At 55.0% G+C, this 110,238-nt stretch overlaps 6 protein-coding genes and 1 long non-coding RNA gene across 10 annotated transcripts; 2 read left to right on the top strand and 5 right to left on the bottom strand.

Annotated features, from left to right (window-relative positions):
* Positions 1-3,249: 3,249 nt before the first annotated feature.
* Positions 3,250-40,428, top strand: UPF1 (UPF1 RNA helicase and ATPase). Of its 2 annotated transcripts, none has more exons than XM_027038434.2 (24): positions 3,250-3,745; positions 17,728-17,870; positions 19,492-19,581; positions 22,093-22,260; positions 22,613-22,793; positions 24,501-24,662; positions 25,313-25,397; positions 25,586-25,684; positions 26,157-26,265; positions 26,435-26,594; positions 26,711-26,829; positions 27,290-27,454; positions 27,556-27,670; positions 28,159-28,302; positions 28,972-29,185; positions 31,910-32,027; positions 32,690-32,846; positions 33,505-33,647; positions 34,772-34,946; positions 35,481-35,562; positions 36,969-37,130; positions 37,266-37,483; positions 37,856-37,978; positions 38,565-40,428. In XM_027038434.2, the coding sequence occupies exons 1-23, from the start codon at positions 3,515-3,517 to the stop codon at positions 37,973-37,975; spliced, it is 3,360 nt and encodes a 1,119-aa protein (XP_026894235.1). In that variant the 5' UTR covers positions 3,250-3,514; the 3' UTR covers positions 37,976-37,978; positions 38,565-40,428. The 2 variants fall into 2 exon arrangements, with proteins under 2 accessions (XP_026894235.1, XP_026894234.1); XM_027038433.2 differs by having other exon boundaries at positions 25,313-25,430.
* LOC128314913 (uncharacterized) lies at positions 35,301-36,762 on the bottom strand. The gene is made up of 2 exons (XR_008297193.1): positions 35,880-36,762; positions 35,301-35,717 (listed from the first exon to the last, which is right to left on the bottom strand). It is a non-coding gene; the product is annotated as an uncharacterized LOC128314913 (long non-coding RNA).
* On the bottom strand, positions 39,330-42,586 carry GDF1 (growth differentiation factor 1). The gene is made up of 2 exons (XM_027038435.2): positions 42,262-42,586; positions 39,330-41,597 (listed from the first exon to the last, which is right to left on the bottom strand). The coding sequence occupies exons 1-2, from the start codon at positions 42,584-42,586 to the stop codon at positions 40,813-40,815; spliced, it is 1,110 nt and encodes a 369-aa protein (XP_026894236.1). The 3' UTR covers positions 39,330-40,812.
* Positions 42,587-42,848: 262 nt separating this feature from the next.
* Positions 42,849-61,581, bottom strand: CERS1 (ceramide synthase 1). Of its 2 annotated transcripts, XM_027038436.2 has the most exons (7): positions 60,001-60,617; positions 57,505-57,664; positions 52,383-52,563; positions 50,589-50,750; positions 50,024-50,171; positions 49,669-49,778; positions 42,849-42,986 (listed from the first exon to the last, which is right to left on the bottom strand). In XM_027038436.2, exons 1-7 carry the CDS (start codon positions 60,565-60,567, stop codon positions 42,944-42,946), a joined length of 1,371 nt encoding a protein of 456 aa, XP_026894237.2. In that variant the 5' UTR covers positions 60,568-60,617; the 3' UTR covers positions 42,849-42,943. The 2 variants fall into 2 exon arrangements, 1 of the variants encoding a protein (XP_026894237.2); XR_008297192.1 differs by lacking the exon at positions 50,024-50,171 and having other exon boundaries at positions 60,001-61,581.
* A 1,721-nt stretch (positions 61,582-63,302) lies between these two features.
* On the bottom strand, positions 63,303-78,897 carry COPE (COPI coat complex subunit epsilon). Its single transcript, XM_015065575.3, has 10 exons — positions 78,725-78,897; positions 73,505-73,567; positions 72,274-72,374; positions 69,789-69,941; positions 68,433-68,486; positions 67,915-67,996; positions 66,864-67,019; positions 64,765-64,833; positions 63,639-63,713; positions 63,303-63,502 (listed from the first exon to the last, which is right to left on the bottom strand). The coding sequence occupies exons 1-10, from the start codon at positions 78,848-78,850 to the stop codon at positions 63,455-63,457; spliced, it is 927 nt and encodes a 308-aa protein (XP_014921061.2). The 5' UTR covers positions 78,851-78,897; the 3' UTR covers positions 63,303-63,454.
* A 281-nt stretch (positions 78,898-79,178) lies between these two features.
* Positions 79,179-86,085, top strand: DDX49 (DEAD-box helicase 49). Its single transcript, XM_015065574.3, has 13 exons — positions 79,179-79,355; positions 80,181-80,304; positions 81,276-81,361; positions 81,451-81,572; positions 81,902-82,089; positions 82,233-82,373; positions 83,114-83,189; positions 83,460-83,536; positions 83,697-83,794; positions 84,432-84,506; positions 85,237-85,325; positions 85,407-85,478; positions 85,566-86,085. The coding sequence occupies exons 1-13, from the start codon at positions 79,241-79,243 to the stop codon at positions 85,752-85,754; spliced, it is 1,452 nt and encodes a 483-aa protein (XP_014921060.2). The 5' UTR covers positions 79,179-79,240; the 3' UTR covers positions 85,755-86,085.
* A 657-nt stretch (positions 86,086-86,742) lies between these two features.
* On the bottom strand, positions 86,743-94,748 carry HOMER3 (homer scaffold protein 3). Of its 2 annotated transcripts, none has more exons than XM_027038437.2 (10): positions 94,555-94,748; positions 92,745-92,826; positions 92,497-92,653; positions 92,116-92,247; positions 90,833-90,940; positions 89,608-89,729; positions 88,927-89,083; positions 88,499-88,609; positions 88,317-88,403; positions 86,743-87,213 (listed from the first exon to the last, which is right to left on the bottom strand). In XM_027038437.2, exons 2-10 carry the CDS (start codon positions 92,756-92,758, stop codon positions 87,022-87,024), a joined length of 1,080 nt encoding a protein of 359 aa, XP_026894238.1. In that variant the 5' UTR covers positions 92,759-92,826; positions 94,555-94,748; the 3' UTR covers positions 86,743-87,021. The 2 variants fall into 2 exon arrangements, with proteins under 2 accessions (XP_026894238.1, XP_026894239.1); XM_027038438.2 differs by lacking the exon at positions 94,555-94,748 and adding an exon at positions 93,873-94,491.
* Positions 94,749-110,238: the final 15,490 nt, after the last annotated feature.

The following is a 110,238-nucleotide window of genomic DNA, read 5'->3' as shown; positions in this document are numbered from 1 at the left end:
GCTGAGAGAAAGATGAACAGTATAAATTTTCACTAGTGTGCTGGAGTCCTTCCTCAAGGTGATCCAGCCTCCCCTTCATTCAAAGGACTTGGGTTTGTGAACTGGCTCAAGTCTGGAAGTTGATTGAGGGGCTGCAACTCTGTTTTTTATGATTCAAGATGGACTTTTGTTCTCTTGATCTAGAACTCTTCTGCTTGTACAGAGCAAATAAGAATTGAGTAAGCTTCACATTTATTTCACTTCTGGGAGTAGAATGATCAACTAGCTAAAGCCACAGAATAGTCTGTGGGTCAGACTTTTCTCATGGCTGCTTCGACTCTGCTATCCATTATGGTAACCATACCTGCCTTGCCTTTGGTGGTTGAGTGCCACCACTTGGCCCCTACCACTAGAGTCCGGTTACTCTCATTTCGTTTAGGTTTCTCAATTCAGTGGCAGCAGTCACCACTGTTAAGTTCTGGTCTGCAGAAATGAGTGATCAGAGAGTTCAAGGACGCTGGGCCCCTCCCCCACCTCCCTGCAAATTCACTTCTCAAAGTCCCAGTGGAAGGTGTGTCCTCTGGACCCTCTGAGGATTGTCTTAAATTGCAATCCACTCTAACATTCTAACCTCTGGTAAGCCTTTGACTTCTTTTCTCTAAGCCATAGAGACTGTTACATTGTTTATTTCTCCTTTCAACTTTATCACATTTTGCTTATGCGTTTTGGGACTTTGTTGTTAGGTCCATATATGTTTATAGTTATTATATCTTCCTAATAGATGGAAACTTTTATCATTATATGGTGCTCTTTGTCTTGAGTAACAATTTTAATCTTAACATTTATTTTATCTGATATTAGTATAGCCAATCCAGTTCGATTTTGGTTGTTGTTTGCGTGGACTGTCTTTCTCCATCCCTCTACTTTCAACCTATTTGTGTCTTTGAATCTAAAGTGAGTTTCTCTTTTTTTTTTTTTAAATTTCTTTTAATGTTTATTTTTGAGAGAAAGAGAGAGCGTGAGCGGGGAAGGGGCAGAGAGAGAGACACACACACACATAGAATTCGAAGCAGGCTCCAGGCTCCAGGGCTGACAGCTGTCAGCACAGAGCCCAACACTGGGCTCGAACTCATGAACTGTGAGATCATGACCTGAGCCGATGTCAGAGGCTTAACCGACTGAACCACCCAGGTACCCCTAAAGTGAGTCTCTTGTAGACAGCATATAGTTGGATCATTTTTTTAATGTGTTTTTTTAGTGTTTATTTTTGAGAGAGAGAGAGAGAGCGCGCATGCGCACAAGCTTGCATGTGCAGTGAGGGATAGAGAGAAATGGAGACAGAGAATCTGAAGCAGGCCCTGTGCCAACAGCAGAGAACCTGATGTGGGGCTCGAACTCACGAACTGCGAGATCATGACCTGAGCCAAAGTCAGACGCTTAACCAATTGAGTCACCTAGGCACCCCTGGATCATTTTTAAAAAATCCATCTGATAATCTCTGCCCTTTTAGTGAAAAGTTTAATCCATTTACATTTAAATAATTACCGATAAGTACTTACTTCTGCCATGTGGCTATTGGCTCTTTATATGCCTGTGTCTCTCCCTCCACCAATTCCTCCATTACCAACTTCTTTTGTGTTAAATAATGTTTGAGTGTACCATCCAAATGTCATTTTGCAGATGTGACTGTATGTAGAAAATAAGAGGAAATCCTTAGAAGTGGAATTGCTAGGTCAAAGGACGAGGGGGAGGGGATGTGTTTAAAACTCTGATGGGTGTTACCAGATTGGTCTTAAATGCTTCTACCAATTCAATTGGATATTTTCCAAAGAGGGCTTTATGCTTTATTGAAACCATCCATTGGCTTGTTGGGATTTCCTCTTCAACGGTGTCTTCCTGGAGAGGGGACCTAATTATTCAATTTCTGTATTCCCACATTTTAGTGCATGGTAGGAGGCCAGAAAAGATGTAAAGAAAGAAAAAGGAACCTCTTATCATGTAGTGACAGGAGTATTGGAAAATGAAGAACCATTCAGGATCAGGAACTTTTAGTGTAGCTGTGCAAACCAGGAGCCCTATGAACCGACTTCAAGCATTTAGAGAGCCCCAGAATCTCGGGACAAATAGGGAATTGGAGGTGGGGAGGTTCTCTGAGATACTATATAGAAAAGGAAGCTGAAGCTTGGAGTTAAGTTCATAAACCAGTAGCTGAGCCCGGGACAAACTTTTACTTAGCACCCATGTGTGGGTTATTATTATCCCCTTGGGGAAGACTGTGTGATGTGAACAAAGCCAATCCCTGTCCATGTGGAATTTTCCTTAATGTGGTTTTCATCCCATCTGCTTTATTATATGTCTTAAAGTTTCTATTTTTAAGCAATCTCTACATCCAACGTGGGACTTAAACTTACAACCCAGAGATCAAGATTCGGAGGCTCCACCGACTGAGCCAGCCCCGGGCTCCTCTTCATCCTATCATAATGGATAGTATTTAACCTTTCCCCAGGGAGGAAACTCTAGGCTCAGAGAGTTGAAGTCACTTGTACAAAGTCACACAGCCAGAAGGTGTCTCGGTCTGGATTTCACCCCAGAGCAGAGTGTTCCCGATCAACTTTGCCATATACTACCCCTGAATAACGATTACAATTATGTAATTATAACTAATGTAATAATTGCAATATAGCATTATAACGTTAGTATAGCTAATGTATTAACATTATTGTTATGATGATTACTGTCCTAAAAAGCAGCAACCACCTTTGCCCTAGGCCAGCCTCCATGATAAGGGCTGTCTCTATTCTTTTATTCAACCAATGAATGCTGACCACCTGTTTTGTGCCAGGTACTGCCCGCCCCCCCCCCCCCCAATTTCACAAATGGGGAAACTGAGGCCCAGGAATCTTCTCCCAGAGTTTGAGGTATACCGCAACTGGGTGTTCCGAGACCACCTTTGGAAATCAACCGGATAGTGCTCAATTAACCCGAGGCAGTCTCGCCGCCCCTACAGACGGAACCACCGCGGTCACACCGCCCACCGCCCAGCGCTACCGAACAGCGGTTGGGGCGGGACCACGTCCTCGTGAGGCCGCCGCGACGGCGGTTAGAAGCCCTGCCCCCCCGCGCGTGCGCCCTGCTTGTTCCGCCGGCCCGCTCAGCTGCGGGTGTCCGGGCGCGGTTGGAGGCGTCCCCGAGGAGCGCGCGCGCTTGCGCCGGCGTCGGGCTCGCGCACGCGCACCTGCGCCGGCGTCGGGCTCGCGCACGCGCACGACGGCGGCGGCGACGGCGGTTCCTGCCGGGGGCTGCGAGTGGCGGGCGGCTCGGAGGGGAGCAGCGTCGCTGAGGGGCTCGGCGGCAGTGGCGGCGGCTCGGCACGCGTGGCTCTTGGCCCGGCTCGCGCAGCGGCGGGCGTTTCAGTCCGGTTCAGGGGCGTGGGCGCGGCGGCGGCGGCGGCCCGAGGCCTGCGGCCTAGGCCTCAGCGCGGCGGCGGGCTCGAGTGCGGCGCGGGGCCGGCCTGAGGGCCCTACTCGGCGGCACCATGAGTGTGGAGGCGTACGGGCCCAGTTCGCAGACGCTCACCTTCCTGGACACTGAGGAAGCCGAGCTGCTTGGCGCCGACACACAGGGCTCGGAGTTCGAGTTCACCGACTTCACCCTCCCCAGCCAGACGCAGACGCCCCCAGGTGGCCCCGGCGGCCCCGGAGGAGGTGGTGCGGGAGGCCCGGTCGGCGCTGGCGCGGGCGCTGCGGCCGGACAGCTGGACGCGCAGGTGAGCGGCACATGGCGGCGCCGGAAGCCCGGGCCGGGCCTCGGCGCCCGGGAACCTGCCCCGAGTCCCGCACTCCGGCGGCGTCCGAAGTAACCTGTTCCAGGTCCCTCACTCAGGCCCGGCCCAGGCTGACCTTCCCCGGGTTCCCCGATCCGGCCGGGTCCGGAGTAACCTGCCTCGGCTCCGGGTCTCTAGCCGGGCCGGGGCAGACCTGTTTCGAGTCCCGCTCTGGTGGGGTCCGGGTGATCTGGTCAGGATCTACTTCAGGCCGCGTCTTAGGTCACCTGCCCGAAGTCGCCTTCTGGGCGTGTCCGAGGTGACCTGCCGTCGGGGGTGACCTGTCCCCAAGTTTTCCTCCAGCTGAGTCCGTGCCCTGTTCAAGCCAGCTCCGTGGTGATCCGCCCGGGTTCCCCTCTGGCAGATCCGTCCTCCCTGCCCCACCCCCCACCTGTGGTCCCAGCCATCTGGGCATTCCCCCTCGCCCGCCCCCGGTCATGCCCACTAAACCGCGGGTTCAAATTTCCCCGGGCCCAGGGACGCTGGAGAGGGCAGGGTCGAAGCTCCCGGAGTAGAAACGGAATTTTAGCCTCTAGTTGAGAACCCCACACTCGCTGGTTATGAAGATTATTCAAGAGACAGGTTGCGTTTTGTTTTTCCTTCTTGCATTGCCTGTTGCTGAAACCGACTTGTTATGTAACTCCACAGCTCTGTCTTGGAAAAGTTAGGTTTGAGTTTGTTCCTCCAATGGGGGCAGTGATAGTGGGTTTTACATAAGTGGTACTGCCACGTTGGAAAATTTTGTTTTTAATGATGTGAATGTTTAGGGAAAGCTACTTAGGTATTTTAAGTTTGGGTTTGGGTTATGAGAAGTATTAGGGACGCACTTCCTGAACCTAGGTCCCAGCTCTGGAGTGGCAGAGGGGACTGGCTGGGGTTTTGGGGTGGGTTCCCTTGTCACAGGTGTTCCTTGGCATGAGGATCCACTGTCAGGGCTGGGGGAGCCACCCCATCCTCAGCCAGAGTGAGCTCAGACTCTGTCCTTGGGGGAGGAGGGCTAGCATTCTAGTTGATTGAGTCACTCTCGTGGGTAGACCACCCACTTGGATTTTCTTTTAGCCCCTAATAGAAGCAGAAAACATTTGACTCATTCTAACCCCAGATTTCCTTAAAAATAGATGCCTGATGGGTGGAGCATCAGGGAGAACAGGTGTGCAAGTATGTATTTTTTCAGCTTGGTTTACATATGGTGGAGGAAGATAGGAGAGAGTTTGCCTGGAGAAACGAATGAGCCGTTGGACACTCACGATGACACCTGTAGACCTCTCTGTTTTCACAGCTGTGAAATGGGGGTATCGGAGTTTTATTTTTGTTATACTTTTCAACATACCTGAAATCTGCACTTATGTTTGGATGGACCGGAAACATGCATGAAATCTGGACTCAAGTTTGGATGGACCAGATAACGCTGTTTGTAACTTGTGTCCAGTGCGTCCGGAGGCTGAGGATAAAGATCACTCAGTTGAGCGATGTGCCATGGTTAGTGGCAGCTCAGGGTTGGTAAAGGTAATCGTTTTACTGCAAATTCTTTTTAAGACTTTTATTGCATATTCTTTTCTTTATATTGGCCAGTGTTTTTCTGGCCAGTATAAAACAGCTCTGAGTTCTAGTTTTGTTCCTTGTATTCTGTTTGTGATCAGTGAGTTACAGGGCATGCCCTTCTCTTTCAGTTGAAATAATCTATTTTTCTGCACCTGAGCACTGAGTTGTATAAAATAAGAGCTTTAAAACTCTCCACCAGAGGTAAATGTTGCAGTTGAGCTCACCTGAGTTCTGATGACATCAAAAGGGTTTATCCTTCTTTACTTTTAATTAACTCAGATGACCCACTCACGTGTGGCCTGAGTGTGTGTTTGGGGAATGGGAGTTACATCCTTTGTGTTGTAAGAGAAGGCTCTGAATTTGGGGGCAGGAAAAGTCTGAATAGAATTGAAAAGTGGAAAAAAAGTTGATTCTTTCCTATGCCAGTTGGTGGCATTGGCTGCCTACAACATTTGGGATTTTCCTTATTTGTCCTGAAGAGTTGGCTGGGTAACTAGCTGTACAGTGGGGCTTCCAGAAAGACTCAAACCCATTCTGAATGCCTTTTGATTTTATCTTATTGAATGAGTAGCTGTAACTTATCAAGTGCTGTGCAGCTACTTCTCTTTCACAGCTTTCTTGAGATAGAATCCATGTAGCCTACAGTTTGCCCATTTAAAGTGTACAGTTCGGTAGCTTTTAGTACATTCAGAGTTGTGCAGCCCTCACCGTCATCAGTTTTGGCATATTTTCATCACCCTAAAAAGAAACCCCATACCTCTTAGCTTGTCAGTCCTCCTTTCTCCAACCCCGGGCAGCCACTGATCTTTCTGTCTCAGGTTCACCTACTGTGGACATTTGATATAAATGACAATATGTGGTCTTTTGTGTCTCGTTTCTTTCACCAAGTATGTTTTCAAGGTTCATCCATGCTGTAACATGTATCTACTACCATTTCTTTTTTGACTGAACAGTTTTCCACAGTACAGACAGACCACATTTTGTTTATCCGCTCATCTGTTGGTGGACATTTGGGTTGTTTATCCTTGTAGCTATTACAAATAATGCTGCTGTGAACATTCATGTGCAGGTTTCTGTGTGGCTGTAGGTGAAATTGCTGGGTTGTGTGGTAACTCTGTGCATAACCTTTGCAGGAGCTGCCAGACTCCTTCCCAGCGTGCAGCCACTTTTGATACCAGTTTTGTTTAGTTGGTTTTACCTGAAAGTTTGTTTAAATTTTTTTTTTAACGTTTATTTATTATTGAGAGACAGACACAGAGCATGAGCAGGGGAGGGACCGAGAGATGGAGAGACACAGAATCCGAAGCAGGCTGCAGGCTCCGAGCTGTCAGCACAGAGCCCGACGCGGGGCTCGAACCCACGAGCTGTGAGATCGTGACCTGAGCTGAAGTCGGACGCTCAACCGACTGAGCCACCCAGGTGCCCCTACCTGAAAGTTTGTTTAAAGGCAGAATGTGTGTCCCTGCCAGGGTAGGAGAATGGCACAGGGGTGACTCCTGCTGAGCTACAAGTTGGTTCAAATAACATTTGTTTTGTTTATGAAATAAAACTGATATTTATCAAAGCCTTCCAGACCATGGAATGAAAAGTGCTGACATAATCCTGCCAAGTGTCCTTAAGATACAAGGGACCATTTTCTTTTGCCGATCTGACTCTTCGTGGGCCCTTCCCCCGCCCATCAAAGGGCAGGGAAAGGTAATTTCAGAAGTGCTTTGCATGATAGTTGGTGTTATAAACCTTCTGCCCTGTCTAGTTGGAACATTTCCTTTTGATGGTTGCTACTGTCATGTTTTCTCCAAATATGGGAATTATGGTAAAGATGTAAGAGTTGGGAACACTACCCAGGCAGAAAAAGGAATTGACACACACAATGATATGGATGCATCTCAGAATAATTCTGGGTAAAAGAAGCACTCTGACCAAAAAAAAAAAAAAAAAGAATATATACCCTGTGATTCTGTTTGTATGAAGCCCTAGAAAGTGCTCATAGTAATAGAAAACAGATTAGTGGTTGGGAGAAGGAGGAAGGAAAAGAGAGGGTGACAAAGGGCATAAGGAGACTTGGTGATGGATGTATTGGTTATCTCGATTGGGTGTTTACATACACTGATGTATAACAACTTATAAAACTATACACTTTAAGCATGCACTGTTGATTGTATGTCAGTTACACCTCAGTGAAACTGAAAAGAAAGGCCACAGGGAGATACCACTACCTGCTCATAAGATTGGCTCAAATTTTTTAAAAGGCTGGAAAGCCACTTGTAACTTTCATACCTTGCTGATGGGATGGTTCACCCATTTCTCTGTGGTCCAGCAGAGAAGCAAAGGTGGTTGTCCACACATGGGGCTGCTCTGAGCATTTATAGCTGATTCGTTGAGCGCCCCAGACTGGAAAAAACTCCAGTGACCATCAACAGGTAAATGGATAAACAAAGGCTCTTCATCAGTTGTAGTCTTGAGTACATACACTTGAGCTTCTTTTCCTCTTCAAGTGGCAGATACTTGAGTAAAGAGTTGCTACCTAGTCTTCAGAATTGATCATGGAAAGCTGTCCTAACATATTCTTGACCATCCAGGTAAACAGATCATCTTCTGCTTATTGGCCTGTAGTTTATGAAGAGGAGGAATGAGTTCAGTACAGTCTAGGGGTTCCCAAAAGTGGTGAGTTTAAAATTTGAGTGGGACTTTTTCCATCTGGTTTTGTGAACACTCAGTTCAGCGGTGATATAAGCACACCTTGAGAAAATTGGACCTAAGACACTGGTAACCTTGCAGGAGCTCTGGCAAGTGTTCGTTCAGCACTTTCCCCTTATTGGATTTCCCAAGTTTGTTTCTAGATGGTTAGGATTCCATGGGCGATTAGGGGAGAGGAAGGGCTTACGTGTCATTGGTGAATAAGCAAAATGACTTCTTACTCTGTTCACCCTAATTTCTTAACCCAGATTGAATACGATTGGGGGCAAAGTTAACACTTGAACAATACCAGTGTTAACTGAAAAACAAAGTTCTTTCTCAATCCTGCTCCCACAACCAAAAAAAGGAGACGTTTTTCTAATAGCTTTATTAAGGTATGATCACATACCAGAGTCTTGTATGTAAATGTGCAATTCAGTGTTTTTCTAGTAAATTTGCAGAGTTGTTCGACCGTCACACAATTCATGGTCTTTGATTCTTCTTCATGCCTCTTTTTCTTCCCCTTCCTGCCCCTTCCCCTTCCTGCCCCTCCCCTTTTTGCTCCTGTTAATCTTTGTAGTTTCTCATCAGCATCTCTAATGTAGGGAAATGGAGTGACCCCGTGCTCAGCCACTCCCAGTCACATTTTGGGGGAGATTCACCACCCTGTATGCTGGGCCCTCCACGTGGGTGCAGAGTCAGGAACGGAGGCCTGGCTACGCTGCTTTCAGGGTGAGCCTGGGAGCCCTCATATATCTGTTCATGTTTACTTTTGTCCCCACTGTACATGCTGTCAGGCCAGTCTCTTCACCCTGGTCCTTGTCTCCTGCCCCTCTCTGTAGTCCTGCTTCCTTGCCTTGCTGTGCTCTCTGAGGATTGGGGGTCAAAGTGAATCCTTTGCCATCTGTAGCTGTTGTGTTAGAAATGACAGGTGCTGCTCAGACTGCGGTTGACCTTTGGGATCATGAGGGCCCAGAAGAGGGAGTGGTCTGCCCTGCAGAGGGAAAGCTTTTGTGAGCAGTGTTCCTTGAGTTCAGGAAGGCATGCTGCTGGGCAGAGAGGTGGGCATGGAGCGCTACACTTGGCTTGGTGTGGAGGAGAGTGGGTGCGGGCAAGGGTTGATATGCCATGCCAGGGGCTCGGGCTGGATCCTAGAGCCTCATGGAGCTGCTGAGGGGATACTGTGACCTCGCTTGAGAGGAAGGGCCCTTAGATGGCAGGTAGACCTGGCAGAGTGTGGACAAAGCCGGAAGGGGAGCTCCGGTAGAGTGCCTTGTGGTCAGATATGTGCCTGTGCACGCTGGCCCATGTGTATAAATGTGAGTGTGTGAACTACAGTACCAGGCAACCAGAGTGGCCACTCCTGCTGGGACATGTTGACTGCACTGGATACCCTGTTGCCCCTGAGTCCTCATAAGGAATTATGGCTAGAGCAGACACAAGTTCTGTCTGTGGTTTTTGTCAGGGCCCGTGATCCCCCAAGGCTGAGGCAGGGCTCCTCTCTGATAGGAGGTATGGGTGGAGTTGGTGCTGGTCAGCAGACCCTTTGGAGACACTGCCCTGAGAGGGAGGGTAAGAGGCTCTGCAGAAAGGGAGAGGCCCCACCAGAGCAGCATGCACAGAGGCTGGAGGGAGCAGATTCTGGGCAGTGGCTCTCAACTGAGGGGCATTTGTGGTTGTTGCCCTGGCAGGGTGGTCTTGCAGTGTTGCCGGGATAGTCCTGCCCGCAGAGAAGGGTCATGACTCCCAGTTCTGCTTGGTGGGACCCGGAACAGAGTGTGGCCTGGAAGGTGTGGAAGGGCAGCGAGTCTGGCTGAGTCTTCAGGGCTTCATTTTCCAGGTCTCGGGGCCCTGCTTTCAGGGGGTTTTTGAACTCTTCTTGGCAGAGGAGCTTTCCTTGAGAGCAGCATCCTGCTTCCTCTAGTAAACATGGGGATGCTGGGTCCTGGGATCCCATGGCTGGGAAAGGATCGTTGTGCCTGTTTGTATGTGTTAGTCTGGTAGCAGCTTGTGAGCTGGATTACTGAGCCAAGCCGGGCTTCTTTGGATCCCTGCAGATTGTTGCCTGGATGGCTTCTAGACCTAGGCTGCTTGCTGAGCTCTGCGGGTAGCCCTTTGTCACAACTGAGGATGGCACTTTCGTGTCTGCTTTGCTCCTTGCAGAGCTCAGCTGCCAGGGATGCCAGTGACTTTGGGGAGGTGGCTCTCCTCATCTTGGAGTAGAAGGCATTTGGTCAGAACTGTGCTTGCCTTCCGTCACTCTTTTTGAGTGTATGGCTCCTCGGACTCCATGGAGGCCACCTTGTCCATCTATATTGTGTAAAAACGTTGGTTATGGATTCTCTGCAAGTAAAGAAAACAAACCCTGCATATCCATCTCCTCAGTTCAGCAGTTTTGTCCTCTGGCCCTTTATTCTCATCGCAGAAGAGCTTTAAAACAAATCCAACATGTTATTTCATCCTTCCGTCTGAGGTTGAGCCATATGAGTTAGCAATACACAGTCATTTTGACCTATATTTCCTATGCGTTTCTGGAAACAAAAAAGCATCTTTCCATCATAGGCAATACTGCTGTTGTCAGATGAACAGCACTGACAGTCGTTTTTTGGGATCATCTAATCCACAGGGCTTCCCTTTCTCCACAGATTCTTCACTCATGAGAAAATGTCTTGACTTGGTCTGGCCCCCAGTGAGGTCCACCATTTATGTGATGGTTATGAATCTTGGCTTGCTCTCCAGGACAGCCTCTCCCTCTTCTTTTCATGCCACTGAGCTGGGGTCCAGTCTGTGTCATTGTCCTGTGAGGTGTCCTGGCTTCTGGACTGAACCCATCATCACACCCTGGCTTCTCCCTGCAGGCGTGGAGTGGGCTCCTTTGAGAGTAATGATCCCAGGGCTGGACCTGCAGAGGCAGCCCAGGTTGAGGTGGGGATGCCTCGGACACATCAAGGACACTCTGAGCATTGAAATGAACCATAGGCCTGGACTCAGCATGCTGACCAGAACAAGGGTTCACTGTAAAGAGGGAGGCCGGTGAGGATCCTTTTTATCCAGAATCTGGGGACCACTCTCTTGAGTGGGACCGTGTGAAGGCATTTTCGTAGGTCAGAAATGGTTGAATGTCAGCAGTTACATGTGGTTAAAACTAATGGATTAAAGAAGGCTAAAGAGACAGCATAAGTAACGAGTGTTAACTAGGTCTTGAATGTAGAAAACTAGAAAGGACGTTAGGGTGTTGGGGAATTGTGCTTGTGCTTATTAGATAGCAGTATTATATCAGTTTTATCAGCATAATTCCCGAGTGTGAGGCTTGTATAGTGATTACATGGAGAAGATGCTTGTCCTGGGGCTTGCGACTCTGAAATGGGTCAGGAAAGTAAAAGTGTGTGTGTGCAGAGGGAGAGAGCAAGCATGGTAAAAAGTGTGAGTGGCTGGTGGATCCAGGTGATGGTTATGTGAGTTGTTTATTCCCTGTAGTTTTGAAACTTTCTCAAGAGCTGGGGGGAGGCCAGAACTTCTGTTAGCTTTTTCCAGAGGTGAGGCTCAGCCTCTCCTTACCCTGAGGGAAAGGTGATTGCCCACTCTCTTTTTATTTAAACCTCAGGATAAAAAAATACCTTTATTGATGAGATGAATTATTTTACATTTCAGTGTTTATGCTTTTCAGTGTGAAGATGTATTCATTTAGCCTACACTATGAGGGCTTCCTGGGGTGTGGCTCATTTCTAGGTCCTGGGGTCATAGTAGGGACCCCTGCTTTGGGGCTCCACAGATGGAATGGGGGAGGCCTCCCTGGGAGGCGCCCTGTGGACTGAGACCCAAAGGACCAAGAGCCAGCTGTGCAGAAACCAAGGGACAGTGAGTGCAAAGGCCCCGGAGCACTGGCAGACTCAGAGACTGAGGGACTGAAAGGTCCATTTCATGCTGCGTGGTACAATGCTTATGAGGTTTGGAGTAAAAATCTGTGGTCTAAAAGTTCTTACCAGCACATTTGGGAGTGATTTTTGAATTTACATGCTTTTCCTCTGTGGGACTGAAGCAACGTTTCTTCCTGCTACTCTGATGTACACAGTGAATTCTGTAGTTGCTTGTATGAAACTGTCCCTGGGCAGAAAACATCTGCAGACCTTTACCCAGAGCAGAGGTGAAGAGGGAACTGTTTCCCCAGTGATGTGATGCCTGGGAGTGGGCTCAGGGTTCCTGCGGGTGCGGGGGGGTGCTGCCTCTCGGAGCCTTGCAGGCTGCAGGGGTCCTGACTGGAAGTGAGGGGTTGATAATCTCAGAGGACCTCAGTCCTGTTCTGGCCAAGGACCCTTCACTCCTTCCGTCTTGTCACCTGGCATGGATTGTGGACCTTCTCTGTGCTGGGCACTCTCTAGTTAGAGCTTTGTTTTAACTAATTTAATTATAGTTTCTAAGGTCAGATGTATTTTTGAACTTAATGTTTATCTTAAAACTTTCCAGAGAGTAGAGGGAGAAACTAACAACCCCGCTATAGAAGTCAGTTTGTGTTGTGGCCAGATCGTAGCTGGGCAGGAGTGGGGCTGAGTGGGAGCTGGGAGTGTGTGCGTGTGTGTGTGTGTGCGCCACGTATACATTATACGTTCCCTAACCAGGAGGCTAGAGGGCTACTGGGCCTTGGAGAATCTGGACTGTCTTCTCTGGCCCCCCAGCTCTAGTGGAGGGTGGAGAGTCTACCTGACCTTGTATCTGTATCATATTGTCTCCCAAGAGTTCTGAGAGTAGACCTACATTTCTTTCCCCATTATTAACCTGAAGGGGTAAGTGTGCAGGGTGGGTCCCCATGTGGCTGGTCAGGAGGTGTCCTCTGCTGGTTCAGGCCTTCCCCTGGTGAGGGCAGGTGAACTGTGGGATCTGAGGCCCAGATGAGGCAGGAGTGGGTAGGAAGATGGCACCCAGGTGGTATGCACTTTTCTGTATTACTCTGTGGACCAATTTTGATGTTTCAGGACAGTAAAGCTTCAGATATCACCAAGGGCATTTCTTGACACGTAAAAGCTTATGCAATCTAATAAGATATTTTAGGAGTTCTTCTAGATAAGGAATCTGTAAACATTTTCTTAAAAGGCTAGATAGTAAATGTCCTAAACATTGTGGGATAAGAAGTAAAATTGAGGATATTATTAGGTATTTAACCCAGCTGTTTATAAATACGGGGGAGCGCCTGGATGGCTCAGTTGGTTAAGCATCTGACTTCAACTCGGGTCATGATCTCATGGTTCCTGAGTTCAAGCCCTGCTTCGGCCTCTGTGCTGACAGCTAAGAGCCTGGAGCCTACTTCAGATTCTGTGTCTCCCTGTCTCTCTCTGCCCCATTCACACTTGGTCTCTGTCTCTCTTTTTCAAAAAATAAACATTAATTTTTTTTTTTTTTTTTTTTTTTTTTAAATATGAGTACCAGGGTGCCTGGGTGGCTCAGTCAGTTGAGTATCCAACTCTTGATTTCGACTCAGGTCATTGTCCCAGGGTCATGGGATCAGTCTCCAAACCTACTTAAGATTCTCTTCCCCACCCCCTGCTCATGCTCTCTCTTTAAAAAAAAAAAAAAAAAAAAAAAATGTAAATGCTATTCTGAGCTTGAGAGGGGGAGCTGCATGCTGATTCCTTCCTGGACCACCTTCTTAGCCTTCTGATGATCCTGGGTGGTGGTGGTTTGTTTGTTTGTTCGTTTGTTTTTAAGTTTATTTTGAGAGAGGCAGAGCATGAACAGGGGAGGGGCAAAGAAAGAGAGGGAGAATCCCAAGCAGGCTCCATGTGGTCAGTGTGCAGAACCCGACCCAGGGCTCAAACCCATGAAACCATGAGATCATGACCTGAGCTGAAATCAAGAGTCAGATGCTTAACCAACTGAGCCACCTAAGCTCCCTAATTCTGGGTTTTAAGGTGTTTTTCTGCTGAGATTGGATTGGAAAGATAGCACATTTCTCTTTGGAAAGATGAAAGCTGATCAGAGTGAAGTCATAAAAGGTGTCAATACGCATTTAAGCTCAGGATACCAGATCTATGGAAAGAATTGTTTTGTTTTTTAAAGTTCATTTATTTTGAGAGGGAGAGCATGAGCAGGGGAGGGGCAGAGAGAGAGGGAGAGAGAATTCCAAGCAGGCCCAGCATTGTCAGCACAGAGCCTGATACAGGGCTTGAACCCATGAACTGTGGGATCATGACCTGAGCCGAAATCAAGAGTTGGACGCCTTACTGACTAAGCCACCCAGGCAGCCCTGGAAAGAATAGTTTTAGATCAAGTAAAAAGTTTGCCTTCCATAATATTCTCAGAAATCTTGTTACCTTAAATACTTGAGGAACCTGTTTACTGACTTTAAGAGTTTAAATGGGATCATAGATGTCAATTTCTTCCTTCCTTCCTTCCTTCCTTCCTTCCTTCCTTCCTTCCTTCCTTCCTTCCTTTCTTTTTGAGAGAACATGAGCAGGGGAGGTGCACAGAGAGGGGGACAGAAGATCTGAAGAGGGCTCCATGCTTACAACAGAGAGTCCGATGTGGGGGCTCAAACTCAGGAACCTTGGGATCATAACCTGAACTGCTTTATCAGTCGAGCCACCCAGACACCCCTGCAGGTGTCAATTTCTAATTGCTGCCTTCTGCAGCATGAGATGCATACCTCCTTCTCTGCCATAAGATGAAATCCTGGTGCCGTAACCTGGCCACACACTTTCAGAAAACCAACACGTGTTGGGGCGCCTGGGTGGCTCAGTTGGTTAAGCGTCCCGACTTCGGCTCAGGTCATGATCTCGCGGTCCGTGAGTTCGAGCCCCGCGTCAGGCTCTGTGCTAACGCTCAGAGCCTGGAGCCTGTTTCAGATTCTGTGTCTCCCTCTCTCTGACCCTCCCCCGTTCATGCTCCCTCTCTCTCTCTCTCTGTCTCAAAAATAAATAAATGTTAAAAAAAAAATCTCTTAAAATGAAAACCAACACGTGTGTGCCTAACACAGTCATACTAGGAGACATTGCGAGCCAGCAGTGCTGGCTCTCACAGTAGCATTGCCACTGCATGTGTCAAGAGAAACATTGCCAAACAGGTGACTTTTTGAAGTGATAGCCAACGATCAGAATTTCAAAGCACCTCAACAAAGAATGTAACAATCTAATTAAAAATGGGCAAAGGACTTCAATAGACATTTCTCCGAAGAAGATATATAAATGACCAGCAAGCACAAGAAGAGATCCTCAGTTTCATTAGCTAGCATAGAAATGCAAATCAAAGCCACAATGAGATAACTATCTCAAATTCATTAAGTTGGTTGTTTAAAAAAACCCAGAAGAATGATAATGAGTATCATCGAGGCTGTGGAGAAATTGGAACCCTTGTGCACTGTTGGTGGGAATGTAAAATGGCATAGTCTCTGTGGAAAATACTATGCAGTTCCTCAGAAAAGTTAGATATAGAATTACCGTAAGATCCAGCAAGTCTACTTCTTTTGGGGTATATCCCCAAAAGAATTGAAAGCCGGAACTTGATGAGATCGTTGTATACCATGTTCATGGCAGCCAGAAGGTGGAAAAAACCGAAGTGCCCACTGAAGAGTAAATGGGTAAACAAAACGTCTGTCCATACAGTGGAATGTTATTCAGCCTTAAGAAGGGAAATTCTGACACATGCTACAACATGGATACATCTTGAGGACAGTATGCTATGTGAAATAAGCCGGTCACAAAAAGACAAACACTATGAGCCCATTTATATGAGATCTCTAGGGTAGTCAAGTTTTCAGAGAAAGTAGAAACGTGGGTGTCAGGGGCTCGGGGGAATGGAGGGTTGGTAATGGATACGGAGTTTCAGTTTCAGATGAAAAAGTTGTAGAGATGGGTGTTGGTGATGATTGTAGAATAATAGGAATGTATTTAATGCCACTGAGCTGTACACTTTAAAATGGTTACAAGGGGGAGGTGGGGTGTCTGGGTGGCTCAGTTGGTTAAGCAATCCAGTTCTTGATTTCGGCTCAGGTCATCATCTCACAGTTCATGAGTTCAAGCCCCGCGGCGGGCTCTTCGCTGACAGTATGGAGCCCTGGGCAGTGTGGAGTCTCTCTGCCCCTTGCTTGCTCGTGCTTGCTCTCTTTCCCTCCTCCTCCCCCTCCCCCTCCCTCTCCTTCTCTTCTCTTGCTCAAAAAGAAATATTTTTAAAATGGCTACAGTAGTACATTTTATATTACGTGTATTTTACTACAATAAAAAAAAAGAGATCAGGGGTTCACAAAGAAGTGCTTGTGATTGTTACAGTATTGTTTTTGCATTAAAATCCAAATGTTGATTTTTTCTTTGAAAAAAAAAATTTTTTTTCAAACAAAGCATAGTTTTCTTTCATTTAACTTGGTTGTTGCCTGCCTGGAAAAAGTGCATTAAAGTAGTGGCAGAAGGTGTGAAATGGGGTTCTAATGTGGGCTGAGACCATTACAGACACAGCTGTAGATACCCCCCTACTCACAACCCAAATGCGCCACTGCAGTTTCCAGAATGCCCCCTAGGGGGCAATGCACTTCCTGATTCCCCCGTGTAACCGGGTGTGTGCTGCCCTTCCCACCCCCACCCCCCCCCCCTCCAGCTCCACATCCCCAAGAGATCTGCTGTCTTTAGAATCTTACAGGTAACTTGGCTGGAGCAGTGGACACGAAAAGGCCCCGGGGGCACTCCTGACTTGAGCTGCACTGGCCTGAGCTGGCCCCACATGGTGTGGCTCTAAGTGGCAAGGGCTTTTTGAGGGAGGGGGGGCCAGTGTCTGATCCTGTCTCACTGCTCAGAGAAATCTGGTGCCTGCCCTGGGGCTTCTGTCATTCATTCCTCCCTGTCCTCATCACTGTTCCGACACTCCTGCTGCCTGACCCAACCTCATGTGGGAGATGTGTCATCTCCTCCTGTTGGGAGCATGGGGAGATGACAAGGACTGTTGACTGCTGTCTGAGGTTCCTGGCGGTGGCTTTAGGAATGAATGCCCGTTAATCTCTGGCGAGTTGAATCCATGTGCCTCTGAATGGAAATGTGAGCTCAGAAGTGCCTGTGAAATTCATGGGTTATTGTTAAAGTTGCCTTTTGGTATGTTTTTGCAGTTGTGGCTTATAAAAGGTAATATAAGTAGTAAGATTATAGCCTGAGTTTGGAAGGCCGTCCTAACATTGAACTACTAATTCATAAGGAAGAAGGGCTGCCCTCTGGAGAGGGAAACTGGCAGTGGAGGAAGTATGTTGACTAGTGAGAAAACCGCTCTCCCTCATCTCCAGTGGACACAGCCTTTACGTCTGGTGCTTAGGCTTTGGTGGGACCCATCACTCTGCTGGCATTCCAGGCCCTCTGTCCTGACACTGTGCAGCTGTCCCCAGAGGGGATTGCAACAACTTTGTAAAAAGTCATCCTGCTCCTTGTGACCCTCAGTCATGGGAACGAAGCGTTTTCCTCAGCATCCAGTTTGCTCATGGCTCCGTGACCAGATGGGATTGGACCTGGATATGCAGGAGGCAGGGTGGATGACCTAGGTCACCAACACCCTGTTTTTGTCCAGGTGGGTTTAATAGGGAGAGTGTAAAAAGTCGGTCAGAAGAAGCTGAACTGTCTTAGGTGGAGAGCAGGCCGGCACTTGTGGGAAGGTCACCATGGCTGCTCATTTGAGGAGAGGTCACGTGCCTGGGCTAAGGCCTGAAAGCTGCAGCCTTGCGTGGTGATGGCACTGTTCTGCTGTAGGTCGGTGGACCAGAGGGCATTCTGCAGAACGGGGCTGTGGATGACAATGTGGCCAAGACCAGCCAGCTGTTGGCCGAGTTGAACTTTGAAGAAGATGAAGAAGATACCTATTACACGAAGGATCTCCCTGTACATGCCTGCAGGTGAGTGCCGACGGCAGAGTCTCAGACTCCTCCCGCAGAGCTTTTTCATTCTGAGTGGGTTTGCTGGCTTTAGAAGCCCATCCAAGCCAATGGACTGTGACATTTGGTATTACGAAATAAGGAGATTCTTCAGATTTGTCTATACATAGTCAGGAGCAGGAGGGTGGGGTCAGCACACTCTGACACCCCTAATTCACCTAGAGGGTAGGGGAAAGACTCCCCTTCTCAGGCCTTGAGGTGGTTCCTGGTACCTGTTCCGCTCACTCATTCAAAAGAATTCCTCACATTTGGTGGGCATTTAGGTTTAGAGGGTAAACAAACAGCAGCTAAATTTCTCTTACAAAGAGATGATTGATTGTAGGATACTTTAAAATATCTGCCTCTCTGATGTGTTCAAAATTCCCCCAAAATTGGAGTTGAATAATCAGTGGGTAGACCTGTTTGTTGACCAAATTTGGAATTCTCATCTAGAGCAGGATCCATCTGTTACATTTTGACCCTTAAGCTTGGACTTACTCTTGCTTTGTTACACATACGCAAGAAAATTGAGACCAAAAGAGGTGAAATGATCTTGCTCAGGGCACCCGGCCAGTCAGGGCCACTTTAGACCTGGGCCACGGCTCAGTCTTGCCCACTTCTCGGGCACATTGCCCCCCCAGAGTCTGTGCCCACCACAGGATAGTGCTGCTCTTTTCCCTGCTCTGTGGACAGACTTTTTTTTTTTTTTTTTATAACTATTTTGGCTTTTTGTTTTTAACTTTATTTTGGCTCTTGTTTCCACTCTTGTTTACAAATGTTTTTATGTACGTGTTAGTGATGTGTCAGTGTTCCTGTTACCTACACATTTGACAGTGAAGTGGTTCCGGTAAAGCTGCAGGTGGTTAAAGTTTGCACACCCCCTCACCTTCCCAGCTGTCCCCAGGGTGTGGGGTGTTGCAGGGAAGGTTCTTGGCTGACCCACATTCAGTTCGAGACTGAGTCTTGGCTTCATACACACAGAGGACTCTGTGGTGAGCCAGTTTTTGTTTTTGATGTGTTGATTTTCAGAAGAATGAGGCTGGGGGCTCTCCTGAGGTGCTCCTTGCAAGCTTGAGCTCAGTCTGCCCCCTGAGACTCTCTGCTGCTGGGGCTGAGCTGAGCGTTCCCAGGAGCATGGCGCCCTCTGCTGGGATGTGGAGTGCCTTGTGAACGTGGTGTGGTTACAGCTTACTCTTCTGTGTGCCCGGAGCCAGGGATGCTGACTTCCGTTCTTTTAAGTCACAGTTCTGGAAACTTCAGGCCAAAGGGAGTGACAGGGGGTTGCTTTGGGGTGTCAGACCTCCATTGTTGGGCTCACCTGGCACTTTCCACAGTTCTCACCCCTCACCTGGAAGGGGCTTTGCTGTTGTCTAGGGCCTCTCTGAGGAAGCTCCCCAGCACCCTGAACCCTTTCCCTGCATTTGCAGGGTCAAGAAGCCTCTGCAGTTAACTGATTGGATTTTGCTAGTGGGATCGTTGGGTTTGAGTATGTGTTTAATGAAAAATTTAAAAATGTTGTAAGAGGAAAGAATTTTACATCCTGCCAAATTAAAACCAGAGAAAGACCTTCCAGCTTTAACTGTTGATGTTTTGACTTTTTTAGTTACTGCGGAATACACGATCCTGCTTGCGTGGTTTACTGTAATACCAGCAAGAAGTGGTTCTGTAATGGACGTGGAAATACTTCTGGCAGGTAGATAATCAAACCGCGCATGTGTCTTTAATCAGTGCTGTGCTCAGATTTGTGTGTAAATTATGGAAATGTTGAAGCAAAAGCACAATATAAAATCACGCTAACAAACCTGGTTTTTTCCCTCCTCTGTGACTGGTTTAACTTGAAACAGATGGTGGTGTGTGAATGCCTTAATGTATTTACCCTTGATTTATTCTCTGTGGTTCTTTTTATTATGCAAGTAGGGTTGGCTTAATTCTCGTTCCCAGTTTTTATTTATATTTTTCTGCAAGATGAGCTCCTGGCACGCCCGTTTGTCTTCATTACTGGGTGCCTGGGGAGGATGTTCCCAAGACAGTAATGGGCATCCATGGGAGCCGCTTCCTGAGAAGGCTCCCTCTGGCCTTAGCTCATCGGAGCAGTCCTGAGGCTAATACGGGCCAGATCCTGAATCATCGGATTAAATTAAGTTCACTTGACCGTCGTCTCTGGGCTTCCCTTCCTGCTGTTGATCAGCAGCAGCTGTGACTGGGTCTCTTGTTTTGTATTTGGGGTGAGACCAGTTTTGTGCTGGTGCTTGGATTCCAGGGAGAGTCCAGTCTGTTTGTCTAGTTCTAGTGATGGGACTCCTTGGTCCCTACCACCAGTGAGGGTCCAGTCCCTAGTGGCTTCTCCAGAGGCTGCCATCATGTGTGATAGCTCACTCCTCTGTCATAGAGAAACAGAGCAGAGTCTTGTGGGACATGGCGCCTGGTCTTCGGCAAGAAAGCAGCATTTTCTGGGATCCGTGTTTTAGAGACATAAAGTGGCGAAACCCCATAGGAAAGTTTATTTGCTCAGAGCCCCCACTCTTCCTGTGTCTTCAACAGCTGTAGGCCAGGCGTCACCATCTCGTACTGCCTGAGGACAGTGGACAGATCTCGTGTCATCTTAGAGTGAGCAGTGCGAACTGTGAGGTTCTGAGTGAGGCAAGAAAGGGGACTGATGCTTAATTTTTAAATGTTCCATTTATTTTGAGAGAGTGAGCACAAGAGGAGGGGAGGGAGGGAGGGAGAGGGAGAGAGAGAACGAGCGAGCGAGAGAGAGAGAGAGAGAGAGAGAGAGTCAAGCAGGCTCCATGCTGTCAACACAGAGCCCTTACTCAGCTCGATATCACAAACCGTGAGATCATAACCTGAGCTGAATCAAGAATCAGATGCTTAAGCACCTGAGCCCCCCAGGCGCCCCATGGTATTTAATTTTAAAGATTTGAAAGGAAAAGCATCTTCAGGGTAACCAGTATCATGTCCCATTTTCAGAATGTTCTGGGTAATTTCAGCATTACTGTGATTGCATTAGTTCCTCTCCTGCAGGAAAAGCAATTGAATAAAACTTAGCTGGCAACCCCAGCTTCCGGTCAGCAGAGCCAAGATCAGGGAAGTGAGTGAAAGGCCTCTAAGAGAAAACAGACTCTGTCAGCCAGCACTGCATGTTTGCATGAGGCCAGATGATAAAGATAATGGGGCAGCCCCTGCCTTCAGGGAGCTTCCAGTGTAGGTGGGATGAGGTGGGTGCAGAAAAGACGGAGGAAATCAGAGTCTGGTAAAATGCCCAGTTGTGTGTGACAGCTTCAGAAAAGTGGATGCTGAGAGCGGTGACAGTTGGTTGGATAATCTGACTAGCTTCATGGGTCCAGAGAGGGTTAGGATGTCAGCTGAAGCTTGCAACAGAAGGGGTTTCCCCGGAGGTGAAGGGAGGGCGGCAGCAGCAAGGCAGGCTGGAAGCCCAGCAGGCGTGCTCAGTGCTCAGTGTCTGACAGGCGTTCAGGTAGCTGGGAGAGCCCAAGGCAGAGCCAAGCACCACTTGTTGGACCCCAAGCAAGGCTGACTTGTCTTAGGGTGGAGTTTGCAAGCCCCGGGTGTAAGCGAGCTCTGTCCCGGAAATGGGAAGGCCACGCGGCAGTAAGGAAAGAGCGAGACAAGCCGCTTTCAGATAGTTCAGAGCCGGCCCTGTGCTTCCTGAGAGTAGCCCTGGGCCCTGCTGCTCCATGTTTTTTACTGTCCTCAGGTTTCTAATATGTTTGGTTACCGAGTTTCCTGGCCTGCAGCAAATTAGGAGGGGCTGTTGCTCCTGGAAGCAGGCACAGCGGCCAGAAGAGGCTACACCGAGAAGCCTCTACAAACAGAGAGGAGTGGTGGAAGGGGCAAAACCTCCTGCTTCTCCGGGACAGCAGTCTTGGCCTCAGTGATCTGTTCAGTCAGGCCCCATACATAGGAGTTCAGAAAGCAGGAACTAAAAAAAAGAAGCAGGAACTATGTGAAACGTGTTAGGAAAGTTTTCCTTAAAGGCTGTTCAAGTCGGATTGATTTTTACGCTCAGTGGGGAGCCAGTTCAGGGGCGGGCTGGTCCCCTGGGATGCCAGATGGATGAGGTGTGACCGCCCCTGCTAATGGACTGTGAACGGTACCGGAACTTTTAACGGGGGGCTTGAAAATTGGAAGTGGTGAAAAGCCAAACTTTGGGTGTTAACTATTTATCATTTCCTGGTTTCAGCCACATTGTAAATCACCTCGTGAGGGCAAAATGCAAAGAGGTGACTCTGCACAAGGATGGGCCCCTGGGGGAGACAGTTCTGGAGTGTTACAACTGTGGCTGCCGCAATGTCTTCCTCCTCGGCTTCATCCCTGCCAAAGCGGACTCCGTAGTGGTGCTCCTGTGCAGGTGAGGGCGGGGCCCTGATTTGGAGGGGGCGGGGCATTCGGCGCCAGCCGGCCCTATTCTGCCCAAGGGAGAGGTGTGAGCACATTTTGGGGGGAGGGGCTAGTCAGAACTGAGTACGTTGAGGAACTCTTCTGGGGCGGGTTCTGGTTAAGTCATGAAAACACTTGTGTAAAAGCGGTGTTCTAAGAGTTCAGAGCTCAAGTGCATGGGGAGAGGCAATGTATTACTAACAATTTAAAGGTAATGTGATCACATAATAAAATGTAGGGAACATCATTTTGGGGTGAAAAGTAAGCCTTGGGGGCAGAGGTCATCCTCACCTGGGCTCTCCCTGCCCACGGTGTTTCTGTAGGCAGCCCTGCGCCAGTCAGAGCAGCCTCAAGGACATCAACTGGGACAGCTCCCAGTGGCAGCCCCTGATCCAGGACCGCTGCTTCCTCTCTTGGCTGGTCAAGATCCCTTCTGAGCAGGAGCAGCTGCGGGCCCGGCAGATCACTGCTCAGCAGATCAACAAGCTGGAGGAGCTCTGGAAGGTAAGGGCCTGCTGAGAATGCAAATCTGCCTCAGCACATTTCTGGTCCGGGGGAGCTGCTGGGAGTGTGTTCAAAACAGGAGATTCTGGAAGGAGCTCAGGAGAGACTGCCCTGTGTACTTGAGTGGCCCCTTGGTAGAAGCCCATGGCCACCTCCTGCCAGGCCTGTGGGGAAGGACAGCTCCGGTTGTTGGAATTTCTCTCTTGTTGCAGAGGGAAAGAGGGTGGGAGAGGGTGAGGGTGGGTAGTGGGAGGGAGGAGGACCAGAACTGTCTGTGGATGGACCTGCTGGGAGGACCCTGGGCCTGGGGAAACAGGACTGTGAGGATGCTGTACAACCTCGTGGGGCCTGTGATGTGTCAGCCAGGGTGACACCAGGCCAGGGGTGAATGTTCAGGGGGAAAGGGTCCAGGTCACAAAGGTCAGAGAGGCAGGGCCTATGGCAGCTGGTGGAGTGAAGGGGAGGGGCTTCCATATTGCGTGGTGGGGTGCCTGCCCCGCCCAACAGATCTCCTTCCCAAGGGCAGCCCTTCTCTGCTTCTGGCATCTTTTATGATAAAATTTCAGTAACTGGGTTAGAAATTTTAATTAGGTACCTGTATAATCTGAAAATTTTTTTTAATGTTTATTTAGTTTTGAAGGAGAAAGAGAGAGCGTGAGTGGCAGAGGGGCAGAGAGAAAGGGAGACACAGAATCTGAAGCAGGCTCCAGGCTCTGAGCTGCCAGCACGGAGCCCGATGTGCGGCTCGAACTCACGAACTGGAAGATCATGACCTGAGGCGAAGTCGGACACGCCACTGACTGAGCCACCCAGGAGCCCATATATAATCCAAAATCTTTTTCTTTTTTTAATGTTTTTTTATTTATTTTTATGAGGGGAGGGAGGGGCAGAGAGAGAGGGAGACAGATGGTCCGAAGCAGGCTCTGCACTGACAGCACAGAGCCCGATGGCGGGGCTCAGACTCATGAACCATGAGATCATGACGTGAGCTGAAGTCGAACACTTAACTGACCGAGCCGCCCAGGTGCCCCTAATCCGAAATCTTAAATGTGAATTTATTTTTGAGTGCAAGTCAGAATATTTCTGCAGTGTCATCTAGCAGGGTACCTTTCTGCTTCGATTTTCAGATTGCCAGATTTATAAACGTTTCCTGTTTATATCCCCACAGCCCAGATACTGTCCTGTCCCGGCCAGGGAAGAGTGTGTCACCCCTGCCGGTGCAGCACAGGGTCAGAAAGAATGGGGGGGTGCTCCCCTTTTGTTTACACACCCAGGGAACTAGTGGTCTTTTTTGTACCACAAAAGAAGTATTCTCTCTCCTAGTTCAGGGGCTAGGCATTGGTTGGAGGATGCGGCCATTTGATGGTATAGGTGCGTCAGGCTGTGTACTTGGGGTATCATTGCCAATATTCGCCCTGCTGGTGTAGCCCTGGGCAGAGGAGGGTTAGGAGCAATGGCTGAAGTTTGAGCAAAGACCCGGGCCAGCGTCTGCCTCCCTGTGCCACATACACTTCCTCACACGAGGGCTCTCCTTGTGGGGTGGACACCACTGACTGCTGGTGCCCTTCTCTGCGTCAGGCCAGCGTTGACTCATTCTGAGAGGTGATGGATATGCTCTGTTCTTCTGGTGACTAGTGAGCTCGTGTGTAGTTCCTGTTGTATGTCGGTGAAAATGGGCAAGAACATGGTGTGGTGCTTGTGTTGTAGGAAAATCCTTCTGCCACCTTGGAGGATCTGGAGAAGCCCGGTGTGGATGAGGAGCCGCAGCACGTCCTCTTGCGGTATGAGGACGCCTACCAGTACCAGAACATATTCGGCCCTCTGGTCAAGCTGGAGGCCGACTACGATAAGAAACTGAAAGAGTCCCAGGTGATGTGTGTGCAGGAGGGTTTCGGTCGTTTTAACACAGCGTCTCTCCTAAGGTCTGGGGAGGGCAGTTTCCTCTGCAAACTGCGGACGCTGACACGGGCTGAGGCACAGTGCCCTGAGAGACAGAACGGTGGATTGAGGGCAGGCGAGGGCGTGACCCTCGGGCAGACGCCCGGTCACTCTGAGCTAAACACCGGCCTGAGTGTTTTCTGATTTAAAATCCAACAAAAATCCCTCACAGTTGGGTTCGCAGCCTTTGCCCACAGCTACAAGAGTCGGACCCGAGGAGCCATGGCACGCTGAGGGCGCTCCTTGTACCAGTTCCACGAAGAACACATAGGAAGTGGGAGCTCCGAGGATCAGCTGTCAGCCTCCTTCTCCCTCTGCAGTTCACAGAGAAGCCGCCTCCAAGAGCAGACATCGTGTGGGGGTCTCCTGGTCAACTTGAGTGGGTTCTGGGGGTCCTAATGGCTTCTCTTCTGGATATGCCCTTGTCGGTGTTTCAGGCTGTTGGGTGCTGCTCACTGTACCCCGACGTCATGGCTCGTAAGGTTGCCATAGGGCACACACCTGTGGAAACCCAGACACGAGGAGTCCAGGCCTGTGTCTGTGTCTCAGGCTAACAGGGGTCTTATCTTTCATGTGCTCAGACTCAAGATAACATCACGGTCAGGTGGGACCTGGGCCTTAACAAGAAGAGAATCGCCTACTTCACTTTGCCCAAGACTGACTCTGGTAATGAGGATTTAGTCATAATTTGGTTAAGAGGTGATTTTAAGTTTTAAAATATTTGTGACCATAAGTAGCATAAAATTCCTAGTTTCTCCCTTGTAAAGTGTCCCTTAATTTGTTTAAACTCTTCATGGTGGCAGCCTCGGCACATGTTGAAAACGCTAACTTTCTTGTTGTCTTTTTTCTGGAAGACATGCGGCTCATGCAGGGAGATGAGATATGCCTGAGATACAAAGGGGATCTGGCACCCCTGTGGAAAGGGATCGGCCACGTCATCAAGGTCCCTGATAGTATCCTTTGAGTAAAGAAAGGCGAGCTTGTCCTTAGCGCCGCAGATGGAAGAAAGGGCGTCTTGGGCGGCCATGGCTGGAGGTGCCCCTTTGAGGGGGAGTTTGCCGCTGAGCCCTTTCTGCAGTTGTGCTGCGGGCGTGCCGTCTGTTTCAGACCGGTCAAAGAGCGGCTTTGCCTGAGGCCAGGGTGCTCCCAGCTCTGCACCCCGGGGCTCTGTGGAAGTTCCTTCAGAAGCCCAGCCGGGGTGGGGCCGCTCCGCGCCTGCACTGCCCCAGTGCGCCCAGGGAGGGTGCGGGAGCTGGCTGTAGTGAGCCCAGACACGGCGGTGTCTGTCCGTGAGCGCCTGGGGCAGGCTGGCCTTCGCTGTTTGGCGCACAGGAGGGGGCTCTCTCCTCAGTAGCCTAATGAAAAGTCTCCTCGGAAAGGTAAACCCGGCTTTTGACAAAGATGAAACTTAACTCAGTGGCACAGATTATGGCGATGAGATCGCCATTGAGCTTCGGAGCAGTGTGGGCGCCCCTGTGGAGGTGACTCACAACTTCCAGGTGGATTTCGTGTGGAAGTCAACCTCATTTGATAGGTATGTCCACCTTGCCCCCTGCGGGCGCACCTGCCACCTGCTGTGCAGTCAGTCACTTGCTGTTGGCGCAGGCACTGCCCTCAGCACCTGGATGATTCTCTGCATCCCAGAGGGCAAGACTTCACCCGTCTGGGTCGTGCGTGTTGCTGACCCTGAGCTTTCCTTCCAGGATGCAGAGCGCTTTGAAAACGTTTGCTGTGGATGAGACCTCCGTGTCAGGCTACATCTACCACAAACTGCTCGGCCACGAGGTGGAGGATGTGATCATCAAGTGCCAGCTGCCGAAACGCTTCACGGCACAGGGGCTCCCAGACCTCAACCACTCTCAGGTTCTCACTTTTTCAGGGGGGTGGAAGGGGTCTGGCCTGGCCGGCAGAACCTGCTGGGTGGGTGGCCCTCCACTCGGCGGGGGCGGCTGCAGCCTAAAAACTGCTTGTATCTGAAGGTTTACGCTGTGAAGACTGTGCTGCAGAGACCACTGAGCCTGATTCAGGGGCCACCAGGCACGGGGAAGACCGTGACCTCTGCCACCATCGTCTACCACCTGGCTCGGCAGGGCAACGGGTAGGGCTCAGCACGGCCCGAGGTGGAAAGAGGGAGGCCTGTCTGCTAGGCTGCCTGGGGGCTATTTTTTATATTATTTGTATGAGGTCTGGCTTTTATGGTTGCTTTCAGTGAGAAAGCCTGCTGCTCTGGTAAAGGCGGTGGATGGGTTGACGTATCCTGAGTTTTGTGCCTGTGTGCTTCGAGGGGCTTTGAAAGTCTTTACGGTGTAGACGGGAGGGTGAGGATGCGGGACCCAGTAGCATTGCTGCGCGAGAGAAGTGTAGAAACCAGGTGGATACAGGAAGCTCCACAGACTAGTTGGGTTTTATAGCTCCTTCAGCTTTGTTCACTCCTGGCGTTAGTCTTAGATTGCGAGCGGGTTCCACTAGCTGTGGTTCAGAACACCAGTGCTGGCAGTTAGCGTTTCCTGAATTTCCTCTGGGCGAGTCCTGAGACGCCTGTTCACGTTGTGTTGAAGGCCTGTGCTCGTCTGTGCTCCAAGTAACATAGCTGTGGATCAGCTGACTGAGAAGATCCACCAGACTGGGCTGAAAGTCGTGCGGCTCTGCGCGAAGAGCCGTGAGGCCATTGATTCCCCGGTGTCATTCCTGGCCCTGCACAACCAGATCAGGAACATGGATAGGTGGGTGTTGAGCCGCCTGCCTGGAGCGTGGTGCTTCTCCTGCGTGCGGGCCCTGGCAGCGCCTGCCTCCTGTGCCCGCTCACGTGTTGCTGTGCCTCCAGCATGCCGGAGCTACAGAAGCTGCAGCAGCTGAAGGACGAGACTGGGGAGCTGTCCTCTGCCGATGAGAAGCGGTACCGGGCCCTGAAGCGCACCGCCGAGCGGGAGCTGCTCATGGTGAGCTCTTACCTTTGGGGTGGTGTCGTGTTCGGTTTGGCTGTGGGAACCGTTTGAGTTTGCCAAGCATAGGATGGCATCTCTAGGTCAGGTTTTTTGTTTTTGTTTTTTTTTGCTTTTGAGAAAGAACTTCCGTACCTCCCGTATTTATCTTCACTGTGGTTGTGCACCTTGGCCGGGAGGTGGGTCTGCAACACTCTCCTGCTCTTTTTTAACAAACTAAGGTTTCCCTGGCTCTGCATTGCCTCTCAGAGGCTGTCTTGAGGCACAGAACCATTTCTGTGCTGAGGGGTTATTCTGATGAAGTTCACCAACTTAGGATCTCAAAAGTTAGTGTCCCTGCAGCCTAGACCTAGAGATTGTTTGGGTGGGACAGCCTGTTGCCATAGGTGTCAGGGTTGGGGGGTGGTCTGTGTCCTGTCCCTTCTGCCCTGTGGGGCCTGGCAACATTTACCATGCCCTGAGGCCTCGCCTGCTCTCATTTCCAGAATGCAGATGTCATCTGCTGCACGTGTGTGGGTGCAGGGGACCCGAGGCTCGCCAAGATGCAGTTCCGCTCCATCTTAATTGACGAGAGCACCCAGGCCACCGAACCAGAGTGCATGGTCCCTGTGGTTCTTGGCGCCAAGCAGGTGAGCCATGTCACGTTCGCTGTAGTCCTGTTTGAAAACCAGTGGGTATTCTCTTGTTCGGTTTCATGTAAATTTCAGCGCTGGAGGTTTATTTTTGGTAATGTTCTGTAATGCCATGTGATATCCTGGCAGAGCAGAGGGACGCATGGAGGGTCCACTGTGGGGTTCTTGGAAAGATGGGTGACACAGAGAGCTCTTTGGGTCCAAGTGCATGTCTGTGTGTCTCATATACAGGTCTCCCCCACCGTCCAAGAGTAAAGAATTCCCTTGAAGCCTCTCATAAGCCAAAATGGGATAAAGTGAAGAACATCCCTGCTTTCCAAAAATTCGCATTACACCATTCTGCTTTTACAAAAGGCCTGTGTTAGTTCCTGTTTTTGACAACCAAAATAAATTGGCAGAGGATTTGTGCTTTTACGGAAAAAGCCATTACCATACTAATGTGGTCTTTTGTGAAAGAGAGGTGGCATAACACGAACCTTTTTGGGAAAGCCTGGATACCTGTATGTGGCGGCAGGTTTTCTGGCGCCTGGTCAGATGGTACTGCTTGAATTCGCGCGGCTGGGTGGTTGTGTCTCAGGGCCCCTCGGGGCCCCTTAGTACCCCGTGAGTGGGTGTCTAGGCGGTTTCGTACTTGAGCTCCTCACCTGTGTGGGCTTCTCGCCACAGCTCATCCTCGTGGGCGACCACTGCCAGCTGGGCCCTGTGGTGATGTGCAAGAAGGCCGCCAAGGCTGGACTGTCCCAGTCGCTCTTCGAGCGCCTGGTGGTGCTGGGCATCCGTCCCATCCGCCTCCAGGTCCAGTATCGGATGCACCCAGCGCTCAGTGCCTTCCCGTCCAACATCTTCTACGAGGGCTCTCTTCAGAACGGCGTCACCGCAGGTAGTGCTCAGCCCACAGTGGGGCCTGGGGTGACGAAACCTGTTGTCACTGCCTACCCGGCCTTATGTGCTGATCGCTTGTGGGTAGGGGGCACCTCAGAGAGGCACAGTGGTCAGAGGGACAGGATGTCGTCCACTCTGGAGTATGGGATGTCCTTGGGGTGTGGGCGAGGGGAGCTCACGTCCTTGCAGAATGCAGTCACTGTCTGAGAGTTCACACCCGGGGGCTTATCACACAGCAGGCAGAACAGGAGATGGCAGAGCTGACGGCCCCTCTAACTCCTTGCCCTGTTGAGGTTCTCAAAGCCCAGGCCCCGGGAGCTCACGGCACTGAAGTCCGAACTACTCTCATAGTAACACTGAGGCGTCACGTGCCCTTTTACCGTGCTGACTCTGGTGCTGAGGGTGCAGGAGCAACCCTGGAGGGCTGGCTGGTGCCTCAGCATGAGTGGGGACAGTGCTGCCAGCCAGCCTGTGGCTTCAAGGAAGACAGTTGACAGTATTTACCACCAGTGATAAAACCTGAGGGTTCAAATGAAAATCAGAGTTTTGGAAATCTCCTGTCCCTGTCCTGAGCTGACCAAGTCTTCTCAATGCTGAGAAGCTTTTCTGATGAGATCTGTGGTGGTGACAAATGTCTGTGAAGACTGTAAATCTTTAGGAGCTCTGCTCGACTTGGTGAGCAAGTACTTCCCATTTGACAGCCAGCAGGGGTGTTACAAAGTCAAAGGCCATCCTGAGGGCACGGCAGAGGAGAAAGGCTCTCTTGTCACCATTCTGCAGGGTAACCTCCTGTCCAGCTTTGGTGTGGAATCTTGCAGAACTCCACAGTTGTGGAGAAAGTTCTGAGACACTCTTCCCTTTCCCAGCTGCATGCATCTGTGAGGCCTGATCGCCCTACTGCAAGGGCTCACGGGAGACTGAGTACAGAAGCAGAGTCAGCTAAATTGTGAACTGAGTAGCAAAACCTCAGAGATAATATTAGCAGGACATACTGCTTTTCGTTAAAAATATTTTTGCTAATGTGTTTAAAGGAGTTTGTATTTTATATTTCTAGGTTTCAAAATACAGTAAATGTCAGTAGATACAACCCATGGAATTGGGAGCTGTTTGCATTCCTCACCTTTTCAGGATGTAAATGGGCCCTGAGACTGGCGTTCTTAATGTCTGGTTAATGCCGCAGCCTGCCATGTCGGCCTTGTCTGGCCTGCTGTGTGGGTGAGGTGGAAGCTGAAAGCGCACGCCTGACCAGGTCCGTGCAGCCACTGCACGGTACAGCCCTGGGAGTTGATGGTGCTGTTATTACTACCATCACCGTGAGACTTAGAACATCACTGGTCCATTGGGTGGTGGGGCTAGGAAAGGCCAGGCCAAATGGAGCTTGTTTGCAATTTGACAGTAGCTGGGAGAGCCATCACTTAGCTCTCATTCAGACCCTTGCCAGCCCTGCTCTGCCTCCTTCCGTGGCATTGGCTTTGTGGGGGAGTGGGAGTGGGAGTGGTGGTTCCCTGCTGTGTCCTCTGTGCCCAGCACGTAGTCAGCACCCAGTAAAGTTCATGTTTTTAACTTCTTCATTGAAGTGTAAAGAAGTGCCCAAATCCTAAGTGCCTAGCTTAGTGAGTTTCCACTGAGTGAACACTCTTGTGTGATTAGCTTCTGAACCCAAAACACAACCTGACCATCTTCCAGGAGCCCCGTTGGGCCCTGAGGTGATCCCTGTCCAGGGCAGTGCTGGCACCAGCCCAGACCCATTCTTGGAGTGGCCTGACATCAGCTGCGGCAGGAGCATTTGCACTAAGATTGGCAGGCGCTATGGAGCGGCCCCTGCCCCCACCACCCTCGGTGGTTAAATGTTTGCCAGCAGCCCCTGGGCTAATGAGCCACCAAGCTAGCCAATTGGCTCCTGCCCTTGCTGGAATGATAAAGATGGATGTGGTCTCTTTCTCAGCTTGACACAAAGGGGGTCATTGATCTTAGGCTGTTTGGATGCAAAAGTAACATTTTTCTCATGCTGATCTGTTGACTAGATGCAGCTCCAAAGTTCCCAAAGGGATGGGTGGGGTATATGAACGGACAAGCCAGTTTTTAAGATTAAAAGGAAATGTTTAGGACCCAGAATGGCCAAGGTGAACGTGAAGATCACAGTGAAGGCGCTGGCTTACACTATCAGATGTCACAAGTTACTACAAAACTGCAGTTGCCAGGATACTGTGGACATAGCGCCCAAGGCAGAGTCTGGAGGCAGACTCACCCATCATAGACCTTGGTCTGTGACGGGATGAGGTAGACTTGACCGTGTCATCCACAGAGGCCCATTGTAGGGGCTTATGAATCCTTTAAGGCACTGCAGTGAAGCTTCCAGATGAAAATAATATTTTTGTGGCCCTGAAGTAGGCAGAGGTTTCTTGAACAGGCCACAGAAAGCACCAACCAGTGAGATCTGTTCAGTGGGTAAGCTGGCATTGTGCATCAGGCAGCTGGGTGTTGGTATGCATGGCTTCACTGCATCCTGAGTGTTTGGGGGCAGTGGACCCGACCCACTCTGATGGCCTCCCCAGGGTCCCACGGACCAGGAGCTCCTGCCCGGGGCTGCTGCTTCCTGCTCCATCATGTACCTCTGACTGTGCTGTCACAGTCTCTGCGTTACTCCATATGTGCTCAGTCCAGATTGGCTGTGGCTTTTTTCTCTAATGTGAAGTGTTGCCTCTTCCCTCCCTGATGGCAGCGGATCGAGTGAAGAAGGGGTTTGACTTCCAGTGGCCCCAACCTGATAAGCCAATGTTCTTCTACGTGACCCAGGGCCAAGAGGAGATCGCCAGCTCAGGCACCTCCTACCTTAACAGGTAAGCAGACTCAGCTGTGGCGTTTACAAGCTTCGTTTGTAGCTTGGCATGTGGCCACTCACCACTTGCTAATGTGTTCATTTCTTAACGCGGTGCTGAAACTTGCCCTTGCCCTCCTTGTCCTCATTCTGTTTGGACACCTACACCAACATCTTATTTCCATCTTGCACTTTCAGTATGTATTTTTTCTATTGAGCAGATCTTCCTTTCTTTCTTTTAAAGAATTGTATAATTTATTTTTTATCATCTCTCGGCCTTTTGGCTAAGATCAAGTGTAATTTCGTTTTTTAACATCTGTTTATTTTGAAAGAGAGTGCACAAACAGGGGAGGGGCAGAGAGAGAGGAGAGAAAGAATCCCAAGCAGGCTCTGCACTTTTCACGCAGAGCCCTACAAGGGGCTCGATCCCACAAACTGAGATCATGACCTGGGCGGAAATCAAGAGTCGGGTGCTTGACCGAGCCACCCAGGCACCCCTGTTGAGCAAATATTTCTAAGCCCACGTGTGAGCCTTTTCTCTCCCCTTGTGACTCCCTTGGTAAATGATGTGCACCGGACAGGGCCTTCACAGGGCCACCCTGGAGGTGGGACTTGTCCCCATACCTCCCACAGCCTCAGGAGCCCACCGGTACAGCCCAGGAACTGAAAGGCTAATTTTCGTAGGACGGAAGCTGCAAATGTGGAGAAGATCACCACGAAGCTGCTAAAGGCGGGTGCCAAGCCTGACCAGATCGGCATCATCACACCCTATGAGGGCCAGCGCTCCTACCTGGTGCAGTACATGCAGTTCAGCGGCTCCTTGCACACCAAGCTCTACCAGGTGCACACCTGATCGGGTCTGTTGGGTCCCCACATAGGAGCTGACCTTGACCGGATCTCCTGGCCCGGGAGTGTGAACTGGTGTAGTTTTGTGAAGGCGCCAGGTTCCCTCAGGTTATTCTCAGGATAGTTTTCAGAGCAAAACTTAAAATAATCCCAGGTTGAACACTATAGTGTAGTTGTTAGCATTAGCCTTACAGTGGATATTACATAGTCGTGAAAATGCTGTTCACTGTTGTGTCAGCTCCTGGATAAAACCGCCAGAATACAGGACAAGATAATTATTTCTCTATGTGGAAGTGAACTACAATGCAAAGTAAGACCAGTGGTCTCTCTTCTGTTAACTTGGGTACAGTCTGACATTTTTTGTGATAGGCATGTATGCTTTTATTGTTGGGAAACAAATTGCCAAGGTTAAAAAGACAACCAAAGCACAGGAAGGCTAGGAGAGTGGGGCTGGGGACTGGGAAGGCCCAGTGGGAGCAGGCGTGGCCAAAGGGGCCCCCTCCTCGCTCCCCAGAGGTGCACTGAGCAGGGGGCTCTGCAGGCTTTGGGTCCCAGGCTTACTGGTGGGATGGGACGGTGCGTCTCAACACAGTTCACGCAGTCTGAGGGTCCTTGAAGGCAGCCAACTGACTATGACCATGTGTCCCTTGTAGGAGGTGGAGATTGCCAGTGTGGATGCGTTCCAGGGACGAGAGAAGGACTTCATCATTCTTTCCTGTGTGCGAGCCAATGAGCACCAAGGCATTGGGTTTTTAAACGACCCCAGGCGGCTTAATGTGGCTCTGACCAGAGCAAGGTATGGAGGACTAAGTCCCCTTGGACCTTGCCAGTGGTCGGGTGCCTCGTTCCTGCCATGGGAGTTCTTCAGAGGGACTTTTCCCTTGGAATCTGGAGCTGGGAGGGTCCACCCGAGAGCTGATCCTTGCCTGGTCGTCCTCTTCCTGTGATTAGTCCTCGCATCACACCCTTACAGGGCGGGGTGGGACTTCAGCAGCCCAAGGTCAGAGCACTCACAAGCAGCAATCTAGAAAGAATGCCTCCCTGCAAGACACTTTTGTTTATTGTCCTGTTGGGTTTCTGTGGCCTCAGTTTTGTGGGACGTGTCATCTCGCACCTTTTGACCTAAGATCAAAACGCAGTAGCACGGGTTGTGTCCTTGTAGAGACTTTTAATCCATGAAATCTAATCTTTGGTCCTGGGGTGTAACCTTTTTTGAAACGATGATAGCAGAGGGCACCCAGAGAATTAGGTGGCCTCCTGTGTCACCCTTGAGTAAAACCAGACCACAGCTGCCCTCATACGTTGGTTCCTTCCCCTGTCAGGGTATCTTGGTTTTTGTCTGTTAACCCCCCCCCCCCACCCCCTTCTAAGGTGCTCTCGTTTGGTGGCCAACAGTGGGGGTCCAAGTTCAACTTGGGGGTCTTGACACGGCTAGGTGAGGGTGAGCATCTGCCAGAATTGAGTTCCATGCCCCAGCTTGTCAGGGTTCCTGAGGCCACAGAGCCTGCTGAGACTGCCGATAACTTCCCAGGAGGCCGAATCATGGCTGCAGAGAGACTCGTCTGTGAGCTCATCTGCTCATTGTTGTGTTTTGACATCTGGATTCCTTAGAAACTGCCTGCAGATCTGTCCAGTGCACTCACTGTTGGCAGCTTGCAGGGTGGGCTCCATTGCCAGGTCACCATGACCAGCAACCTGCCTGTCCATCCCCAGGCCTCACGTTGGGCACTGTCACAGGCAGGCCAGGCGTCTGGGGAGGGATTTAGTGGGTGGGATGAGAGGAGAGCGGCCTGGGCTTGGCTCCTCTCACCTTGGATGTGGATTTTGAGTTTGTTCAGTCTCTCCTCATACTTTTCTTCGTGGTGTTCTGCTCACCGTGCAGAACCCTAAACACCGCGTTCTTGGGCCCACACCTTGCAGGTATGGGGTCATTATCGTGGGCAACCCAAAGGCCTTGTCCAAGCAGCCACTCTGGAACCACCTGCTGAACTACTACAAGGAGCAGAAGGTGCTGGTGGAGGGGCCCTTGAACAACCTTCGGGAGAGCCTCATGCAGTTCAGCAAGCCCAGGAAGCTGGTCAACACCATCAACCCGGTGAGCACTGGTTGTGGGTGGCCAGAAAGGTGTGGAGGAAGACTGTGCCAAGAACCCCCTTCTCCCCAGGCCGGTGTCCTGGCACATGGTAATGGGCAATGGCAGGTATGACCTGTAGTAGGTGTGAGCCGAGGGTGAACACACATGTGTGTGTGTACTGGAGTGATCACGCTGGCCTTTGCCCCAGAGCTCTCCCCGGCCCAGGTCTTACAAGCATTCTTAGGCCTTTTTGGACATGGCCTTTAGGGATGCAAAGTCATGGGTGGCGCCTAGGAGTTGAACACAGGCAGTTAGGAAACCTTGTGAAGCCGGGGTGCTCTGGGGGACTTAGAAGCGGGGATGCTGCTTGATGTGAAGCCTGGAGACAAACATTCAGCACCAAGGGCCAGGTCTGTGGAGGAGGGGTGGGCAAGGCCCAGCAAGCCTCAGCATTGGCCTAGTCATGGCCTGGAAGGTGGCCAAGCCATCACATCTTTAGAAAGTTCTTCCTTGTGTCAAGGTGATAAATTCCTCACCTATCTAAACCCTTTGCAGGGAGCCCGCTTCATGACAACAGCCATGTATGATGCTCGGGAGGCCATTATCCCAGGATCAGTCTATGATCGGAGCAGCCAGGGTGAGTCTGCTCTGTGGGGGGGACCACACTGCCCTGTGGATGTTGATCATTCCCACGCCTGCACCTTTTGGCTCGGTCACTCCTGGGGTGATCTCCCAAACCTCAGTCCACAGAAACCTGCCTGATGAAGAGAGTTCCTTCTTGCTTTCCTTTGCCTGAAATCAGAGAATTGGTCTTTGTCAGTTTCTAAGTACAAAGTGTTTTTTAAATACCATAGCTCTGCCTTGTCGAGGTCTCCAGGCAAATACTGTAGCGCTGCCCGTTGGCTCCCGTGCCGCGGGCCGCAGCGCTCCCCACCCACCCCGCCGTTTGCTCACCTTCTCAGCGGGAGGGGCACTCCTGCAGCGCCTCTAGGCCCCCCACGGTCTTGGTTCTGGTTTCACTGCCTTCCCCAAGTTTCTGCTTGTTTTCTCAGACTGCTCTCCTGTGTGGGGTCTCTGTGTCCTAAGGCTGAGCCTTAACTCTTGCTGCATGGAGTACCTCCTCTTGCTGGAGCCAGTGTCTAGATCGTTCCCATTCATTCCCCAGGTCCCTGCTTCCTGGGACGCTTCCCTGCACCAGTCTCTACAGAAGGTGACAGCTCGCCCAGGTGCTTGGGGCCACATGCCCGCATTTTACATTGAGCCTCGTTCCCTCATGTACTCACTGGCCATCCTGGGGCCAGGTATGCCCTAGTAGCTGGTCGTGTGTGAAGTGGGCGAGCCCCCTTTCCTCGCTTGCCTGTTACTCTGCTTGGTGGGTTCAGGTGACAAATCTCATTGGCACATCCAGTGAGTTGTGTAGTTGAGGGTACTCTGGGCCCATCCTTCGTCCTTGAGCGCACTGTGGGCCCAGCTGAGGCTCTCGACCCTTGGGGGCAGACCAGAAGGTCACACTCTCGTGCCTCAGCAGCTCACTTTGGCTCCCCAGCCCCTGGGGCAGCTCTGTGCAGATTGGGACATCCCTAGCCTTGGGGGTACCGGCGGGGGGGGGCGGGGCTTTGTCTTCGTAGGATCCACTAGTCTGTCAGCTCAGGTGTTTTCTTGTTTTCGGTGGAGTGGTGGAGACGGGGGTGCGTGTAATACGAATAAAAAGCTTGCCCTACAAAGGACTCTTTCTTTTTTTCCCCCCAGTTGGAAATGAAGTGTAGTTTGGATGCTTGTAGGCCATTGATTCTCCAAATCCCGTGAGAGAAAAGCTTGTTCCCAGGAGCCAGCCCCAGGGAGGCCATTGAGAGTGGGGGTTGAGTTGTGAGATTCTGTATCAGGTGGCCTCGTTACAGGACTGCACTAAGAAACGCTGTGGCAGTCAGGGCGGTGACAGGACAAGACGGACATTCCGACCATTCCGACTGCCATTTGGGGGCCAGGCAATAGGCTCGTTTGGATATGGCAGGTGACACCTGCTGTCTACCTTGTGTCTTGCAGGCCGGCCCTCAAACATGTACTTCCAGACCCACGACCAGATCGGCATGATCAGTGCGGGACCCAGCCACGTGGCTGCCATGAACATTCCCATCCCTTTCAACCTGGTCATGCCACCCATGCCACCACCAGGGTATTTTGGACAAGCCAACGGGCCAGCCGCAGGTGAGCGCGCCAGGCAGCAGCACCAAGGACAAAGCCCATTGGTGTCAGAGTTTGTTCACATCTGGGCTTTGAGCGGTTGGGCCGCTCTGTCAGGTGCAGACCTCCTTCAAGGAACCCTGGACTGCTGTCTTTCAGGCCGGGGTACCCCAAAAGGCAAGACTGGTCGTGGGGGGCGCCAGAAGAACCGCTTTGGGCTCCCTGGACCCAGCCAGACGAATCTCCCCAACAGCCAGGCCAGCCAGGATGTGGCATCACAGCCCTTCTCCCAGGGCGCCCTGACCCAGGGCTACATCTCCATGAGCCAGCCCTCCCAGATGAGCCAGCCCGGCCTCTCCCAGCCCGAGCTGTCCCAGGTGAGCCAGCAGCAGAGAAGTCAGGACAGTCGGAAGGAGCCCTCCCCATGTGCAGACCTCACACGCTCCCCCCTAGCGGCCTGAGCACGCCTCTCAGAAGGATGGCCTCCTATGTATCCTACCCTTGGCAGGGGGTACTGTGGGGTCTGGAACATTACCTCTCCGATCTTGTCTTAAGCGGTGGTCTGGGTTACCTGTGGTCTGTGAAAAGGTAACCAGTGTGGGTCCTGTGCCGCTTAGGCTTCAGAAGCGAGTTGCCCGGATCCTTCTGTGGGGCTGGTGAGGGGCTAGACATGGAGCAGGTTCTTGAGGCTGCCAGGATTTTAGCACATCCTCTGCTCGGGTGCTTATTTCCCCAACTTTGTTTTTCAGGACAGTTACCTTGGCGATGAGTTTAAGTCACAGATTGATGTGGCGCTGTCGCAAGACTCCACGTACCAAGGGGAGCGGGCGTACCAGCACGGCGGAGTGACAGGGCTGTCCCAGTACTAGAAGGCAAGCTGATCCCTGCAGGAGGTCGTCACCAGTAACTGGATTTGATGGGAGATATGGGAAATGTGTGGGAGGGCTCTCAAGACCCCCAGAGGCCAGCTTGTCCTTTGAACTGTCATTTTCACTCCCTGTACATCTGCTCATGGCAGTGGGAGGATGGGAGCTTCATACACACCTCTCTGCATCATAGTCCCTCCTGAGAGAGTCCTCGAACTCAGCGAGGAAGGGCTAGATGTGGGAGTCCTGGCGGAGGGGCACCTCTGCAGGAGGGCCTTCCAGGTTCCTTGAAAGCCCTGTCCTATGGTTCCCCTGACTGTGGCGTCACCAGAGCTGGGCGAGCATGGGCCTGGTCCCCTATCCGTGCGTGTGCTGGGGAGGTGGGGTGCTGGTGTCGCTGACAGAGGAGGCCCCTTAAACTCTCGGCTTCCTTCTCTCTGGGTGAGGAGTCACTAGCCTGGGCACCCAGCTTCTGAGGTTCCATTTCACGGGTGCAAAGGGAAGTGGGGGGAAGAGCCCGCACCTTCTAGCTGCCCAGCTGTGTGGGGCTCTGCCTTCTCTGATGGCCCCTTGCCTTCCTCCCTCCCCACAGGTGGCGGCGGAAGAGCTAAGCTATGTGGCTTAGTCCATCAGCATCTTATTCTGGGTAATAAAAAATAAAAATAAATGGATACCTGTTTTCCACTGCTAAAACTGAAGCACCACTGTGAGCAACAGGAGAGGGAGAGGAGCACCCGAGGGAGAGAGGAGCCCGAGACAGAGCGAGCGCCCACTGCTGGCCCGCGGCGGCGAGGAGAAGGAGAAGGGAGAGCGGGAGGCGGGCGGCCACGGAGGACCGCCCGCCAGCGAGCCCTGCCAGCCCCGCTCGCCAAGGAGGCCCAGCGCTCGCCGCGTCCACACCTGGGTCTGCGACCAGGGCGGAGGGAGGAAGACCCTCATCTCAGAGTAGCCCTTTCCTCTGTTCTTTTCTTTCTGTTTCTGTTTTATTGAAAGGGGACTACGTTTTAGCAGGAAAAACTTCGCATTTCTGTGCCGAGCAGGCTCCTTGCCGGGGCAGCCATGCCGGGAGAGCCCCGAGGAGGTGTGGGTTCTGTCCACACCAGCTCTGAAACTGCCCTGGTCACGCTGCCTGTGTTCTAAGAGGGTTTCATTTAAAGAAAACACGGTGTTTTGGGTTTTTCTGTTTGTTTTTTAAAGATTCTTTCAAAGGAGTACTGAAAAACATACTTTCCTGAGTTTGTCTCTCAAATCTTAGTGGTGGACCTGGAAGATGTGAGAAGCTTCCAGGAACGAAGTTTAAACAAGCCAACACATCTCAAGATTAGGATCAACACCTGTGACGGGATCGCGAGGAGGATTTTTGTTTTCAGTTTTAGCTTCCAGCGGCTTCTCCCTGCACGTCAGGGCGGTGAGAGAGCACCGTCTCGTCCCGGGCCAGGCAGCCCCAGTCTCCGCTGGACTCTGAGAAGCAAAGTGCTTCCTACACGCGGTGGACTCGCGCCCCAGCCACCCACCCTGGGAGGGGCCTTGGGCAGGACTGGCTGTGAGGCCAGAGGGTGGGGAGGTGGCTATTCTCTGGCCAGTGGCTTCTTCCCTAGGGTCCTTCCTGAGGATTTGATGGAAGACAGCAGCAGCCAAGAGGACCCATCCCCAGGGAGGCACCCACGGTCCCCGTGGCTGGTTAGACACGCTGAGTGCCCCACTCACCTTGTTTTCTACCCCACCCTCCGAGTTGGGAGCCCCTCTACCTGTGGGCACAGGTGTGATAGGGTGGAGTGATTTCTGCTTTTTGGGGGGGAAAGGAGCATGTATCAGAAATAGGTTGGTTCTGTGCCGAAGGGGCTTGGGCCACAACACAAGAAGTTACTGTAGCTGGGAGAGCCACCCCCAGCTCCTTGCGCACCACGGTGGGGTAGTACTGTCTCCCTGGCAACCACCTATTTGGGGACCATTCCCTGCCTATCCAGGCCCTGGTGACCCTGCCCCCCCCCCCCCCCCCCCCCAGCTTCCCCGTCCCTGTGAGGCGAACACTGGCCCTGATCTCAAAGCCTCCAGATTCCAGCTTGTACGTGGGAGACGGGGACACACAGGCCACCTTCCTTCTGGCAAGGCCTCTTATTTATTACCATTGCTGTAGGGCTTTCGGTTTCCCCCTTCTTTTGATAGGCCACATAGAGGCATAGAGTTTGGATAGGTTTCCGCTATGACCCCTTGTGCGACACACCCCGTGGGCAACACCTGTGCCCACCCACCCACCCACCCACCTGCCCTGTTCTGTTCCCTTGGAATGCCTTGCCTCTGCTTTGTGCTGTTTGCTTTGTTCTTCACCTTCATAGCAGCAGTTAATTCTGAGTTTTCCAAATCAAGGAGCATATGTACCAAGGCAATGTAACTTTTGATTTCTGGTCAATTTGTTTTAAGCTCTATTGTCACCAATAAAATCTTAATTAACAGCTCTTGTGTTCACACCGGGACAGATCAACTGCAGGGAGACGGCAGAGCACTTGGTCTGGGGACCTGGCTGGTTGGGAGCCTTGGGGTCACCTGGATGGCAAAGCTGAGAAAGGCCCGATGTGCATAGCAGGGACTAGGGGGTGACCTCGGTGCAGTGGGCAGTTCCCAGGCTCTTAGGCATGTTAGATGTCAGACCGCCTAGAGATGGGGTTCTAGGAACCCAGCTCTAGGAGGGCTGGGCAGGTAGCATCGCTGTGGGACACTCCCAAGCCCTGGCAGTGGGTGGTGATGGATGTGGCTGCTTCCTTTCCCGCCCTCAGGTGACCAGACCGGAGACAGGGAAGAGGACCACGCAGTGTTTATTGTTGGGCCCCTGCCTGGCTCCGTCAGCGACAGCCACACTCATCCACCACCATGTCCTCGTAGTGCCGCAGTACCACATTGTCGCTGTTGTCAAAGAAGAGCACAGAGATGGGCGACAGACGCGCAGGCACGCAGCAGGGCAGACCGGCGGCACCGGGGGCGGCCGCGTGCATGAGCGCGCGCAGCACGGCGTGGTTGAGCGGGGGCGTCCCCCCGGGTCCGGACAGCGCTGCGGGCAGCGAGCACTGGCCCTGGCAGTAGTTGGCCAGGAAGCCGCGCGGCGCAATGACCCATCGGTGCCAGCCCACCTCGCGGAAGCTCACGTAGAGCCGCCTCGTGCGACACGCGCCTCCAGGGCTGCCGCCCACTGAGGGCTCGGCTTCGCGCCGCGGCCGGGCCAGTGGGTGGCACAGGCGCGGGTCAAGCGTCACCAGCAGCAGCGAGGCCTCGGCCAGGTGCGCGCAGGCGGTGGGGGCCCGGGGGCGCAGCGCCAGCGCCAGGCGGAGGCTGCGAGGCGCCGAGGCATTGTGGGCCCAGGCGGCGCCCAGCAGCTCGGCGCGCACCGGGACCGTCAGGGTGGGCACCACCTGGCGGAGCAGCACGGGCCCAGCGACCGCGCCTTCGGCCGCCTGAGTCACGCTCAGCTCCCAGCCGGCCGGCTCCTCTGCGGCCGCCGCCGCAAAGCGCATCTCCAGGCGGGCCCTGCTCGGGCGCTCGGCAGGTTCCACGGCTGACAAATCGAAGACGACGTTCCACTCAGGGCACTGCCCCGAAGCCCAGGCGGGCTCCGGGGGCCGGGTGGGCGCACCTGGGATGGCAGGGAGAGAGCTCGGCTCGCGCTGCACCCCAGCGCCCTGCCCGGCCTGCCCTCAGGGGGTCTGGCGGGGGGGGGGGGGGGCGGTGTCTCTGCGGGTGGGGGAAAGGTGAGCGCCTGGGGAAAAGGGGCGCCAAACTGCCTTCTAAAGGCGGCGTCAAATGGTGTGAAGTGGCGCGGGGGGGGGGGGGGCGATGGAGTGGGGGCAGGGCATCGTTTGCAAGGAAGAAGTCCTGCCCAGCGCAGGGCAGCCTGCCCGCCAACCCCAGGCAGGGGAAGAGACGAACGGATGCCTGGGGGCTCGTGGGGAAGCGATGCTGGAGAGGTGGTATCTCCGGGAAAGGCATCAAATGGTGTGAAGCAGCGGGGGTGGGGGGTGGGGTGGGGGAGGTGGGGGCAGGGCTTCGGCTGCAAGCTGGGGGCCTTGCCGGGTGCAAGGGAGCCTGGCCTTGGGACAACTCCAACCGGTGCCCGCAGGTGTCCACGGGGGAAGAGCGGATGGAGTGAGGAGGCCCAGATTGCTCGTGGGCTGGACCGGACGAGTGGGGACACTCGGCGGTGCTCTGGCCTCCCCCACGCGGCGCTGGAGGCTCGTGGCAGGGCGCACAGAGGAGTCTCGGCCTCCCGGACACACGCCCCCAACGCACGCCCCACTTACCGCGGTCCGAGATGTGGCGCACGATGTTTCCGGCGACCCCCAGTTCCTCCATGTGGCACGGTCTCAGGGTGGTTCCCTGGGGCGTCCGCCGAGGGCCCACCCTGGCCTCCTGGGGGTCCCGGTGGCGGAAGAGGCGCCACATGACGGGGGGTACGGGCCGGGGCGTGGGTGCGCCCCGGTGCGCGTCAGGCAGCCCGAGAGCCTGGAGCAGGGTGGCGGCGGGGCCCGGCGGCGCTGGGGCGCGGGCTGGGGGCGGGGAGGGCAGCAGCAGGGCCAGGAGGAGGAAAAGGACGCGGTGGCCAGGACGGCGGCACGGCGATGGCATCTTCCTCGCTGGCGACGGCCGGACGAGTGCTCAGGGGCCTCCGGACTCCCCCGACCGGCAGGCTGGGGGGCGGGGCCGAGGTCCCTGGAGGGGCCAGGACAGAGGTCTGGGGCTGGGCGGGGTCAGGGTCCCGGGGGACGTGGCCGCGGTTCTGAAGCCCGACGAAGGTAGACCCCGGGGGCGGGGTCTCGGGGGTGCCGGGCAGGGGTCCAGGGGGAGGTGACGGGCAGTGGCCAGGGCCCAGGTGGGGCGGGGCTGGACGGAGCCAGAGTCCCGAGGGAGGGGCGTAGTCGGTCCCTGGAGGGGGGCGCGTGGTCGGGCGGGGCTGGGTCCTAAGGGATGCGAAGGCGGTCGAGTTCAGAAGCGCTGGTCTCTCACCAGGCCATTCCTCAGCGGCTTCCTAGAGGCCAGAACCGGGCCGCGGTTAGCCCCGGGCCCCATGCCCCACATACTGCCCTGTCCCGACTGCCTTGCCCTCCACTTCTCTTTTTCCTACCCGGCGGGGGCTCACCTGGGTCCTTCTTCCCTTCCCACAGGGCCAGAAGACCTTGCCTTCCGCCCACTGGGCGTGGCGTAAACCCTCCTCTCTCCTCCCTCCTGAGCCATCCACAGCCCGGCAGCTGGAAAGTAAAAGCCCTCCGCCTGACTTCCGTCTTCTGCACCTTAATTTTCCAAAAACGCAACGCCGAAATCGCTCCCGTGTGCCCCACTGCTCTCTGTAAATTCCATTTCCCCTGCCTGTATCGGTGGCAGGTCTCTGGGGTTCCGACTGGGAGGGGACCTGGGCACTGGGGGGTCTGCCCACGACCATCTTACCAGATTCAACAAGGGTCTCTGCCCCTGCTCCTTGGTGCCTTTGCCAGTGCCTGCTGGTGCGGAAACCGCATCTTACTGTGGCTTAATGGTCATGGTATTGCCTATTCCTTTTCCCACTTAGGCGAGCCCTTCCTGTCTTTGCACATGGTCTGTCTCCGCAGAAGTGGATTCCACCTTCTCGTTTACATACAAACGTATCAAGTTTCTTGAGCTGGTAATATAGTCTCACGGTCCAGACATCAGAAAGAATAGAAAACTCGCAGTGTGCCTGAGCCGCTCCTGCGGGGTCTTGCTTCTGTGTAGTGCTTTACACAAGTCTTGCTGGTGTCTCACAGATACTAGCCTACAGGGGTATCGCCATCCCCTCACTTTGCAGAGCAGTCTAGCTCACAGACCCTTTCATGTAAGGATCTACACTGGACATGAACTCAGTCACTTCGATCCATTCTTCCCTTGGGCTAGACCCACTGGATTCCCTTCCTGGGAGCACGCATCCCATCCCCCTGCCCCCTTTCCCGTGGTTGGCTCTCTCTCTTTCTCTCTCTGCAACCGGCAGGGGCCCTTGATCTGTGAGTTTATAGATGAGCCCTATGTGGGCCTCCCATCTGCCCTTGCTCTTCTGGCTTTGCCTGCTGGCTCCCTGAGCAGAGCAGAGGTGGGGTTCCCAGCTTCTGGACTGTTCTCGTAGTTCAGCTGCTAGACGACACAATCTCCCTTTCGGGCTCTGGTCTCACTTCACAGCCTCTGCTTGGCCACGGTATCTGATCCGTGGGGAGTTTGCCCTCGGGCTGATTCGAGATCCCACGAAGGTTTGCTCTTCTCCAGATGGTTACCAAGTATTCTGACAGCTCCTGCCTTCCAGTGATCTTTAGGACTAGAGTCTATTCTATTTACGGACTCAGCTCTGTTTCGGTTTCTATGTATTATGTTTAATACCTTCAAGGATGGGTGCCCTGACACGTGCCTTTTTATCAGAACTTTCCCAATGATGCTGGTCTATTTTTCTGTACAAGCTTCCAAGCACCCCTCCCCCTCAAAACTAGTGTCACTATTTTGGGGGGGGGGATGTGTGGCTTCTCTATGATGTCAGATTTATGCTTTTCAGGTTCATTGCACCACTATGGGGAAAAAAGAATCAGAACAAGGGCGGAAGCTGGAGGGTGATGAATGAGGGCAGGCAGCGTCTCGGGTGGATTCTGGATGTTTCCTCAGAGGTAAGGAAGAGAGGGAGGGAACTCCCTAGGGCTTGGCCAGGTCTTCACCCTGAGTTTCCTTCAACCGCAACGGAAAAACTATTCCGGAGAGGATGTTTGGGGTGGGAATGGGGGCTGGTTCTGGATGTTTTCAAAGATGCTAGGGATGTCAAGCAGACCTGGAGACGGAGATTGGTGCACAGAGGAGCACCGTGAGCTGGGAGAGAAACTTGGAAGTTGGGGTGAATGAAATGAAAGGGGCCTGGGAGGTGGGGGAAGGCCAGCAGGGAAATGGTGGTGGGTACCGTGGGGCAGGTCAGCAGAGCGAGTGTGGGGTGAGGAGGGCCCCCCGATGGCTGCTGATCTGGGCGGAGCCTGAGGCGATGATGGGGGCTTCAGACTGAGGGGCTGGGTGGGGGGCACTTGAGCTGTGTAAGTCCCCGATGGTGGTCTGCCAGATGACCAGGGGCTCTGGGAGGGGGAAGGGGTGAGAAGAGAGAGAGAATGAGGCCGAGCACAGTGAGAAAGGGGGTGGTGCTACCTCGCTGGCACGTTTTGTTTTTGCAGCTCCCGAATTAAAAGTGGTCCCCGTCGTCATTCCTTGCTGTTCTCAAACCTCACTGCATTTTTGTCTATGAAGCCTGCACGATCCTGGTTCTGAGTGCTTGAGATTTCCCCCGGGGACTGGGTTTGGTCAGTTGTGAGAAATGCCCTGTGCTTCAAAAGGACATCTGTTCACCCTGCTTCCGGGCGGCTTGTGAGCCCAGACCACTTCCCTCAGTCCCCTCAAGTGGAGATTCTGGGTTGTACACTGTGGAACGTTCCAGATCAAGAATGCCACCTGAATTTCTTGTCTCATCCTTTTGCTCGCAACTTTCACGTACTCTGGACTTGAAGTCTTTTAACCAGTATAGAGGTGGATATTGAAAGAAAAAAAAAAGTCTTGCAACCACTATGATTATTTCATGCGTATGCGTATTTGGATGTGTGATATTTGGGATTCTACCCTCTTCTTTTGCATTACTTATCCTGCTTTCACTAACCTTCTTTTTTGCATTTATTTTGTTGTACCTGTTTTTTGTTTTTTTTTTTTCCGGGCTGCCCTCTATGCCCCAATAGCATTAACAGAAGTATTTACTATCTGCTAACGGTAAACCCCACCCTCCTGCCAAGTGCAAAGGCCCCAACCCCATTTTGATATTTACTACATCAGGTCTCACTTTTTTTTTTTTAATTTTTTTTTTTTTTACATTTATTTATTTCTGATACAGACACACAGCATGAGTGGGGGAGGGGCAGAGAGCAAGGGAGACACAGAATGGGAAGCAGGCTCCAGGCTCTGAGCTGTCAGCACAGCCCGTGGGGCTCGAACTCACAAACCGTGAGATCATGACCTGAGCCGAAGTCGGTCGCTCAACCGACTGAGCCACCCAGGCGCCCCTCACTCTCTTTAAATATCAAATTAGGCATTTAAAATTTTTCACCCAGGTATGTATCATTTCATCTGCGGATCTGCCTCTTGGGATAGTGTTTCTGTTTTCTGAAATATACCCATCGAGGTCTATGGATGGTACATTTTCATAGGTTTCGTTCTTGTGGGTGTCCTGTCTCTGGAGTAATTGTTTTTATTTAAAGATTTTATCCATTTTTGAAAGTAAACTCTATATTCAACGAGGGGCTCAAACTCATGACCCTGAGGTCAAGAGTCTTGTGCTCCACTGGCTGAGCCAGCCAGGCGTCCTCGAGCAAATGCTGTCAAAATTGTGTATGAAGGGGGCACCTGGGTGGCTCAGTCAGTTAAGCGCCCGACTCTTGATGTCGGTCCAGGTTATCATCTCATGGTTCCTGGGATCGAGCCCCACGTTGGGCTCTGCGCTGACAGGGCGGAGCCTGCTTGAGATTCTCCCTGTCCTTCTGCCCCTCCCCCACTCATGAGCGTGCGCGTGCTCTCTCTCTCTCTCTCTCTCAAAAAAAAAAAAAAATTCGTGTGAAATTCCCAGTTGCTTCAGGACTTGACACGCTAGTTTTCTCCACAGTCGTCCAGCGTCCCTCGCTGCTGTTCGTGTTACGGTTCATTGGCCATCTTTTCTGGGGCTGTTTTGCATTTTTCACCGTGGTGTGTTTGGGGCCTGGATGTCTTTCTACTCGTCCTCTTTATGATTTACATCTTTACATCTGGAAAATGCTCCCCGTTACATCTTCTCACACGGTCTCTCTCTGTTCTCCTGTGAGAACTCAGCTAGCCCAGGCGATTCTTAGAATTCTAGCTGTCACATTTTCCAACTGTTTTCACTGTCTTCTGGGCCACTTGTTCACAGCTTTTCAGTTAGTGATTCTCTCTTCAGCTGTATCTAATTGTACGAGTCTTAACATGCACAGCAGGGCGAGGAGCGGTCCCCAAAAAGGTACGTCCACATCCTAATCTCTGGCACCTGTGAATGTGACTTTATTTGGAAAAGAAGGTCTCTGCAGATGTAAGTGAAGGGATCTGGGATGACCTCATCCTGGCTTTAGGGTGGGCCCTAAATCCAAGGACAAGTGTCCTTACAAGAGAGAAGAGCCAGAGAGGAGAAGGTCATGCGAAGACAGAAAATGGAGATTGGGGTGATGCGGAGAAACACCTGGAATCCCCAGAAGCTGGAAGAGACAAGGAAGGATCCTCTGCTAGAGACGTCAGAGGGAGCACGGCCCTGCTGGCAATTTTAGACTTCTGGTCTCCAGAACCGTGAGGGATAAATTTCTGTTGTTTTAAAGCTCCCCCAACGTGTGGTACTTTGTTACGAGGGCCCCGGCAACGTAAAATGACATCCAACGTCATTTGTGATGGTTTTTCACGCCTTTTGTTTTTCTTAGTAAGATTTTTATTTTCGGATAATTGTAGATTGGCAGAGATGTTGCAAAGACAGTACAGGGAGCTCGGGTGTAGCCCTCACCCAGCCTCCCTCAATGTTACCATCTTACACCTCCACAGCGTATTTGTCACACTAGGAAACCAAGGCTGGGACAGTGCTATGAACTAACTGTAGGCCTTATTTGGATTTTGCCAGTTTTTCCACAGATGTCCTTTTTCTGGTCCATGATCCCACACTGCATTCAGTCACCGTGTCTTCTTAGTCTCCTCTGATCTGGGACAGTTCCTCAGCCTCCTTGTTTTCCATGACCTGATGGTTTGGAGGCGTCCTGACCACTTTTCTGTAGCACGTTCCACATGCTCCTTGCTTTTTATCCCATTCCATTTTATACCCAACTGAGCTAACTCTAGCCAACCTTGGGGAACTTGGTTCTTCTGCTGGTGATGCCCATGGGGTCGATCGTGGCAGCGTGTTCCCTGGTATGCCCTGCCATTTGTGCACGGAGTTTGTACTTTGATCCTACTGGAAATGCTGGCCAGGTGCCAGCTCCTCAACGCACATTCTGGCTGGGCATTCTCAGGGCAGACAGAGGAGGGGGCAGCACTGAGCAGGGCTGGGTGGTCTGGCCTGCTCTTTGCCTTGGGCTCTGCATTGCAAGGACATCTCCACCAGGAGTTCACTAGTTTACAGCAGGAAGATCTTTTGGGTTTTTAGTTTTGGCCAAGCAGGTGCTCCCCTCTCCCACCCCTGGAGTTCTCTTTAGCCGTTGCTTTTTCTGGAAGCCTCTGAGGGTTGGTCAGACTCTTCGGCGAGACCTCACTGAAGTCTTTATGGAATGGCCAATTCATGTTCCCTGGACATCGGACGATCTAACATCCCCCAACTAGACTCTTAATCCCCCTCTGCCAGTGCACACAGCCCTGAAGTCTTGGATTGTCTTTGTTTCTTTTTATTTGTTTCGCCTAAAACAGCACAGTTGGGATCTGATCACTCTCCTCCTCCCACTATGGCCCCTGTGCCCACATGCCCCGATGACAGTGACGGCCTCGTGATGATCAGTCACCTTGGCCAACAGGCCCACACACAACCCAGCTGGGGAGACCACACCTGCTGCCCAGCCTCTCATGTCTGTGACCCCTGCTCACCTGTCTGGTCCCTCTCTGCCCTGGGTGCCAGCTTTTTGGCCTTAGCAGCCCCCACTTGTAGTCTCCTGCTTTGAGGGTGCAAAGTGCTTTTATTCATGTGAACCAGCCACAGAGCCCTCCTCTGATTCAGCTCTCCGCTCTGCTAATCCTCCAGTTCTCTGCTCCCCTGCCTCTGAACTCCAAGGAGATGTTTTAAATCTCTGCTTCTCTCACCCTCCTCACTGCCCGTTCTGACCTATCTCATCGAGCTCTGAGCCCACTGCTTCCCTGAAACCACCTTTCCCAGGTCGTTCACTGATGAGGCCTCCAGCAGCCAAGTCACAGGGGCCACTGGCTCAGTGCCTTGTGAGTCATCGGGAGCCTCTGACCTCGCTGCTGCTCAAACCCTCCTCGTGTTGTCTCCGGGGCGCCATGCACCCTAGACTCTGCTGGCCACCCAAACCTGCCTCCATTCACTCCTGGGGCCCCTCCAGGCTAGGGGCTTTGAACACCATCTGTCTTACAACCTGGGGCTGGTGAGTCCTGGGGGCCTACCTCCATGATGCTTGATGAGGACCCCCCCTTTTTCCTCCTTCCCTAGGACTCCTAGGGCCTGAGCCCCCAGCCTTACCTCCTGCTTGGCTGACCACTGGGCTGCCCTGCTGGACCTCAAGGCCGGGAAGAGTCAACATGGACAGAGTGGGGGCTCTCTGGGCCACCATGGCACCCCCGCATCCCCACCTCCACTGCCACCTGCTTAGAGGTCACTCTCTGGCCTGGCTAATGGTTGCTCACCCACTGGACCAGCTCCTCAGCTTGGCCTCACCGCTCCTACCCCGATTCTTGCCTTTCGCCAGTCTGCCCCCACCCCCACACCTGTCTACGCACTTCCTGTCTGTCCTTACAGCATCTAACTCTGTTGCTACATCATCCATGCCTTTATTACAGTCTCTTTTGGATGCAGGCTCTTTTGGATGCAGCGTCCGTGGCGTGGCGACATCATCCGCTGCCATGTCTCCGGGGCCGGCCCACAGAGCACGGGGCTGGACAGACGTGGCTAAAGGAATGAACTGGGGCGGCGGCCCCTCCACACTCACTCAGCTTTGCTGGCCTTGGGGCTCTGGGCCTCTGCCGCGTCGTATTCCCGGACGTCCTTCAGTTCACGTACCTGGCCCGTCAGCACCTTGGCAGCAAAGGCCACGATGTACTGTGGGAGGGGGAGGCACCGGTGAGAAAAAGCCACTTCTGCCCTGATCCTGCTGCCCTCCTAGAGGCCAAGCACTCCGGGGCCACCAGCCCAGCGCACGCGTGGTTCCTGCTGCCGAATATGCCCCACCCCAGGTGCGCCCGAGAACGGCCTGTGCCTGGACCACTGCTTGGGGCCTGGGGACCAGGACAGGACTACCAACTGAGGAGCAGCCGGTGGGCAAGGAGCTGGGGGCTCCGACTCACCAGGAACCAGTAGAGGTTCATGAGGGTGAGCAACAGAAGGAGCGCATTGAAGAAGAAGTAGAAGGGGATGTCAGGCACTGAGCGCAGGCTGCAGTGACACGTGGCGTACAGAACCTTGAGCGGGAACCAGTAGAGGCGGAACCAGAACCTGCAGCGGGGAGGGGTGGGTGGGGGAAGCTGTCTGGGAGAGGGGGAGGGTTGCCCCACTCGGCCCCTGTGCTGCCCCATCTGGACTCATCCACCTGTCCCTGCACATCCCTACCCACCCCTGTCTCCTCGCCCACCCCTGCCCTTCCGTCTCCATTCCCGCTCTGTCCTTTCCGGCCCAATCCTGATTCTGCCCTGCTTCCGTCCCCCCACCAGCACCCCCTCCGTGGCTCTCCCATCCGGGAGGCCCTGCCCACCTCACCAGCCCCACCTCCTTCCCCGCTTGGCCTCACCCCTTCCCACAAGCCCCACCTCCTCCCCTGAGTGCCCCGCCCCTCCTCGCCAGCCCCACCTCCTCCCCTGAGTGCCCCGCCCCTTCCACCAACTCCGCCTCCTTCCCTGCCCCCCCTCCGCTCACCAGCTGAGGCAGAAGCTGAGGCAGCCCAGGTCGGAGGCCAATGCGTGGAGCCTGTGGTGGGAGCCTCCGCGAGACTTGAAGTAGACATTGAGCTTGGTAAATTCCAGCTGCACGTCGCTAATGTCATGCAGGAAGAGCACGAGGATGCCCACATTGTGGTACCTGGGGGGGGGTGGGGAAGTGGGACAGGGGAGAGCGGGTTACACTGGGGACCCTTGCCCCGCAGCAAGGCTGCACCCCAAGCTTCCTGTAGGCCCCTTCGAAGCTGTCCTCCCTGGCCCACGTGACTTGCCCATTCCTGCCACTGGCCAGGTCAGTGGCAGCACCCAAGCTGTACCTGCCCCTCCGCAGCCCCATCTGCACCCTCCCTGTCTCACTGTCCCCAGGTGACCTAGGAGCCTCCCTGGAAGTTGTCTGTCCCTCCTCATCTCTGGGACCCCTGACCCTCAGTGGCCTGGGCCATTTTGTATCCAGATCCCCCACAAGTTTTTCCCTCACCTTAAACATCACTGCCATGCTAACACTCCTAGGTTTTTTGTTTGTTTAACCTGAACACTGCTGCAAGCTGTAGACCTGCCCAGGAAAGGCCGAGTCGGCACTAGGCTCTGAAGGAGCCTGAAGGCAGTCCCACTATCCCTCCCCAGCATTCCACCTTACAGCTGCTTGGGCCACTGGGCCTGAATTCAGCCTGGTGTGGCTTGGGCTCTTTCACTCTGCCCTCTTGACAGCTCATGTGCCGCAGGCCCTTTGCACATGCTGTCACCATCCCCTAACGAGTACCTCCCCAGTGTTCGTGGAACCTTCCTTCACCTCCCTTCAGTCTTGGCTCACCTGTCACCCAGCCACCCATCTGCACCTCACCACCCCTGCGGCCCTGATCTCCAGACTTGATTTTTCTTCACAGGTATCACTTTTTAACAAACTCTTGAGTTCTTTTCTCATTTGTTTGCTTGGGTTTTATCATCGGATTCTCCTCTACAGCAGTGCTGATAGAATTTTCTAAAATGATAGGCATGTTCTAAACCTGCCTTGTCTAATACGAGAGCCATCAGCCACATGTGACCACTGAGCAGCGGAAATGTGGCTGGTGTGGCTGAACGGAATATACGACTTTACTTCCGTGTAATTAAAGTTGAAATAGGCCCGAGTGGCCAGCAGCTGCCGTACTGGAGAGTGTAGCTAGATCAGCTAGTCCAATAGGAACAGGACATGAACCGTCTGTTATTTTAGATTCTCTAGCAGCCACATTAAAAAAAAAAAAAACAAACAAACCACACATACCAGTAAAGAAGAAGAGATAAAAATTAATTTTAATGCTATATGCTAATGAACTCAGTACATCCAAAATATTGTCATCTTAACATGCGGTTGGTACAGCAAAAGCATTGGCCACGCATATTCACTCTCCTTTGCCTTTGTAATTGCGTGGGATTTTACACCTATGCGTGTTGAAGTACGGATAGGCTACATCTGAAGCACTCAGGGGCCGGTCTCTCGTGTTCACAGCTGCACCACGCACACCCGTGCGTGGCAGGCGGCCAGGAAACACTTGCTACGTGACCCGGCCAAGGCTGCCGCGGGGTTGAGGGGGATGGATGGGGGGATGAGCAGAGCGGGGGGTTCTCTGCACTTGCTATACCCCATCCCTCTGGAATCTCTCTTCATAACCACCCCTCCCCCCGCGGATACTCACTGTGGCCCCCTTCCCCTACAGTCATTAGCCTGTGCCCCATGCCAGCCTCCTCTCTGTGCTCATGCTGTGCCCTGTGCCCTCCTGCCTGCTCCTGGACTCACCGGAAGGCATAGGAGGAGACGATGAGGACCAGGGTGACCACATGGTGGACGAGCATGACCACTGAGTCCTTGCGCCAGGCGTCCATGTACAGCGTGGCATAGATGGAATGGCCGTAAAAGCTTCCCTGCAGCAGGTAGGCGGCTGCGATGTCCCGTGGTACCGCCATGCCCGACGTCCAGTCTGGGGATAGCAGGACTGTGTTGGCAGGGACCTACAGGGCCTCCAGGACCCCTCAAGCTGGGGTGCGTCCTCCACAAGCCAGGGCATGCCACCCGTTTCTGCAGGTGTCCTGGTCGCCGGTTTTCTGTTCTCCTTCTCTACCCGTTATTTTTTACGAATAGCTGTTATTTTTCGGAACAGCTCTAGATTTATAGAAAAAGGTGCTCCTACCCCTGAAATCTGTCCCTTGCAGGATTTCCAACCCTGGCTTGGCCCCCCTTCCTGTCTTCTCTTACTCATCGGGCTCTCCTGAGCCAGCCCCGATGCCCCTGGCCTAGGCTCTCCAATCCCAGCTGGATGGAGGCTGCCCCCTGCCTCGCCATGCTGGGCGGGACGGCTGAGGCAGAAATCGGACCTGCCAACGCCATGAGTACGGACTGTCCCACCAGGTGGGTTGTGACTCCCCTTCACCGGCTCCTGCAGCCACTCCCATTCCTCCTGACACCTGTGCCCACCCATATGCAGGCTTCACACCCTCCCGGTGACACTGACCCCTCAGCTTTCCCCATCACCTCTGCTTCCTCCCCAAGAGGGCTCTGTCTGCGTTGAGCTGGACTTCTCTGGATTGTGTCTTGTTCTCTGGCCACTCCCTAAAACGGCCTCCTTGGGCTCCATCCGGGGCCTCCTGTCCCCCAGCCTCAGAGACCTGGAACCAGACCCTCATGTTCCCCTGAAGCCTGGCCGTCCCCTAAAAATACTCAGTGCCCTCGCCTCAGTGACAATTCTTCGTCTGTGCCTTGACCTCTTATGCACCCGGGATCCACTTGGAACCCCATCCAGGGCCCCCTTCCATCCATACCTCTGCTCACTTCCTCTGCCCTCGCCACCCTGACCCTGGGCCAGGCACCGCTGCCTCCCACCCGGCTCCGCCCCAGCTCCCCCTGACCTTCCAGAGCCTGTTCCCGACTGTCCACTCCCCATAGCAGCTTCAACAGCCGTGAACACACAAGCTCCGTCATCCAGCAAGTCCACTCCTGGTTTGTACTCAAGGGAACTAAAACCAGGGCTCCGTGTACACGCGCATCCACAGCAGCACTGTTCACAATCCCCCAAAGGTGGAAGCAACCCAGAGTGTCCGTCAACTAGTGAGGGGGTGAGCAAAACGTGGTCTGGCCACACAACGGAACATCACTCAGCCGTTTCTAGAAAGGAGCGATGTGCTGGCACACACGACCGTGTGGATGAACGTCAAAAACAAGAGGCGGAGTGAAAGAAGCCAGACACAAGAGGTCACGTGACGCACAATTCCATGTGTATGAAATGTCCAGAACAGGAGACTCCGTAGAGACAGAAAGCAGATTCGGGGGTGCCAGGGGCCGGGGAGGCAGTGCTGCTCATGGGGACAGGGTCTCCTTTTGGCGTGATGGAAATGTTCTGGAACTAGACAGAGGTGATGGTGGCACAAGATTGGGAATGCACTAAATGCCTCTGAACTGTTCACTTTAAAATGGTGAATTTTTGGGGGCGCCTGGGTGGCTCAGTCGGTTGAGCGGCCGACTTCGGCTCAGGTCACGATCTCGTGGTCCGTGAGTTCGAGCCCCGCGTCGGGCTCTGCCCCCGCGTCGGGCTCTGCACTGACGGCTCGGAGCCTGGAACCTGTTTCGGATTCTGTGTCTCCCTCTCTCTGACCCTCCCCCGTTCATGCTCTGTCTCTCTCTGTCTCAAAAATAAATAAACGTTAGGGGCGCCTGGGTGGCTCAGTCGGTTGAGCGTCCGACTTCAGCTCAGGTCACGATCTCGTGGTCCGCGAGCTCGAGCCCCGCGTCGGGCTCTGGGCTGATGGCTCAGAGCCTGGAGCCTGCTTCCGATTCTGTGTCTCCCTCTCTCTCTGCCCCTCCCCCATTCATGCTGTGTCTCTCTCTGTCTCAAAAATAAATAAACGTTAAAAAAAATTTAAAAAAATAAATAAGTAAATAAACGTTAAAAAAATTTGTTTTAAATGGTGAATTTTTAAATTGTATTTTTTTAAATGTTTATTTTTTGAGAGAGAGAGAGAGAGAGAGAGAGAGAGAACGCACACGCAAGCAGGGAAGGGGCAGAGAGAGGGGGACACAGGATCCGAAGCAGGCTCTGTGCTGACAGCAGAGGTCCCGATGTAGGGCTCAAACCCACAAACCAGCGAGATCATGACAGGAGCCAAAGTCGGAAGCTTAACCGACTGAGCGACCTGGGCGCCCCCAAATGGTGAATTTTTTTAAACTATGATAAAACATATGCAACATAAGCATCGCCATCTGAGACATTTTTAAGTTCAGTAGCATTCATTCATATGTTCACACTGTTATGTGTGAACTCCTTTCATGTTACAAAACTCCAGCCAATCCCCAGAACTCTTTTCATCTTGGAAAACTGAAACTGTCCCCACTGAACACCCGCTCCCCGTCCCCTCCCCCAGCCCTGGCACCCACCGGTCCACTTCCTGTCTTTGTGAATCTGGCGACTCCAGGACCCTATATGAGTGGACTCGTGCATTACTTGTGACGGGCGAATTTTAGCTAATTTTATGTCACGTGTATTTTACCTAATAACAAAAAATGCAGCCACCCCTCCCCCATCAATGGATTAGATCTCCTCCCACCACTTGGCCAGGTCTGGGGGCTCCCCAGAGCTTGACAGCAAAACCCACACTTGTGGCAGGGCCCTCCCTCCAAGTTCTGTCCTCGGCCATGTGGGAATGCTGCAGGCAGCGGAGGCCCCCCAACACACACAGCCGCCGGGTGCTTCTGTCCCTCTTGAGAAGGAAGGGATGTCGGGGCGTCTGGATGGCTCAGTCAGTTAAGCATCTGACTCTTGATTTCGGCTCAGGGTCATGATCTCAAGGTTCGTGAGATCGAGCCCCGTGCTGGGCTCTGTGCTCGACAGCGTGGAGCCTGCTTGGGATTCTCTCTCCGTCTCGCTTTCTGCCCCTCCCCCACTCATGCTCTCCCTCTCTGTCTCTCAAAATAAATAAATAAACATGAAAAAAAAAAAAAAAGAAGGAAGGAACGTGGAGGCGCCACAATGCACAGAGCTCACTGTGGAAACAGGACACCGAGTTTTCCACCTATCACGCTGGCGGGACTTTCACCATGGGTGAGCATCCCCCTCCAGCTTCAAGCTCCAGGTCTGAGGCAGGGTGGGGGGGTGGGGCACAAATACGATTCATCATCCAGACTCAGTCTGCACCTCCGCGCCCTCGGGGGCCGGGCTCCGTTCACGGACTGCCAGCCTGCTCTCCACGTTCACATCCACCTGCTGCTCTGGAGTCACCCCCCACCACATTCCCCCTCTCTGGCCTCTGGGAGCAGCTCCTGGGTGTCCCAAACCCAGCTCCTGCTCTCCCTGAAGCCCCCCCTGCCTCCCTCCCCCCCCCCCCCCGCCACCAACCTCCGCTCCAGAACCCAGCCCCTGGAGTCCTCCCCACTCTCCTCGCTCACCCCAGCCTCGGGCTTGGCAAAGAATCCTACCAGTTCCACCTTCAAACCATTTCTCAAACCAGCCACTTCTCTCTCATTCTGGGCAGAGCCCCTCTGTGCCCTGGCTCCTGCCCTCATTCCCCTGCTCATCTGGGCCTGTCAAAACCCCCCCTCTGCTCCCTCCGGGAAGTACCCCCTGTCTTGGGGGGCTCCTCGCTGCTCTGATCTGCCAGGAGCGTGCCCATCCCGCAGTGGCCAGTGCAGTTCTGATCTGCTCTAGGCACCTCCAGGTCCCCATTCAAAAGTCACTTTTGGTGAGGCCGTCCTCATCCCTGTAGAAAATTCTCCCTCCCCCCCCCCCCCTTTCCCCCAAGTTTTCTCATCAGGCTGTTCACAGATTTCGCATTTCACTGGCACCACAAGACATCAAGGCTGGGAGATTTTGTGCTCACAGCCGTGTCAGCACAGTGCCTGGTACACGGTAGGCGCCCACTAAACGCACATGCAAATAAGCAGCTAACCTGCAAGCATGTGATCACAGCATAATTTGTAAGAAAAAGCCAGGAAAAACTCCATGCCTGAAACCGAGACAGTTCCATTGTGGTTCATTCACATAGAGGAAAATTGAATGACGGCTAAAACCTGCCCTCTAGGGATTTATAAGAATGGCCACGTGGGTGACGTGGTCCCACCAAGACACGCTTGTCACCAGGACACCGAAACACAGCAGCTCTGTGCCCAGCCCTCTGAAGGGAGCGTGGGGCTTGGTGCCACCAGGAGCCTTCTGAAACTGTTTATGTCACACGGCCAGAAACATGTCCGTGTGTGTCCCTGGTACACAGCCTGGGTGGTCAGCACCGGAACAGAGAAATCCTGACAGCCCCGTCACAGGGTTTTCTGTAACAGGCTGCCTGTTGACAATGAAGGACACTGCCGTCACCTTCCTGCCTGTCCCACCAAGCTCAGGCCTTGACAACCCTTATATCTGACCCAATCAATGGATGCAGCCATTTCACACCATCGTTGTCTCTCTGCCAAGCTGGTCAAAGCCACATAAGCCACGTAAGGCCCACTGGGCCACTTTCTTCCTTATCCAAGACTCTCCTGCCTCCACATGGTAGCCAGAAGCTTTTTATGATTCACAAACCCATCTCATTTGGGAGAAAACTCAAACTCCTCCTATGTTCCTCTTGTCCTCGTGCACCAAGCCCACGCATGCCCCAGGGCCTTTGCACATGCTGTTCCAGGAATGCCCACCAGGGCCCACACAAGGGCTCACCTCATTCATTATGCCTCCCTGAGCCCTAATAGGACCAGTGTCCAAAGAGGGCATTTTCCTGTCTCCAAAGCCCTTTGATCACCCTTGTCTTGGGGCTACCTTGGGGCCTTGTCTTGGGGAAGCTATCCAGCATGAGACGTGTGATGAGTGTCTGGCTCCCCCACGTACCCCTCTCCATGTGCAGAGCAGAACCCTCCCCGACCCTGCTCCATTTGGCAAGGCCCCTACCGTAGAACACAGAGGGTGGGTCGTGAAAGAAGGGGTAGTCGGTGCCGAAGAGCAGGTAGGCGCTGTAGCTCCAGGCACCCAGGTAGAAGAGAAACTTCCAGGCGCTCTCAGGCATCTTGGCGGCATCTCTAGGCTGGAGGCGACACCGCTTGGCCAGGGGCTACGGGTGAGAAGGTGGGTGGCCATCAGCGTGAGGGGCCCAGGGCCAGGAAACCCAGGCTCAGGGGCCCTCCAGGCTGGGTGGTGTTGGGGAGGGCCGGGGCCAGTACCCACAGTCGCCTGGAGCGTAACCAGAGCCCACGTGTGCCAGCCAAGGGCTAAACTTAGTGCCCAGCTGTCCGGTGCAGGGTGGGGAGGGGGGTGAGGGAAGACCTGAGGGAAAGCCCTGATGGCAAGGAGGGGGACATGTGAGTGTAAGACAAGGGAGACCAATGAGGTCAGCCCAGGGGAGTTGGGGGTCACAGAGGGCGCTGGGGATATAACAGGGAGGGGGGGAGGGGGGTTAAAGAGAAGATATGAAGGGGACTGTGGAGATAAACCTGTGAAGAGAGCCTGGAGGTGAGTATGGGGGCATCTGGCAGAATGGAGGTGGGAGGCCCAAGTGATCCCTATGGGAGGTACCTCGGAGGCAGAATTTGGGGGTAGACTAGAGAGAAGTGGGGTGGGGAAGATGGGGTGGGTAGCTGGGGGAGAGCATGAAAATGTGGAGGGATGGAGGGGGGAACGGGGCAGAGAGAGAAAGGGGAGAGGGCAAGGAAAGAATGTTCAGTGAGATGGTAAGACACGAGCTGAGCCACAGGGACCTAGGGGGACACCAGGGAGGACTCGAAGGAAGAGGGGTCATGCAGTGGTGAGGCATGGAGAAATTGAGGAGGGGGGCACAGATCCCCTGGACTCCAGGAGCCTGGGCCTCAAGCTCCCTGGGGGTGGGGCTCCAGGGCTGCTGGGTCAAGCCCGCCCCCTTCCCTCCAGGAGAGGCTGGAGGGGGCCCAGAGCGCCAACAGTTGCCATGGAGACAGCTGGAGCCAGTTTCAGTAACCCCTGGCAACCAGGCGGCTGCCAAGAAGATGAGCTTTGGAGGAGAGGGCAGCCCCTCCACCCATTTCTTGGGAAGGGCGAGCCTGGAATTGCTCTCGTCCCACCTGGACTGACGGTAGCTCCAGGGGTTCCAAAAGGGAGGGTGTTTGTGATCTTGCCACCAGCCCCCCTCATTGCCAAGCCTGCTCCTCCGGGAGGGAGGTGGCTCCACTCTGGTTGTCCCAGACCAACCACATGCCCCGCCTGGGCTCTGACCCTCAGCTTCCTGGATCTCCCACTTCCCAGATGGAAATTGGGAAAGTATAGGGGGAGCAACAAAGCCAGATATGGACCAAGGCTGACCTGTGGAGGGGCACATGTGCCTGCTTTCCCCTCCCTGGAGCAGGGTGGTGGCTGGGGTCTCTTCACCATGTGGGTGATACGGGGACGGTGGTGGGGACAGGGGCGGCCAAACAACACCCTATCCTTGACTTAACAAGAGCCAGCCTCTTCCCAGCCAGTAGAGAAAGGCCCCTTTGTTGGCGCCGAGCACTCTGTCCCTGCACCCCCTGCCACCTCCAGCCAGATTGGGGCGGGGTGTCCCCAGTCGGTCCATGGGGGAGTCGCAGCCAAGCTAGGGGCCCAAATGCCTTCCCAGCAGCTCTTCTAGCAGCGACCCCTCCCTAAGGATGGGAGGGAGGCCAGGCGCCAATGTCACCCACAGGGTCACTCTCCAACTGGAGCGGTAGCCTCCTCAGACTCGCTAGAAACTGGGCAATTCGGACGCAGCCCCTCGGAGGCAGCCCGGTCCAGCCCTGGAGACCCAGGCCGTGCCACCTCCCAAGACTGCGACCACCGGCGTGGTCGGGGAGCCCAGGCCTTTGCCTCCCCACGTCGGAGGGTGGCGCTGACTCCAGACATGCGCGAGGCAGCGACCGGGTAGCTCCGGCCTCTTCCCGGTAGCAGCGGACAAGTCGGCTCCGCCGCCCCAAGGACCTCGGGCCCCGCTCCGGTTCCGAGCGCGCTCCGCATGGCCCCGAGGCGCAAGGCGCAGGCGGCTCCAGTGCACTTAGCCCACCTCGCCCGCGTCCTCCGCTCCTCCATCCCGGGTTCGGCCCTCCTCCTAAAAGGGCGCGCGGCGGCCCGGGCTCTCCCACCGCCCGGGGCCGCCTTGTCCGGCACTGACGGGTCTAAGTCTGCCCTGGTTCCCCTACATCCCGAACACCCCATCCGTGTGGGGGTCCCCACGGCCCGGCGTTCCTACAGCTCGGCCACACCCCCGCATCACCCCACCCCCACCCCTCTCAGCCCTAAAGGGACCAGCTCCTCCAGCCGCAGGCGCCCCACGTTCCAGTGACCCGGCCCGTAGAGGCAGAAAGGGGCACGCGAGGGCCCGGGGTCCGTGGCCCGGGCCCCCGATAACAGCCCGGCCCCCCCCCCAGCCCGCGGCCCCACGTCCCGGCCCTCGGTGGCACTGACCCGAAAGAGGCGCGCGGTGGCCGCCGAGCGCAGCGCCGTCCAGCCGAGCGCGCCGAGCGCCAGCAGCAGCAGCTCGGGCGGCGCCAGGTGCGCGTGCTCGGCCAGGCCGCGGCGCGCCAGCCCCCAGCCGCAGTCCGCGCAGCCCCGCGCCGCCGCCAGCGCGCTGCCCCAGCCGCGCTGCACCAGCTGCGCGTAGCTCGGCATGGGCTCGGGTCCCGCCGTCCCCGCCGCCGTCCCGGCTGCCGCCATGTCGCCCGCTCGTCGGCCGCCGCCGCCGCTTGCGCCCGCCCGCGGTGGCCGCCGGAGCCGCGCGCCTCGCGTCACGCGCCGCAGCTGGGCCGGGGGCGCGCCGGCCGGAGCGCTCGGGCTGGGGGGCGGGGCCGGCACAAGCTCCGCCCCGAAGGGGGCGCGGGCGGAGGGGACTTGGGGCTTGTCGCGGCGTCCGAGACCCTGAGGGCGCAAGGGTGCTCTGTCTCCCAGAGGCGGCGGCGGCGGCGGCGACCAAGGGCGTAGAAGACCCGGCGTTGACGCGATGCGTCCTGGAGACGGGCCCGCGCTCCTGCCCATTTTCCAGTGGAGGAAAGCGAGGCGCGGAGCAGCGGGGGACGGAGTCTGCCCGGCGCCCTCCGGTCCTGGACCCGGTACCCGCTCTGTAGTGCCCCGTGCCCACCCTGGGCCCCCCCACCCCACCATTCAGTGTCCGCGATGTGGGGCACGGTGAGCACCCGCCCTTCGCCGATAATTCTCCTTCCAGGGCCCCCCAGCATGCTTCTCCGGCCCTGTCCCGTCCCTCCCTCGGATTTCACCATTCCTGGCCTCAGAGCCACCTGCTGCTATCCACGACCCTGAGTACCTGGCAGGCCTCCCCTGCAGCAGGTTTAACACAGGCCTGCAGGGGAGGCAGAGGGAGTGGGCACTCATGTGCTGGGACTCAGAGGCTGGATCAAGACTACTGGTTCCATCGGGAACACCCCTGGTGATACTCTACTGTCCATTGATCAGGCCCTGTGCCTGAAGCCCCCAGTGGCCATGATCGAGGTCACCTGTTGGGGATATCACCTTCCCTGACACTGACAACCCTCCAGGGCTCCCACATTCTTGTGTTCTGCTTTCCCTCCCACGTTGGACCTCTTCCCAAAGCCTTTAAGACGTAGAGTGCAACAATCAGTGTGGGCCCTGTGGGAGGCCTGACCTGACCTTCAGGTGTATGGGTGAAAATAGGACTGAGGAGGCGCACGTCTCTCCTCTTCAACCTTCGTCCAGTTGAGCAACACATTCAGTTGGCCCTGAATGTTTACGAATTCAGTCACCTCTCTGTACATGCACAGCCTCCTGTGGCCCTGAACCCCCCTAGTGGCTCCTGCCTGGTATCCTGGCTTCCTGCTTATCCCACACAGATACCAGAAGGAGCCTGCTTGCTGTCCTCCCTCTGCTCACAGCCTTCCATGGCTTCCATCATGCAGAGTAAAAAGCCAGCTTCTCGCTGGGACTCAACCTACCCTCATGCTCTCCTTTCCATCTTGCTCCCATTTGCTACACTGGCCACCTCACTGTGCCTCTAGGACCCCTCCCCCCACCCTACAGTCCAGCCTGAGGGCCTTTGCAACTGGTTATTCCCGCTGCCTAGAATGTTATTCCCCCAGGCGCTAGCAGGGATCGTAACTTCCTTCAGACTTCACCTGCTCGGTGCACCCTTGACTTTCCCATCAATCTTTTGGTTAGTCTGCTCACTGTACCTCCTACTCATTATTCCTGACCATGCACTCTGTGTGGGCAGGGGTCCGTCCCGCCCATCAGACCAGGAAGAGACAGGCCCAGCATGTGGGAGGTATGAGGCCTGCCTGGTCTGGTCAAGTATTAAGGCCCAGCTGGAGGCCAGAGACATGATTAATGCTGCAGCTTGCCCAGCAGGCAGAGGAGGACTCAGGGATGCTCAGAAAACTATACGTGTCCCCAGGGCCCTGATGGGCCTGTGGTGCAGCCCTGGATGTTCCAAGTCCCCCACCCCCGCCCTCCCACCCAGCACTATTTGGTCACCATGGCAGCCATCAGTAATGGGAGAGGCGCCCCCGCCCACCAGCCCAGTCCCAGATGTGTAGAGTTTCATCTTGGCGGGCCCAGCTGGAAGGCCACCAACGGGTGGGGGCGGGGCAGAAATGAAAGGTGGCTCCTGGTGCTGGCAACTGAGGCCTGACAAGGGGCTGCTCAGGGTCCCCTTCCCTGTTCCACCTGACGGCAGGCCTCTTCTCGCCGGAGGAGCTCATCCCCAGGCCACCCCTCCCCACCCCTGACAGATGCCTCTGCCGGGGGATTCTTCTGTCACTTCCCTCCCCTGCTGAGCTCCTCACCAGGCAGGGATGGGACAAGGGTGGGCCCTGCTGCTGGGCATCCCGAGCTCTACGTCCCGTCCTGGCGACCAAGCACCACCTCTGAGGTAGATGAGGCCAGACTCTGGCAACCCAGTGTCTTATCTTCTTCCTGGAGAGGCCCAGACACTGACCTAGGGACAAAGAGCACAAAGCCCCGTCCAGCTCGCAGAGCCCAGCGCGGCCTCCGGGGACTCTGCATGGGCTGTTCAGGCGGCCTTGAATGAATGCTGGTCCCCCGGGAACCTGGCCTGGCAGCTCCTTCCAGCTGTTTGGGTGGATACAGCTCAATGGTGACGTCATCTAAGAGGCCCAGCCAACACCACTCCCCTGCTTGCCTACCTCCCTCTCTCTAGATAAGAGATTTCAGCTAATTCCCTGGCTTTCTCTTATGGAAGGGTGCTCACCATGGATTTCTCTCTCCAGGTAGAGAGCTCGGTGCCTCGGCCACTGTGCCCTCCCACACCCACAGCCCCAGCAGCGGGTCTCAGTCCCGGCTGAGGACTCCCCACAGGGCAGCAGATGGTTGGGTGGGGTTGTGGAGGGGGGGGAGGTATTTGCTCCCTGCACATACCCTCCCCATGTGGCTGAACTGAGGCCGGGGCACTTCCTACCTCCCTCACCACCTACAGACGACACCGGGATACTGGTTTTGAGCCCAGAATGCCCCTCGTAATGGCTGTGACCACCCTGTACCTCAGTTTCCCTGGATGCCAAGTGAGCTTGGGAGACACGGCTGTGCCACTTGTAGCTCAGCATCACAGGGTGGCTGTTCAAGGGGTATGCACCTGCTGCTCGCAGACCCTGGTCTCCAGGGCTCCCCTCCCGGGAAAAACCCTGGGTGACAGTGCCCAAGACCGTCCCTTTCGAGCCATGGTTCCCACATGTCCCTCCCAAAGCGGCCAGAGCAAACATGGATCGGGGGGGGGGGGGGTATACCTGTGGTGGAGACATTTATTGACAAAATGGGGCCAGGCTAAGCTTCTGGCCAGAAAACGTGAGAGAACACGAGGATGGGTGCCCAGCAGGGCGGGTGCAATGCCTGGCCTCGCTGTGCCATGGCCCGGGAACCGCGTCTGGGGCCAGCCTCAGGCGCTGGGAGCGTACTGCAGCACCAGCCGGTCAAAGTCATTCTCCTTCAACGCGGATTGCGAATGATGGGCGCAGAAAGAGAAACAGAGAGAACATGAGTTGGGACCCCAGTCACGGGCCTTCCCTGGCCCAGCCTGAGGGGGTCTGGGGATCTGGGACACACCGCCAGCTTGGGCTCACCTTGGCCTGGTACTCCTTGATGAAAGGGTGGGACCTGTGTGCATCCTTCAGCTGGGACAGGTAGCGGTTTGTCACCTGCAGGAGAGGTGAGGCGAGGTTAGGTGCTTAGGGGCCCCCCAAGTGGCTCTCACACACAGGGCAAGGGGAGGGGTGGGGTGGGGACCTCCCAGCTGACACCAAGCAAGAGCCGTGGTCTCCCATTACCTCTATCACCCCACCCTGAAATCAGGCTGACAGAGGACCATCAGGGGCGGGGGCGGGGGCGGGGGCAGGGGGACCACCTGGAACAGCGCCTGGCACAGAGCCCAGGCTTAGCACTGGAGGATGTGCCACAGAGTTCAGGGTGAGGAGACTGGAAGGGACCAGGGACCCAGGCCCCAGAAGAGGGCTGAGGGCCAGGAGGAGCACAGGGCAGGTCAGGCGGGACAGGGTTAGGAGGGGAGGTGGGTTTGTTCTGGGCACACCGTACAGAGAAACCCCAGAGATCTTGGTAATGGAACCTGGACCCTAGGCAGACCCCTTGCCCCCAGCCTCACCCCACCTCCCTGGGCCTAGCCCTGACTGCACAGGGCGGGGGCATCTGTCTTCCCGAGACCAGGGGTCCATGCTATTTCTGGGGTGAGTGAGAGTCGTCCTGTCTGTGCTGCATGCCCTAGCTCTGGGGGCCCTTCCACAAGGGATGGGTGACTGACAGGAAACCCTGGGAGGGCCCCTGGCCAACTGGGCCAGTCAGTCCTCCTACCCTCCCTGCCCTCCAACAAGGTGGGCTCACAGGGATTGTTCCCCTGGGCCCCTTTCCTCTGTTCTTTTGCCCACCCCCCACCCAGAGGTGGCACAGGTGGGGGTCCCAGCTCGGCTCACCCTCTGAGCCACAGCCCACTAGTTTGTAGGGCCCATGGGAGCAGCGGCCCTATGACCCTGGCCAAGGTACGACCCTAGGGGTGCACCACCAACACCAACTTCCCAGGGCCCCTCAGGCTGATGGCAAGTGACCCCCTCCAAAGGAATGGGTTTCTGCCCGAGATCCTGAGCTTCATCTGGAGCGGGGGCCACATCACAGAGCCCTGCTCACTTCAGGCTGTCACCGCGGGGGCCAGAAAACATCCCCTGCCCTGGAAGGTCCTACCTCAGGGGGCTTGCCCAGGTGCTGTGACAGGACGATGAGGTTGATCAGTGTCTCCGGGTGGCCACTGTCCTGCAAACATGGGGGACACCAGGCGAGCAGGGTCAGCTCCCCCAGGCCTCCAACTCAGCCGGCCTGGCCCCATAAGGATGCCTTCCACTGTCCCAGGGTGAAGACGCGACCCACACAAGGTCACACCCTCAGAGGCGGGGCAGGGGGTGCTGCAAGACCCAAAGTGCGCCCACTGGCCACCCTGCAAGGCAGTGACCTCGAGGCCCTCCTTTCTGCCTAGGAGGCAGCATGGTGGCGAGGGAGCCCCAGCCCCTCCCTACCTCCCTGAAACAGCGGCTTCCCCTCTGTGCCTGCTGTCTCATCTTGCAGACTAGGATGGGACAGAGCCCCGTGGCTTATTGCTTGTGGAACGGGTGTGTTTACCATACCAATCTCAAAGTAACAGAGCCCAGGCCAAGACAGTGTCCACACCCTCAGAGCCAAGCTGTCCCTCTTGCTGTAAAAATGAGGTCTAAGACCCGGGGCAGACCCCACCCGTGCCTCCTGCTCTCCGGGGGCCTCGGCAAGAAGCTGCCGGGAAAATTACCAGAACATCCAAGCGGCTGACCTCACCCCACCCGCCCATGCTGGGCTCCAAGGCAGAGGGAACCCTGGGAACTGGCCCAGGACCCCCTTGGCCAGGAACCCCAGACGGAGCCCCTGGTGGCTCTGAGGCAGGGACACCGCAGGGAGCCCTGAGGGGCACATGGAGCAGAGACACGGCAACTCGGACACACAGCGCTGTGGGCTCGAGGACCCCAGCCTCCCGCACAGACCGGGCTCCACTCCGTGGCTGCCCTTCTTTGGGGAAACTCCCCTTCTCTTGGCCTCAGTCGCCTCGCTGCTCTAATGGGGGACGACGACACGAGCTCACAGGAGCAACATTCCAAAAGGAATGGGGAGAACGGTCAGAAGCATGGGGTGGCCCACAGGCACAGGGATGAGCGATGCCATGGAAGACCTACGGCCATCAGGGGGTCAGGGCCATGGGGCAGCAAGCCAGCCCAGCTGGTGTCTCAGAGAACGAGGACAGATGGGTGTCATTTGACTGGGGACCCTACTGCCCTCTCCTTCTGGGGCAGAGACGCCCCACCAGGCCAGGCCTTCCTGACTAGCCCTAACTGCATACAGAAGTCCAGCTATAGTCAGACCCTGTCAAGGAGGCGTGGGGACCCACGCAGGCACAGGGCAGGGGGCGGGGCCAGGAGCTCCGCAAGTGCGGCCCGAGGAGCACCTGACGCCCGTCCCTGATCTGCACATAGCCTTCTGATGGTAACTCAGCTCCTCCCAGAGATAAAGGAGAGAAGGCCTCCTACCGGTGTCCATTTCTCGTTCTATCAAGAAATGTGTTCCAGGGGCGCCTGGGCGGCTCAGTCGGTTGAGCGGCCGACTTCAGCTCAGGTCATGATCTCACGGTTTGTGAGTTCGAGCCCCGTCTCGGGCTCTGTGCTGACAGCTCCTGTGTCTCCCTCTCTCTACTCATACTCTGTCTCCCTCTCAAAAATAAACATGAACAAAATTTTTAATTAAAAAGAAAATGTTTCCCAAAAGTGGGAAAAAAAATTGATGTTTCTACTGATTATAAAAATAACACACGACCTCCGATACTGGTTGGGAGAAGACAGCTGGGGCTACCCTGAGAGGACAGTGCCCTTGGTCCCTCTTCTAGATGAGGACAGGCCAGGCAACGTCTCCCAGTCTGCGGCCTGCTCTCCCCTTGGTGATAAACGGCAGGTGTCTCTTTCAAGTACAGGCTCAGGTGACAATCACATCGAGGCCCCCAGACCAGGTAGTCAAGGTGACAGAGAGAACATTTGCTCCGCTCAAGCCAGCGGAAGCCCAAGCTGATGGGATCCCTCGCATTTCCGAGAGAAAAGAGAATCAACGTTTTCAGTTGTGATCCCAATTTTTAGCTGACCTGGCATTAAAATACAATCCCACGTGAACACAGCACAGGCCCCCGGGGTCTCCCTCTGCCCAGTGTGCCTCCGAAAGCCTGAGCCCCGCGCCGCCTGCACCAGGAGCCGGGGTGTGGGCTGGGCCCGATGTACCTTGTCCAGTGCCTCCTGCAGCACGCCTTCGGCGGCCTCCCAGCGGCCCTGGGCCATGTGGCAGGCCGCCTGCCCGTTGAGCAGCAGCAGGGTGGATGAGCACTTGTCGGCCATCTCCTGGAAGATGTAGTAGGCATCCTGCAGCTTGTCACCACCCTGCAGGGACAGTTCCAACACCACTGGCTCGTCACCCTGCCTCCCGGCCCGACCGCTGCCCGCTCCCTCCTAGAGCAGGATGCCAGCACTTCGCCGAGGTGATCCCGGTACGGGCGGCCCCTCTCTGTCACCGGCAGTCCTAACCCCAACCACTCAGGTTCTGTCTGCCTGTGAAAGACGCAGCAGCACTTTCGTGGGGGAGCCTGAGACCAAGATGTGCTTGTGGAAACACCACCAAGCTGGCACAAAGAGTGGGCAGGGTTCACCCTACTGAACTGGACAGATGTTGGAAAGCGGCCTGGGTGAGGCCTCGGGCCCCCAAGGGCAGTGCAGGCGCACGAGGATGGGGAACACATTTTAAGAAACCCATACAAAAATGGCTCAGAGAAAGGAAGCCCAGCGCCAAAAGCCTGAAAAGAGGCCATTGCCAAGAGATGGGGGCAGACGTGCGGGAGGGAGGGAGGGGCTGGGTGGAGGGGAAGGTAGGAGGGGGGACACTGGCAACTGCCCAATGCCAAAAGCCCAGAGAGCAAGCTGAGCAGGAGCCAAGCCCCGGGTCAGCCCCATGAGGAGGCCACACTGCCAGGGTGGCCCAGTCAGTACACCAGGTCTGGTTCCAGAGCCTCCCAGCTCATCCGCTCTGGCTCTGGCTAAGCCACTCGGCTAGGAGGAGCCGGGAATGGGGTTGGGATGAACAAAGTGGGAAATGAAATGTGCAAGGGGTGGGGGGCTCTCCTGGGGGATGGGCCCTGGCTCCAAAGGAAGCAGAGATCCGATGTGTGTGCGGAACCCCCCACCGGCATTCTCCCCAAGGGAGGGGCCAGCACTGCAGGCAGGGGATCCTCCCAGCTCTCTGATGCTCCCCCCAATCCTCCAGCACGGCCCAGGGGCTCACCACAGCCAGATTGACCCATGCCGTAGCCAGCTGGGTGAGGGTAGCATCCTCGTCCTGGTCCTGCATTTTCTTCAGCTCCTTCCTGGGGACACAGGAAGGGTGGGAGGGAGCCCCCCGCGCCGCTTGCTCGCGAGGCACACACTGGTGCTGGCTCCCGGCTCTGGCCCGACAGCCCCCACCGCATACTTGTGAAGCCCAGCCCAACTCTGCAGATCCCACTTCCCACGTCACATAAGGAAACTGAGGCACGGACAGCTCCACCCCTCGTCCCAGGCAACATCCTGCAGGGGTGGGCAAGTAGATGACAGTGCATCACCACAATGGACTAGAATTAAGTACTAGGAGAAGCGATCACAGCACTAATACTCTGGGCCTCGGAAAGGGCGCAGGGAGGGTCCCCATGCTAAGCGTCCCAGCAGGCGGAGGCCTGGCTTCTTGAGAGCACGGGGTCCCGATGTGGCCTGGCCCGCTGCTCAGACAGCCCTAAGAGCCCCAGGTGGGGCCAAACAGAGGCTTACCGGGCGAGGTCCAGGCGGTCCAGCTTCAGCAGGATCTGCACGGTCATGGCCATGCTGCGGGACACAGCGGACAGTCAGGAGGCACCCTTGCCACGCTACTGCGGGGCTCACTCCGTGTGGGCGCCACCTCCGGGAACATTCCTAGGAGAGCTCAGGCCACCAGCCCTGCCTCGCAGAGGGCGACGCTGGGCAGAACCGGACTCAGACCCAGACACTGCACGCTGCGCCAAGCCTCTCACCGCTTCCTGGGGCCCTGGCTCCCACATTTCACCACTGAGTCCGCTCGGGGCTGGAGCTCTCGCCGGGTCCCAAGGTGTCCGGCTCTGACTATCCTGAGGCTAGACACCATGTCCGCACCCTACTCCTGGTGTAAAGGCGACACTGACAACTGCCAGATGCCAGGAGCCCAGAGAGCAAGCTGAGCAGCCAAGCGCAGGGTCGGCCCCCAGAGCAGGGCGTGAGTTCGGTCACAAAGGTGCTGTGGGGGGGGCGGCTCTTACCCCCTCCGTTACCGCACCCACGGCTTCCCTCTGCCTGACAGCTGTGCCCACTGATGACCTACGTAGACACTTGTTCCCACCTTTTCCCACCAGCTTGTGACCCAACAGCCAGCTCAGCCTCTGCAGGAGTCTGAGGAACAAGTGCAGAGTCTGCTGCCTTGTAGGCCGTGCGCCGGACCTACTTCTAAGCCACCGTGAATCCCTTTCTGGACTGACGGGGGGTGTAAACAGATACAAAATGAATGTGTGGGGACCAACCAACAGAGAGACAGCAGGCAGCAGAGTTTACAGAGGACGGTTGTTGCTCCCTCTGGGCCAGAGCCCTAGACACAGCAGCCTGGACGCGATGCTGGCCCAGAGTCACCCCCGGGGCGGGGGGGGGGGGGGGGGGGGGAAGGGGAAGGGGGGGCGGCTGCGCGCTCCAAGGGGCTTCAGCACCCCAGCCCTGGAGTGCCCCGAACGGTGGGCCAGCCTCAGGGGAGGGCCTGGGGGAACCTGGGGAGGGCAAGGAAAGGCCAGGGCCCAGGGCCCAAGAACACAAAGGCTTCATGTGGGGGTGGGGGTATAGAAACCACAGGCAGAAACAAAGGTGCTTTCTACTCTGCCATCGGGGACAGAGGGTTTCCAGTCCCAGGAGCCGTGTCCTTGGGAACAGCAGTCCAGTCGTGCAGAAAGGAGTGTCTCCTGGACCGAGAACGGGAGCTGCTGCCTGAATGGGAAGCCTGGGCCCCACCAGTCTCTCAGGGCAGCCCCCCACCGTTCCCATGACAACGCCAACAAGGCCTCGAGTCGCCTGGAGCCCGGAGGGGCCGCTCAGGCCTCCAGGCCTTCCCCCGGGGACAGGGTGGACACTCACCACTCGAGGCTGTCCCCCTGGTGCAGGGCACGCAGGGCTGCATCCGGGTTCTGGTCATGGAAGTAGATGGAGGCAGCCATCAGCAAGAAGGTGGTGTTGGTCACATCCACGCTCCTGCTCATCTCCCGGTCCAGCTCGGCAACAATCGAGTCCCTATAACACAAGGCTGTTTAGGGCCTGCAGGCAGGGGTGGGCAGCAGCCTCAGCCCCCGCAGGAGCAGACGGGTCCAGAGGGGCGGAGTCAGGCCCCCAGGGGAACACAAGAGCTGCAAGTGTCTCCGGCGAGCCCCACTGGGTGCCAGCTTCACCGCCTTCCCACAAGGCACTTCTCACCCTCACACAGAAACCGAGGCTGGGTGGTTTCAGGCCTGGTGAGGGGACGTGCTGCAGGACGGGCCATGTCCACAAAGCAGCACAAATGACCGCCAAAGCCTACGGCTCTCCTGGCCCTCAGAGTTGGGGGGCTGTAGTGTCCACACCACCCCTGGACGTGGAGGGACAGGCTGACTCGCCAGAGGTGGCTTCTTGGAGACTGGAAGTGACACAGACGAATCTCACACCAGTGCCGTCACTGCCTCTTCAGTGAGGCCGGCTGCACTTGGCAGGTGGGCAACGTGCCGGACTGGGGGCCGGGCTGGGGTCAAGGCTTAGCCGAGGATCAGCCAGTTCCCCCACAGGCCACAGGACACCCGAGCCATGATCTGCTTACAGAAAACAGTCAAGACCCCTCGTTTCAAAAGGACGCTGAGCAGTGGACAAGAGAAGGGAAGCAAGGGCCAGGACCCGAGTCGCTGTCGGACGAAAGCTGCTGTCCAGGGTCCACGGGATCTCCGCAAATGTGTGCGTGTCACGCGGGCTGTGGCGGGGGAGGGGGGGGCTACTGGTCAAGGATGTGTGTCTGAGGGCCCCTGGAGATGGGGACATGCCAGGTGCCCGACAGACACACGACTTCAAATCAGAGACTATGTCCCGCTCTGCACACCTGAACCGCATACAGGGTGCGACACAGAGTTGGTGTGGAGCCCTCAAGGCCACCGCGTGAAGTTTCCTGCCTGGTTTGTGGCACCCAGAGGAGACACGCTGCGTGCTGTTACCGCGACGTCAGTGTCATGACGCTGTTACCGTGACAAACCATTGCTAACCTTCTGGTTCTGGTGCTTTCTCCACAGCCTGCTTGCTGGGCTAAGGGGCAGCGGTTTGTGCTGCCAGGATGGACGCAGCCTGAACCACTGTCTTCCTGAGGCCCTGCTCCGACAGGGTCCCAGAGTCCCCTCCTCTTCTGAAAGGAGAATGGCGCCTGTCATCCCGGCTCATGAGGTGCGGAGGGGGACATGATAGCCTCAGGGAGCCGCCTGTCTTGCTGTCCTGGGGCTGCCGTCACAAAGCACCACAAGCCGGGGGGATGAAGAAAACAGAGACGGACTCTCACAGTTCTGGAAGGAAGAAGTCCAAAAGCCAAGTGTGGGCAGGGACGGTTCCCTCTGAGGCCTCTGAGGGCAAATCCATCCCGGGCCTCTCTCCTGGCTGCCCACCGTCCTTGGCATCCCTTGGCTTCTGTGTCACCCCGATTCTACCTCCCTCTTCACACGGCCTTCTCCTCTGTATCTTCTCCATCTTCTCTCCGGTCTCTTATGAGGACACCAGTCCCTGGATTCAGGGTCCACCCTATATCCAGGATGCTCTCAAGATCCTTGACTAGTTCTATTTGCAAAGAACTCATTTCCCATGATGCTCCATTCACGGGTTCTGGGGGTCAGAACCTGGGAGCCCCCATTCAGCGGTCACTGCCGACAAGTAAATCCCCCTGAGCCTCGCGCTTCAAGGGCGAAGGAGCCCAATCAGAACACGGGACACCGAACGCTGTCTTCTGTAAGAGCAGTGGTGGGGGTCACAGCAGATGGTCTCACCCATGCCTGGGACCCAAAGACTCGGGCCTATGACAGTAGCATGGTCATCAACAAGGTCATAATCAGGTCCTGGCTAAGAAGTTCCATCGGGCAGAGGTTGGGAAAGGCCCTTCTCTGAAGCTCCTTGCCGCTATGCGGGATGCTCCAGGGTGGTGGTGGTCTCGGGGCTGGGCAATGGGGCAGGGGAAGACCCACAGAGCAGAGAGCGTCTCCATGTCATGGGCTAGGCTGCTGCCCTATCTCAGGCACCCCCTGGGGAGCACTTTACCTTCCTGATCCGAGGGGGCCTCAAAACCAACCATTCCTGGGGGGGCGGGCAACGGAAGTGCAGAGGAGCCACGGAGCCTGCCGTGTCATGCTGGTGCTCCACGCAAGGGAGAGGCGGGGCCACATGGCTCCCCCCTGCAGAGCCGAGGCAGGGGCAGACCCAAGCACCTGGGCAAGCATGCTGCCAGCAACGGACGGAATGGCTCAGGCAAATGCCCAAGTGGGGTAGGAATGTGCTTTCACTGAGGTTCAGGGAGGTGAGGAGGTGGGGAGAGACGCCCCCCCAGCCCCCCCCGCCCCCCCGTCCTCACCTCTGGCTGTCGTTGGCCAGGTACTCAGCGAACATGCGCACGGCCTGGAGCTCGGGGGCTGAGGAGGGCTTGATCTCGTCTAGGACCACACCGTACTTCCTCTGCAGTGAAGACAAGCACACCATCAGCTTGGCCCGCTCTCCCTGCGGGGTCGACACCTCAGTCCCCAGGAACACATGAGAGCTTTTCAGGGCTCTAGCATCACCCTGGCAGAGCCCCAACACCTGGAACCAGCACCCACCACCCCCAGGGACCCCTTAGCCTACCAGGTGCTGGCCCTGCCACAGCACCTGCTTGGAGCCAATACAGTGTCCCTTGTCACCTGTCAGGCCACAATGCCCTCCACTCTAGCCGAAGACCCCGGCTGCTCACTGTCCAGCCCCCAGTGCTGAGGTGACAGGGTGAGGGCCCTGCCAGCTCTGGGCGGGGGGCGGGAAACACGTCGCCCAGGGGCAGGGGGTCTGGGCATGCACTTCTATAAACTGGGACATATACCTCTCCCTGCTGACACTCAGAACTGGTGGTGGTGGTCACTGCGGGGAGGGGAACTGGAGTCAGGGGTCCATTTTTCATCACACTCCTTTCCAGGTAGTTTTAATGTTTTTGCATCCACGTAGAGGTGTTTTGTTTTTTTTTTTTAAATGCAGGTATACATCCCAGGGAGATTCCAAGGTACACCGGGGCAGCCCCTCTGCTGGGGGCCACACACACTGTTCACCCTCAAGGTCAGGGGGTAGGGGGGGTCTTGGCCAACAGGAGGGCGGAGGTCCTATCAGGCCCCAGAACACTCCAGAGAGGGAAAGATATGAACAGAACCAGGAAACCACTGAAGGCCTGATGTGAGGTAGAGGCAGCTGTGAAGCCATGTGCCACAATCCAAGGCGGGGGGGGCAAGGGACAAGGGAGGCTGGCTGCCTGTGGGCCTTGGGGTGGGGGTGGGCATGTGGGATTCTCTTTACCATCTACTTGATTATTCTGCAAACCCGAAGCTGTACCGAACAAATGAAATCTGATTATGTAACAGAAAAAAAAAAAAAGAAAGAAAGAAAAGGGAGAAATCACTACCCTGGCCCCCCGGCCTGGTGAGCCTATAACCTTGGGAAATGGCCACCTACTTGTGGAGGCCACAGCAACTGCCCCTGCCATCCTCTGTCTGCCACACCCCCCCCTCCCCCCAGGACTCTGTTCCTCTCCTGTCCCAGGGACACCGGAGGTCACGGCCTGCGCTCACCTGTGCAAGGTGTGCTCTGTACAGAAAGACATCCCTTTCCACGTCTCTCCCTGGGCTTGATGGCTGAGGAAACAGAGGCCGGTCAGGACACTTGGGAGTTGGGTGCCAGACAGGTCTTCAGTAGAGGCCAAGAGCAGGCAGCGTCTCCAGTGGATTCCAGGCCTGAGTCCCAGCCCTGGTCTTCTCCCACACGACCACCACCCCAGGAAGGGGCTCAATCCTCACCCCTGTTCGTCCAGGTGAGGGAAAGTGGAGCACCCACTCCCGCTGCACAGCAAGGGGCCAGGGTGGAGCCCACACCTTTAACCGCGGGACACATGGCCACTCATACCGACAGGGGCCCCCAGGGTGCAGCAGATCGAGACAGAAGTTGCTCGATGGTACACGTGGTCCAAGATGTTGGGGGGAAAGGCCCTAGTGCCTGGGTTTGTAAAAGTAGAGAACACAGGCCCACGAGGGTTCCCATCCAGAGGTGGATGGGTGATTCTGCAGAACTGATGAGACCCAGGAGATGTGCAAAGGGGACTTTATTTTTTTGTAGCAAATATTTCTATGGGGCATGTTCCTGTCTTGTTTTTGTCCCCAAACCCTCTTTAAACACGCAAAAGAGAAGAAACAAAGGTTTGCTTCACTCAGAGGGCCTCTCTAGGAGAGCTCAGCTGGGCTGTCCTGGTGCAGTGACATCGGTGTCCAGCCTGGGCCATGCCCCCCAGCCCCGCTACCACAGAGCTGGGGAGGTGACATCACACAGTGGTCACTCTGGGACTGTGTCCCCAGCCAGGTGACGAAGTTATGGGGAGGCCGACCAGAGCCAGGAAAAGAAGAAGGCTCACAGGACTTGGGCAGAAGCCGTGTGCGGAGGGCTGGGCAGACCTCCAGGTCTAAAGAAACAAAAATGGCATCTTTCTGAACAAATGCTTCTCAGCCGTTTCCTGCTTGGGGATAGCTCGTCAGAATGACCTGAGAACAAAGCCAGGAGGCCCATACCCACCAGTGATGGCCAGCTCGAGTGGCCGCTCACCACTCCCAGACGGCTCAGAGGCGCAGCCAGGCCTGACGATGAGTGCCATCGGGGGGGCAGGGATGGGGTGGGGGCTACTGTCAGTATGGTCACACTGGACCTTCAGCTTCTTGAGGCTGTCTTCACTGCTCTGTCCCCAACACCTGGGCAGTACCTATTATCTTGCAGGCACTTAAGAAATGTCTGACAGAGGAGCACCTGGGTGGCTCAGCTGGTTAAGCATCAGACCTCGGTTCAGGTCATGATCTCACGGGTTCGTGGGTTCGAGCCCCGCATCGGGCTCTGTGCTGACGGCTCAGAGCCCGGAGCCTGCTTCGGACTCTGTGTCTCCCTCTCTCTCTGCCCCTCCCCCGCTCATGCTCTGTCTCTGTCTCTCAAAAATTAACATTAACAACAACAACAAAAAAAAATGTCTGATGGGGCACCTGGGTGGCTCAGCCGGTTAAGTGTCCAACTCTCAATTTCAGCTCAGGTCACGATCTCACACTTCGTGGGTCCGAGCCCTGCATTGGGCTCTGTGGTAATGGCACACAGCCTGCTTGGGATCTTTCTCTCCCTCTCTCTCTGTTCCTCCCCTGCTCTCTCTCTCTCTCTCGAACGCAAATAAGCTTTATTAAAACAAACGAACGAACAAACAAAAGGGATGTCTGACAGATAAGGGAAAGTCTTAATGGCGACACAGCACTACATCTAATCACTACATCTATAAGGGCAGTGACCCACCACGTGTTCTACCTGGGGCCACCTCAGAGCTGGCAGAGCTTGGGGTCACTGTAATGAACTGCCATAAACTGGGTGGCCTGAAATAGCACAATTATTCTCTCAAGGTCCTGGAGGCTAGAAGTTCAAAGTCAAGGTGTCAGCAGGAACATGCTCCCATCAAAGGCTTAGCCTAAATCCCAGATGATCTCATCTAGAGATCCTTTATGGAAGTATACCTGCCATGATCTTTTTCCCAAATGAGTCACATTCACAGGTTCTGGGTGAACATATCTTTTGGGGGATACCGTCCAACTCAGCATAGGCTGCCCAAGAGGGTTTAGGTGGCCCATGGACCACATCAAATGGCCCAGTGGGGACAGTATTCCCATTCTGGATGCATCAGGGAGAATGTCATAGTTTCGGGCCAGTGCGTGTTTCCCACGTCCCCAAAAAGGAAGCGGCTCCCTGGCTCAGAGGCTGGGCTGCGGCCTGCCTCCACCCGCAGTGACCGTCACCTCTTGTTTTCAGTCATTCCCTTAGTACAGGAGGTCACACTGGTCCTCCCTTTCAGCAGCGACGGAAAGTTTGCACGTTATGACAGGAGAAGACTCAAAAGAACGTATTGCTGTGATGTAAGCAGAACAGACGCACGAGAGGAGCCAGACAGCAGAGCATGAGTGTGACACTGAATTTCACAGTGACCCTAGTGAGACAGGTGTCATCGTTCCCATTGGACAGACAGGGAAACAGGCGCAGAGAGGTACAGTGACTCAGCCCTGGCTGCAGAGAGTCATAACAGGGCCAGAGGCTGAGCACGGGTCTGTCTCAGTCTTCTTACCGTCTATACTACCCAGCAAGGAGGCGGGCACACAACTGTGGTGGTGAGCCGAATAAGGGACACCCCCACCCCCCGGCCCCGGCCCAGCAAAGTCCGTACCAGGCCCTGGAATCTGTGAACAGCTTACATGTCACAAAAGGGACCTCACAAAGGTTATGGACCCTAAAATGGGAAGAGTATGCCGGGTTACGGGGGAGGGCCCAGCCTAATCACAGAATCTTAATGGCAAGAACTTTAATAGCAGAGAATAGACAGAAATAATGCAGCAGCAGGAGAAATCCAAGCGAGCCCAAGTGTGAGAAGGATTCTGTGGCTGGTTCTGACGTGGAGAGACCACATGCAAGGTTGAGGACTGGAGAGGAGCCTCTGTGAACTAAGGCTGACCCCGGGGCTCAGAGCTAGCAACCTGAATGAGTCTGAAAGCATATGCTCCCCTAGGACCTCCAGAAAAGACAGAGCCTGGCCAACACCTTGATTTTCGCCTGCTGCAAGCCATGGAGAACTTCCCACCTGCAGAAACCGACTGAGAGATAATGCATTTGTTTTGTTGCAAGCCTTTGTGGCCATTCATCATGGCAACATCAAAAAATGAATATAATCAAACAAGTGTTATTTCACATGTAACAGCTTCCTGAAGCCCATTTCAGGCGTTGTCCCCGTTATACAGATGAATGTCAAGGAAACCAGGTATACCGTCAGAGGTCAAAGGTCGGAAGCAGGAGAAAGGAAGCCTTCCCTCCTTCAAAGTCCAAATTCCTCCCAAGCCTCTGGCGGCCTCAGTGAAGAGCTCTGCCATTCCTTTGCTTGGTGTGCCAAAGGCCTCCCACACCTTCAGAATAAAATCCAAACCCCAACTGTGGCTCCCAAGGCCCTTCCTGTCCCCCTGCCCACTTCATTCTCCATCCTCCCCCTCGCTAACCCCACTTCTGCTACACCGGCCTTTTATGCTTTGACTACACGGCACTCATCTCTGCCTCGGCACCTTTGCCGCAATTTAGGGGGTTAGATGCTTCTCAAGGTTAAGTCTCAGGTTCAAATGACAGCCAGTGAGGCTGACAGGCCACCAGGGGCTTACCGGACCACTCCCACCTGGAGCAGCCTCCTCCCCACCATTTTCCAACTCAGCACTGTTTTTTTGTTTTTGTTTTTTTTTTTAAGAGAGGTGTGTGTAGGTTTTTTTTAAGTTTATGTATATATTTTAAAATCATCTCTACACCCAACGTGGGGCTTGAACTCAGAACCCTGAGATCAAGAGTTGCATGTTCTTCTGACTGAGTCAGCCAGGCGCCCTTCGCTCAGCACTCTACCTCACCTTGCCCCCTTAAGCGCTCAAGCTGTTATTACATATTCACTCACTTCTTTACTTGTTTAATCTCTTTGGAACACTAGGCCATGTACAAGTTTAAAAAAAAAAAAAAAAAAGACTCCGTTGAAAATAGAACCACGAGGCCAGAAGGGGGCGCTCTCGAGCCCTGACATTCCAAGTCAAAAGCAGACCCCAGCAAAAGAGAGGTACCATGATTCCCCCCAAGAAGACTACACTTTAGTACCCCCACAGGAGAACAAAAGATCTCCTCCCGGGGTAACTGCCTAGCCAAGAAGAGACTGTCACAACTCAGGCAATGGAAAGCCACTACACTTCAAGCTCCCAGTTTACTCCAAAGGATTTTCTGTTTACAACAGCCCCTCTCAACTCCCCCCTTTCCTCTGTGAAAAAGCAGTCCTCCCCTTTGATCTCTGGACATGCCTACGGTTTTGCCATAGGTTATGTGTCCCAAACTGTAATTCTCCCTTAATCCCCAATAAACTCATTTTGCTTGTAAAATAGGTGAGTTTTCTTTTTAAGGTTAACAACCATGAGGGCAGGCATGACCCTGTCAAGTTCACTGCTCTTAAAGATTCGCCAACGGTTCACTCTCAAAGTGTCTGTAACGTCCGTGTCCCTCCCTAAAAGTTCCTGCTAAAGGACCTGTCAGGCTGGGCCCTGCCTGACAAGGCTATTTTCTAGCTCTCAAAAGGCCAACCTCATTCCCATCACTATCCATCACACCACCCCCTGACTTCTTGTTTATTTGCTCAGTCACTGTCCCCCCTGGGAGCCTGAGCTTTCCAAGAGACCTCGGAGTTTTGTCACTGCTTTGAGCCCAGCACGAATACACCGCCTTGGCCCACTGGGAAGCTCAATGAGGAATGAAAGAATGAATGGGCAAGTACGGGGAGATATAACCAGGCTGGTGGGGCAGGCAACGTCGGGGAAAACATTTCTCTCTCGAGCGGCGGTGCTAGCCTTCCAAAATGACAACAAACAACAGTCCCTGCTTCACGAGTAACGAGGGTATGGTGGCACACGTGGGCCCTCCCCAAGTGAAAATTACTACTACTATTATTATTATTACAGTAGTACAAACGCCTCCCTTACTCAAATGCCTTCCATGGCGCAGAGCAAGCTCTCGGAGTGAGAAGTATCACAAACTGTCACGGCTTTGAGTTTTGTCATAAGAAAAGGGTAATTCCTCACAGCGCTCTGAAGAGATACGTGGCGTGGGGGGGGGGGGGGGATGCCGCGAGAAGAAAGAAGATTTTTAAAATCAGGGCGCGACCAGTGGCCCCCAGGAAGCGGCTTTCGCCGCCACCTTCCCTCGCCTCCAAGCTGCCGCACCTTCACCCGCTGAGCCTCGTTAATGCACTGCTGGTAGCTGCCAATGTAGAAGGCATTCTTCACGTCGAACAGCTCGTCCACTTCTCCGGAGCCGCCAGAGGCCGAGACCGGAGCCGGAGGCGCCATATCGCTGTGGTCCCAGTCGTTCCCCTTCCGGAGGGACACGTCGGACGGAAGCAGGGATTCGCTGCAAAGCGCTCTGGGAAATGGAGTTTACTCGTTCCGGCCTGGAAATGAGCCAATGGGAGACTTAAAGGGGGGGCGGTTAAAGGACGGGAGTCGCACGTGCGATCAGCAGGGCATCTCGGGAATTGTAGTTTGACTTGATCGCACGAGCCAGTGGGACGCGGGGAAATATAGTAAGCATGTGGTCGAGGCTGGGAATGGCAGAGTGAGCTAGAGGGGGTGGGACCACGCGGCAGACTACCCAATAAACTATAAGGTTTCCGTGACGTCATCGGTTCGCGCCGGAAAGCGCAGCTCAAGCGAGTGGTTCACCCGGAGCTGGCGGGGAGGATGGCCGGCTTCGCTTCGCTGGGGCTGTCATCGTGGCTCGTGGAACAATGTCGGCAGCTGGGTTTGAAGCAACCCACGCCTGTACAGCTCGGCTGCATCCCCGCCATCCTGGAGGGTAAGTGTGGCCCCGCCTCTTCCCCAGGAAACCTCCCCACTCCTATTGGCTCCCTTTCCTTCTCGCAGCCTTTGGTCGCGCCAGTTCCGCGAATGGAGGGATAAGCTTGGACGTAGTTACCGGCGAGCTTGGATCCCAAAGGTAGACTGGACGGTGTTGGCGTTCGGGCTGCACAGTTCACTCCCTGTGTGTCCATACACAAGTGATGTAATCTCAGAAACTTTCGTGACCTCAGAGCACAGGATGAATCGATACTGCTGGGAAAATTTGGTTGCGGTACCATCTTAATTTTACAAATGGACTCTGAGGTTGTCAAGATTGCTAGTAAATGCAGAACTCTGGTCCGGTGAATACTCTGCTCCCCACTCTAACGGCCCAACCCAGTTTGCCATTAAAGAGATGCCCTTAGGAAACCTTAGGAAGTGACGAGTGGAGGGATTAAGTAAAAATGAAGGAATAAGTAGGGGGCCTTAGGATGCAAATTGGATGAGGGCATTCAGGTTTTCCCAAACTCAGATGCTCTGTGAGGGGGTCAAAATGAGATCGTGGCATCTTAGGTCAGGTGGATGTAGATACCAGTCCAGCCTGCTACTCACTGGCTGTGTGTCCTGGGCGCATTTCTGAGACTCGTTTTCCCTTTCTATTCAATGGGAACAGTAATAGTCTCACCCTCCTAGGATTTGTCAGGATGCCTAGGATGTAAATGGCAGGGGCCAGTATGGGCACATGGTAACTGCTCATTAAACATTGACTGTTGCACACTCTGCCCGATGGAACATTTGTCTACACCTGGGGTGTGTTAATGCCAGTTCGCTCTCTACCCAGGTCGAGACTGCTTGGGCTGTGCCAAGACAGGCAGTGGCAAGACAGCAGCATTTGTCCTGCCCATCTTGCAGAAGCTGTCTGAGGATCCCTATGGCATCTTCTGCCTTGTCCTGACACCCACCAGGTGAGCACCCCACAGGCTTCCTGGGTGAGTTAACCGTCTGTGTCCTCTTGGACAAGCACCTTTACCTCTCTTAGCATGCTTTCCCTGTGTTTAAAATGGAGACAGAAATCGTGCCCTCCTCTCACGGGAGGTACAGAATTAACAAGGATGATGTGCGAAGACTGCTGAGTACAGGGCTTGTTTTACAGCAAGTGGCTAGACAGGAGCTATCAATAGTCTTATAGCCTAGGATATAGACACATCTCCTGTTCTTGGGCCAACAAATATGGAAGCTGACTTGGTAAGTCCTGTAACAGTCTGTAGGAGAGGTAGGCACTGCATGCTGTGAGGGTGTGGCCTGGAGAAGGACAGTGGAGGAAGACTTCATTCATGGGGTGCCTTAAAGGGACAAGTTTGGGGAACGATATTCTATAGGCAGAGGGAACTGCTATAGTGCATTTGTGCAGAGGTGTGAGAGAGGCAGGGAGCAAGTTGGCCTATGAGAGACAACTTGAGACAAGCCCAGAACGCCAGGAAGAGAGTTAGAATCAATTCTATGGGTATGTGAGCAGAACAGGGCAAGATGGAGGATAGGAAGTGGGCACGTGGGCCAGGGAGAGGCCCCGGCAGAGATGGGGTAGAGAGGAGGGGACTTGGACATTGACCAGTCCCAGGGAAGAGGGGACTGACGCTTAGGTTTCAGGCTTTGGTGATTGTGGTGTCGAGGCCACTGCTGAAGAGGAGAGGCCAGTTTGGGTGGCACTGGAGGGAGAAGGGCCGTGGGGTGTTGTGGGTCTCAGCTTGGTGAGAGGGCAGGGCCCACAACAGGGTTCCAGTGTACAGTTTCCGAGCCTTTATCCCAAGGGCACTGGGAGCTATGGTGGGTGTGTGAGCAGGGGAGGACCAGTTGGGAGGTCTGAGACATACACATGGGAATGGGAAGCAGGCACAGAACGCCCATCTAACCCAGCCTGGCCCCTTCACATCCACAGGGAGCTGGCCTACCAGATTGCAGAGCAGTTCCGGGTCCTGGGGAAGCCTTTGGGCCTGAAAGACTGCATCATTGTCGGCGGCATGGGTACAGGGGGCCCAGGGAGGCTCTGGGTAGGGGGCCCCTGCAGCCTCAGACCCCCCTGCCCAGACCCACCTCTCATATTCCACCTGCAGACATGGTGGCCCAGGCCCTAGAGCTGTCCCGGAAGCCACATGTGGTCATCGCCACACCAGGGCGCCTGGCTGACCACCTCCGTAGCTCCAACACTTTCAGCATAAAGAAGATCCGCTTCCTGGTGAGTCGGTCTGGGGCACTGATTCATCCATTTAGGACATGTGTCTCACAGGCCATCCAGTAGAGCATTAGGAAAGGGGTGATTAGGCCAGCTGAGGGATCAACAAGAAGGGGACTAGCCAGGGTGGTTGGGGACAGGGCCTCTCTGAGGAGCTGAGATGGTTGAGGGTGCAGATGTCTGAGAACCGGAGGGAGAATGTTTCAGGGCCCCCGTCCAAGGCTGGGCAGGAGGCGTGTGGGAGGCAGGCCAGGCTGGGCACGTGATCAGGCCCTGGCCGGTGCCCTCACCCCAGATCCACTACTCCCTGCCCCCCGCCGCCTGTGCTGCAGGTGATGGATGAGGCCGACCGGCTGTTGGAACAGGGCTGCACTGACTTCACTGCGGACCTGGAGACCATCCTGGCAGCCGTGCCCACTCGCAGACAGACGCTGCTCTTCAGCGCCACACTGACTGACACGCTCAGAGAGCTTCAGGGTCTGGCCACCAACCAGCCCTTCTTCTGGGAGGCTCAGGCCCCGTGAGTCCACAGCCAGGTTCCAGGGGGCAGGGCAGGCAAGGCATAGGGTTGGGGGTCACACTCAGCAGAGGTTATTGCCCACGGATGGTGTGGGGCATTGGCTCCGTTCGGCAGTAGGGGAAACTGAGTCCACCCATCCCCAGGGTGCGTACGGTGGAACAGCTGGACCAGCGCTACCTGTTGGTGCCTGAGAAGGTCAAGGATGCCTATCTGGTCCACCTGATTCAGAACTTCCAGGATGAGCACGAGGACTGGTCCATCATCATCTTCACCAACACGTGCAAGTGAGCATGGGCAGGTCTGCCCCTCTCCTCCCCCCAGATCTCCTCCCATAGCTCTTTCTGAAGGCCCGAGAGGTATGAGGCACACAGCCCGTCTTGGCACTCCAGGGCCTCTGCTCAGACCAGAGATTTCAGAGGATTTGCTCAAGGAGGCCCAGAGAGGTCAAGCAGTTTGCCGAGATCTCCCCTCGTGAAGGTGGAGCCAGGATTTAGGGCTTCTCAGACCTGCTCTTAACCAAAAGGTCTAGGGGCCTCTGGCCCTCCCCGGAAAACCCCTGCAGCGGCTGGGAAGGCCTTGGAGCAGCCTCTTCTCTGTGTCTAGGGGTGTCACTAAGGCCTGGCATATCAGCTCCAGTACCCAGGGCTGTCCTCTCTACAGTCGCAGAGGCCTTCAGAATCCTTTGAAGCTACTGGGGAGATTGTCAGGAGGCTGTAGGCTATTCAAGCATGAGCCAGAGTAGATAACGCAGTCTACATGACATCGAGGAGACCTCCTAATTGGCTGCTGCCCTCCAAGAATGTATTGGCTACCAGAAAAGTCTGGATGTAGGGCCGGCTCTCATTGGTTTAGGCCAGGGAAGGGGTCGGCAGAGAGGACGTCAGCAGGCAGGATACCCCTCACCCCTGCTTCTCTTTTACCAGCCGTGCAGGGTCACCCACTTGTGGTCTTGGGGGTGCTGGGGCAAGAGTGCCTTCCCGAGGCCCTGGCTCTGCAGGGGCTGACAGTGTGTCTTTCCCACCAGGACCTGCCAGATCCTGTGCATGATGCTGCGTAAATTCAACTTCCCCACCGTGGCTCTGCATTCCATGATGAAACAGGTGTGGGATCAGGCCGCCCCTGAGACCCCCACCCCACCCCCAGCCTTGCCCTGGAGACTCGTCCCAGCCTCAGGGCCTTTGCCCAGGCTCTTCCTTCTGCCTAGAATACTTCCTGCCACCCTTTTGCCTCGGTGTGGCCTTCTCATGGGTGAGCCCTGTGAGGGTGGGACTGTCCTAGACTCCACCCTGTCCCAGGCCTCACACAGTAAGTCCTCAAACGCTTGCTGAGATGCTGCCTGACCCCCAATTCTCTCCCCAACTTGGCACCAGAAAGAACGCTTTGCTGCCCTGGCCAAATTCAAGTCCAGCATCTATAGGATCCTGATTGCAACAGACGTGGCCTCCCGGTGAGTGGCCCCAGGGTCTTCCTTCCCATGTGCAGGCCCAGTGACACCCCCACAGAGGGACCAGAGAGAGGGCTGACCTTGGGCAAGAACTGGGGCAGCCCCAACTTCACAGCTGTGTGACCTTGGGTGAGTCCCCATCTTGGTTTCCACGTGTGGACAGGGGCCTGGACATTCCCACAGTGCAAGTGGTTATCAACCACAACACCCCCGGGCTCCCGAAGATCTATATACACCGCGTCGGGCGGACAGCCCGTGCAGGTAAGTGGACGGGGCGGGGTGGCCCTTGGACAACTGTCCTTCCAACCTGCCCACACCATAGGAAACCAAAGTCGCGGGCTGGTCGAGAAGATGTGGGGATATAGCCTGCAGGCAAGAGGCAGTGCTTAAAAGTTGGAGGAGTCATCCTTTCAAAAGCAAAGGCAGGGAGTGCTCTGGCTTACGAGATTCTCCCCTGTTCTGTGGTCCTGGGCAGGTCACATCAGCTCTCTGGGCCCACTTCCTCCTCAAACGACAGGTAACACGAATGCTGCTCCAAAGGTCACGGGCCTCATCAGCTGTCAGTGCTGCTCCAGCACCAGTCACCCTCACAGAAATGAGGAATAGAGAAACTAGCGTGCACAGATCTGGGCCAAGGCCCGTCGAGGCTTATTGCCGACATAACTCCCTGGTAGCCGCGCCCCAGAGGGAAGTCGGCCATATCACCGGCCCCCGTCTAAAGCCAGCCTGGCAGGAGAGCTGCCTCTCCTGCTGTCTCCCCTGGGATGGACTTGCCCTCACCAGCTCACCAAGCTCTTAACTCTGTTCCCATCAAGAGGAGCCCTGAGCTGCCCAGTGGTCCGAACTTGTCTTTCTTGGCCCCTAGCATGCAGCAGGTAACTATGGCACGTCCTTGCAGGGCGGCAAGGACAGGCCATCACACTGGTGACGCAGTATGACATCCACCTGGTACACGCCATCGAGGAGCAGATCAGTGAGTAGAGGGATGGGAGTGGGGGAGGCGGGTGCCTCTGGGCAAGATGCCCACTCACCCCCTCAGACACCTGCTAAGCTGCTCACGTGAGCAGGCTTAAACGGCACTTTCCTTCCTACGCAATCCCAAATGAAGGCTTTTAGCCCAGTTATCAAAACAGAAGCTTCGCACAGTGGTCCTCAGCAGCTGAAAGCCACATCCGGTGGGAAGGGACTTAGGTTTCTCAGACTGGGGTGCATGGACGGTCCCTGTGGATGAGTCGGAGGCCCCAGGCACAGGGTCTGGATGTGTTTAACACCACCTCTCTTCCCCCACCGGGACGATTTAATTTGTAGCCCAGACCAAGAAATCTATAATCACTGCACAGACTGTCCTAAAACTCAGAAATCTCTGCCCTTTAGAGGACAGTGTTTAAGTCACATCTACACCCAACATGAGGCTCAAACTCAGGACCCCCAAGATCAGGAGTCACACACTCTTCCGACCGAGCCAGCCAGGCAGGCACTTCTAAAGGACAGTGTTTTTAAAGAAAATACTTCCAGTCAAATTCCTAGTGCCGCTGACAACAAAAAAGAACAGTCTGTCTATCTTCCTTTGGTCTACAATCCCCGTTCCTGCTCGCCTGACCCTTACCTGACATGACCTAGTCTTGCATGCCCCACTGCATGAGGAGCTCACTCCAAAGCCAGAATCCCTCCCCCTGTCATGTCTGCCCTCTCCGCCCCTACAGAGAAGAAGCTGGAGGAGTTCTCGGTGGAGGAGGCCAAGGTGCTGCAGATCCTTACGCAGGTCAATGTGGTGCGGAGGGAGTGTGAGATTGTGAGTATCGGAGGCCTTGGGGCCCAGGGGCGCCCTTCGAGACAAGGGCCCCCGTGACGGCCTCCCCTTCCCACCCGCCAGAAACTGGAGGCGGCCAACTTTGATGAAAAGAAGGAGATCAACAAGCGGAAGCAGCTGATCCTGGAGGGGAAGGTGAGGGCTGAGCTGGCAGGGGGAGGGGAAGGGTTTCCAGGAGGCCGATTGCCCAGCTCAGCCACCTCCCGTTGTTCCCCCTGCCAGGACCCCGACCTGGAGGCCAAACGGAAGGCTGAGCTGGCCAAGATCAAGCAGAAGAACCGGCGCTTCAAAGAGAAGGTGGAGCGGGTGCTGCAGCGGCAGAAGGGTGGCGGGGCGGGCCGCAGGGGGCGTCCAGCCAGGGCCCCCCCTGAAGGTCACTCGGCCCCAGCACCCGCCCAGGACCAGTCCTGAGCTCTGTGTGGCCCCCACCTGGCCAGCCTGGGATTCCTTCATGGAACCAAGGGTCAGAGGGGTCCTCCCCTCCCCCGGACCTGCTCTGTCCCTGTCGTTGGAACCCATGGACACCCACGTGGTGCACCGCACGGCTCTTCCCGCCCTGCGGCCCCTTCTCAGAGCCTCTGCCAAGAGCCAGGCTGCAGAGGAGGAGAGAATACCAGCTACAGAGTTGAGCTCAACTCCACACACAGTGACCCGGCTTCAGGGTCACCTCGGCAGGGAGTGGGGATTGCCATGGGGCCCCGAAGCCAAGATGTGTTGGTTGTACGAGTCACTAAATAAATGGGTCTCTCCACTTCCCCATCCGACTCTGTGGGAGTGGGGGCAGGGGAGGAGGGTTCAGCTGCCGGTGCTTCCCAAGTCCCCTAGAACATCATGTCGCCCCCACCACACCCCCAGTTCTCCATTCCCATCGGGCCAGGCCCAAAGCTTTGAACTACAGTGCTGGCCATTCTGGCCAGGTGACCCTGGGTTTGAGAAGCCCTCTCTGAACCTCAGTTCCCTCATCTGGAAAATGGGCACACCAATGGCACCCCTCTCCAAACACAGCCATCAGGTTCAGTGAAATGACTCCCATGTGTAGTGAACACTACCATGTTCTAGGAGCTTCTCTATCTGCTCACCTGGTGGGATTTGGGGTTTCTAGCCAGAGTAAAGGGGGGCGGGGGGTGCTTAACCAAGGGCCACCTAAGGGCAAACCGGTCCAGACGTAAGTTGAGCCCGGGGTGGGTAGGGACAGCTATGCTGGGCAGAGCCAGGCTCCTGGCTGTGTGGCCTGGGCATGCTCGTCAGGCTCTGAAACTCCCTCTCCTCACTGGCAAGTGGTTTACTAAGCCCTACACAGCCTGAAGGCGGCTGAGGTGCATCGCAGAGGAAGCAGGTAGAGGGGTCCAGGGACGGCGGTTAGATGCTTGGGTGCCCACACAACACACACAGGCACAGCCACTCTTAGAAATGTAATGTGGGCACCAGCACGCACCCTGGGGATTCTAGAAATTCTACACAACGAAAAGCCCCAAAACAGCCCCTGAGCTGCGAGCAGCCAGGGCCAGCTGAGGCGTTATGGCCAGGCCCTCCCCGGGCTGAGTTAGGCCCCCAGTCCCTGCCAGGGTGAACGGCCCACTGTGCCGCCTGCGGCCCGGCTCGTGCCCCAGGCGGGAATCCTGCGTATAAAACCAGCTCCTGCAGGCCCCGGCTCCCACGCAGACCCCCGCAGCCAGGTTCAGGGCGTGCCCTCTGCCAGACGGGCTAGGCCCTCCCGCAGCTCGCTCAGCTCAAACAGCCTGACGTCCAGCAGCTGTGCGGCCCGGCCCACCTCAGCCCGTGCCCGTTCCCGCTCGGCCCGCGCCTCTTCCAAGCTGCGCTCCGTTGCCCGCAGCTGGTGCTCCAGCTCGGCGTTGCGGGTCTCCAGGTCCTGCAGGGAGACGATAGGCAGGATTTGAGGCCCCAACAAGCCTTAAGGGTCATCAGCCCTGCCTGGGGCATCCAGCCTCTGAGTGTCATCCCATCAGACCCCACTCTGGGCCATGCCTTAGTCTCTTATCCTCCCTGCAGCTTCTGCCCAAGACACTCCATGGGGCCCTTGGCCAATCTGAATGTCACGGAACTGATCACATCCCTCTTCTGCTCAAAACCCTCCTGTGACCCCATTAGGCTGGGAACAAACTCCACTCCCCTCCTTCCTCTCCTTATTCATTCCAACTCAGCCTCGCTGGCTTCCTTGTGGGTCCTTGACTATACTGAGCGTCTCCCCACCTCAGGGTCTTTGCACATGCCGTGCACTCTGCCCAGGAGGCAAGAGGGAGCATTTCCCCAACTTCTCTCTTCTGGGTCACTAGAGCCTTTGACATCTTCACCTGCAGGACTCAGAACATGTCCCGTGAACATTTCTCAGATAAATTCTTCAATGAAAGCCAGGCCAGGGGCGCCTGGGTGGCTCAGTTAAGCATCCAACTTCGGCTCAGGTCATGATCTCAGGGTTTGTGAATTCCAGCCCCACATCAGGCTCCCTGCTGTCAGCCAGCAGCCTGCTTCGAATCCTGTCTCCCTCTCTCTCCTCTCCCCCAAACTCTCTCATGCACTCTTTCTCTCAAAATTAAATGAACATTAAAAAAAAAAAAAACCCAGGCTAGTCAGACTTGGGTTCAAATGCAGTCTCCTGATCTCAGGCTGGGGATGTGTGAGGACTTGATGGGGTCAAGCATGGGAATTCAGCAGGGACTCAAAAACGGCTTGTTGAATGAAAGAATGTGAAAAACTGTGCCGATGATCATCCTTTCCAAAACACTGGCTGCAACTGAGGCTTTCCATGCACCTGGTCGTCCCAGTCCTTCACAACCTTAGTCCTTCACAACTGTCTTCCTGATCCCACCTACGGGTGAACAAACAGCCTCGGGGAGGCACATAGCTGCCCAGGACCCATCGGGAAGGAAAGATCCCAGGTCTGTCCCACCCCCGGAGGCTGGCTGGCTCTCGGCAGGCACCCCCCCCCCCCCCCCGCCCCGCAACGACACACACCTGCACCTTCTGCTGCGTCTCCTCGCGCTCGGTGGCGTCCAGGGCGTCGCGGGGCCCACCGGTCTGACTCTTCAGTGTCTGGATCTCCTAGAGAAGAGTTCCCAGGGTCTCTTCTGGGGTTCCTGGCTCCCTCGTGAGGGGTCAGGGAAGGTGAAGCCCAGGGACACGCACTCAGCCCTCACCTGGTCCTTGGTTTGCACTAGCGCCTCCAGCTGCTCCAGTGACTGGCCTGGCCCTTCCTTCTCACTGACTGAGGGTGGCTCCGCGGCTGCCTGGGCCTCCAGCTCTGCTACCTGTGTGGACAGGCATGTCAGCCCCTGAGACCCCCAGCCTGCGCTCTCCTGACCCCCGGGGAATCTGCCCCTTGCTCAGGCACACCTGTGACTAGGTACTCATCCCCTCTGATTCAGGCTACCAACTTGAAGCAGGCAGGACTTGAGGGTTTGACAAAGAGTGACATGATCTGAAACCCGTACTACAGAACAAGAAACTGAGGCTCAGGGGAACAGCCTTGAGATCACACATCCAGTCAGTGAACCCAGGACGGAGGCAGGGGCTCCACAGTTGCCGGGGGCCACTGAGCGTCTCTGGGAGGGAGGGGTCCCCTCACCCGCTGCCGCAGCCTTTCGGCCTCTGCACGCTGGGCCTCCAGCTGCTGCCTCCACTGGGCGGCGGCGGCGTTGGCTTCTCGCAGGGCGCCCGCCAACTTGTTGTTGCTGTCCTGCAGCGCGAAGAACTCGGCCTCCCACTGCACCTCGCCCACGGAGCTGCAGGGACGCGAGGGTTGGCTGGGGCGAGGCTAGGCAGCACTGCGTTTGGGGGCAGGGCAGGACGGTGCCGGAGGCGGGGCGGTGCTGGGGGGCGGGGCCGTGGGTGGGGACTTCGCGGGGTAGCGTGATCTCGTCGGGGGCGAGGTGAAAGTAGGTGCCTGGTGTCGGCTCAGGGAGACAGACGGAATGGGGAGCGGGGTCAGCCCATCGGGGTGTGCGCAGAACGGGGTGAGGGTGGGGAGGCACCCAGGGGGTTAGAATTTGGCCGGGGAGGCGTAAAAGAGGCAGGGTTAGCCCCGAGGAGCCGGCGAGGTAGGGGCAGGGTCCGCCCCTAGAGGGCGTGGTCAAAACGGGAGCGCGTTCCAGGGGCGAGGTCGGCTCCAGAAGGGGCAGGATCGGAGTCAGCCGCCTCTCCTTCCCCCGGCCTTGGGTACACAGATCCCGCCGCCCTTCGACTTCAGAGAAGTCCCTCTCCGTGCCAGTAGTCCTGCCACGCCCTATGCCCGGCCCTACCCCCTCACCCCTCGGACAGCATCTTCTTGAGCCGCTCGCGCTCTGCGGGGCCGGGGACGTCCGCGCTCTGGCTACGGAACAGTTTCTCGTCGCCGGGGCCGTTGGCGCTGACGAGAGGACTTGGGGGCACCTAAAGGCGTGGGCAGAAGCGGGGTCACACTGGGGGGGGGGGTGGCTTCAGCCAAGGACCAGTCAGGTCATGGCTGGGGTCAGGGCTGATGTTACTGGGGTTGTGACTGAGGACAGGGGTCCTTTCCAGCACTGGGATGGGAGCGCGCCCCTCCTCTCCTCTTCCACCCTCTCTGGCTCCCCATGGTCCCTGGACCAGAGTTCTGAGCACCGTACCCCCACCTTGCCTGCCTGGGCTCTCACCAAGCTCCCAGGAGCGCACTTGATGCCTGCTGGTCTAAATAAACCCACTGAGATATTCAAAATCTGCAAGGGGGTGGGGGCAATGTGAAATCTCTGTGCTATTCCTTCACAGCAATGCCCTTCCCTGGGGCCAAATTTCAACATGCTTTTAAGATTCTGACAGGAAGCCTTCTACTAGGCTGAATTCATTATAAATCCCCCTCCCAGCCTGGACCATGAGCCCTGAGGGCAGGGACCAGCCTACTTTTTCAACTCCCTAACCCTCTTTCCCACACAGTAGGTGGTCAGTAGATCATGCTGAATAAATTAATAGGGGAAAGTGCCCCAGGGACAATTTTTTTACTCTACCCCTCTACTTAGCCATTTCAACCGTCAGGTTTTTACTCTGCCATCTAAGCTGATTTCTTTCTCTTCCTTTCCTTTCCTTCCTTCCTTCCTTCCTTCCTTCCTTCCTTCCTTCCTTCCTCCCTCCCTTCCTTCCTTAATGTTTATTTTTGATAGAGAGTGCGAGTGGGGGAGGAGCAGAGAGAGAGGGGGACAGAGGATCCAAAGCGGGCTCTGTGCGACAGCAGCAAGCCTGACGAGGGGTTTGAACTTGCGAACCCTGAGATCATGACCTGAGCTGCAGTCAGACACTCAACCGACTGAGCCACCCAGGTGCCCCAAGCTGGTTTCTAGGCCTCCCCTGATCTAAGGCTAGGCCAGCCATCCAGAATGTGCTCCTGCCACGTTTCCTCCAAGGCTTCTGCTACAGGTCTAGCTTTACACAATCTGTGAGCATATGGTCTTGGGCACGCGCACAGCACCTGGACCCTCAATAGCAGTTGAGTGACCGGCAGGCATGGGACAAGGAGTGCTGACCTGGTGGGAAGTGAGTCCCAGGGCTGGACTGGTGAGCTCCCCGCCATCCTGAGATTTCTCCCTTGCCAGCCTCGCTGCTTCCTTTACTTCCTGGAACTTCTCAGCAAACTGGGGTGGGGTTGGGGGAGGGGGGGGGAAAGGCAGAACAAACAATCAAAGAAAACCCAGCCCCCTCTCCCAGAGCCCCATTAGGTCACCCTCACCCCCCACCCCCAGCACCAGCCGTGTCACTATGGAGGCGACTTCAGGAGCATCTCATGAACTAGTTCATCTCATGAACTAGAAGAGTGGTAAGAAGGCTTAGAAAATGTCCCCAGTGATCAGATTGAGTATCATGGCGGAGGGTGGGATGTTCACGGAAGTGTATTACATTGAGGCACCTTGAAAAAGGGATCGATCCCCTTTTCCTCTCCGTCAGGCTTATTTCAGCAAGGAGAGCCTCAGGTGAGTGCTGTCTGGAATGCCTGGGACACTTGTGAATATCTTTTTATAACAAAGAGAAAGCAGGTCTTGGGCTCAGAGCCTCTTAGAGGCACCTGTAGCCAGTGGGCAAGTAAATCACCCTTTTCTCATTTTCACTGTACTTATGTTTACATTTACCACTTATACACCCGTTTTCCAGTTGGGGTAGGACACAGTCACTGTTTTTCATTTTAAAATAAATTTCCTTAGTGTGAAAATACATTCTTTAAAGAAAATATTTACATACACACAGTCACTCGCTTGGGGCAAAGGGGCCAGTGCAATTCATTGCGGTGGGGGGGTGGGGGGAGGGAAGGGGGATGATCTTTTCAAAAAACAGTCTAAGAGCAACTGAATACTCAGTGGGAAAAAATACTCCTACCTTATACCACCCACAGAAATTAATTCAAGACCTAAATTTGAAAGGAAAATTAAAGCTTCTAGAAGAGAAGAAAATCCTCACGATCTCATTAGGAATCAGAAAGCACTAACCATCCAGGGAAACAATGGACGAGACAATACTGAAGCCTAGAGACAGCAGAGGGTGGAGGGAGGCAATGAAGAAGGTAGGGCTAGGGTGTGTGAGGGAACTCTTAGCCCATCCCAGGCACCCAGAGAAGGGTAGGGTGTGTCCAAAATTGGAACAAGTGGCCAGCAGAGCTGAGACATGAGCCAGGGAACCAGGAAGGGACTTCCGGCTTTCTCTGATACCCATTCTACAGCTGGGAAGACTGGAAACCCAGTACCTCCAGGGGCCCCAGTATACCCAGAAGACATAGGCCCAGCTCCATCCCTCCCACCGTGTCATGCTACCAGCCCACCTGGGTCAGATGCTGCTCAGAAGCAAAGCCGAGGCCATAGACAGTGTTGGCACGACTGTCTGCCCACTGTCCAAACTTCTGGGAAGTTTTGGTAAAGGTCATGTTGGGGGTGACAGTGCTGTTGATGATGGCCTGGGGAGAGGTGGGGAGCAAAGTTCAAGGTTGATGAGACTGACGATAATAATGAATAGGAAACCCCCAGTGGATCACTTTGTCTTAGCTCCTCAGAGATCCTTGGTCTGAGCCATTTCGGGAGGGAGACTGATCCAGGGCTCCTCCTCCCCAACCCCAGCCCCCAGGCACCCGGCAAGGCAAGGACCAGACCCAGGCCTGTTGCTGAGACCCCTTGGGCCTGCCACCCCACCCAGGCCCTGCCAGGACCTTGGCACCCCCAATGCTGATGATTCGGTAGACATTGCGGGTGGCATCATAGAAGTAGGAGACAGTGAGCGCGTGCTTGCCCGCTGGGATCCAGTTCCGCTTGGTGGCTGGGTCAATCTGGAACACGTGCGCCCTTGTGCTGAAGATGGGCTGCTCCCTGCATGGGGAGAGTGTTCTCAGCAGGGCTGGGCATCCCCGGGGGGGGGGGGGGGTGGACTCAGGGCCAAGCTGCGGAGGCAGGGACTCACCTGGCTGTGGACATTGGTCAGGCTGGGCTGGGTGGGCTCCAAGAGGCAGCCAGAAGGATGGCAGGAGGTGTGGTTTCAGCCTCTGTGGGGGACAGGGGGCTTGTGAGTGTCTCCCCAGGACAGGCTTAGGGAAACCAAGCGGGTCCAACCTCAGGAAGCACCACCAAATACATACACCATTCATAGAACCTCAGTCAAAAAGGTGAGAGAATCAGCAGATTACCCAGAGCAAAACGGCCCTGGAGGAAGCTCTCACAACACCTTGAGCAGGAGATGGCTCTCTAAGAGGAGCCAGGTGGCCCCTGGTAGCCCAGTGTAAACTTCTCAGCATGCTAAGTACTGAAGTCCCAGAGAAACCCCCTCAATCTTGGGGCTGGGTAGAGAAGGGCCAAGGCCAACTCCCGCTTGGGATTTTCTGCCACATTCACTCATCACTCCCCAAACCAGGATCTCTATCAAAATGTAGGGCATCACCAGGTGCCTACTGGGAGACCAGTCCCCCCACCGAACCCACAGAGAGACACCTCGGCTTCCACTCTAGGGCAGAGGCACATCTTGGAGTCAAAGTCCAAACCCCCAGGTAGCTCCCAGCCTAGTTAAAAAGATAAGATGTGGCCAAACAAGTTTACTCTGGTGCCAGATGGCCCATGACCACTCAACCCCAATACCATCCATGCAGGGCTGGGTGGGACCAAGGACTGGGAGAGGGGGCTCCCCAGCCTCTCTTGGTTCCTCCAGCCACAACCCCACAGAAACCAGGAACAGTTGCCCTGGAGAATTCCCGACCCTCACCTCTGTGCCCCCAAAACCTGTACCAGGGGGATCTGTGGAGGATCCAGGAGGGACCTGGCGGAAGGAGGTGGCAAGGTGGGGGAAGGGAGGCCCCAGGGGAGCGGCCTCCTTGGTCAGAGGAGGGATGCCCCCCCACCCTGTCCTGGGCAGCTGCTGCCCCGGTCACAGGGTCTGAAACCGGAGCCCCTGGGTGGGGGAGGGGCGGCAGCTCTGGCCGGGGCTGGGAGCGGGTCCTGGGTCGAAGCAGGGTTCCAGGGTGCAGGGGTCCCAGGAACACAGGCCCTTCCGGCCCTGACAGTCCTGCCGAGACTTGCAGCTTTGGGGAAAGTTACTCACCAACTAGTCATGTGCCTCAGACGCCTCCGGCCGCGGGGCTCCCGAAGGAGGCCCCGACCCCGCCCGGTGCCCAGGATCCCCAATCGCGTGTGGGGGCGAAGCCCCACCCCATGCGTCCCAGTCCGGGGGGCCTGATATTCAGTAAGGAAGCAGTTCCCATCCGCGTCAGAAGCGGGGCGCCCAATGCGCGCCCCAACTTCGGGAAGTGCCACCCTCGACCAGGGAACTTCCGAGACGGGCGCAACGCCCCCCAACTCCGGGTCCAGAACTTCGGGGACACATTCTCCGCCTCCTCCAACGCCAGCCCCAGAACTTCGGGGATCCCTCGCGCCACCTCCGACTGCTAAATTTCGGGGATTCCCTGCCACCCCTCCAGCCTCGGGTCCGGAATTTCGGGATTCCCTCGTGCCGCCTCCCTCTCCCAGGCCCGGAACGTCGGGGACACCGCAGTCTCCTCCAACGCCGGGTCCGGAACTTTGGGAACCCCTCGCACGGTGCCCTCTTCGACCCCGACTCCGGAACTTCGGGGCCCCTGCGCCCTCTCAAGCCCTGGAACTTCGGGGCTCCCCGAGCCGCACCCAGCCTCCGTGTCCGGAACTTCGGGGACCCCCGCGCCCTCCCCCGGCCCTAGAACCTCGCGGGCCCCCGCGTCCCCGACGCAGGCTCGGACTGCCGGGCTCACCCTGCGGGCTCGGCGCCCCGCGAGTGTCCGGGCGCGAGTCGGGTGCTGCCCCGCGGCGCCGACTCCCCGCAGCCGGGCGCCCCGTTCGCTTGCTGGCTCCGGGGCCCGCGCCCTCCGCGCCGCCCTCCGCGCCGCCCTCCGCACCGCCCGCGCCTTTGTCTGCGCCTCCGCCGCCGCCCGCGCCGCCTCCGGTCCCATCGCGGCCGGTCCCGACGCGGCCGCCGCCCGCCCCGCCTCCCCGGGCCTCCGAGGCTGCCCCGCAGCGCCCCCTGCCGGCCCTCCGCGGCGGGGGGGGGAGGGGGAGAGGGAGGGGCGGAAGCTGGGAGGAAGGCGGGAGAGGACAGGCGGGGAAGGGGTTAAGGACGGGGAAGAGGGACAGGGGGTGGGGATGGGGACAGAGACCCAGACCCAGAGATAGAAAGACCGGGGAGAGACACAGGAGACAGAAGGAGCGTGTGGCTTCATCGTCCCGTCAGGGGTGGCCTTGACCCTCCAGGTCACTGCTGCCCACGTTTCTCACTGCCTGAGGTCATGATCTTCTGCTTTTGATGGGATTCCCTCTCCCCTTGACAGGGATCCAAGGGCAGGGGCCTCTCTACCGCACAGAGGTGGGTGCCTGCACACAGTAGGTGCTCAGTAGGTGTTACCAGGAAATGAAAGAGAAACAGGCAGGGAGAGCTGGAAGAGGCTGAGAGAGAGAGACAAACAGCAGGCACTTAATGAGGCTTGATCAGGGGAGCACCGTTCAGAATCCTTCCTGCTTGACTTCCCACCCAGCTCTGATCCCCAGTTGAGGACGGGCTTCTGTCCACCTGGTCTCCCTCAAGAGGATGGCTTAACAGTGCCAGCCATGGTTAGATTATCAGTACTGCTATGCTATAGGGTCCCAGAACCTAGGGCAGAGGGAACATTTGGGCCTGGTTGCCACCGAATGAGTGAATCCCCAGGAGGTCCTCGGGCCTGGGTCAGAAGGAGCCCTTCATGCACTTGCCAGGAGAGGGTCCTTCTGGAGCTGAGCCAGGCTCAGCCTCCCCAGGCCCAAGTCCACCTGTGGGGCCCGCTGGTCAATCCTGTGGCTGCCCTTTCTCTGGACTCCTCCAAAGTCACACAGTGCCATCGGGTTCATGGACAGAGGCACGGCAGCTCCTCAGAACCAAGGCCCACAGTTCCCTAAAGTTCTGAACCTCACGTTTTGTTTTGTCTTGTTATGTTTTCGGTGCAAAAAAGGCGATTTTATTAAAGCAAGGGGACCGGGATCCATGGGCAGAGAGCTGCCTGAACCTCATGTTTGAGCTTGCCGACCACCTCACAGGTTTTGTTTTTCACCTTCTTCGTCCCGTCTCCTTTCTCAGTTCCTTTATTTCTGTTTCCCTGACAAGAATCCTACATCTAGGCTGGTAGCTATCTTCAAATTACTTTTAGGTGAATTCCTGGTCATGTCGTTTCCGGAGACTTATTCCCAGGCCAAGATCAGGGTTTATTTCGCTTCAGGTCTTTGCCCAACCGAATCCTTCCACCTTTCTGCAGGCATATACTCCGCCTTGTCCTTCCAGGCTCAGCACCACTGCCCCCTCTCCGCCTGGAAACTTCTCTGTCTTGGGCTTGGAGGGGGATCTCGCTGTGTTCTGCGCTATGCCCCCATCACTTTCTGTGCGACCCCTGACCTGTACTACCTGTTTATTACTTGGGTCATGACCAGATCTGGGCATTTTGGGGAGGGCTGGCCCATCCTGGAGCCTCAGCCTCAGCCAGTATGAGAGGAACTGCTCACCAATGCTAGGGAAACGGAGCCTGCGGCCTCAGTTTCCCCAGCTGCTTCTAACTTCACAAGGCATCTGCACAAGCAAAGGATTTGGCTTTGCTTTCAGGCCTGAAGCCACAAAACGCTTTGAACATTGTGGGGAACAAAGAAAATACCGTCTGTTCTGTGCAAAGAGTGACTTTTCCTTATTACGAAAAAAAAAAATTAAGTAACTGGAAAGGTGCCGACAGGGCCAAGGCTTCTGGAAGCCACTCAGGGTGTGCCGAGTGCTGGCCGGCTGCAGGGCCACGGCCATGTGGCCACTCTGTGGGGGCGGCCAGGAGAGGGGCCCAGGTAGACTTTACCCCTTGTGTGGGCAGAAGGCAACGACATGAGAGAGAGTGGGAGTTGAATCACTTCCCAGGCCCCCCTCAGGCTTCCGGGAGGGGTTGGGCATAGACTGCCCCGAGCATGGCTGCCCCAAGCTGCCACCTCCACCCCAGCCTGAGACCTGCCTGGGGATGTCCTTACAGTGTAGGCAGAGGCCACCACCCCAGGGTGACTGATTATGAGCGACAGCTTTCCCTTGGTGCTGAGGGAGGATATCAGAAAATGAACTTCCTGTCACAGAGGGGACCAAGCAGAGAGTAGAACAAGTTTATTTGGCTCTAGAGAAGCTGCATTTGCAGAGTGGCTCTTCCGGGTTAGTCTCTGGCCTCTGCCTAGTTAAATCGGACCCACCTTTGGACTGAAGCTAAATTGTCTCTCTTCCCTGGAGGGTTCCTGTCCCACCAGATCAGGGGAAGTCTGTCACTCTTCTCCAAAGCCACATGCCCAATCTCATGGTATGGAGGACAGTGGCCACTTCGATCCATTTACGACATGATTTGGTTCCCAGCCACCTCTTCTGTGGTTCTATCCCGGCACCTAGAGCAGGACTGACCTGCAGCAGGAACTCTTTAAATGCTTCAAGGAGGAGAGGCTCCCCAAACCCCAGTATTGATCCTTGATGGTCTCCAGAGTCACGTGACCAGGGAGTGCATCTCAGCCCTGCCTCTTACCAGCAGTGTGGCCTTAAAGAAGACATTTTCCCTCTCTGTGCCTTAGTTACTCCATCTATAAAATGGGCATAAAAATGGTACTCACTTCTGAAGTTTCCTGTAAGGACCCAACAAGTCTTTGTGTGCAAAGGGCATGACCCCAGGAGCTTAACAAATGCTGGTTGTTACAAACATTATATTTATTCTTGGCTGTCTGGGCATGTGGTTTTTGATCCTGAGCCAGATTCTTAAGATTTTCTTTCAGGGGTTGAAGAATCCCAACTAGGCATGCGCTTTCAAGGACAGAAGGAGGTCCAATGGCATGATGATTTCTAAATCTTTATCTCTGGGACCCTTGTATGCTCCCCCAGCCACACTCCTCCTCTTTCTCCCCATTCCCCCAGCCGTGGCCAGTTGGGCCAGCCACCAGAACTTATCCTCCTGAAAAGCTCCTATTCGTCCCTCAAAGTCCCACCTCCAATGCCCTCTTCTCTGAGAAGCCCTTCCATGTCTCCCTCTGGACCTTCCCCAACACACTCCCTCCTTCTGAGCCAACCCTGATCCCTATGGACTAGGGGTGCCTGTGTCCAGCTCTGACTCCCCCAGCCTGAAGGTACCTCAAGGGCGGGGCTGCAGCTTCTCTTGGGCTTGGCATCTCCCAGCATGGGGGTCATGGCGTAGGAGAGTTTGGTGACTCAATGTTGGTGACTTTTCATCACTTGAAAGTGATCCCACCTTAAATTCAGATCCAACTCAACTTATGCACAAGGACAAAGTAAGTCCATTAAACAAGCCGCCTCCAGGAAGGCATGAAAGGGCTAAGGGAAGGGGGCCTGACACTGGGTTATGGACTTGAGCTCCCAGGACCTGGGAGGGTTGGGGGTGGGGGTGGGCAACACTTGAGCCCCCTCCAAACTCCAAACCTGGATCTGCGGTTTGGTTCCCACAGACCTAATTACCCTCATTTGCCACATGCACTAATTACCTCCGCGGTGCCAGGTGGCTGGGCGGGGCTGCCCCACTTCTGGGAGGTAGGTCGGGGCCCGATTATTTTTGGCTGTGTCGTCCTTGAAGACTCTGCCATCCTTCTGTGTGAAGGGCAGAAAGTGGGGCGGAAAAATTGCGGCCACATCAGTAGGGACGCTCGGAGACTTAGGGGTCAGGTTGGCCCAGGAGCTCCCTGAGCAGCGGGGTTTGGGTCCGAGGCCTCAGGGTCTTTGGTACCTAGCTGGAGGCAGCAAGACCTAGAGGGGCTGAGAATCATCCAGATCCATGGTGCACTGGTTTGGAGGCCTGTCTTAAATGTCCCACGGGTGCGACAGGGCTTGAGTAGGTAGTCAGATGGGCCTGAGTGCAAATTCTGACTTCCACCAATTTGATGCATGTTACTGAGCATGTGAGCTCCTCTCTTTGCACCTTTCCTGACGGATCAGATGGGGATAATAATTCACAAAGAGTACTCTGGGCAGAGGGCACAGCATATGCAAAGGCCCTGAGGTGGGGATGGGCTGAGTATGCTGGAGGAACAGTGAGGGTCCAGAGAGGAGTGAATAGGAAGAGAGTAGGGGTCACTGAAAGCGAAGGAGGTCACAGGAGCCAGGTAAGATCTCATAAGCGGTGATGTGGTGTGTGGGTTTCACGCCAAGGGTACCAGGGAGCCATGAGGGAGTTTGGAGACAGAGAGGAAGGGACGTGATCAGATTTACATTGCAGGCTCCAGGCCAGGTTTCAGCTCTTGAGAGAGAATCCGGTATCTGTACATGTACAGAATGGGGACAGACCCTCCCTTTCTTTGAGCCTCAGTTTTCTTATCTGAGACAGAGTCCTGAGGCTCAGACAGCCCCAGGACACACTGGACCGTTAGTCAGGGAAGTTCCCTTCCCCCGAGCTCCCAAATTCCTACATGCCCTCCTCTCTGCCTGCCCTCTCCTCCTACTCTCCTTCTGTGGCCTTAAAGGAACAGCTGTGGGAACAGAGAGCGGGAAGCCGCGGGGAAGGCAACACGGAGGGGCTCCGGGGGCCGTGTTCCCGATTGGTGACAGCCCACATGGGGCCAAATGTTCTTACAGGAACCCGGTGACTCAGATGCCGCAGCCTCCTCCCTCAGTCTGCTAGGGGAGGCCATTCCTGGTCGCTAGGCATAGGTGAGAATCAGCATGTGCCCCTCTGGGTGGGCCCCAAACCAGTCCGTCCCAGATGCATTGCTCGCTTTCCTGCTCTCATAGCTTCTCTGGCTCTGCTGGAGGCTTCAGTGGGAGAATCTGGCTCCTAACTGCCATTGGCCAAGGAGCTGAACCCCGTCTCTGGACATTTACCCTTAACCCCACCACTGAGCCTTCACACTCAGCCCCACCTATGACTGGAAATGTCAGCTCTAACACCCTCTCCTTCAGGAAGCCTTCCCAGATTCCCTCCACTGCCCCAACCGGGAGTGTCTGTATCCAGCTCCGTCCCGGATGCAGACTGGGGGCTCCTTAGAGTCCTGGCCCAGCGCAAGGCCTCTCAGGGCCCCAATTGTTGTCCAGTGTGGGAAGGCTCAAAGAGACCCTGGGGGAGGAGGAATCTCCATGGCCCGGCCTTTAACTCCATTTTTATGGAAAAGGAAACTGAGGCTCAGGGGGCTTCCCCAATTAAAAACTGGCCAAGTGGAAAAGCGTGGCCTCAAACCCAGGTCTGAGAGACCAAACCCTGTTCTCTGTAGCTTTTGGAAGCTCATTCACTTGCTTGAAAGTAGATTTGGTACACTCTGGGCTCAGACTCCAAGGGTCTGACAGTCCGTCTCCATGGATGCAAGGGGAGCCTCTCTGGGGGTTTCCTTCTCTGTAAGATGGGGGTTCTTCATCTGTTAACTCATGCTTATTTTTATTTTATTTTATTTTATTTTATTCTTATTTATTTATTTTAATGTTTGTTTATTTTTGAGAGAGACAGACAGACAGAGCATGAGCAGGGGAGGAGGAGAGAGAGAAGGAGACACAGAATCCGAAGCAGACTCCCGGCTCTGAGCTGTCAGTACAGAGCCCGACACGGGGCTCGAACCCACAAGCTGTGAGATCATGACCTGAGCCCAAGTTGGGTGCTTTACTGACTGAGCCACCCAGGCGCCCCATTTTGTTTTTTCTTTAACGTTTATTTATTTTGAGAACGAGAAAGGGTGAGCGGGGGAGGGGCAGAGAGAGAGAAAGAGAGAGAGAGAGAGAGAGAGAGAGAGAGAGAGAGAGGAGAGAACAAGAATCCCAAGCAGGCTCCAAGCTGTCGGTGCGGGGCTCAGACTCGTGAACTGTGAGAGCCGAAGTCAGACACTTGACCAGCTGAACCACCCAGGTGCCCCGTAAGTAGAATGACTGCTGACAGCATTTTGCAAAGGAAAGAAAAACAGCCAAAGCAACAAGCAAAGATGGGTGGTCAGCGAAGGTCACTCTGATGCGGTAGTGATTCAGGGGAACAGCACGTGCAAAGGCCCTGAGGTGGGAATGTGCTCAGCTCCTTGGAGCATCATCATCAAGGAGGTGGATGTGACTGGAACAGGGCGAGTTGGGGGGAACCTAGGGGGGTGGGAAGGGCATATGGATAGGCAGACCCATAGGCTGGGTCACAAGGGGCCCTATGGGCCCCAGCAGAGAGTATGGGCTTTATACTTGGAGCACTGGAGAGCCACGGGAGGCTTTTGACAGACTGATTTTAATACTTGCCTTCTCTATTATCACAACGCAGAAGGTATCCTGGGCTGTGCTTGATAAACAAATGACATTGTTATTAGCACTATCATTATTTCTTTGGGGATGTCCACAGGCTCTGAGTTTATATCTCCCAGGGCCTCAGGGAGGAAGTCCACCTCAATAACCCTCTTTCCGCCTTGTCCAGCTTTCCTTTCTCTCCCACACATTAGCTCCGATGCTGGCCCTGGACGTATCGCTGCAATCCCAGGCCTTTGAGTAGACGGAAACATCTGCTTCCCTGAGCAGCCGCAAAGGAGGTCACAGAGGAACCTGCTGCCCCCCCCTCCGCCCAGCTGGGGGAGGAAGACCACTGACGGAAGGGTAAAAGAGCACACATTGGGCACCAACTGCATACACAGGGGAAGACAGTATGTCCAGGCTGCAATCAGGGGCCGGGGGTGCCCGGGAGCACATGACCCCACACTCAGCTCTAGTGAGAAGGGTGAGGGACGGGAAGGCAGACCCGGACATACAGACCTTGGAGAATAGCCACTCCCAGGGGTTGCCCCAGGGGGCTGGCCGGTCCTGGGGGCACCTCTGAGCCCAGCTGGGAAACTGCGGTCGTGTCTGCATCCAAGACAGGGTGCGGCTGGCCACGGGGACCTGTTGAGTCACACCCGCCGGTGCCCTCCACCAGCTGGCGGTCGTAGCGCCCTGCCATGGCCTCTGTGGTGTTGAGCACCATCAGGCCGGTTCGAAAGCAGAGAGTCACGTGGGTGAAGGGGCTGGCCCTTCCAGAGGCACCTGCGGGGGCCAGGTTGGACATGGACGGGGCTGCAATGTAGGCAGCTCTGTGGCCCCCCCCCCCACCGCGACACTCTACACTGGGGTCTCCGGGAGGAAGGTGGTGGTGGGGCGCTGACAGAGTGTGGAAGCCCAGAGCCGAGCTCCTCCTCTCCACTCCCAAACCTACTTGTCCATCTGCCCCCCCACCCAGCCACCCATTCACCCATTCACCATCCGCCCTCCCACTCATTCACCCTGCCACCCATCCCCCCACCTGCCCGCCCTCCCACCGATGCAGGCATCATCCAGGATTCGCCTCCAGCTTCCCCATCCGTGCACCTGTGCAGCTACTCTCTCACCTCTCAGTCTCGCACACTCATTCATCCAGCCCCGACTCTGTGTCCCCTCCTCCAGGCAGCCCTCCGGACTCTTCAGACAGAGCACCCGGCTCCTGCTTGACTCAGTGGAGCTGAGAGCGAATGTGTCTGACTTGGCCTCCCCAGACTGGGGCTCTTCGAGGGCCTGGGACTGAGGCTTCTCGGGGGCCCGGCGACACCAGTGTGAGGTGGGTACCGAGAAGTGCAGTGATTTCTGCCTGAAGCTTGTTGAGAAATCAGACAGGCCTCCACGTGGACTGTCATGGAGGCACAACCACAGGGCCACAGGGAAGGGAAGAGTCAGGCTTGGCCTGCAACCGCTTTAAGGGACACAGAAGGAGCTCTGAGAGTAGACAGCTTTCCCTGAAACTTACGCACTGTGTGACATTGGGTAGGTTTCTGTACCTCTCTGAGCCTCAGTTCCTCCATCTGGAAATCGCTCCATCTCATCTTTTTTTTTTTTTTTTTTATGTTTATTAAGTTTTGAGAGAGAGAGAGCACAGTTCGGGGAGGGGCAGAGGGAGAGGGAGACACAGAATCCGAAGCGGGCTCCAGGCTCCTAGCCGTCAGCACAGAGCCCGACGCGGGGCTTGAACCCACGAACTGTGAGATCATGACCTGAGCCGAAGCCGGACGCTCAACCGACTGAGCCACCCAGGCGCCCCTCTCTGTCTCATCTTAATTGGTACATTTTCCCAGACCTGCTCCAGGCCCCACTCTTGGTGAGAAGCCATGAGGAGCCAGGCTGGAGGAAAGGAAGGGTGGCTGGGAAGACAGGAGGACATGTTGGGGGGTCAGGGAGGGCATGGGACACAACGTGTTCGTTTTCTAACAGAAGCCTCTTTACATGTTTTCTTTCCTGAGTGCCGAAATAATTTTTGCTCGGTGGAAAAACGGTTTCAGAAAACACAGACATAATGTAAGTAATCTAAATAGCTCCCTCGTCGTAGCATTTAATTTCCTGAAGAATTTTTATTATGCACTTATGATGTGCCTGATGCTCACTGGTAAGTTAAAAACCCACTGGCAAAAGAAACGAAACTCAGACGCGGTCCCTGCCCTTGGCATGGGTTGGCACACACCAGGTGCTCCCTAAATATCTGTGGAGTGAATGAAAATTTTAGAATAAAATCAATGCCCAGGGGCGCCTGTGTGGCTCAGTTAAGCATCTGCCTTCGGCTCAGGTCATGATCTCACGGCCCGTGAGTTCGAGCCCCTCATCAGGCTCTGCGCTGACGGCTAGGAGCCTGGAGCCTGCTTCGGATTCTGTGTCTCCCTCTCTCTCTGACCCTCCCCCATTCATGCTCTGTCTCTGTCTGTCTCAAAAATAAATAAACATTAAAAAAAAAAGTGGAATCATAATTTGAAGACTTTTGATGGATACTTAGGGCCACACTGACTTCCATATCATGTATCCCATATTTCAGTCTGTTCCCAGCAGCAATGAGTGTGTGTGTGTCCATTTCCTTGAACATCTGACATTTGCAAATCAATGTTAGAGATGTTTGCTTTGCACGATGTGGGTTAAAATCAGAGACTCCGAAGGAGGGAGTGCGGAGTGACTGCTTAATAGGTACAGAGTTTTCTTTGGAGGGAATAAAAATGTTCTTGAATCAGAGGTGGCGGTGGTGTGACACTGTGAATGCACTAAATGCCACAGAATTGTATACTCGAAAGTGGTTAGGTGTTTTGTTTTGGTGTTTTTTTTTTTTTAGTGTTTATTTTTTTGAGATAAAGACAGAGCATGAGCGGGAGAGGGGCAGAGAGAGAGGGAGACACAGAATCTGAAGCAGGCTCCAGGCTCCGAGCTGTTCAGCACAGAGCCCGACGCGGGGTTCGAACCCACGAACCGCGAGATCATGACCTGAGCCGAAGTCGGGCGCTCAACCGACTGAGCCACCCAGGTTCCCCAGTGGTTAGTTTTATATAATGTGAATTTTATCTCAAAAAAGAAAAAAAAAATCAGAGGTGCCAACCTGGCGTCCCCCAAACTGTGCTCAAAAGCCACCTCCTCCAGAGACTCCCCAACCTCTCCCCCCATATATCTTCTAGCACTTTCCATTTGTCCTCTTATTGTCTTCATAACTCCCATTACTCCCCGGCATTGTTTCATTCATTTCTTTATTCATTCATTCACTAGCCTTGCTGGGCACACAGTAGGTCCTCAGTAATGACAGGTTGAGTAAATGAAAGCTTACGGAACGATAGTCACAACCCGACTGGCTGTCCTGTCCACCAAAAAGGCCGGGCACGATATACAGCAGAGAGCGGGATCAGAGCCAGGAAAGGAAAAAGCAACATCCACCCAGAAAAAGGCAACTGGCAAGGTGAAGTGTGGGGCTCCAGGGGTGCGAGGTACAGCACGCAGTTCCTATCTCCCCCTGCCTGTGTATTTCCCTCAACTTCTATCCGTATAAACAGCTGGAGGGCAAAGGAATTGTGTGCATTTAACCACACAGAGTGTGGGAGGTGGCCTGCAACTCTTCCAAAGAGTGGCTCCCCAAGGTAAGGGAAAGAAGGTGTCGTGGGAGGTGACAAACTGGGGGTGGCTGTCACTGATACTACCAGAGGGAAAACGCTCATTTCTAAAGCACCTACCCTGTGCTGTCACCAAGCCCCCATGGGCGATTCCCCTTTGGCCTCACCGCAACCTCACAGGCCCATTTTGCAGATTAAGAAACTGAGGTTCAGTGCCGCCCTGGGACCCCAACCCACTGGTTTTTCCTTCAGCCAGCCCCCTCCAACCACAGCCTCTTTTCTGCGTCTCCCCTCCTGGACCAACTGAATCAACAACCCCAAACACTTCTCCAGAACCGGCTGTATGCTGAGCGTCCAGCCCGCATCCTCCAAGTTCGCCCCTCTCAACAGCCCACTGTCAGTGAGTAAACTGAGGCAAAGAGGCAGTTAAGACGCTCGCCAAAGCTGACAGAGCTGGGAAACGAGGGGTAGGGTTTTGAAGGGCGAGGTCGACCTGCACCCATCTTAGAGAGGGGTAAGCTGAGGTTCGGGGAGGTGAAGTGACGCGTCCGAGGTCACAAGCAAGAACGTGCAGGGGCAGATCTGGGGGTAAGGCTGTTTTCATGTCCACTGCATAGAGGGGAAAGGTGCGGCACAGAGATCAGCCGGGTGTCAGAGGCCGCGCTACTGGGGAGTGGACTTGAACCCAGACACTCCTGACGGGTTCTAGGGGGGCCAGATGGGGCGCGCCTATGCTGAGGCCTTGAGCAGGAGTGTGGGTTTCAAGGGTGGGGGGGCAGGTGGCGAAGTTTCCCAGAACCACAGGATTGCCCTTTAGTGGGCGGGGTTGGGTGGAGTCGCGCCTGGTGGGCGGGGCCTGGGAGGGGCGGAGAACAGGGGTGCAGTTGAGATTCGGAGAGCCAGCCACGGGTGGTCGCGCACCAATTGCGGTGTCCCCTCTGACAACTCCAGGGAGCGGGTGTAGATGAGGCTGCCGGCCCACGTGGTGGTTCACGCGGTAGGAGAGGCGAGGAGGCCACCGGGCTAAGCTCCTCTTCAGGGAAATGGGGCCGCGATCGTCACCCCCTGACTGCGCTCCATTCCCCCTCGACCCTCTAAGCCTCCACATCTGACAAATGGCACGCCTTACCAGGGCCAGAAGGGGCCTTTCGTGCACCAGGGCTGGTCCCTTCTCTGCGCCCTGCAGGCTTCAGAATAAAGGCAAACATCTCTCCTTCACACCCTCTTTTCCCTCCACACTCCCTCGTTCACTCCGCTCCGGCCAGAGACATCCTTGTTGGTCCTCGCGCAGGGCACTAACATTCTCACCTCAGGACCTTTGCACATGCTGCTCCCTCTGCCTGAAGCTCCTTCCCTCAGCTCTTCCTCCTGACTAGCTGTTCCTTCAGGCCACTCAGTTCAAATGCTGCCACCCTGGCCAAAGTAGCCTCCCTCCCCCGCCCCCGCCCAGTTTCAAATCCATGAGAGGAAAAAAGGATGTTGGGCCAATTGCATAGTAATACAAAAATGTATAAAATTGGGTCCATACCTCACCAGGTGTAGCAGGATAATTCCTAATGGATCAGAGATGTACTTGTAAACACACCCTACAAGCACTAGAAGAAAATGTGTGTGTACTCTTCTGTCTGGGAATGAAGAGAGTTTTCCTAATGATCATTCGGAGCCCGGAAGTCATAAGGAAAAGGATGTAGGTGTCAGTGAACATGTAAAATAGAACAAAGGTTTTGTATGTCAACATATGTCATTATCAATGTGAGATGATGAATGAAATGGGAAAAATACTTGAAACCTATATTACAAAGCGTTAATATACCTAATATACAGTTTCCAAAAACAAATAAGAAAATCAACTACCCTATGTAAAAAAAAAAAAGAAAAAAGAAAAAGGCAAGAAATCACAGTAAATAAATGCAATTGCCTTGGAAACACGCTGTAATGAGAAATACAAGTTAAAATTACACAGAGAGTGCCCTCTTTGACGTTCTCTGTCTCTCCTTCCTGCTGCCTGGGATGCAGATATAATGGCTGGAGCTGAAGCAGCCATGTTGAGCCCGGTGTCTTTTGGACAGGAAGTTTCAGGAAGGATCTTGAATCTCAGAGGACTTCGTGGAACAGCCACCATGCCTGCCCTGGACCACGTACCTCTGAACTCTTACAAGAAAGAAGTTACATTTCCATTTTGTCTGGGGGGAAAAATACATGGAAATAGGGGTGTGACCCTATATCCTGGGTGAAGCCACGGAGAAACAGGTGCTTTCATTCACTGCGAGTAGGAATGTAAAATAGTCTAATGTCATGGTCAATGAAGGGAATGTGAAAGTGTGGAGCCAATCTGCATGTTCATTTGCCCTGTGAACTAGCCACTCTACTTCCAAGGATGTCGTCCAAAGAGATGTGTGTGAAATGCTTGGTTATAACAGAGACTGGAAACAACCTACGGGGGACACTTATCAGGAACAACCAGAGTAATCCCTAAATATGTCACAAAGAGCAAAGCAGGGACAAGTGCACGTAATATGCTATCACTTATCTAAAGGAGGATTACGAGTGTATATTTATTGCTTATACTTTAAATGGAAAAATAAGCCTCAACCCTTAAGAAACAGGATGCAAGAGGAGGTCTAAGGAGCTAGTTTCTCTGAGTTTACCTTGTTTTATAAATGTGACTTTGGGATCACGTAAATGTTTTGTATGGTTATAAAACAAAATTAAATGACAGAGGGCGAGAGAGGCCAAATAAAAACCGCTTGAAATAAAAATGAGACAAATTTGGGGTACCTGGGTGGCTCAGGTGGTTGAGCGTCTGACTCTTGGTTTCAGCTCAGGTCATGATCTCATGGTTTGTGGGTTCAAGCCCCGCGTTGGGCTCTGTGATGACAGCACGGAGCCTGCTTGGGATTCTCTGTTCCCCCGCCTCTCTGCCCTTCCTTGCTCTCTCTCTGTCTCTCAAAAATAAATAAGTAAACCATAAAAAATATGCTGAGAGAGAGAGAGAGAGAGAGAGAAATTAACCTAACCCTGGTTTTGAGTTGGTAATTTCATGCCACAAACAGGAATTACTTCAGATGACTTTAAAACGCGATCATTTGAACACCGTGCATGGTTCGCACAGCACATTCCCTGGTGAGCTTTACCCCAAGGACAAAAAGGATTACAAAGAAATCTTAAGCCGTTTTTGACAATTGTTAGTAATAATATTGATGTTGCTATTCTGAAACTACTGTGTTGTTTTGGATAAAGCAAATAAGTGATTTTGCTAATGTTCGCCAGCAAGATTTTCAGTGTCAGAGGAAAGGTACGAATATAAAAGCAAGGCAGTTAAGTAAAATTCTGCAATCCTAAGTAATTTTGGAAAATCAGTAGGAACACAGAATGGATTCTCTTCCAAAAAGGAAAAGCATGCTTTGGGTCAGTCCACCAAGAAGGTCTAGAAACAGGCACCAGACCTGTAGCAGTGAGCACCCCTCCTGCCAGCTCTGGTCTCACTTCCCACGAAAGAAGCCAGGGCTCCTGGGGGAAGAGCTGGTTCCATATCTGGGCAGGAGATGCTCCAGAAGAGCCTGAAGTATATTGTGAGACCAGAAGACAAGGAAGCTTCTAAAGGTCATCGAGGGCCTGTCAAAGGGGCAAACGCCGACAGGCTCCTCTAGCTAAATGTGAGACAAGTAAACCTGAATGAGAGTAAGAGCTCATGGGGTGCAAGCCCAGCATATGTGTTAAAAATTCATGAATTCATGTTGATGCTCAAAGGAAGGAAGGAAGGAAGGAAGGAAAGAAGGAGGGAGGGAGGGAGGGAGTGAAGGAAGGAGGGAAGGAGGGAAGGAAGGAAGGAAGGAAGGGGGGAAGGAATGAAGGAAGGAAGGAGGGAAGGAAGGAGGGAAAGAAGGAAGGAGGAAGGAGGGAAGGAAGGAAGGAAAGAAGGAAGGAGGAAGGAAGGAAGGAGGGAGGGAGGGAAGGAAGAAGAGAAGGAAGGAAGGAAGGAAGGAAGGAAGGAGGAAGGAGGAAGGAAGGAGGGAAGGAAGGAAGAGGGAAGAAAGGAAGGAAAGAAGGAAGGAAGGAAGGAAGGAGGGAAGGAAGGAAGGAGGGAAGGAAGGAAGGAGGGAGGGGGGAAAGAAGAAAGGATGGAAGGAAGGAAGGGGGGAAGGAATGAAGGAAGGAAGGAGGGAAGGAAGGAGGGAAAGAAGGAAGGAGGAAGGAGGGAAGGAAGGAACGAAAGAAGGAGGGAGGGAAGGAGGGAATTTGGAAAGGAAGGAAGGAGAGAGGGAAGGAAGGAGGGAGGGAAGGAAGGAAGGAAAGAAGGAAGGAGGAAGGAAGGAAGGAGGGAGGGAGGGAAGGAAGAAGAGAAGGAAGGAAGGAAGGAAGGAAGGAAGGAAGGAAGGAAGAAGGAAGGAGGAAGGAAGGAGGGAAGGAAGGAAGAAGGAAGGAGGAAGGAAGGAGGGAAGGAAGGAAGAGGGAAGAAAGGAAGGAAAGAAGGAAGGAAGGAAGGAAGGAAGGAGGGAAGGAAGGAAGGAGGGAGGGGGGAAGGAACAAAGGAAGGAAGGAAGAAGGGAAATAAGGAGGGAAAGAAGGAAGGAGGAAGGAGGGAAGGAAGGAAGGAAAGAAGGAAGGAGGGAGGGAAGGAAGGAAGGAGGGAGGGAAGGAAGGAAGGAAGGAAAGAAGGAAGGAGGGAGGGAAGGAAGGAAGGAGGGAGGGAAGGAAGGAAGGAGGGGGGAAGGAGGGAAGGAACAAGACAGGGAGGGAAGGAGGGATTTCCTGGGCGTCTGATGGAAGGTGCTCAGAATCCTGTCCCTTCTACAGTCTGGGCCCATGGGTGCCGGGCACTCCTCGGCACTCGGAAGCAGGAGTGTTTGGTTGCTTTTGCGCTCACCCTGCAGGGTGCACAGCCATCCTGGACCCCCTTGTATCAGGAGGATTCTGGTTTTGACCCTCCCCGTTCTGTGCCTCTGGGTGGGCAAGGCCACCTCCCTGGAGCCTCAGCCCCCTGGGCCCATCCTCAGCCTATACCTGACAGGCCTGGAGAGGTGTCGCTGGACAGGCAGGGAAGCGTTTCTGGGCCTCAGGTGCCCCATCTGGGCTGCCATGAAGGGGCGGGGGTCCCCACGGCCCCAATTCCCCATCTTCTCCCAAATTGGGGGTTCAGCAGGGGCCAGAGAGGTGAATCATCCCCTCTGGGGCAAGGGAAGGAGGAGCAGAGAGAAGCATGAGGAGGTCTGCAAACTAAGACCTAAAAGAAGGCAAGACTCCCTTCAGCATCGATTAGGCACCAACTGTGGCTCCCAGGCCTCCCAGCTCCCCAGTGATGACAGCAGCTGACATGCCTGGACCCTGCCCTGGCCCGACCCAGGTGGAGGAGGAGGGTGGCAGAGGTCACAATGATCACTATGCCTGTTTTTCCAAGAAGGAAACTGAGGCTCAGGGTGCTGGGGTTGCCCCGGACATCAAGCCAGCTGAGCGCAGGGCTAAATCCAGCCGAGTGTACCCTCACCCCTCACCCCTCACGCCCACCTGGCTGCTTCCAGAGGTGCCCGTGTCCAAACTGGGGAAGGTAGAAACAATCCACCTTGTAGCTGGGCCTCAGAAAGGGTTCTTATCATTTCTGGTCC

The sequence above is a fragment of the Acinonyx jubatus genome, chromosome A2 (genome assembly GCF_027475565.1).
Source record: "Acinonyx jubatus isolate Ajub_Pintada_27869175 chromosome A2, VMU_Ajub_asm_v1.0, whole genome shotgun sequence".
Classification (NCBI taxonomy): Eukaryota; Metazoa; Chordata; class Mammalia; order Carnivora; family Felidae; genus Acinonyx; species Acinonyx jubatus.
The sequence above is the reverse complement of the archived record's forward strand: the minus strand, read 5'-3'. Positions and strand labels throughout refer to the sequence as shown.

What these genes read in the sequence shown, in the direction of transcription:
- UPF1 (XM_027038433.2), top strand. Translation starts at nt 3,515, where the DNA reads ATGAGTGTGGAGGCGTACGGGCCCAGTTCGCAGACGCTCACCTTCCTG. An exon ending in CTGGCTCGGCAGGGCAACGG is followed by an intron (nt 26,830 to 27,289) that starts GTAGGGCTCAGC and finishes GTTGTGTTGAAG; the next exon opens with GCCTGTGCTCGTCTGTGCTC. An exon ending in CAGATCAGGAACATGGATAG is followed by an intron (nt 27,455 to 27,555) that starts GTGGGTGTTGAG and finishes CTGTGCCTCCAG; the next exon opens with CATGCCGGAGCTACAGAAGC.
- GDF1 (XM_027038435.2), bottom strand. Translation starts at nt 42,586, where the DNA reads ATGCCATCGCCGTGCCGCCGTCCTGGCCACCGCGTCCTTTTCCTCCTC. An exon ending in GCGCCACATCTCGGACCGCG is followed by an intron (nt 41,598 to 42,261) that starts GTAAGTGGGGCG and finishes CTGCCATCCCAG; the next exon opens with GTGCGCCCACCCGGCCCCCG.
- CERS1 (XM_027038436.2), bottom strand. Translation starts at nt 60,567, where the DNA reads ATGGGCAGGAGCGCGGGCCCGTCTCCAGGACGCATCGCGTCAACGCCG. An exon ending in CCACCGCGCGCCTCTTTCGG is followed by an intron (nt 57,665 to 60,000) that starts GTCAGTGCCACC and finishes TCTCACCCGTAG; the next exon opens with CCCCTGGCCAAGCGGTGTCG. An exon ending in CCCACCCTCTGTGTTCTACG is followed by an intron (nt 52,564 to 57,504) that starts GTAGGGGCCTTG and finishes TGCTATCCCCAG; the next exon opens with ACTGGACGTCGGGCATGGCG.
- COPE (XM_015065575.3), bottom strand. Translation starts at nt 78,850, where the DNA reads ATGGCGCCTCCGGCTCCGGTCTCGGCCTCTGGCGGCTCCGGAGAAGTG. An exon ending in CAGGGGGACAGCCTCGAGTG is followed by an intron (nt 68,487 to 69,788) that starts GTGAGTGTCCAC and finishes TGTGTCCCGCAG; the next exon opens with CATGGCCATGACCGTGCAGA. An exon ending in TGCAGGAGGCACTGGACAAG is followed by an intron (nt 64,834 to 66,863) that starts GTACATCGGGCC and finishes CCATGTTTGCAG; the next exon opens with GACAGTGGCCACCCGGAGAC.
- DDX49 (XM_015065574.3), top strand. Translation starts at nt 79,241, where the DNA reads ATGGCCGGCTTCGCTTCGCTGGGGCTGTCATCGTGGCTCGTGGAACAA. An exon ending in CATCATTGTCGGCGGCATGG is followed by an intron (nt 81,362 to 81,450) that starts GTACAGGGGGCC and finishes TTCCACCTGCAG; the next exon opens with ACATGGTGGCCCAGGCCCTA. An exon ending in ATCTTCACCAACACGTGCAA is followed by an intron (nt 82,374 to 83,113) that starts GTGAGCATGGGC and finishes CTTTCCCACCAG; the next exon opens with GACCTGCCAGATCCTGTGCA.
- HOMER3 (XM_027038437.2), bottom strand. An exon ending in AAGAAGATGCTGTCCGAGGG is followed by an intron (nt 89,084 to 89,607) that starts GTGAGGGGGTAG and finishes GCGTCCCTGCAG; the next exon opens with CTCCGTGGGCGAGGTGCAGT. An exon ending in TAGTGCAAACCAAGGACCAG is followed by an intron (nt 88,404 to 88,498) that starts GTGAGGGCTGAG and finishes ACTCTTCTCTAG; the next exon opens with GAGATCCAGACACTGAAGAG.